Source organism: Hibiscus syriacus, unplaced genomic scaffold (assembly GCF_006381635.1).
Source record: "Hibiscus syriacus cultivar Baekdansim isolate YM2019G1 unplaced genomic scaffold, ASM638163v2 tig00110718_pilon, whole genome shotgun sequence".
Taxonomy (NCBI): domain Eukaryota; kingdom Viridiplantae; phylum Streptophyta; class Magnoliopsida; order Malvales; family Malvaceae; genus Hibiscus; species Hibiscus syriacus.
The window spans coordinates 642962-787140 of NW_024062837.1; the positions used below are offsets into that span (position 1 = coordinate 642962).

The window sequence follows — 144179 nt, forward strand, 5'->3', positions numbered from 1 at the left end:
AAAACCAAGAAATCAACATATTTCCAAGGAATTGACAAGTACCGGAGGTGCTTTTCCTATCTAATTTGCATCCTCCATAATCCGCATCAGAAAAGGCATGCAAGCTAAAGCTAGAGTCTCTAGGATACCAAAGTCCTAAACTAGGAGTGTCCTTAAGGTATCTAAAGATTCTCTTAACAGCTAGTAAATGTGATTCCTTAGGACATGATTGAAATCTAGCACATAAGCAAACACTAAACATAATGTCGGTCTACTTGCAGTTAGATAAAGCAAAGAGCCAATCATTGACCTATATAATTTAACATCTACACATTTACCTCCTTCATCTAAGTCAAGCTTTGTTGAAGAACTCATTGGAGTGTTATGAGGTTTCCCATTTTCCAGTCCAAACTTCTTGAGCATATCTTTGACGTACTTAGCTTGATTAATGAAGATGCCATCTTTTCTTTGCTTGATTTGGAGTCCCAAGAAAAATGAGAGCTCCCCATCATGCTCATCTCAAACTCACTTTGCATTAGCTTAGAAAATTCTTGGCAAAGAACATCATTAGTAGAACCAAATATTATATCATCAACATAAATTTGAACTACTAATAAATCTTTACCTTTTCTCTTTAAAAACAATGTAGTGTCAACCTTTCCTTTTAAAAAATCTTTTTCAATTAAAAAATTTGACAATCTTTCATACCAAGCTCTAGGAGCTTGTTTTAAACCATAAAGAGCTTTTGTCAATTTTAAAACATGATCCAGAAAATTTGAATCTTCAAAACCTGGAGGTTGTTCCACGTACACTTCTTCTTTTATAAAACCATTTAAAAATGCACTTTTAACATCCATTTGATATAATTTAAATTCATTGAAACATGCAAATGCCAATAACATTCTAATTGCTTCCATCCTAGCTACGGGAGCGTATGTTTCATCATAGTCTATGCCTTCTTCTTGAGTATAGCCTTGAGCAACAAGTCTAGCCTTGTTCCTTACTATATTACCACTTTCATCAAGTTTATTTCTAAAAACCCATCTAGTACCTACAGTAGATTTATTACTAGGCCTTTCAACTAATGTCCATACTTTACTTCTCTCAAATTGATTTAATTCTTCTTGAATAGCCATAATCCAATGTTCATCTTTTAATGCTTCTTTGATGTTCTTAGGCTCTATGCATGAAATAAATGCAACATAATTACAGATATTTCTAAGAGAAGATCGAGTAGTTACCCCTTTTGATGGATCACCTATAATTTCACCATCCTTGACATAGTTGTACTCTCTTGGAAAAGATACTTCCATTTCTTCAATGGTTGGATTCTCGAGGGGATCATGAGTTTCCTCATCTTTTGTTTCTTCCTTTGATGATGATTCTCCAACGTCATGTCTAACGTCATTTGCTTGTACAATACCTACATCATCATTAACAGAAGAATCCTTCCTCAGAAGGGGATTATCATCGAAAACAACATGAATAGACTCTTCTACAACTAAAGTTCTTTTATTAAATACACGATAAGCTTTAGAATTTAAGGAATAACCCAGAAAAATTCCTTCATCACTTTTAGCATCAAATTTTCCAAGATTTTCTTTATCGTTGTTTAAAACAAAACATTTACATCCAAAAGGATGAAAATAGCTAATGTTAGGCTTTTTATTTTTGAGAATTTCATATGGAGTTTTCTTTAAAATTGGCCTAATCATTACTCGATTTACAACATAACAAGCGGTATTTGTGGCTTCTGCCCAAAAATATTTTGGCAAATTATTTTCACAAAGCATGGTTCTAGCCATTTCTTCTAAAGTTCGATTTTTCCTCTCAACAACTCCATTTTGTTGAGGGGTTCTAGGTGCTGAAAAATTATGGCTAATACCATTAGAATTACAAAACTCAATAAATCCAAGATTTTCAAATTCAGTTCCATGATCACTTCTAACACTAGTGATAGAGTAACCTTTTTCATTTTGGATTATTTTTGAAAATGTGATGAAATTTTCTAATGCTTCATCTTTATTACTTAAGAATAGAACCCAAGTGTATCTAGAATAGTCATCTACCAAGACAAATGCATATTGTTTTCCTCCCAAGCTAGTAGTTCTAGTTGGCCCAAAAAGATCTAAATGGATCAATTGTAATACTCTACTAGTTGATACATCATTAATAGATTTAAAAGAAACTCGTTTTTGTTTTCCTTTAGCACAAGCATCACATATTTTATCATTATCAAATTTAAGCTTAGGCAACCCTCTTACTAAGTCTCCTTGAATTAACCATTGCAAAACACTCATACTAGCATGACCTAGTCTCCTATGCCATAACCAACTATCATGCTCATCCTTAGCAACTAGGCATAAATTAGTCATATCAATAGAATCTAAATGCACCATGTAAATGTTTCCTATTCTATGACCAACAAGCATAATCCGATTAGATGCAATGTCAATGACTTTACAACCATTAATTTCAAATAAGACATTGAATCCTTTATCGCATAATTGACTAATACTCAATAGATTATGCTTTAATCCATTCACATATAAAACATTCTTAATTTGTATGGAAGAGGTATTACCTATTGTACCAATACCTTCAATGTGACCTTTTGAATTGTCTCCAAAAGTCACTTCTCCTCCATTTTTGGCGTTAAGCTCAATGAACCGGCTTTTGTCTCCGGTCATATGTCTTGAGCATCCACTATCAAGGTACCATGAATTTGAATTTGTTTCCCGTGCCTTGTAGCAATGCTCCTTTCCCTACAAACATAGATTAATTTTTGATTTTTGGTACCCAAATTCTTTTGGGTCCATATTCATTAGTTTCCAAAATCCTAGTCCCCTTAGGTATCCATTTGTAGGATATTTTTATCTTTAGTAGTAATGAGTTTTTAGGAACCCACATACTTCTAATGATTTTTCCATTAGAGGTTCTTTGGGGACCTCTATGATTGTAGTTTCTAAAACTTTTCTAACAAAGTTGGATTTTGAATTTCCACCTTTTTCAAAATGTTTTGTTCCAACTTTATCAAAAGAAGTTTTAAGATCATCAATTTTCTTTTGATGATCATCATTGATCTTTGAAAGTAAATTTTGCAAATCTAAATTTTTCTTTTCAAACTCTTCTAGTTTGATTTGCAAATCTTTGATTTTACTTTCAAGATCGTTGTTGGTTTTGGATATGAGTTTGTTTTCATTTTTCAATTTTGAAACATCATTTTTATATTTAAAAACAATTTCTCATAATCCGAAGCCAACCCATTGTATTCCTCAAATAACTCATCATAAGATAAATCATCAAAATCGGATGAGTTAGAGGTTACCTTAGAATCTTCCCCGAATGTCATCAAGCACAAGTTTGCTACTTCTTGTTCCTCTTCATCGGAACCTTCTTCATCGCTCCATGTAGCCACATGAGCCTTGTGCTTATTCTTTGATTGACCCTTTTTCTTCAATTGTGGGCAATCATATTTGACATGCCCCGGCTTTTTGCATTCATAGCAAATGATTGGGTCCTTCTCTTTTGGTTCATTTTTGAGGCCTTCGTTTCGTTTGAATTTTCTTCCTTGGTATGGTCTCATCATTTTTCTGAACCGTTTGGCAAACAATGCCATTTCCTCGTCATCATCATCATATTAGAATCACTCTCATCTTTGTGGATTTGAGAGCAACTCCAATATTTTCTTCTTCTCCTTTTCCTTTGGTGTCTCTTCAACTTTATCAAGGTCCACCTCATCTTCGAGCATCATCTCATGAGTGAGGAGTGAACCGATAAGTTCTTCAAGAGTTAAGGACGATAGGTCCTTAGACTCGATGATTGTCGTCTTCTTTGATTGCCATGATTTTGGGAGGGAGTAGACTAACTTCCTCACAAGCTTTTCATTTGAGATGATCTCTCCATATGATTTGAGACCATTGACAATCGTTGAAAATCTATCCATCATAGCTTTGATGTCTTCATTTGATTTCATCCTGAAATTTTCATAGCTATGCGTTAGAATACTAATTTTTGATTTCTTTACCTCATCTGTACCTTCATGTGTGACTTGAAGTTTGTCCCATATTTCTTTGGCGGTTGTACACGATGAAACTCTTCCGTATTCATCTGGTCCAAGAGCACAAAAAATAATGGATGGCTTTGGAGTTGAGCTGGAACATTCTTGTCTCTCCTTCACTCCACAACCTTGGATGAGTGAGAGGTTTGATGTATCCTTCTTCTACAGCATTCCATGCTCCCATGTCACTTGCTTGAATGAAGTACATCATTCTATTCTTCCAATAGGCATAGTTAGCTCCATTGAAGAAAGGAGGCTTGTTGACGGGCATCGAATCGAGACCGGAGTCGAAGTTTGAAGCGGAGGCCATTGGTGACTTTAATAATCGATATAACTCTTCCCGAATCGACTCAAGAGGCGATAAAACCTTCAAATGAGTTAGGCTCTGATGCCAATTGTTGAGTTAATCGATTGACGAAATCGGCCAAGAGGGGGGTGAATTGGCAATTAAAATTTTTGTGGAAGCTTTTGCAGAAAATTGAAAGTAATTGCACAGCGATTTAAAGATGTTCGACTTTCTCAAATAAAGTCTACGTCCACTACCTTAGCTATCCACACTAAGGATTTTCCAACAAATTCACTAATTTATTCTTTCTTTTGAGGCCAAAGAGATAACCTTACAATTCCCTCAAGAGTATACCCCAACTCTTGAGAACACTCTTTTTCCCAAAGAGAAGATTACAAATTTGCAAACTTACAAGAAAACCTCACAAGGTAAGATGTTTGCACAATTCTAGAACAAAGAAAAGAACACTCAAAGCTGAATACAATTGAGCACAAAAAGTGTTCTTGAAAGCAAAATGAATATTGAATGAAAATAGGTTTGAAATGCTCAAACTTGAGGTTTGATGCTTTCTCTTTGATTCTCTCTTGATTCTAGTTGCTTGATGTTTCTTGTTGTTGATCAATGGCTTCTAAGCTTGCTTAAATACACCTTGGATCACTTCTGAACGTTGGGGATGATTAGAGAAGATATTATAGTCGTTTTAGTGTGAAAACATTTAATAAAACAGCTTGGAGCGTGGGGGGAATCGGTTCCCCCTTGAAGGGAATCGGTTCCTAAGTGTAAAATTCAAATATTTCGACCATTGTACAAGGGGGGAATCGGTACCCCCTTGGGGGGGATCGGTTCCCTCCGAGCATACTGGAATTCTCGGAGCAAAACTGTTTAGGGGGGAATCGGTTCCTCCTATGGGGGGAATCGGTTCCCTCCGAGCATTCTGGAAATTTCGGGGCCAAAACCATTTAGGGGGGATCGGTTCCTCCTATGGGGGGGGAATCGGTTCCCTCTGAGCAATCTGTAATTTTTGGCTTTGAATTGGTTCGAAATACTTTGTAAGATTATTTTGAAATTGTTTTATGATTAAAACTTAATTTTACACTTAAGTAAGGATTAAAAATGATTTTTGAAATATTTGGAGTAATGTTTTGATATTCGAATAGTTATATCGAATATACTTAGAAAATCATTTGGAAAATCTTAAAATCCATTTAACTTAATTTGTTATATCGAAATATCAAAATGTTTCAACACAATGGGTCGGGTCGGGTCGGGTTTTTGGGCGACTCGACCCGAGAAGAAAGGGTTTTTCACCCGTGACCCGACCCGACCCGACGAAATTAAGGTTTCACCCGACCCGACCCGACCCGACCCGAATATATGACTTAGAAACCCGACCCGACCCGAAATAATAATAAAAAAAATTTATTCAATGAAAACAGTGACTTAATTGAAAAAAATTATATATGGAGGGACATTATTGTAATTATCCCTAAATATATAGGATAAAATTATATATATTTTCGGGTCGGGTCGGGTCGGATTTTTTTCACCCTAAACCCGACCCGACCCGAACAGTACATTTAAAAAAAACCCGACCCGACCCGAACCCGAATTTTTTTTAAAAAAATTCGACCCGATCAGGTCGGGTCGGGTCGGAACCCGTCGGATTCGGGTTGAGTTGCCATCCCTACACGTAAAGTCGTAACGTTTGTAACGTTAGGCACCAAGATAATTCAAAAAATAGTTTAAACACGTATTCGTGAAAAAAGAATATAGTATATGCACCTATTTTATAATTAAGTCATATATCTACATGATTTATTTCATTTTGATCTATACTTTCTCTCTCAAAATCTCAAACAATATTTACTTTTTATATACCGATATCTAAGAATTGAAGATAATTCTATGAATTGATAATAGAAATAAGTCAAATAAACACCACACCCATAAACATTGAAATACACATATCTGATTATCATTAGAATATAATTAAAAAGTTAAATATATTTGATCACCGGTCTCTTAGAAAGAATGTGTGTGCAGCACTGCAAGAGAGAACCAGAAAGGCAAAAGATTGATGCATATAACGTGATGAAAACACTGTTTATGGATGAACGATTGATTCACCCAAATTTCATTAGCTGGCATATACATGCTGTCTGTATTATCAATATAATTCAAAAAAAAAAAAAACTGCTACACGGTTCACTATGGTATAGAACACTCAAGTGTTGCCGGAATCATCGCCATCCTTTTCACAGCAACCAAAAATTTTCGATTCGGGAGTACGTCTGATAAGCATTCTGTAAAAAAGGAAAAACTCAACGGAAGATTGCATCCATAACCTTCTTTTTGTTAGCAAGGGAGTCATTCTTAGTAGTCAGCTTCGAGGAAACTCTTGTATCGTGTGCCGTTTAATGTCTTTACCACATCATCCCAGTTCTTCACAAAATCAGACAACAGACCTTTGTGTATTTTAACCTGTCGACTAGTCAATCCCGTCGGCGGAAGACCTAGAAACTCTTGAACATCTTTTAGTTTCTGTGACAAGCATGGAAAAGAATGACATAAACAAAGGCACAACTTGGCACAACAGCACTGCATAAGGGGGTGGCAAATCGTTTATTCTACGACATTTTGCTAAAAGCTGAAGTTCAGAAATATCGTAAATGTTTCACGAAAACTTGTTATATCCTTACTGTACTGTTTGTGATGAGATCCTCATAGTACAAAACCATGTGGCGGGTGCTATTGAAGTATTCTATAGCCTTGACAGCATCCATCTCTAGTTCTTTCAGATCACTTATTAATGATGTAGAGTTGATTACCAGCTTGTATCTTGAAAGAGCAGCTGCCTACATCAAGTGACCGGCAATAAGTTCAAGGTTCTCCAATGACAAAAAGGTCAAACACAACTGAGTGAGTCTGTGGTGGGATAGGGATAGGGACAAATACCTCTTCCTGTGAATGAACATGAGACTTGTGGGTTCCATTTAATAGCTTGGCATAGCGATCATATGAATTTGCAAGCAGAGAAACAATTCTCCGAAGCAAATTTCTTCGGAAGAGAAATATGGTAGACACTCCTTGACAGTTGAAGTATTCTACTATTTCTTTATGGTGCAGAATCAATCCCTGCATGAAAATACATCTAGCAGTTAGCTGTAGACCATAAAGCAGCTCCTGGGATTCAAATAATTTGCATCCATCATAAAGGATAATGGCCATCTTCAGGGTCTTCCGTGACGCTGCTTTTATGGTTAATCACTGTTATGGATTTGGAGACGCGAAAATCAGACATCTAAAACTAAGTACAGTTTTCTCCAATGATCCAGACAGATAAACAAGTAAACAAGCAAATTTGAATGGGGCAACTTTACTGAAATATCTAACCTGAAATTTCATCATAACTTGATTCAAGGACAATGAGAGGTCCCTGAAAAAAGCCTCAACAATTCTTTTTCTTTCCGGAAGGGAACTCATCGAACATTTTTTTATAGAAAAAGGCATCAAACGACATAGGAAAACAAATGTATACAATTGTAATGGAAAAATGACTATCTTGAATATTCAACTACATTTGTATACCTGATTCAGCATCCACTTGAAGCCAACAGCGGCAGAGCACTCATTCTTGGAAGCACTATTGAGCCAATCCAAATTGTAAACTTTGTCCAAAGTCTGTATAATTGTTGAAATGTTTTTCCTCCTATCCATTGGACAGAATATCTCCCCATTCGAGCTTATATTAATATGACTATTTAGCAAACTCTCAAACCATCCACTTCCAGACCTTTGCATCGACAATATGGCAAAGAATCGTACCGGATTTCGTGCGCATTCACCCCTGACAAAGTATGAATGGCAAAACCTCAGATAATTTTGATCAGAAAGAAAAAAATATATGAAAAACTAGAAATGGAAGTATTCTTGTTTACCTGCTAAAAGTTTCAGGTTTAGGGTAGTGCAAAGTAGGAATTACAGCTTCTACTTGCTCAGTAATGTCATTATCTGAAGTTGGATTCTGTATGACTTGAATGTTTTGAAATTTGAGCTTGGTAACAACACTTATCTGCTTTAAACAGACTGTGCAGATATAAATACCACACAATACAGCAAACAATAAAACTACTGTCCTTAAGAACAATGGAGATTTCTTGGGAGACTTTATAATTAGAGTATCCTGCATAGAAAAACACAAATATATATAACTGAAATCATCATAAAATTTATGGAGATAAGAAAGCAAGAAAACATTTTTAGTAGAAAATATATTGACCAGGGACGGACCGAACGGTGCTGGAGTGCGGTCGCACTCCCTGAAATTTCAAATTCTCAGGTAACTTAGGTTTTTTCTTTATATTTTATATCTATATCTAATTTCATCCTTCCTAAATTTTTAATATAACATCCTAAGATTGCACCCTGACACGAAATCATGTGTCTTTCCAGGGACAAGGAGAGAGATTTCAAACTGATGTAACTAGTAAAGCTAAAAGGTAAAGGTGCCTGGAAAAGATAGAGGAAAATAGAAAAAAGTTGAAACTCAACTAGTAGTTTTAACAGGAAAATAATACAATGCAGGTTTTAATTTTGAAGTGGAAGCTAATATTTATGCATAGAACTCCAAATTCACGCATACAAGAAACCATGAAAGTGCAAGAACAAGTGAAGCCAAAACCCAGATTCAAACAAGCAAAGAGGTCAAATAAAAATTATCCTTCACGAGCATCGAATGTTTTGTTTCGAATTAAAAAAACAGAAATATTAACTTAAATAAAAGAAAAGGTTCGAACAGGAAGTCAAGAAAAATCAGATGATTTCTTCAAAACATTGAGCTTTGGCATCATCCATCGACACAATCCAGGACCATCCGACAAGAATTTGATTCTTGTTTTTTTTTCTAAGCATTACAAAGAAACCAAGTAAGAACTGACCAAAGAAAAAGAAACCAGAAAGTAAAATGAAGTGAAGAGAAAAGGGTACCTTGTGAAACAAACAGATGTACTCGGCCATTGCTGTTTTCGCAGAAGCTGAAGCATCCCAAGAAAGAAAGGAGATTAAAGTACATATAAATTCACAAAGCCGAAGAAGAAAGAGGATGGTTCGTTGGAACCCATCTTGCTTCCCTTTGTATTCTCAGCTACTGAAACAATCCGAGGAAAGGAAGAAGAAGCCAAGGAGGAGGCGGCAAAATCCTTGTGAAGTATGGAGCGGAACGAGGTCGAGGCCTTTTTTTTTTCCTTGTTGCCTCGTGAAAAACAATGACACGAAAGAGAAACATACGCCTTTTTTCTTCTTGGTTTTCCTTAGTTTTTATATAAAATGTAGTTGTCTTGTTTAATATTATATTTGGTGTAAAAATGGCTGAAATCTGGTCAAGCGTAAGGCCCCACCCCTTCGATGCAATCACAGAGCGTACGGCCTTAGGGCGTGTCAAGTGGAAGGCATTGGGATTAGTAGGTGATTTGTCTTCATTAATTAAGCTTTGAATGTTTCAATAATTAAGCTTTGTTCCTCTCTCATTAACTAATTACTCCAATCTCAAACCAATTATGACCCAGTAAGCCATGCGTTAGCAACAACCACTTCTGTGGATTAAAACAGGGAAATTGGATTGCGTTGTTGATATGTCTTCATCAATCATTTTTCTTTTAGTTTTCGATTCAAACTTTAATAAATAATTAAGTTAATTTAGATTTCAAATTGTTATACTTTTGTACGTGATTTTTTTTTAAATTGTCGGTTCCACGTTAAGTCAAAATTTATATAGAAAGTTTATTAGGAGAAATTATATTACAGATTCGACTCATTACGTCATCTATGTTGTCAATAAATGATAATTACAAATTTTAAAATAATTTTTAAATAATCATCTACTTTTTATTTACATATAAGAAAGAAAAGACGTTGAAATTAAGATCATTTGTATTTTTTTAAATAAAAGACATATGAGATTTGAATAGGTAAAATTAAGTAATTACCGTTGACGAAATAATTAATTAACAAAATAGGACATCATCAAATTTATTTTAGAGTATAGGTTGTTTCCTATCATGCATGTAAAACTCGTAACGTGAAAGTAATGAGTTCGGTATAAATATATTTGAAAAATAGAACTCATCATATAAAATGGATTAAAATTGTATGGAATCCGTCTCTTTACGGGACTAGTTCCTAGCTCGTCACCCTAAATGACGAGTTTTACGTGCACCGTAATAAATAACACAGATCTCAAAATAATTCTCAATCACCCCTATTTTTCAAGAAAAAATTCCCGTCTATATTATTTCCCTAATTTTACCATTTGAGGGCTGGTTTAATTCCTTTTATTTTTACTTCATTTGGGAATTTATTGTTCTTATTTTTCATTTGTTTTAATCTTGTAGGATTTCATTTGGGAATTAAGTCATGTTTTTTTCTTCTTCGGGCTGTCCATAATATTGATTTTAAAATAAATTAGAAGAATCGTATCTAAAAAAATATTTAGATAAATTAGAATTACATGTTTTTTGTCTTTAATTTGCACTTAATATGATTTAGTCCTTATGTTTCATTTTGTTTTTAATTAGCTTCATTTCTCAGTGTTTTAATTGTATTTCAATCTTTTTTTTTTGAGATAAACCATTCATTTTATTTATTTATACCAGTATTATTTTGCTATAATATTATATCATATATATTTCTTATATTGTGTATTGTATAATATATATATATATATATTATAATTCATGTTTTTATATAGTATATTTTACATTAATACTGATTTTACATTTACATTTATATAAATATATGTGTGTGTGTGAAATTTTTCTTGTCTTACATGTATATTCATTATTTTCAATCTTATATCATTTGTATATTTTAATGAACATATTTTTATTAATATTTTAAACTTATATCATATATTATATATAGTTTTTTAACTATATCATGTTCATATTTTCATCTATTATATAGATATATAATTTTATGTTAAAATTGAGGTAACATCCTTTTACTAGAATAATTGAGAAGTAGTCTCTAAACTTATTAGAATACAATTTTTTCGATAGTTCGAGTTTAGAAGACATTTCCCCCCCTTCAAAAGAGTGAGTAATATATATTACTTTTTTATTATTATTAAAATTGAATTATCTAAAAAATGCGAGTAATGTTGATGTTTTTCGTATTTTAAATTAATTAGGTAACAGTTTCGATAGTTTAAATTAAAGGGGATATATACATATGATTCCCGACTATAGGCATTGTTTTGTAGGGTCTTTTACTATTGAAAGTTATAAAATAGTTTCTTAATTATTGGATGCTGCTTTGTTGAGTCCTCTGACTCTTAAAATTAATAAAATGGTCATTCGACTATTCATATATTACAAACTCGTCAATTTTCGTTAAAAACTTGGTGATCCTTTGAACTATACGTTAACATGCTTACTGGGAAGAATTGTTTGAGCTGAATTATATGGATCGAGTCTTTATTTACATTATGCCGTCAATCAGTACTTGAAACATTATATCGTCGAGTCAATGCTTGAAATATTATGTTGTAGAACCAGTGCTTAAAAGCAACAATGATTCCGATTGACATCATTAGAGTATGATTTTATCTTATCTCAGTCACTAAGTTAACGTCTAGCTCATACGATTGTCAATTTTTTAATAGAAAATGACGAGTTTGAAAAATATGAATAATCAAATAATCACTTTATAACTTTTAATGGTTGGAGGCTCAACAAAGCAACATCCAACAATTAAGGCCTCAATAAAACACCCTTTAGTTGAAGCACCATTTTTGTACTTTACCCTAAAATAAAAGGTAACATTTTCCTTAAAATGTGAGTAATATTGATATATTCGATATTTTAGTTAATCCATGTATTTGTTGTATATATTTTTGGATCCATTATTATTTGAACGTTCGGATATGAACATACCTATTTCAGCATTTTAGAAAATTAAAGAATGAATAATAATAATAAGAATAAGAACAAGAATAATAATAAAACTAGCTAGCAATCTCCAGACAGTATCTTTGATACAAACTAGTGTTGTCATCTTGCTAGAGTTGCAGATTATGGATACATAAAAAGATACTGTACATTGCAAATCTCACCATGGAGCCTTAACTTCTTTCTCAAACCTCAGCTCATTGGTTTCTGCTGTACATTGCACACTCTCGATTTCGAATCCGAACGTCTTGCAGGCATGCTTCAGCTCAGCGAGTTTTGCTTCAAGGTTTCTTATCTCATTCTCGGTCTGAGCTCGTTCTGTTTTAGCTTCAAAGTATCTCCTTGCTCAGCAGCGCCTTCCGACTCAAATGCAAGGTTTACCAGATGCTGTAGCCGAGTTCGTAAGAATCCGACATTTACGCCCAACAACTCAAACGCTTTCAATGTCTTGTCCCATCTATCAAATTCATCCCGAGATGTTGTGAGCTTGCAACCTCTAATTGCATCAGCGATTCTGACGGTTTCGGAAATAATTCCAACTTTAAATTTAAAACTTATACCCTGGATGATATTTTCATGCAGGAAAGCATTTTGACTACAGCATAGCTGGTAGTATTTACTGCGAATATCTTCCGAGAGCTTGGGATCTACAACCAAGCCATCAACCAATATGTTGTTCTCAAAACTTGTTATGCCTTTGAATTGACTTGTCGGCACGTTTCGCTTGAAATCTTCCAAAACTTCTGAACCAACTTCTTCACTATCATTTTCAGATTGCACTGCTGGCTGCCCGATGTTACAAGACAATCCCTGTAGGCCAGAACTCTTGTTCTTCTTTCGAACAGAAGCAAGTGGGAGAGGTTTCGGACATTTCCTCTTCTTACTTTTAGAGGCTGTTGGACAGTTTCTGCATCATTTAAAGTTTTCCATAAATTCGGTCATAATGCAAACAGTCTGACATGCAAAAACATGACAATTAAGAGACCTAAGAAAGTACCAATCAACTTGCCTGCATCACTTTGTTTTGTATGAGCATCCAAATTGAGGAGGCCAAGAGCCCCATCCAGTTCATTCAAATCATTTGCCCTTATTATGTATATCTACAAAAATAAGATGATATCTGTTGAGAGATAAGAGTAATACTAATGTAATCGAACTGCATTTACACAAGAATACATGCATTCAAGAGAAACATAACCTCTCTTCAAACATTGGAAGAAACCTGATGCATCGCATCCCCTTAAATTAATGCAGTCCAGGGTAATACGGTTTACTGAAGAGCCAGGTTAGAAACACAGTCAAGCAGTTCTTTTGTTTCATTGGTATAATGATTCGGAATAAATCTAATATGAACTCCACACTAGTTCTCTATCACCTACGGTTCCTATAGGAACTTTTAAAGTGCTGGCGTAGTTAGCTGGAACTAAGTCTATTTCTCTCTCCATTCCTCCTATAAATCAAGCAAACTTCCAAAAACAACATTTAAGTTTTTAAAGAGTGAGATAATGGCTTGATTTAGTACCATTGATCAATCTTGAGAAAACAATACATTCTGAATTGTACGATACGAGGATGTCCAACCTTTATCGCAATGTTACAGGCCAACCCCCTGACCTCATAATGAGGCACATACAAAGAATCTTTAAGAATCAGATTTCATATTCATCCCAACTACATCTTCAAGAATCAGGTTTCATAATTAGTCTTTTTAAGGTTCTTAACATAATTGCTAACAAAACCCACCGTATGTTCGAAAAGACAACCATGTTAACTTGGATTTAAAATATACAAGCATTAACATCCTCAGTTACAGCAGGAATCAGTGAACTTTTTCGCATCTGATGGTCTATCGGTGCTCTTTCATAACTAGTTAAAGGCAAAAATCTAGCTGATCAAAACCAGTTTTCTCTAGAAAGTTAAAGCAAAAACCTATATGAGAATGTCATTTGGTAATAAAGTTGATGTTCATGGCAAATTTTCTTGCATGGTAAGTGGGATAACCAATCCTTTAAGCTTACTAAAGATCTTATATGAGTAATGTTATACTTGTAAATTTACTCTACTTATGGTTCTAATCATGAATACTCCAACAAATGACTTTTGGGTATAACATTGATCATATGAAGATGCTATAGTAATAAAATTCATCACGCTTAAGTTATCAAGAGAATACCTTGTTTGTCTTAATAGGAATTAACTAAAGAAAACTTTGGCAAAGTGGAATAGGATTCTAAAACTTTTTCAAGGAGTAATGTCTAAATCAAAGAGTCAACATGATTAAACAAAATTCAGTGGACATTAATCCACGCTGAAAAGGACAATATATATGACTTATGCTACCCCCATGCTGAACTTTCTACGGAAGCCAATGTCAGAAGTACAGCACAAGAGGTACAATCCCAAAATGGATGGCATCCCTCTAGAGACAAAATCACTAAGGTTGTTGGAGGCGGCCTAGCACCTCGCAGCCTCCCCTCATTTTTCTATCCATATTTTCCTTCCATTGCGTTTTCTCTATTTTCCCAATAAAAATACATTCAACCATGTGTTTTACCAGCATATTTTATCAATATTAATATTATAACACATAATTATAATAGAATATCACATTTTAGGCTGGAGGGTCGGTCTCTAATCCCAGAACTAGAGCCCTAAATCATAGTGGATGCCCATCCAATGTTGAGACATGGAGAAATAAATCATACCTAGAACTTTCTTCTTAGTATTAAACTCCAATGATAAGTCAGAACTATCAACAGAAATATAATTACATTGCACTTAAGCAACGTAAACCTCAAAAGCTCAATAAAAATTGAAGGCCAAGAAGAATAGCTAACGGAAATGTAATTTAAACCATCACCTTGAACTTGGTTGGCTCAACTAACTGGAAGACCAAAACATCTCCCTCAAGCAAATTATTGGCACTACAAAACTGTCTCCAACCTGCACTCAATCCTGTTTTATCAGCATAGTATTTTACACAATATTGATGCCCACCTTCGTCTTCCAAAGTGACTGCAGTATCTTTCCTAGGTAAATGCATTCTACAGAACACCCCAGGAAGCCCCTGTGAAAAGAAAAATGATATGATCACAAGAAAAGGAAAAAATTTCACAGTTAATACAATTATACGAAGTGAATTCAGGCATTTGACAACACTAACCATCCAAAAACAACTTCCAACATGTGATCTAACCAAAGATTTTGCAAAACTGGGAAATTCAGGTTCTAGGTTTGATTGAACTTCCTCTGCACAAATCATAGCCGGAGACTTAATTTCAGGGGTGCATCTTCCATCACCGGCGTTATTTTTCATAGAGCTTCCAGAGGAAAAAAAAAATCATCAGATAATGAATCAAAGAGCAGTATAACTGTAAAACAGCGTATGTAAATTCCATCTCTTTTAGATACTTGACTAACCTTATTTTCATGCCCCCAGAATCCGTCACTGCCTGTCCGAAAATCTATTTGTTAGTACTAATTCCCATTTAATCACGTAAAAGACAAACAATTCTTGCTGGAAGTTTGAAATTAGAAATTCTCTCTTCTCGTCCATTCTATACGCCAACTAGTTTGGCATATTAAAATAAGTTTACCTCTACATCCTTGAATTTGTGCTTATAAGTTGCCAAATTTGTTATCAAACAAAATGTTTTCATTTGACACTTCAAAACAATATTTGAAATTAAAAGTAACAAAAGAAGGGGGGGACTATAAACCAAAACAATCATTCAAATATCGATGCTCTTAACAATGCATTTTGGAAATTTGAGATTGCAATTGAGTAGTTACACAATAAATATTAGTAACAGCAGTAAAAACTATTCAACAATTCTAAGGGAAGCAAAGAGAGTAAGAATAAAGGTTTTACAGGTTTGATTATGGTCTCGGATTGGCTCTTCTTTAGCTTCAGTTTTTTCTCAGTTGACGCCTTTGCTTTCTTCCTATTATTTGTCTTCTTATCCTGCAAAAATAAGATATAATGCAATGCAAATAGTTACCAATCCAGCAAAGACAGTACGGAACCTTCTTTTTTTGTTGTTGTTGAAGAAACCTACAGCAGCAAGTACAAGATCTAACTTATTTTCCTATAGTTTCTGTCATTTTCCTTCGAATTCCAGCTAAACAAACAGAAAGCAAGAAGGAGAGGAAGAAGAAAAGAGAGACCGGAGAAGAAGGGTGGAGCGTAGGAGTGAGGGGTGAGTGAGCGAGGGTGAAGTCTTCTTCGCCAGCAGATTTGAGTTTCCGACCAGAAAACGACGTCGTTCTTTTAAGTATCTCTACAGCTTCCTTCTTCACCCTTTGATCCATAACAAGCAATTCAGTTACGAAGCAAGCAGGGATTCCAAAGAAGAAGTAGATGCTATATGTTTCTCGCCCCCTCGAATGCAAGGGCTTTGTTTTTTCTTTTCTTTTCTTTTCATTTTAAAAAAAAATATATATAGAGAATTTTTTTATAATAAATAATAATATTGTTTGGGTAAATTATATATTTAGTAACTAAACTTTAATCTCTCTCCTATGTTACTCACCGTTTTGTCACTCAACCGTTTTGTCTCTAACCCCATGATGATATGACATTTTTATTATTTTTTTCTCCGTTAACCCCAAAAACGCACTGCAAATCTCCATGAAGAATTTGTCAACGACATAGGCCGGACATGTGAGGCAAGAATAGTAATGAAGAACCTCTTCAACGTTGAGAACATGATTGGCATTGCTCACATTCATCGTCTCCATCTCCTTAGCTTTTGCGCCGCTGAAAACTCTCTTCTTCTCTTTTTGGCTCCTCGTTCTAAACTCATCGATGTCCTCTCTTATTTTCCTTGTCATTGTTGGAGTCCGACGTTTAAGTGAACTCGGTGTAGAACTTTTCAAGGTCTTGGTAAGTATGGAGATTTGTTGCAATGAGAAGAAGCTTTGGTTAAGGTTCAACTTCGCACTCAATGTTGAAGAAAGACTTGAAATTTCATAAAGTTGTTCGAAATAAGGTTTTGGTGTCGGAACTAGGATTTTTAAGCAGTATTGTTAAATGTTTCTGTTGGCGATGAATCAAGATGTACTGAAACTTTTCTTTATACAAATAAGAGAGACTAAAGGGTACTTTGCTTTCCTCTTCTATCTTTTTTTGTAAAAAGAATCTGTAAATTGCACGTTAATGAATCAATGGTTCCTCCTCAAATAGCAACTGAAGGAATTGCAAGTGTTTCTGTTTCTAGCTCATCCAGTCTGATTATAACTTTCCTACTGTTATAATTTAAACTACCCTTCTATCCTCAAGCAAGGCAGCCAGCTTCCACTGCACCATCTCCTTCAGGAAGCCAATAAGATCAGATTCTCCTCGTCTCACACCGTCGACAACACTGATTTTCCCTTGGCATTTCTGCAAGCCCAACTGAGCTCCTGCTTCCAGCTCAAAACCGGTCTCAACACCTTACAAGCCCGCAAAACCAACCCCCAAATACATTTATAATAAGCACAATCAAAGAAAAGGTACGAGTCTCAAGCTCGTTCAAACACATCCATCAATATTGGAACCAAAAGGAATAAGACGGTTCCTCGTGGGAAGCCTATCCAAGATCGCCATCCATGCGATCATCGAATTCTTTGGATATGACCCGAATGTCACACCAATTTTCCCCAATGCACACGGATCGCATTCACAGCGACGTTGAAGCATCCTTAAGAAAGCTAAAAACCGAGATCACCTTAAGCCGTTGCTGCAGCAAGCTTGCCCACGCCCAATTACCCCGAAATCTGCCAAAAAGAATGATCTTGCACAACATATAAGTGAATCCAAGCAACTTATGTCGAACCATCATTAAGAAGAATTTTTTAATTAAAATATAAAATAATTTAGAAAAACTATTTATAAATATAAAAATAATTTATGTAGCAGTATTCAAATTCAATAAAATGATTTTTAAACATTATTTTTCAAAAAAAATATTTCCATTTTTCAGAATTTATTTTGAAATCAATAGACTCTAAAATTCAATTTATTGGATTATTCCAGTTCCGCTCCACATCATCATAAGTGATGTTTCATATATAATTTGAGTGGAACTTGGTTAATTTTGAATTATGATCTCCTTAAATCTCCAAATCTCTTCCTAAATCTCTAACACATTGTACACTGCACGAATTTAAGATTATTATCAATGACTGATTATTAGCACTTGCCGATTACAACACTTTTCGACTGTCAGAAAATTTTTGGAACATTACAAATATAGTTTTTGTAAAAAAGTCACATATATTAACAGTGGCGGAACTTGGTAATAGAGTTTGGGGGACTAACTCAAAATTTAAAAACTTTAGAGGTTAAAATTAAATTTTCAAAAAAGATTGAAGGATTCAATTTACATTTTTTTCAATAAAAATATGTTATCTAACTAAAATTTTTGAAAATTTGAGAGGCTTAATGAGAATTTTTAAAAACTATTGGAGGGATTTAATTAAGAACATTCAAAAATTTAAAAGCTTAATCTGAATTCCTAAAAAAATTTGGGGCCAAATTAATTTTTTAAATATTAAGAGTCAAAATTACAATTTTTGAAGTTTTGAGGAGGCTATTTCCCCCCACTAGCCTTCACTGTGTTCCGCCCCTGTATGTTAAACCTAATGGAATCACCAAAATGCTTTCACATTAAAAGAAAATTAGTTGAAAATTTTAAACAGATAAAAAAGAAGACGAAGAGATTGAGAAACTTGGTGAAAGGAAAATGAAGGAAAAATTGATAAAACTTACAAATATGGAGGATTAAATTATTCGGAATTAAGATCAAATTGACGAAATATGTAAGTATTAAGGATTGAATATATTATTATATCAATTAAAATGGTGACATCAGTAATTTTATTAATAACTTAACATAATGTGACCAAAACAAAAACATATTAATAATTAGATGACTTGGGTGTGTAATTTACTAAAATAATCCCGGGTTCCATCCCCTTCTATTGAAACATTTTATGGAACATTAAGTTGGAGCACGACTAGTACCACTGCGCCCAGCAAAAGATTTTTTTTTATTAGCATGCGGTGACTAAAGATGATATTTGTTTTGACTCTCAATTATTTTCTTAAAAGAGAATGTTTATAATATAATACTCGAACCCAAAATCTCAGTTATTTTGTTCAGAAAATATAATACTCGAACTCAAAACTTCAAAAGATAACAATTATCAGAATCGTGCTCGGCAAAAGATTTAAAATTGAATTTGTTGGATTAGTCTAGTGTGGCTTCATAAGTGATGTTTCATATAAGATTTGATGGAACTCTCTGAAATATGATTAATAAATGAAGGCTCCTCCACACAAACAAGAGGTAAACGTCAACTAGGCACACCAAATAAATCCCCAGATCTCTTCCTAGCTAGAAATCAAAACTGCTACTTATTAACCAGTATAGCAAATATTCATCTGGGAAACCAACTTAGCAATTTGATAGCTTAGCTCCTACTGGTAAAATTCCAAAACCCAGCATTTACCAAATGCTCCACTCCTTCAACCTATTTCTGACTTTAGTCCGATAAGCTTCTTTTGCTTATTTTCCCATCATCATCATCACCATCATCATGTTGATGTCCCTTTACTGGTTTGTTTAGCCACATAAATCTGCTTTACCTTGCCGTACTTGTCTCCAACAACGGATTGGTTTCTTCCTTGGAACCCCATTCTTCGATGACTCCATTCACCCGAGCCGTTCTTTGGTGAAACTCCACTTCCTCTCTGATGACCGTACCCGGATGAATTACAGTAATTCTGGGAAGGTGAGATGTTCTTTCGTTGGGAAGATGGAGACTTGACCGCAGAGATTGTAGTCTGGCAATTACTTTTAATACCACCACCATTTTGGCCATCAGTATTGCCAGTATCTGCAACTTCAGTGAGGGACAAGCTTTTAGGAACGTGTTGTGCAGAAGTGGTAGCAATGGTGGAGCTAGATGCTTCCACCAACCCTAGTTCATCAGGCAACTGGGTGAAGGTTGCTTCTGTCGTCACAGGAAATTTCAGATTGGCGTCAGAGGCTGATGTTTGGGTCTCGAGGAATCTATCGCTAGCCAATGACTTGTCAACAGGAGGGACATGTCTGAACCCAGAAGGTAGTACAACAGCCTGTTGCTGCAACGGAAATGATGATGGAACAGCCTGCAGAAGTGAAGTAGGAATGTGAGACCAAATACTTTGGACCGGCATGTCTGTCGTGGACTGAATTTTTTTTTTAAAGGTGTGCATTATCCAGGTCAGAGAAGTTGGGAAAATGAGTTTTAAACCGTCAAACCAAACAAAACATGCCAAAAAACTACGACATTTCTTATCATCCAGTATTAAAAATGCACCAATTAAATAAAATTCAGTTCAAAAGCATTGATTACTACTTCCAGAACATCCATATCAGCAACTCACTTCTGAGCAGGAAACACAAATTAATTTGGAAAAAAAAGGGGAGGCTAGGCTCCCCAAAAAAAATGCATTCATGAAGCCAATACCTTGAGGTTTGGTGATTTTACCTGGAAAGGAGACACATCAAACATGGCAAGTGGAGAAGCCATGGGCAGAAGAGGCGAACCATGGCCAGGGGCAAGATGCTGGATTTGAGCAGGCATGTTAGAAGAATTATGCTGTGATGATGCCATGTTCAAATTGTTCACATCCCCTTCACCAATGGCTGAAGAAGCAGGCTTGTTCTTCCAATCTGGTTGCTCGCCAGATGGGATGTAGGTTGCACCCATGAAACTTAGTCCAAACTGTCCAACAGGAGCAAAATGGTTATACACAAACATATGGGGTGAGCCTTGAATCCCAGGGATACCTCCAGGTCGGGGGATAAAATGGCCAGTGAATCCTGTCGCAGGACCATAGAAGGAATCTACTCCAGACGGGCATTGATGCCAGGTCCCTAGGGGACCTGAAGCCGGCGAGCTACTCTTCTGAGGCTGCAATTGACTAGATGAAGATTCCTCGTGTGGCCCAAAGGCAAAAATTGGACCCCCAATCATGGGGTTCATCTCGTAGAAGGGGACTTGTGAAGGATGGCCTCCAGGAATATGAGAAATCATCTGGCTTGAATTCTGTGGACTAGGTAAAGGTGGCCACAAAGATATTGGAGGATTCTCAACAGAAAGATCTGCAGGAAGAGAAACACTGAGAGACTCTTCTGCCTTGGATTGACTTGCTAATTGCTGACTACAACCAACTGCAAAGAAAAAAAGCCAACAAAGTTATTAACATCAGCACAATGAAAAACATACATGGCTCCTGTGACTGCAGACTATTATAATTAAAAACATGCACCGATAACATCAATGGCTGCACCTCCAAAACCTCTATCATCTGAAGCAGAAACAGTACAGGTACTCATAACTTTCCCAACAATCTCGTCATTAGTAATAGCTGCAACAGCAACAGCAGAAGCAGCTGTTTCGGCTTCAGCTCCACAATCTTCCAAATGAAGACAAGATTCATTTGAGTTCTTTTTCTCAAAGAAAAAGCTACAATCATTCTCGGCTTCATAAACATGGTGAGACATTTGAATTTCTGATCGAGATGGACCTGGATGGCCAATACCATGTGAAGCGACACGAACACCAGAAGGGAGAACTGTCGGAGATGTAACTGCTCCTGTATAAACGACAATTTAGGCCGTATCAATAATTCTAAAAATCTATATAATATCAGAAAAAAATAATTCACCAACCAAATTGTATTTTCTCCCCAGCAAACAAAGTATTTAGTGCACTTGCAGCAGGAGATGACTTTCCCTTCAATAACATGCTAGGATCCATAATGGGGCTAGTATGATCTCCAAAAGGTGCACAAGTATCAACTTGAGAAGGCTTCAATGCATCATCAAGTTGGACCTGTGTCAGTACCTACATGTTGCAGCCAAATTCATCTTAGAATTTCTCAGATTTACCGTCCAAACAATTAAGAAAGAATAGCAGCATCTACAAGCAAAATAATCCAGGATAAACTCAAACTAAAGTCATCAATAAATAAATATCAGACCGACAAGCCAGAAAATAAATGACAGTTCAATCATGTTTCATAATGTTAAGTTTAATCATTCGCAATCTAGAATGGAGATGCACACAAGAGACATGCGTAACATTAAAAATTAGGGCCCCACACATGCAGAACTCCTCCAATCCTTAGTTAAAGATGTTGAGGAGAAGTTGAAAGCAACAAAAAAAAATAGGAAGGCATGCATGTGAAATCAATCTGATTCCAAAGTAATAATAAAAATAGCATAGACCATAGGAGCTATGCAGGTCAGATCAGTCAGAATATAAAACAAGAGGAGAATAGAGATCCCATGAAAACTGGTGAGAAGATGCACAAAAGGCAAAATTGAGAAATAATCAGAATCCAAAGAGTCTAGCAGATCTAGAAACAGAGGGCAACACTAAACTCCTACAGAATCTAATATGCCAATAACTGTAATCAAACCTGCTGACTGGTGCATGAATTACCCCACAAACCCAGAGATGTCTGAACATTATCAAGAACCTTATGGTCGCTCTCAAACATGAAGCCTGCTCCTAGGTTGGGTCCACAACCAGAGGCGGCTGGAAGGGAGCTTGTCTGGAGTGACCTGTAGAAAATCATCAGATTTAGCACTTTGCATGCATAGTTTTTATTTGTACATCACCGTTTCAAGATAGGTATATACTTCAGTGCATGCGTTCTTATATCGGCCTGTGCATCAATTTTAGTGGCAGGAGTGCCAATTGGAGCCAAGGGTTGGGATACTATGGTTGCAACGAATCCTGTTGCTGGTTCATTATTTGACAGATTACGTCCCTCAGTGGTGACAAAATCAGAGCCGACATTTTCCGTTTCTTCGCCACTTGCTGAAGCAGTTCTATGGGAGCATGCCGAGACAGTGGACCTTTGTGGAATTGATAGAGGTTTCCTTGGCATCTGTTCAATAAAATAAAAAGTATGATGGTGAGAAACATGGTCATATTGCACTGAACCAACAAAAAGAAAGGGAACATCTGACTGTAAAATCATGAATAAGTGCATAACAACCTTCGTGATCCGAGACTTTGCTTTGATTTCTTTTTCTCTCTGCTCACGCCTGTCATTCAGCATTTGCCTCTTTGATCTGACCTCAATGAAGTCATCTCCATCACTGGCTGCTTCTATTCCAGGTTGCTCAAATATGCGCACAATGCCACTTTCCAAAGGAGGATCTACATCCTTTTCAATGTCCCTCTTAAGATTACTTTCTTCAGAGTGTGGGACATTCAAACTCCTCATCAATGATTCTTTTCCCAACCCCTTTCCATTCCTGTTCCCAGAATTTATCTGCAGATAACTGCCCAGAACTGAAGTAGAATATTCTGATTCAACTCTCTGCTTCGACTTATTCAAAGTGACTTTCCTCACCCCTTCTCTTGTAGAAAATCCAGAACTCTCATTGGCACTTGACTTCTCAGCCAGCTCAACTTGATTAATTTGGTTTGAAGAAACCATTCTAGAAGACTGCTTCTTATCAGAATTTTCCTTAATTTTAAACTCAGTCCGAGGACGCCGAGCCCTCCTTTGATATCCAGTAGACTCTTGGCGAGAAGCCTCAGAAGATGGAAAAGCAGATCTTGGACCTTTAACTGCAAAGGCGTACTTTTTCCCCCTATTACTATAAGTTTGACCTCTTACTCCACTTAAAATTTTATCTTTCGGAGCTGACTGGGATGATGTCAGAACAGTTTGAATGTCACTGCCAGATTGTTTAGAAGACAAGGGTTTGGAGTCCCCGCAAACTGAATTCTGGTGCCCCTGATATTCTGAAAGGAAACTTGAGTCTGACCAAGTTGTATTCTCACCAATATTTAATATCCCTACATGACCATGTTTTGTCACAACATTCTCTCTGTTTTCTCTGGCTGGTATGGAACTTTCCTCTTTCAACACATTCCCATGTGATAAATCCCAAGACCTTGGAAGACCCGACTGATTTTCCAGAAGAGATGAAACTTCAGTTTTTATTAGATTAAGCACAGAAGTATCTTGACTGGACTGCTGAAAAGGGATTCCAGGTTTCTGGTTGAGGGATAAGTTAGCTGAAACATTTGGGTGGACAAAAGACAGAGATTGTGGAGCCAACGGCAGCATACCCTGGGAAATAGGAGATGTATATCTTAACTGACCAAATTGAAAGAGAGGACGCTGTGATGTGTGCATTTGGCCGGAAGATTGTCCAACTCGAACCTCAGGATGCAAATTGAGAGGCATTGAACCAATCTGTAGGGAAAGAACTGGGGAAGGTATTAATGTAGGGCCTGAAAACAGCCCAAATTGGAGTTTTACAGGTACTTCATCCTTAGTTGGAACAGAAGCATTAGGTGTGCCACTCAGACCAGATGTTGAATTGGAAGCAGTTACGACAGAATAGGGGAGAGTATGCTCAGCCAACCCATTGGAGCTACCAGTAGCATCCACATTATCCATTACCTCACATGATTTAGGATCAGCAGTAGGTTGAATAACAAGATCCTGCATTGGCTTCTTAGTTTCCTGGAAAATTCTAGAATTATCTAAACTCCCTTGGAAAGATGAATCCATGGACTGAAGGGGTTTTCTATCACTATTTATCCCATCAAAAGATGCCTTCTCTTCTACAGTGCCAACAGAAATCTGAGATATTGAATATGCAGAGTCCTCCTTCCTCGAACTTTCATCGAACTCGTCATTTGGGATGCTCACCTCAACCCCCTCATTGAAGCCTAACACCAAGTTGTCCATCATGTCAGGAGACTGCTTATCCTCTAGATGCATTTCATTGAACTCTTGCATCAGATCAACATTACCATCATCTTCTTCATGCACTTCATCTTCTTCCTGGTATCCATCTTCATCCTCATCATATTCTTCTTGCACCTGCAACTGTTTATTATCAATAGGCCATTCATCATCTTCACCAGCAGAAATAGAACTTGAGGCAATCTGAACATTCTCTTTCCCAGCTTCAACGGTAAAGGGTTCAATCCCCTGCACTGACAACCCAGCCTCTTTACCCTCCTCAACAGATGATACAGTAGAATCTCCAAACACATCTAACTCATCATGAGAAAGATGTATTGGGGAATCTGGGGGGCTTGAAACAGATAGGGATGACTGTGAGTCTTCCACTTTCTGGGCTTCATTATTGGTATTATCAGTTTGACGAACTAAAATTTTATGCTGTCCAAGATCATCTTGACGACCACTATCATAAACTCCCTCCAAGCCAAATCCACTTCTTCTTGCATGAGTAGATTGTCCCTCATTTTCTTGGAATGTCGAGGGACCAGGACACACATTCTCACCTCTATATGAGGTTTTCTGCATTGAAGACACAGATGGAGGAGGCAAAACACGAGGCTGCTTCACAGAATATCGTGACCTCCCAAAGGAAGAAAGCCCATCGACTTCAGGATTGTTATAGAATCTCTCAGGGTTAGGAGGATAAATAATACCACGACAATGCTGCCCCCGTGGCGCATCACCATAATTCTGAGCTAGATTGTCATGATATCCAGATTCAATCGCAGTATTCCTGCCGTGGCAGTCACCATCTGCAGAAACATTCAAACTCTGAAGAACCTTCGGCTGACCAAAATCATCCATGTGGGACTCCGGAACCCTTAGTTTATAGTAAGGCCTAGAAGAAATGTATGGGGTTGCTCCATAAAAATCTTTCCTTGGAAAAGGTCTACCACCAATATCTCGCCTGGGGCTACGGTTACCATTTTCTGTCTCATGACCAGTGAAAGCAGAGCTGTTTCCATTTTCAAATACATCTCTCCTCCATGAATTAAAGGGCTTAGCTCTATCTGAAAATTCCGAAGCACTAGAGAAGTGAGGATGAGAAGTCATTTCAAAGGATCTATTTAGACCAGAAGAATCTGAAGATGCTGAAGTTGTTATTCTTTCGACCATCCTTTCAGCATCTTCCCAATCACTCACATCTGTTGCTTTTGATGCGTCTCTTTCTTTTTCCATACCTGAATTTTTCTCATCTGCTCCAGCAGATATATTACCACCACTCTTACATGTGTCAGCCTGCCTCTTGGCAATCCTTTCCTCCAACTCTAAGAGTTTTTGTTTAGCAGCCTGTTTCCTCCTTTCCTCCTCCATAAGAATCCTGTGTTTTTCTTCTTCTCTGGCAATCCTCTGCTCTTCTTCCCTTTGTAAGGCTTCCAACTGCTCTTGTTCAGCTCTCCATGCAGCTTCCCTAGCTTCTTCTTCTATCCTCCTCTGCTGCTCTTCTTTTTCCCTTGCCAACTGCAGTCTATCCTCTTCTTCTCTACGAGCTTCCTCCAAAGCTCTTTCTTGTTCTGCAACAATTCGCTGCCGCTCCTGCTCCTGCATATTCTGCACTCTCTCGAGTTCAGCCTCAAATGATTCTCTGACAGGGTCAAGAAAATCAGTTTGCTTGTGCACATCTTTCCTCTTTATGACCCCAACAAGATTGCTAGCAAATGGGTTCCTTCCATCAAATCCAGTAGCCCCAAAGTCCTTCAAGAAAGGGTCTTCCAAATATGGTTTTTCATTCTTGGACAAAGGACGTTTTGCTATACCAAGATTTAGTCCAGGGTCATTAGCAGGAAATCTTTTACCACCATAAGAAGAAGATTTTGATAAGGAGCTATTATAGAAAGCATCACCTTTGTATCTATTGTACTGTTCATTGCCGTAATGGTCCCTTACATTCCTTTCAGTTGTGTTGATCCAAGCTTGTTTTTCTCCATTTCCATAACCGACATCCCTTTTTCCAATATCATCCCTAGCATTGTCCCTTGACGGCGACGAAATATATTTACTCTCCTTTTCTTTGCTCCCACTTGAAGACATTGATCCAAAAGCATTTTTGTCACTTGCAATTTCATGAGAACCAATTCTCTCTTTACGAAGAGGGGAAGAAACTCTCCATGAATTTCCTTCACGCCCTTCTCTGCTTGGTACTTTTCTATTTCTTCCATAAGGGTCCAATTTAGAGACTTCAGAGGAAGGAGTTCGTCTGGTTTCATTATCATGCTGTCCCCATTTGTCTAAAGGACTATGTGCTGGCCTGTGTGGCAGCACACCAGCCCTTGGCATATCGATAGCTCTATCCCAGTAGACTTCCTTTTTTGAATATCCATGATCCCTTCCCCGATCTGTAAAACCCTGACCTGTATCACGTTCATCATCAGCCCAGTCAGATCTTGGATTCAAGTGAACCAGTGGAAGTGGAACCGGAAAATAATCATCAGGCTTCTTGCCTTGCTCTAATAAACGAGAACCAATTACACCATGTCCTTCACTACCATTCTCACTCAAGCCATTGTCAGCAGCAATTCTTCCTGAATGCAATTGAGGGCGCATATCAATAACCGAACTCGAACGAGAACCATCCCTTTGCTCATTAGACAGCTCCCTTGCCAATGGCTTCTGTTTCTGACACAGACCATCCTTGTGTTTCTTTTCAGTCCCTGATACAATAGGCAAGGCTGCCTTCAATGAAGGAAAATCCTCTCCCCGCAACACTGTAGCTTTATCCAGAGGCGGAAAACCTTGAGTTGAAGCAGACACTGAGATATTTGGCCCTACCAAACACAGCCTAGCCGAAGGTGATACAGGAACACCACAATTTCCCCTACTTATGCCATCATCGATATTGGAACTCTGATCAACCCCAGAATTCACATGATTACCATGCCACCCTTCTTTCTCCTGCAAAACGACTGTAACAGGCTTTGTCCATCCCATCCCGGATGATGTAGGTCTTGGCCCATTCCCCGAAATCCCACCACCGGCAGGCATGCCACTAGTCCCCAGCGAATCAAATCTTTCATGTTCCTTCCTCATGGATGGTAAATTCAAGGGGGGTGGAACAGATAACTTGGGCCCAGCCTTTTGGGAGCTCCGAGGTCGCGAAAGAACCACCATTCCTCCCCCTCCTCTGCCACCAGCAACGGTCCGACCCCTGTTCGACCCATAAGAACCTGAATAATGTGAAGGGTAGTGATGTTTAGATGATTGTTGGCCATAGGACTTGTTCAGGTTGACTGAAACAAAGTTATTCCCAACTCCGCAATATGCCATCTGAGGGTTAGAGCCGTCATATTTACCCATTAGATGGAATCCGATAGATCCCTAACCCTAGATTTTACTTTCTTCAACAGATCTCTCGTAGCAAATCAAATGATCAGACAATAGATCAACCAATACCCTAACACTCCCTGATAAAAATAATAAGAAAAACACCAAAAATAGTTAATAAATTAACAAAATATATCAGTTTGAAAGCAGTAAACAAACGAAAAAGTTATTACAGTTTCTGATTAGGATTTCAGCATTGATGAGAAGCTGCGAAACGGGAAGAAACTGGAGTGAAAGCTAAAGGCGTACCTCATGGGGGCGCAGAGACGATGGAAGCTAACACCAGAGAGAGCCAAAGAAGAAAGAATACGAGGAAATTAGCTCTATGTTTCTTTTCTTTCTTTCTTTTTTTCACACAATTTACAATATTAAACGAAGAAAACAAAACGCTTAATATATGTTTCATATGCTATACTTTTAATTTTTTTTATTATTTATTACTACTTCAGTCTCTCATATTTTTCTGTTTGAAAACATGATATGCCTAATAAATTGTTGTCATTTATAATAAAATCTAAAATATATAAAACCCATAAAAAACATTTTTTCTAAGTAATTTTAAAAAATTTCATTTTTAAAAAAATCATAATTAGTTTTATCAAGTTATTAGTGTTTTTGAAAATATAATTTACTTAACTTTTTATAAAAAAAATTAAAAATAATTACTTAAAAATAGAAAAGTATAAAAAAACTTGAGCCTTTTTTTCAGATTTCCTAATTTTAAGATTTCATATCTTTTATTTTTAAAAGTATTTAAAACTATAATAATTTTTGACAAAAGAATATTACTTCCAAAAATATATCACGAGTGTTTTTTTTAATCTTATACATTTTTTTAATATTTCTAGAATTTGATTTTTCTTTTAATTTTTGAATCTTACGATCATTATCGTGTTACGAAATTGAAACTAAGGATGTCGTTTGCACCAAGCATGCACCAGAGATGGAACATTTTTACAACCAAGGTCCATGATGGCATTTGAGAATGGTTTATAAGTTGAAGCAATTACGTGGTAAGGTTAAGAATGTAGCAATGACTGTGAGGAATGATTATGAATTTGTATGATATGGTGATCATCCTAGTTCTTAGTGCTTTTCTCAATGTCATGGTATCTTGTGTCATAAGGACAGGACTAATAATTTTTAACGAGGGAGCTAGGGTTACAAAACTTGTAATGAAACTATAATCTGTATGATTTATGGGCAAAATAACAAACTTCATCTATTGTTTTTACTGAAGTAGGTTAGGCTGTAATGAAGTTCTAAATTTGTTTACATTACAATTACAGGTTTGGGGAGGTAACCCAGCCGAGCTTCTAAGAAAGCTAACAGAAGAAGAGATGGCCTTCATTTCCCAGTCGGCCTTAAATTATACCAATCTGGCACAAGTTCATGCCTTGTGAGACTTCCGTCTCTGGCGTTGTTGTTAGCATCTTCAGTGCTACATTGTCGGATCGAAAGCATTCTAATTGTTGCTCATCGTTGTCAGTACCTCTAAGGAGTCGTAGCAATTCCAATGCACTTGCCTTCCCTTTGTCACTCCCATTAACAGATACATCAAAAAGGGCAGCGAATATGTCACTCTCGTCCATTACTAACAGACAATACTCGACACATTGCGAGAACAATGAAAGAAAAATATCCGACGCGTGATCTTGATCTTTGTGACTGCCGCTCTCGAGTAACATGGTGGCAGAACCGATGCATCCAGAAGTTTAAGCAATAGAAGCCCTGGCCTATTCATTACGGCTCAAATTTCTCAACACAACTATACAGTGCCTTGCGAGGGTGCTGTCCTGTAAGAATGGAGCAAATTTCGGGATGCATTCCAAACGCACCAAATTGGAACAAACATCCGTGCTTGAGGACAGATTGCGTAAAATTTTAATGGCTTGTTCTCGGAAATATGTGATATTCAAGTGGAGGATATTTAAAAAGGAAATAATGGCACCAGATGCAGCAATCTTTGATCTACAACTGCTATGGCAAGATAATACTTCCATGATGTGAGAACTTCTTTAGTTTCTTCCGAGTCAAGGAACAATGACAACAGACTATATGCATCTTTATTTAGGTACCTTATGCCACTTCTGCAAGAAGCTCGGAAACCAATGAAGTAAGCCTCTCTACTCCAATAATGGATAACAGACACTAACAAAACATGATCAAGTTATTATGGCACACGATAGAACATATTACCTGTATTGGTTAAGAAATGTCGATAACAACTGAAATCCAGCTTTTGATGCTCTATATCATGTAAATCATGACCACTGCTCAAAAATTTGATTAGAGGCTCGATGAAATTCTCAGATGACATTGAAAAACAGGCTAGATTGTCAGATTCCAAATGATTTTTCATATCTTCAACCATCTTATATTGTGAATCCCAGTCAGGTCCGCAAGGCTGGATAGAGACTCCAAATCCATCTTACTTGCACATCCCAAAGAATGATCTCGGCAAAGATCATCACTCTTCTGCTCTGGTGCCAAACTTAAGCCATCCCCGTTCTTGTTACGCGATCCATCCGAAGTATAACTAGTATCTAAAGATCCAAGTGATATATTGCTGATGTCCAATGGATGGTGCGGATAGTTTATATAACTGCCAAAACTAGCTATGGAAGTGGAAGAAGTTTCCAGCAAGTGAAACACGTCAGGTTGCATGCTTGGGTCCTGAATGGTGATTCCATACTTCATGCACCATTTGATAACATATCCTTCCTGGTAGCATTTTGAGTTAGTGACAGATGGGCCAGTTTCACTCCCGTTTTCAAATGTTTGTCCAGAAGCGATGATAACAGGATCATACATATGTCTTGAAAAAATGGGGCATCTAAACTCCTCAGGAAGTGTATCAATACTTATCATGAGCATCATACTGCTTATACTCCGTACAAGACTCCACGTTAAAAGAGTGAGCGTGCATAAAATTAGTATGAGGGTCGTTACTTCCAAACGCTCCTTCATTCTGATCAGTTGTGTTGTCTGTTTGCACTTCGATAATCTGATTCGCATACTCCCTCAATAGATACAAAAGATATCTTAAGATCTTTTTCTTTTGTTGGTCGGAGTCGCGACTTTTTCCAGCAACTTCTTTATGGATCTTTTCTCTAGGAAGATGGCTACTAAAGATGTAATATGAAGTCGCAATGCTGCTGTTTGAAGAGCTTTAATTTCAGCATACTCCATTGAATCTGATGCAGCAGTTCCCTTCCGGAGCGATTCTCTCACAACCTTCCCGGCCTCTTCTTCAAGTTCATCAGGGATAAATTTCGCAGCTCTTAGATCATCAAGAATTTGAGAGATCTGCAAATAGCATTTCGTTATTGATGAGAGGAAAGAACACAACATCATGAAGAAAAGTTATCTAAAAGTAAAATATAATCGATTCGACTGTAGGGATTGGGATACAAGAAGAAAAACAGCTTCTCTACTAAAGCAGGGTGAAATATAATCGATTCGACATGTAATTTGACAAACCTCAACAGCAAGCATAGCGGGAACCATACTCCGAATTTGGCATAAACCTTCTACCAACAAGTTTTTTGATTTGTGACATCTTGAAACTATGCATCTGTCGTTATTACCTGAAAGTAATTGCAGAGAGCTATCAACACCAACAAAACAAATGTAGTAGTATAAAATAAAGAATAGGAATTTTCCATTTAAGCTCACGAACATCAACGACCGGCCTTGCAATGGCAATATTTAAGAACATTGCCCTCCATAAACAATCAGGCCATAACAAAATGTATATGAATAAAGCAAAAAAAAAACAGATAGAATTTACTGGATTCACTGCAGTATTGAAGAAGCAACTTTGCCTAGTCAATTGCACTGTTTAGCAAACGTAGTGCCTTTACTCCTGAGGAGCACAGGTCGAGCATCTTCGATTTTCGGAAATATCTTTATAATTCTATCAACCAAATTCATAAGTTCTGTGCAATTCACATTATGCACCTACAGTCATGAAACACCCCTAGTTTTAATTTATTGGATTTAATTTATTTAATTATATTTTAGGGTCCAATTTGTAAACTTCTAAAATTTATGGGTCAGTTTCCTAGTTTTAAGTAATTTAAGACTAATTTATGAATTTACCCATCTATTGTCTAAAAAAATAAGAAAAAGGAAAGGATGGCTGTGGGGAGTTCAACCGTGACTAAAGGGTAAGGGAGCCCATGCCCCTACCACTAGCACTGTTCCTTGATATAAAATATTAAAATAATGTTTAAAAAAACCAGAATTCTAAATCCTCAAAATTCTTTTTACAAATCAAATTAGAATAAAACCCCCAAAAAAAAATTCCCTAAGGTAACCCTCCCCATCGTCGTCCATCGCCTGTTGTCATTGTCTCCGATCGTCGTGATCGTCACCATCACCAAGAAAGTAATCGTCGCTCCTTTATGATCAAAACCCCTTTAACGGCTAGTCGAGATTTGTCATAGATTATTGTGAGAGCTTCGTGAAGCTTCGTCAGAAACCCTAGCGTCGTCGCTATTTTTAGTGATTTTCTGTCGATTTCATCGTCGTTTCACCTCATCGTGGTGTTCCACTGCTGACTCTGAATAAAATCCAACTGTGTCTGTCGCTCCACCGTCATGTCTCCGTCATCTGCCACTAGGGTAAGTTTCTGATTCATTTTCGGGTTATTTCATGGTGTTTTGGGCTTGATTTCTGAATTGATATTGATTAGATTGATGAGAAATTGAACAGGGAGTAATTGATCATTCGAACCGGCCTAGATGTAGTCGTCACGTTCCACCATCGTGCGTGGGGCTTCTCGGCTTGCAAGGAACTTTTTAGAGTCGATCTGGTTTAACCAGACCGGGCTGAACCAGTAGGATTATACCGAACCAATTTATCTCGAACCGACCTGTTGAGACAACACACTGAGTTGATTTGCAATAGGTCAACTTTGGCTGAGTCAACTCATATTGTTGACTTTGACCAAACTGTTGATCGTTGACTTTGACCAAGGTTGATTGTTAACTTTGACCAAAAAGTCAACTTTTTCGAAAAATACATATTTTATATTTTTCGACGTCTTGAGTTCGAATCCAAAGTCTGTTTCACCAAATTCAAACTAGATAAGTTATTTTTCAACGTTTTATCTTCCGATTCGAATATTTTCCAATTTAAGTTCTATTTCTGATGTTTATTATTTTTCCATCTCACCGAGATATTATGGGATGTTGAAATCAAGTGTGAGGTCATTCGAATGGAGTTTAATTGTCAATCGATGTACACGAAAATCGAGATAATATTCTACTACATTTTGTATCTTTTATGAAATCCATTGATAATTGGTAAATGCATGAATGGTAACGATTGATCAATTATGTGTAGTTAATTATTGCTAGACTCGAATTGAATTCAATATAAAGTTAGTTAACTGAATAAGACTAGGATGACTCGCATAAAGAATTGAAAGATCGATAAGAAATAAATCCAAACTTAGTGAATATTAGTAAATTAATTAAACGTAGGATCCGTAAATTCTGATTGTTTTTGTTAAAGGTTAAATGTCTGATATATATGGATGAGAAATTTCAAAAATATCCTTGTGATGTAAAAAGGACAAGAATTGCCCCTTAAATTGGAAATAACCCTGAAAGTTATACCTACTCGATAAAACCACTTTTTCACCTATTAAAGGCTTGTTTTGCCAATAAAACCCTGGTATTTGATTATGACTTCCAAGATGGTAAAGGGCTTAGGATTATGATTCTTGAATAAATGCTTGAAGGTCAAATTACCAGAGATAATGCATATGCTTGGATCGAACAGAATGATCGAAATGCTCTCGAGCTAGAAAATGACTAAAATAACATCGAGTATTGAAAAGTTATAATTACCTTTAAGACTTGGATTAAGTGAAGGTTTACATAGACTTTGGAAACACCAATGAACCTAAATGTTGTACTGCCTCTAAAGGTTATAGAGCACGACCCAAACTGTCAGACATTTGAATATTGTTGCAATACAAAAATAAATTAAACACTATTGGAATATACGTTTGTCTTCTGAAGATAGATTCAATGTTGATTCAAATGGAGATCCATATAAATAGTGCATTTAGTATTAAGTGAATAGTTGTGTAGTATGTTTGTTTGACTGATTGGCAAGTATCACGATGGTGGGATCTGTTTAGTTCGATTTGGTTCAGAGTCCTAATAATTCGATATAAATTCTGAATATTGCAAATTATTGTTTTACCTTCATTGGGATAAATTCTAAGAATTCTTCTGGGAGTGTAATGTCAAAATTTCCCCTATAAGTATGATCAATGGAATCACTCCTAATATATTTTAATCCTAATTAATTCTGATGTAAAAGTTCTTGAATCCTTACATGATGCCCTCAAATCTTAGATGTCCTGAAATATCAAATTTTGAATGTCTGATTGGATCTGTTAGTAATCGAACCTCTTTTTAGTAGGGATCCCATTTCTGAAATCCAATCAACTTACAGAAGTTTGCGTTCCCCTTCTTGATAATTATTGCGTGCCTCCGAAAAATAACTGAATCTTCTAGTGCTATGTTCTATATGACCATTTTATTTGTATTGAAATTATAAATTTATATATGGTTGATTTATGATTGTTTTTACTGATTTACTGGTTACTTGTTTTACTGGAAAATGAAATATATATGATGTGTGGATCATGGAACTACTAGTTACTAATTGAAATGTTTTATTAGGACACTATCTGGGAAGGCTGAAGTATGGAGGTTCAACTCTGATCAAGCTGGTAAATCTTTACGGACTTAAGGTAACCCTTGGAAAGGCTCTTAGGCTCGAAATGTTCCCTTCGGTAGGCTCTGAGGCCCCAAGGTATTATTTGGGTATGCTCTAAGGCCCAAGGTATTATTTGGGTAGGCTCTAAAACCCACCAAAGCATTCCCTTAGGTTGGCTCCTACACCCAATGGACCTAGGGTAAGTCCTTATAGATGCAGTTCTGGGGAACTGCATATAGTGTACGAGTGGAGGGCATTTATGTGATTTAAATAACTACATTGTCATTTTTACAACATTCTACTATATCATGATTTTGATATTATAGTTTATTGCTCAATCTGATTTCTACTGGATATTGTATGGGTAGGAGTCTGGAGTACGAAGGTTCAACACTGATAAAGCTGGTAAAACTTTACGAACCTAAGGTGACCCTTGGGTAGGCCTATAGGCCCCAAGGTACTCCCTTAGGGCGACTTCTTTGATGTGTGCTTAGGGTAAGCCCTTATGAATGGAGTTCTGGGGGACTGCATATGAAGTATTTGGGTGAGGGTATTACAATGATTTTAAAATTTTGTTTTACTGAAATAAAATACTACTGTTTTTAATCTATGATTTCATTTATTCTAGTTTTGTGGGAACTCACTAGACATCTGATTTCGATCTTCTAAACCTGATCCTCTGAACATTTCCTCTGAACTGTAAGTTTCCTGTTTTTACTTGAAAAAATATCAGTGGAACCTCAACTCCTCACGAAAACCTGTAGATGCCTGAATCAATAAGAAAATTTTGTATGCTTACCATTCATCTGCATGTACTTCAACATCACCTGGTAGTTTTGTATTACTGAGCTTCCCAAAGCTCACTCCGTTACTTACCATTTCAGTTAAAAGAATCGATCCAATGTAGCTAACGTCATCAGTTTTGGGAGTTCCTTCAGCGCTACTTGAGAGTACGGTACAAGTGTAATTAGGATACATAGGTCACATTTATTCTTTATATTGAGACACTATTAGATTCTATTTTAATATGTAATTGATTTTTTTGAAGTTGTGTTTTTATTTATAAATTGTTTTATGGTTTGAAAAAGGTTAATAAAAGTTTTATTTTTCTCGGATTTTTTTATGGTGGTTAGTTCCGATAGCCCTAATGCGATACATCGGATCAGATCAGATCACTCGTATCAATCTAGGGCGTTACAAGTCATCCATGACCGTTCATGAGAAAATCATCCGTCTTCAAAATATTCAAAAAGGAAAAACAAGTCTGCTCATATTAGAAATTTGTTGAATAACACTGAAAGCAAAGTGTGATGATATGATCCTCTATCTATAGGCAAAAACTGGAGAAAATTCGAATGCATCCGGATGATATATGCCGACTCGGTAACAATTAAACCGTACAGGCATAGATGAATTGAAAAAGTTTATTCTGTAGCTGCAAAGAATCTATGTTCTTGAAATAATTAGTAGGTGGATCAAGTAGAATTACTTAAACCCGGAAATTGTTTGTAGCTTAAAGGAACTAGGATAGCATGGAGCAGCAACCCCCATTCAAGAAACTGAGCACAAGCCAAGTGATTAAACAGATCAGAAACTGCAGAGTTATCAAGAAGCAGCTACAAGCTTACCACGATGGTATAATTCTCAAACTATAGCAGCTCTACCGTGGATGAACAAGGTTAAAGGGAAGAATGGTTTGAAAAAGAAAAAAGACAGTTTCTTATTCTAGCTGGTATCCTAATTCCCAAAGAACCATCTTCAGAGCAAATGGTAATACATTGAATAAAAAGAAAAGAATATGGACAATTCCAGAAATGAAAAATACAAGAAATCTCATCTGCTTACAAGAAAAATACAAGAAATCCTAGTACCAGGAATGTTAAAAGTTGGCTGACTGGACAATGGAAGTTCTTGCGAATAACAAAATACATAGTTTCTTTTCTTTTTAAATCAAAGGGATCTAATCTGCTTACCCCACCTATCTTATAATAATAACAATAATTATGATTATTTTGTAAAATTAAATATGATCTATCAATTTTAGAGATAAATCAAGTCATGAATTAGATTCTTCAGAAAAAAAAACAATTTTAGAGATAAATCAAGACTTATTTTAATATTTTTTTTAACCAAATAGCTTTTCAACTTCACGTGGAGACCATGTTTTTCACCATTGCTTGTCTCTGCTCCATCAGCTCAATATTTTGACCCGTGTATCCACTCCTCTACTTATTCTTGTCTTCCTCCATGTTTCTTGTGATTTATCTCTGTTTGGGGAGATTTAATCATTCTTGTTGCTATTTATTTCATGTATGTAAAGATCCGATGAGTCCCATCAGCTGTGGCATCATCAACCAAGACAACAACAATTCGATTGGAGATCTCATGCGCAACAGATATCGGTATCCTTTGACGTTATATTCTTTGTTTTTTTATTTACATTTTTTATTTCATTTATAGCTTTTCTTTCTTTTCCCTAAAAAGCGTTGATTGAACCCCTAGTTTTAGTGGTGATTGGTGTGCTGCAGATACGGATTGGGTTAATGGTGCCTCAGCAACTCAATGGTTTTTTATTCTATGCCAGTAATATCTTCGAAACTGCTGGTTAGAACAGAATTCTTTGATGTTTAACTATGATTTTACTATTAATTGAACGTTTAGATGGTGAATATAATTCAAATTTGGTGAGACAAACTTGCCATTCAAAATATATGTAGTGGACGTGCCAAATTTAGCAGGAAAAAATGCATTTTTGGTCAGTTGGAGATCTGCAAGTGTTCTCTTTATACGTCTTGTTCATATTGTGTACTCTTAAAGAATACGAGGGACATTTTTTTAATCGGTATTGCACAAATTCAACAAAATATGAATTCCCTGTTCCCATCTCAAGGTTATCAGTAAATAACAATATATTGCCATAAATTGGTCTACGGTCTTTAAGGTTGCAAAAGCTTTGGTTTTTAATTGTTTATTTATTTATTTACTTTCCCTTTGATTCACTAATTCGAATATGCAATCACCATGATAGCAAACTTGCTTCTGACCTGGAGTGCTGGAGGTCTCTGTTTCTCTATCAATATCTGTTTCCCCCCCCCCCTATAAAATTAACATGCTTTGCTTCTTATGAGCAGCTGCTTTCAGAATTTACGCGTGTGGCTGCATTCACCGTTGTTTTTGTGGCACTTTGGGTCCATGAAAGAAGTCTGGAAGAGTTTCAAACGTTCTTAGGTTTATGCATTTTATCTTTTTCAATTTTGTTTTCCAACTTCTTTTGAGTTGTATATGAGCTGTTCACATGGCTTTAGCAAACCTGTACCGTGAATATTGAATTGTTCACCAGTCAATAACAGTTGGTTCATAACATGTTTTCATTACCATATGATTATTTTCAAAAAATAAGAGAGGAATTTGTTCCAATTTCTTTTAGGGTAAACTACGTATTTAGTCACCTAACAATCGCTTTGGTTTCATTTTAGTTATCCAATTGTTTTTTTATTCAAAACCATATCCATAAACATGTAAATGAATCGAACGAACACAAACGAGAGTATGTTCATGTTCGTTTAACTTTAACCGAACAAACGAACACAAACAACTAAACGAATTAAATTTCTTTTAAATTTGTTCCAATTTCTTTTAGGGTAAACTACGTATTTAGTCACCTAACAATCACTTTGGTTTCATTTTAGTTATCCAATTGTTTTTTTATTCAAAACCATATCCATAAACATGTAAATGAATCGAATGAACACAAACGAGAGTATGTTCATGTTCGTTCGTTTAACTTTAACCGAACAAACGAACACAAACAACTAAACGAATTAAATTTCTTGTTTGTGTTCATTCATTAAAAAATATAGTTTGTTCGTGTACGTTCATGTTCGTTTGTTTAAATGACAATCGAACACAAACGAACGAATGTAAACGAATGAACATAAAATTAATTGGGTTTATATTTGAGAAGAGTTTTTGTCTTTTCGAATAATTTTAAGATTTATATTTTCTTAAGTCTTAAGGGTCACCTTTGCCCTTATAGTAGACTTAATTTATCATTTTCGCCGCTATCATATTTTCGCATCAATTTAGCCCTCAAAATTATTTAATTCCATCATTCTATACCCTCCCCTAACTTAAAACCCTAAATTATAAATCATAAGTTAGTGTTTAGGGTTTAAGATCTATGATTTAGGTTCTAGGGTTTATAATTTAGGGTTTTAAATTAGGGGTAGGGTATAGAATAATGCAATTGAGCAACTTCGAGAGCTAAATTGATGCGAAAATACGATAGGAGCTAAAGTGATAAATTGGGTCTACTACAGGGGCAAAAGTTACCCTTTTGCCTTTAATTAATTTGAGTACTTCTTATTTGGGTTTAAAATTAATTGAATTTAAAAATATTAATGGGTTTAAGGTTAAATTTTATTAAATATTTATATTTTAAACGAGCCTGGAGAACATAAATGAATGAACATAAACAAAAATAAACAAACAAACATAAACGAATGAACATAAATGAAAGAACATATACGAATGGATTATCAAACGTTCTTAAACATAAATGAATAAACGAGTCTTTTGTTCGTGTTCGTTCATTTAATTAAACGAACATAAAATCTTGTTCATGTTCTTTCGTTTAATAAATAAATGAACATAAACAAACTTCCAGCCGAACGGTTCGTTGAACGTTTGATTCATTTACAGGCCTATATATCTAATATTACGTTTTGGTTTCATTTTAGTCATTTGCTTTTACAAAATAAACAGAATTGATGACATGCCAATTTTTTATTTTTTTATTTTTCAATGATGAAGTAGTATTACTTTATGATGATATGCCATCTCTGTTAATTTTTTAACAATGATGATTAAAATGGAACCAAAACATAATTTTAAATATGATTTTGAAAAAAAATAGGTTGTGACCAAAATGGAGATAAAGTGATATTGAGTGACTAAATATGTAGTTTACCCTTTATTTTATAACCATTTCTTTGGCAGAAGATGGAAGAGTTGCATAAAAATAGTCCATTACAACAAGAGTCCACAGCCCATCCCAATCCCTTTTCCTGTCTTCATGACAGTAAGTTTGAAGGACTCATATGTTGACTTGTTCAGCAAGCAACAATGAATCCAGAAAACGCTTAAGGCACCTGTTATACACACAGGGTCGCTCCAGGTGAACCAAGTGGCCTGCTTTCTTTATGCCTTGGAAGCTTGTATTCTGACCTAATTGCCTGCAAGTGTATACATATATACACATTCATTACCCAAAGCTATGTAAGGAAACAAAGGAAAAGAAACACTCAAAATCAAAACCTACTGTTTCATGTTGTGAGCAAGCTCTTGCTTGAAGATTTGATCTTCCTCGCCCCATAGCAGATGTATTCTCTGCAAGATTATTTATATGAAAAATGGAGTAAGAATTCTGAATTCTAAAGAGCTAGCATGTGGTAAAAGGGATCATGGCTCAATAACCTGTGGGAAAGAGGGAATAGTGGCATCCTTATTACTAATGATCAAACCCTCCAGCAGTTCAGCTCTCTCTTTCCTGTTGCTAAACATCGCCTGCAATTTCCATCCAGGCTCATTGATGATCAGATTCCAGGAAGTTTCCAAACGTGGCAAAATTTGACTTGTATTCCTTTCTGTTGGTTGAACTTGATTTTTTCAATGCAAGGATCCATAATTTTTACTTTTTATAGAAATTAGGTAGAGTTAGTTGAGCTAATTATAAACCTAGTACATAAAACATGGTTGTTTATCATTCTTTTGTCTTCCTACTCTCTACCTACTCCAAATTAATTGTTTTCTGTGTTTTTTTAAGATGACAATCATCGGATTTAACAATATAAAAAATGCATACATGCATACATACATAGATAACATACTCCATTAAGCTGTCAGCCACCATGGTAAATCTAGCAAGCTTTAACAGCAGTAACTCTGATTATTTTAGTGATTGAGATGTTAATCCAAACCCATGAAAATCATGTGAATCACCAGTCATGCATGCAAAATGTTCATTCCCAGGTTAGGAAATATATTTCATAGCATAAATAGAGAGAGATCATCCAAGAGTAATAATATGTAAACCAACCTCAAGGAAGTCTTTGTGGAGCCGATCTGGGAACCAAAGCTTCTTATGAGCAGCAACTGAGAGAAGAGCTTTAAGACCCTTAACAGAATTAGGCAACAATAATTCTGCAGAAGATGAGAACCCCAGTCTGTTCAAAGACTCCACACTTATGGAGTCTGTCATGGCCAGGATCGAGCCAGAAACCACCATGGCCTCCACCATATGAGGGTAGAGTTCCGCCATCTTAAACGCCACCATCCCACCATAGCTAAACCCCACCACCACACACCTTTCCACACCAAGTTTCCTCAAACCCTTAACCAAGTACTCCGCTTGGAAAGTCGGTGACCGGTCAGGTTTGTCGGTAATGGAGCCACCAAAGAAGAGAAGATCAGGCACATAAACCGAGTACTTCTTCGTTAAAGCACCGACTTGGAACTGCCATGTGACGATGCCTTCTGCTGCAAAACCATGCACCAAGACCACCACTGGTTTTGTTGGTGGCTCCAAATGGGTGGCCTTTTTTTCACCCTTTTTAGGTTTCTTGATTGTTTCACAAGGAACCCAAAAGTTCATCTCCGTGCCTGGCTCGAGCTCCACCGTGTAAGGCTGAACCCCTGCAATCTTCATTAGCCCATGCAACAATGGCCTTTGTGCTGCTACAAGGTTCACCATTTTGTCTGTGCTTTTTCCGCCTGCTTTCGACCTTGATTTAAAGCACTAAAATGTAGAGCGGGGGATTAAAATTTACGAGGAAAGTCGGGTTTGGTCGTGGGTTGTTATCAGATTCATTAAAAAGAGAGTTGGAAGTTTCAACACCCACCATCTCCATTAGCTTAGCTTCAGCGATCTTGAATTATTAATGACCGAAACCAAATCGAAAGGCCCACTCTCGAAATCTTACTAACACAACGAATCCAAATCATAGATTCTGCAGTTTCTTACACGAAACCCCCTTTTTTACAAGGTTTTTTTAAGCGTTTAAATTGCATGGTTGTTTGGTTTTTGATCACCTGCACTACCTACTCTCGTCGGCATCTTTGGCGGGATCCTTGAATCATTCCTTCAATTTTTAGGGTAAACAACGTACTTAATCACCACACCTATTCTCATAGTTATATTTTGGTCATCAAATTATGTTTTCTTTAAACTCACACTCAATGTTACATGTTGATAATCCGTTGAAATAAATAAAATTATTGGTGTGATATTTTTATTTTTTCAATGATCATGTGTCATTTTCTTGTGGTGATACATCATCATCACCGTTAATATTTTTAACGACAAGTCGACAACTGATCAAAATAAAACCAATATATAATCTTAGATATGATTTTAAAAAATATATTGAATGATTAAAACATAATCACAAGAATAAACGGGTGACTAAATACTTAGTTTATCTTTTTTAATCTTAGATATGATTTTAAAAAATATATTGAATGATTAAAACATAATCGCAAGAATAAACGGGTGACTAAATACTTAGTTTATCCTTTCTTAACAAGAATTTTGAAAAATTAGACCATCGGGTTTTGACGCTTGCATGTTTTAGAATCCAAAACTTTTCCTCATATTCATATGGTCAAGTTTAACCAAATCATACATGTATTTGTTGAAAATATATACAAACTTGAATCATACTAAAATGAAAAATTTCTATTATTTTATCTTTTGAATGGTCATAAAAATTGAAAACCAGTTTCATATTGGGCCCTTACCCACTTCATGACAAAGCCATACTTTTATTTAAGAGGTTAAAACTAAATTATAACTTTTTAAAGGATAAAAAAATATAATTTTACTATTATATGAATTTATAATTTACAATGTCTGAAGTAGGCATGTAAATGAACTGAACGTTCAGCGAACCGTTCATGAACCGTGCGGCGGGAAGTTTGTTTATGTGCGTTTATTTATTAAATGAACGAACATGAACAAGATTTTGTGTTCGTTTAATTAAATGAACGAACATGAATATATGTCTTGTTCGTTCATTTACGTTCGTGAACATTCGGTTATGTTCGTTCGGTTATGTTCGTTCATGTTCATTCATTTATGTTTAGCTCAATCTTCTTAAACCAATTTTGGTGACCAATTTGTAAGTATCTTAAAAATATTAATTAATCTGATATTCTGATGACCAACTCCATAATTAAACCAATTTTATTTAGAGATTAAATCTAATATGTTAACCCTTGAGGCACCTTTCCCTTTTTTTTCCCAAACCCTAGTGTTCATTGGAGAGTTGAGACGATCGCTGAAAGCTTCAAAACAAGTTATATTATAGTGCAATCTGAAGTTTTACATGTTTGTTTTCATATAATTTCTCTGTTTTATTTGGCTTAATAGTTGATATGTAAAGTTATTGCGGGTATCTTCACATCTAAAACTCAAGAAAACATCATACTTCTTTCTAGAAATAGATGAGAAGATAAAGGTAACAACCGGAAGTATTTGAGCATCAGTAAAGAGAAAAATATATAGAATTTGCCAAAAAACAAAACAAAAATTTCTATGCAATTTCTGAAAAAGAGTATAATAGCGGAAGTAATGAGTTTTCCAGGAAGAACCCATTAATAAGTAGAAAATACACTTTGACAATGAACTTTTGTTTTCATAGTTCTTGTGTGACCTTTAGTTGTGGAGTAGACTTTAGGTACATTAAAATTTTGAATGGTTGTTTAGCAATAATATCAGTTATGATATGTAGCATCGAAGGGATTTCGGATCTATGTTATTGCCTTGTAATCCAATTTGTACCGTTCGAAATCTTCATGCTGTTAAATTTTCTACTCTTCCAACGGAAAGGGTCATTATTAACAAACCTCACTAAATTCTGACATTGATTTCACAAAACTTTTAGCCGGCGAATTTATTAGAATAACGTAGTGGAAAATGATTGTTCATATGTAATCATGGACCACTAAGATAAATGTTATAGCGTTAAATTAAAGTCGTGTGAATCATTTAATATCTTTAAAAGATCGATCGAAATATTTGATATCTTCAAACATTTCATCACTGCTAATAAGCTCTTACGCTTTTATCACTGTAGATTTGGTTGATTTGCATTGTCGACTATTTTTCATGAAAGAACAATGGAAGGTAGGGTCTCAAACGTTTATGTTCGTTAATTTATTAAATGAACGAACATGAACAAGTTATATTCCTTAATAAACGAACATGAACAAAAAAAAATTTATTCGTTTATGTTCGTGTTCGTTTATGTTCGTTTATTTATTAAATGAACGAACATAAACATACTTTCATTCATGTGCGTTCGGTTCGTTTACATACTAATCTGAAGGGACCTAAAATAAAAGTTCACTATTTGTCCATTTTCGGGTCGTCCGACTTCTGCGGGCGCCATCCCTTACTGCTCGAAAAGTTGAGAGGGTTGTTTTTTTTGGGTGTTACATTATATTTAAAAGATAATATAAAAAAGAAAAGACTTTTTTGTCATTCCCAAAAAAATAAAATAAATAAAATTTTTTAACATGTAATTTTAGTTTAAAATAAGATATAAGGTAAAAAATATATCTAACGTTCGATCAAATAGTCGCTCTAACTTTAAAAAGCATAACATTAAATAAAAAATCTGATTAGGGTTTTCAGTGCTCCGCTTTTCTTGGGTTTTGTTTTCTCGGTGGATAAACGTTATCTCACAGCTTCCCTTAGCGGTGGCGATTGGGACGCCGATTCCACTGTCTCAAGAGGATCATGTGCCAAAAGGGGGGAGGCAAGGCAAGATTAAGGAACATAATTGGAAGTTATTCAGGAAGTTAGAGATGTTAATGGTTTAGGTGATATTATAATGCAGGTGGCGGAGGATATCAATGATCTTAGGACTAATCCCACGCCTGGTAACAGCTCTGAACCTCGAAAATCTTATGCGGCCACTGTTGTGGGAATCAGTACGATAATGGGGGCTCCTTTTCCTGGGTTGGATGACGAAGATGTGGAAATCAAGGAGGAAGATGTGGTGGTTGATCACAACGGGGCGTATCCAGTTTTTGAATCGTGTGCACGATTCGATAGATCACATTATTAGGAAATCAGTTATTGTTCGTCTGCTAGGGAAATCAATTGGTTAAACCCTAAATCCTAAACCTTTTGGAATAAGATTAACACGTTGTGGATTCCGACCTGAAGTTTTCAATTGACCGATTTATATAATGATTACTTTCTAGTGCATTTTGAACTAGAATCCGACTGTACCAAATTTTTGTTTAAACTCCTGGCCGCTGAAATTGGAAGAGTGATCAAAATTGATTACAATACTAGGGCAGGCGAGAGGGGAAAGTTCGCGAGACTTGCAGTTGATGTGGATCTTTCGAAGCTGTTGCTACCTTGCATGGGGATTGATGGCTTTATTCAGCGGATTAAATACGAGTGATTGCAAAATATATGTTTTCAGTGTGGCATTTATGGGCATGTAAAGGATCAATGCACCATAACTCATGAAAGCAATTGAGCTTCGGGGGAGTCAGCAAATTTGAATGAAAATTCTAAGCTGAGGAGACTTGAGAATGAAGGTGAAATTTATGGACCTTGGATGGTGGCGATTGGGCAAAAGCACATGATCTCAAAGCCTAGAAAGGGAGTAGTGGAAAGCTTGAAAGGGGCATCTCAGTTGGGTAAGTCGCATTTTGATGTTTTAGCATCGACAGTGGATGAGGAGACTGGTGAACATCCACGTAATCATGTAATTCTAGAGGAAACTACTGCTGTCACCATGTCAGATAAAGCTCGAAGAAAGCTGTCGATAAGCACAGATAAGCGTAGTTTGACGATTTCTGATGGTAGGGCAGACCAATCTAATAAGCTTAGTACGGTGAAGGTATCACGCTCAGCAGGAGCTGGCTCTCAGCAAAATGGTGGCAAGGTTGGAGTGAATAATAGCCACGTGAATGCTCAGGGGAAAAGTATAGAGCAACATAAGATGAGGAGGAAACTTTTGGGTGATATTACGAATGAGATTAATGCTCCAACTGATTTTAGTAGGTGAACGTTATCCCTTCCATTCGAGGTAATGAAACAAATGTTCAGGTGAAGGTCCCGAGTATGCAAGGGGAACCATTTCACGATTAAAATTAATGATGATACAATGGAATTGAGATGTAGGATTCGAGATAAATTACCTTTGCACAAGAGTCGAACCCATAGTGGTACTAAAGCAGTGTCCTCTAAGGGACTTAAAGTGAAGAAAAATCGACCTTACACAACACCTGATCGGCTTTTATTATCTGATTGGATCCAGACGATGTCTAGTTCTTGCATCAAATCAATAAGGGTCCACAGGAAGTGGCCAATTCTGATAAGGTGAACATGGAAAATGTTGCATTGCGCAGTAATAAGCAAAACCTGATGCTTCAAGGAAATGAAAGGGTGTACTAGGGTGAACCCCGCTTAATCCTTTTCTCATTCATCATGTTTAGTTTTATGTTATGGAATTCTCATGGTGCGGCTAGCCCTGCTTTTTGTCGTCATCTTCGCCAATTTGTGGGATCTTATTCTCTTTATGTTGAACCATTTTTTATAATGTTTTGATATAACAAATTAAGACAAAATATTTTTGGACTTGAATTAAATTTATTCAAAGTTTTTAAAAATAATTCAAAGTCCTTTAAAAGTGAATTTGAGCACAAAACTGATTTTTACGTACGAAGTATTGATATTGTTCTTACAATATCAATACTATATGAACAATACCGATATTGTTCATGTGGTATTGATACCAAAGGTAAGAGAAGTATCGATACTCTCTAGGTAGTATCGATACTATTAGCATTGCTCAAATTCCAGAATGCAAAAATGATATCGATACCCAAAGGGCTACCAATACTACTTTACATAGTAGTATTGATACCATAGGCTTAATATCGATTCTGTCAGGCCCAACGGGTAGTAACAACTAGTTTTATTTAAAAATAACAAAGGTAGTACCGATACTCTCTATAGGAGTACATATACCCTTTGTATTTGGCAGTTTAATTTTGCAGAGAAAACATTCCCAAAAGGCTAGAAATCATCCCCAACGATTAGAAACGACCACAAACACATTCCAATATATAAATACAAGTTCAAGAAACTTGAAGAAGAGTTAGAACACCTATCCAAGCAATCAAACACAAAAGAAGAGATTTTCACTCTTTATTCATATTCTCTTGTAAATATTTTGTTCTTGTGAGCTTTAATTCTTTATAAATACCTTCTTTTTTATAGGTTTTCTTTGATTACATATTTTTCCTTTTATAGGGGTTTTGGTTCTAGCTAAGCCTTTGAAAAGCTAGGGAGTTGTGTAAAAGTTATCTCTTTGTCATTTAAAAAGAAAGAACAAATTAGTGGATTTGTTGGGAAATCCTAAGTGAGGAGCTTAGGTAGTGAATGTAGACTTAGTTGAGAAGTCGAACCACTATAAATCGTTGTGCAAAATTGTCTATCTTTTCTTTCTCCTTACTCCCTAAACACAATTTGTCAATTCACCCCTCTGTACTTTTTTCGGTTGTTCAAATTGAGCTTAAACAATTGGTATCAGAACTTGACTCATTGGAAGTTTTAACAATCTTGAGACGATCCTTGAAGAAGCTCTATTGATTCCTGATGCAACCGACAAGAAGATGACTTCCACCTCCGGCTCGTTCTACATTGAAGACTCCCAACCGATCAACAAGTCTCCATATTTCAATGGAGTAAACTATCATCATTAGAAGAAAGTAATAAAGATATTCATCAAATCCAATGATCTTGATGCATGGGAGATGATTGAAAACGACTACTCTTCTCTAAAGAAGAAGAAGAAGTGGAGTGACCAAGAACGAAATAAAGCTCAACAAAATGCCAAGGCCATGCACATGTTGCTTTGTGCATTTGGTTTCGATATCTATAAATGAATTTTTTCTTGTTCAAATGCCAATGAGCTTTGGAATAAGCACGAGGAAATCTATGGAGACAAGAAAGAAGAACCAACAAAGGTGGTATCTCTAATAGCTCATGAAGAGCCCAAGGTATCTTCAACTCAGGTGAATCAAATTCTTATTCTTTTAATGAGTTACAATATGCATACGATGAATTATTTTCAGAGTTTGAGATCATGAACTCCAAATACAGGAAATTGATTTCTAAATTTAAAGTTGAAAATGATTTTCTTTTGACAGCTAAAATGGATTTTTAAAACCAAAATGAAATTTTGAAAAAGGATTTAGAGCTTTTAAAAATGAAAATTGAAAGTTTTGAAAAAGAAAATTTTGATTTAAAAGTTAAGCTTGAAGGCTTAACAAAATAAAAAGAAACCATTTTAAATAATTCATCTAGTTTAATAATGACAAAATTCTCACATTCTCATTATCATGGTCACAAGGAACATACTTGTCCTTTGAAGAAAGGAAAACGTTTTAAAATTAGACAAGTATAGGTTCCTAAGGAACAAGGGGCATTGAAACTAACATTCAAGGATCCAAAGCAATTTGGATAACAAAATCTACTTAAATGTCTCTTGTAGGTGTGTGGGAGCAATGGTGATGAAAGTGACGATACTCAAATGCTCTAGCCACACTTGAAAAAGGAATGGGTAACTTCTAAGCTTAATGGTTTTGTTTTTTACTATTTGGTTGCTCATTCAGATTTAACCATGCATGAGCTTTGATTTAAATAATTTTATATATCATGTATGTTTGAAACATGTTATGATGAACATTTTAAAGCATTAATGATTTTTCATAATTTTTAGTGCATCATAATGAATTTAGGTTAAAATTGGTTTTAAATGCAAATGCTATCTCTCTAACAATTGATATCAATTTTTCAAATGCTTTAATTTTTCAAATTTTAATTTTTGACCTAAATTTAAATGTTTATGTATGTTGTTTAAAATCAAATGATATCTCTCTAACAATTTATATCAATTCTTTTTAAAATGCATAATTTTGGATAACTTTATGCATATGAACTTAATTTCAACAATTGATATTGCATAAAATATTTTAGACTTTGATATATTGACTTTCATGTTTTACTTACATGTTTGTTCATCTTTGTTGAAATTTAATTTCTTTTAGTGTCATGCTTTTTAAAGTTAATTTTTTGTTTGGAATGCTTTTATTAAGGAGAGAGCTTTTGAATTTTCAAATGATTTTATGATAAAATTTACCACTTACTCTCCATTGTTATTTTTTAACTTTAAAGTTGAATTATTTTTTATATAACAAAAAGGGGAGAAATATGATTTGAAAATTTCAATTTCTCAATGAAAAATGGGGAGTTTTTAACATTTTCCAAAATATCTCTTTTTCATTAAATGTTTTATTAAGGAGGGTTTTCCCAAAAACAATTTTTTCAAATGTTTTGTTATATCAAAATGGGGGAGATTGTTAAACCACTTTTTACAATGTTTTGATATAACAAATTAAGGCAAAATTTTTTTGGACTTGAATTGAATTTATTCAAAGTTTTCAAAAATAATTCAAAGTCCTTTAAAAGTGAATTTGAGCACGAAACTAATTTTTACGTACGAAGTACTGATATTGTTCTTACATTATCGATACTATATGAACAATACCGATATTGGTCATGTGGTATCGATACCAAAGGTAAGAGAAGTATTGATATTCTCTAGGTAGTATTGATACTACTAGCATTGCTCAAATTTTAGAATGCAAAAATGGTACTGATACCCAAAGGGGTACCGATACTACTTTACATAGTAGCATCGATACCATAGGCTTAGTATCGATATCATTAGTCCCAACGGCTAGTAACGCCTAGTTTTATTTAAAAATAACAAATGTAGTATCAATACTCCCTATAGGAGTACATATACCCTCTGTATTGGGCAGTTTTTTTGCATAGAAAACATCCCCAAACAGTTAGGAATCATCCCCAACGGCTAGAAACAACCACAAACACATTCCAACATATAAATACAAGTTTAAGACACTTGAAGAAGAGTTAGAACACCTATGCAATCAATCAAACACAAGATAAGAGCTTTTACTCTTTATTCTATTCTCTTGTAAATATTTTTTTATTGTGAGCTTTAATTCTTTGTAAACATCTTCCTTTTTAGAGGTTTTCTTTGTTTACATGTTTTTCCTTGTAAAGGGGTTTTGGTTATAGCGAGCCTTTGAAAAGCTAGGGTGTTGTGTAAAAGTTATCTCTTTGACCAAGAAATAGAAATAACAAATTGTCTATTTTCTTTCTCCTTACCCCCTAAACACAATTTTCTAATTCACCCATCTTGTACTTTTTTTGGTTGTTCAAATTGAGCTTCAATAATCCCAACACCTTCAATTGTTGCATTCTTTGAGCCGAAGATAAGCGGTAAGCGTGCGTATCATTATGCGCAATCATTTGGTTTTTTACATTCTTTCAGAGTTGAAGCGCACTGGTCTAGTGGAGGAATATGGATTCTTCGGAGAGATGGGTTGAAGGTGGAAGTCATTAGGGTTTAAATTAGCTTGTTCATGTCCATGTGGAAGCTAAGGATGTGGATCGGTCGATGTTTGTTACTGTGGTGTATGTGTGTCCTTTGATAGTAATTTGTCGACATCTCTAATCATCTCTGTCTGATTTAGATGGGGAGTAATCGTCCATGGCTTTTAGGGGGTGGTTTCAATGCTATATTGAATATTGATGAATGTCGGGAGGTACGATTGGTAAGCTCTCCCTAAGCGAAATTTTTCGCAAATATGTTTTTTACTTGACATTGACAGATATTGAATTCTAAAGACCACCGTTCACGTGGTCAAGGGCTCGTTTCACCAGCACCTAGATCGTTGTCTAGTGAATGAAGGTTGGTTGAATTGGTCGCCAGATACTCATGTTCTTCACCTTGATAAAGTGGGATGCGATTGAAAACTTTGATTGTTCATCTCCCCCCTCTTTTGTTTCCTCCTTGCTTAGCAGGATCATCCTAATTTCAAGGAGGTACTTTAGAATCATTGGAATCAAGAGTTGGGAATTCAACAGAATCTTTCTTCCTTATAGGTGTCACTTCATGTCTGGAATAAAAATACTTTTAATGACATTGTTAAACGGAAAAATAAGTTACTAGCCAAATTTAAGGCATTGATAAAGCCATACTTCAGCATGATTCATCGCTCTTACATGAGCTTGAAAACAGACTCAAGCAAGAGTTAGATCGGGTGTTAGAACATGAAGAAAGTCTTTAGAGACAAAATTCGCATAGTGATTGGATTGTTGATGGAGACAGAAACACGAAGTTTTATCATGCTTCAGTAAAGGTACTTTGGAGGAAGAACTCTATTTCGGTCCAAGTTACTGATGGGAGTTGGTGTATGTATCAAGCTTGGTTAAAAGTATGAAGCAATTGGTTTCTTTCAGGCTTTTCTTGGTTTACTCAGGTTTGGTAAAGTAAAGGTTTAAGGTTCGGGGTTGTCTTTTAATTTCTTACTATCGCGACTGTCTTTTGGGTGGGCCCGAAATTGGGCTTCGTCGTGAATGAATTGGGTTGGAGTCGCCACCGATCACTTTAAAAACATTTAGGTGGATCAGACACCATCTTACCTGATCTGCGTTTACCAGAAATGTGTCAGGTTCGGGAGTCGGTTACAGTCAAGGAATGATTAGCACCCCTGTACTGCTTTTTCGGTACCAATTAATTTATCGGTTCCCTTAATTTCAAAAAATTAAAATTAAAATGAAAATTTTAAAAAACTTTTGATTCAAATTACTTACCTTTGATTAGTTGAAAAGTATCCCCCCTTTTTCTTTGCTGAAAACAGAACTTATCAACGTGGTGACAACACGATCGTTCAGATGATTGGTCACCTCCTCCGGTTTTGGGTTATACTCTTTTTCCAGATTCTCTTTAGCCTGCAATTCACGTTCCCTCCAGTAACCATCGTATTCCGCGATGTGAGCCGGTTTCTTCCTCTGATTCTTTGTACCCACATCTTCCGATCATGCTTCTGGTTCTCTGTTGCCGGAACCAGAAGACGCCTGTAACTTTCTTTTCGAATATCACAACGATTCTGAAGTTATACACATTCGTCTCATAAATCTGGCTGTGATGTGCTAGTCCAGATGCTATCTCCTTGATTTTCTGCTTGCCCGGTATCTCGGTTCCTTTCTTTTATATTCTCCAGAATCTGGAATTGCAGTGATGTCGGAGTCCATCGCTGTATCGCGGTGATTTTGTGGCCAACACATGATATCGGGTCACAATATAGATTCCTCAATCTGATTCCAGTGAAATCGTGGTAGACAGAGATTTATTTGTGTAACTAGGTGAGATGCTCAGAAATGACGGCGTAAGCCACGATTTGTCTCCTCAATTTCTTGATATGTTCATCGGTAATCACTTTCCCGCAAACCAAATTCTAGGTTTGGCACTGCAGATACTCGTCTGCTTGTTGCATCTCTTGATTTTCCCACTCCATTTTCGCTGAAAATAAGCTTAAGCTCGGAAACCCAGTTTCAAATTTATGGAGAAAAAAATGGCCACCCCCTTCACTTTTTCCTCATTGCTCTTTTTATAGCCTCCACCATTTGTAGGCAGTTTATTAGAACTGCATTAAGCAGTTACTTGAGATCCCCTTAACGTGGTTCCACAATCTCACTATGCATGTTCGTGTAACAGTCCCATTTTGGGACGTGGGATATGGAGTTGAACGGGGCCTAAAAAATAAATTTAACAATATTAATAATATAATATTAATAATAAGTAATATAATAATAATAATATATTTTAAGCTCGATCAAAAACGGGTGTCTACAGCTGCCCCTCTTTGCACATTTTTGTGTTAACAAGAATAGGAAAAGATGAAAAAGATAACCAGTTTTTGTCCGATCTTCTTTTTTATTTTGGGAAACTTGATATGTTTGTTGTGACACTAAGTCGATTTGTTGGGCAAGATATTTTTTTTCGTGAAGTTGAAATCCAAGGATTATTTCACCAAATTGGTTTTGAGTTGGATATCCTTCGTCGTGAAGTTGAAATCCAATCTTGAGATGAATGTTTCTGGTGGGCACGATTCCCTTCATCGTGAAGTTGAAACTGTGGATGACCCCTTCATTGTGAAGTTGAGCCTTGAATTGGATATCCTTCGTCGTGAAGTTGAAATTCAATCTAAAGAGGAATGTTACAAGTGCACGTTTCCTTCGTCGTGAAGTTGAAACAGTGGGTTGCCCCTTCGTTGTGAAGTTGAGCCTTGAATTGGATATCATTCGTCGTGAAGTTGAAATATAATCTAAAGATGAATGTTGCTTCGAGTCCAATATCCTTCACCGTGAAGTTGAAATTGGCTCTGAATAAAACTGAGAAGCCCCTTTGCCGTGAAGTTGAGCTTTGAATTGGATATCATTAATCGTGAAGTTGAAATCCAATCTAGAGTTGGCACGATATCCTTCGTCGTGAAGTTGAAATCGTGGATGACCCCTTCGTTGTGAAGTTGAGCCTTGACTTGAATATCCTTCGTTGTGAAGTTGAGCCTTGAGTTGAATATCATTCATCGTGAAGTTGAAATCCAAGCTTGTATTGTTTCGAGTCCAATATCATTCATCGTGAAGTTGAAATTGGCTCTGAATGAAATTGGAAAGCCCCTTCACCGTGAAGTTGAGCTTTGAATTAGATATCCTTCATCATGAAGTTGAAATCCATTCTAGACTTGACACGATATCCTTCTTCGTGAAGTTAAAATCGTGGATGGCCCCTTCATTGTGAAGTTAAGCCTTGACTTGAATATCCTTCGTCGTGAAGTTGAAATCCAAGCTTGTATTATTTCGAGTCCAATATCCTTCACCGTCAAGTTGAAATTGGCTCCAAATGAAATTGGGAAGCCCCTTCGCCATGAAGTTGAGTTGTGAATTGGATATCCTTCATCATGAAGTTGAAATCCAATCTAGAGTTGGCACGATATCCTTCGTCGTGAAGTTAAAATCGTGGATGGCCCCTTCGTTTTGAATTTGAGCCTTGACTTGAATATTGTCCGCAAATTGTGAGTATTATATATGGGTGCAAAAATATGTTCAAGTATACACAATCGAACAAGTAATACAGTGATAAGTGAGTATTGTCTCCACAGGGATTGAAGGAAATTGATAAGTTCTGTCAAAGCACTTTACTATGTCACCTAAGTAAAGTTAGTGATGTTATTTGCAAATGAAAGTGTTGTGGAAAAATGAATGAATGTTGTGGAAATTATCTGATGGTAATATGGTAGTAGATTGAGATGTTATGGCAAATTGAATTGTGCTGAGTGCAAACAAATAAAAATGTAAAGGCAAAATAAACTGTAAATACTGGATTTGCTTATAAGGACTTTAGACTCCTCACACAACAAACTACTATGGGAATGAGTGATAGGAGTCACTTAGGAAATTTAAGTCTAATTCTCAGGATGGTCTTACTTCTATGCTTTATCTGCCCGACAGAGTTTACTAAGGGTGCCCTATGCTATCTCTAGTAAAGGGACTCAACAAGTTGAAGATGCCTTGGCAAAACCGATTGGCGTTAACTACTGCAGGGATCCTATTGGTCCAGATAACAGGATATGTCTCGGCAATACCTTTTTTCGGAAGCATTAACATCTAACCTATCGATCGTGCACTACTCATTTTAGTCGAATGAAATCCTAGCCTTATCTCTAAGGTGGATTAGGCCTAGTTACTATCTAGAACCCCTTACTTATATGGTTCATCCCCAGTTTCTCTCGAATACTAAGGATATGTTACTTAGACATTCTCTTGAACACTAAGTAATCTCCTAAGGAACGGCTACTCTCGTAGCTCCTACAACCTTAAGGCGCTAAGCTTCATAAACAAAACAGAATATAACATAGAAAAATAATCATTCATTAAAGCAAAACTTAAATATCCAAAATAAACTCCCACCAAATAGGATTAGTTCATGGTGGGGTTCAAAATAAGCAAGCACAAAGCAAGTTAATCTGTTCCTTACAACCCAAAAGATAAAATATGAAAGCAAAAAGCAAAGGGTAGGAGGAAAAGCCTTCGACGTGCACTGCCGGAGCTTCCCTCGGCCACCACGGACAGTCCCAGCGAACTAGCGCCTCTCGGACGCCTAGAACGCCACTCCCTAGCTTGTCAATGGAGGAATGCCACAATAAAAACGTTTGACGGAAAAGAGAGAGATCTTTTTCTCTGAATTTTTAGGCTCTTGGCGGTTGTGTAAAAGTCTCAAAGTCTCCTAAAAAGGTCAGGCTTCATCTCTTTTTTATAGGGGAGAATGGACCTAGGGTTTTGTGTTAAAATTATACTAGTACCCTAAAATTCATTCCTTTTATCTGAGAGTCGGTGCAAAGGTGGTAATTGGCCCCTCCTTTATGGCTGATTGCAGAAATCACGCATAGTCAATGACAGCTGGCTCTTACTAAAAATATATTCTTTGATTTTTTCTGCCTAGAAATACCGTCCGAGTTGTCGCGGCAATCACATTTTGCTCAATAGTCTCATCATGTCATGGCAATTCCCTTTTTCTTATCCTTGCTCCCAAATCCTGCACATCATCAAACAAAACACATTTCCTGTAAAGAAGCACTGATTACAAAATAAAATGCCTCGGTAAAAAGAATTCCACCACATGCAACTATATGTTACTAAATACATCTATATGATCCTATATGAGGTCTTAGACAGTCAATAACTTAAGTGAAAAGGTCCCAAATATGACCTTTTTACGGAGTTATCACACCCCCAAACTTAAGCTATTGCTTGTCCTCAAGCAATGGATAATATTAAGCAAAATAAAAATACTATGGCAAGTTCAGAAGCAGAATAGTTATATAGGATAGAATTTCATCCCTAAGAACATTTGACTTCAACATGGTAGACTGGTTTGAGAAATCAAGTACTATCCCCTAGGGAAATATTCTTTGTGTGGATGTGTGCGTGTTTGTATTTAGTCCATGCTTAACAAACCTAAAAATTTTCTACGCAAGTTTTATTATTTTGCCATGACATTTACAATTTTTACTTCCACATTATTTTCTTTTCCTTTTTGCTTTTTTTTCTTCTTTTTTTAACACTACTATGAGGGAAGTTAGCCCATCACACCTACCATCCCACACTCAAGGTGAAATGGAGCATACTTTCCACCCTCGAGCTAGTCAAGTAGAGTCATCCCGTGACTACTTTCATTCACTCATATACCATAGCTACCATTTATTTAAATGCAGTTTCCAGGCAATGTCATGGCATAGCGAAGTGTCCCTCTACATATATGCCGAAGCATTTATTCACAACTTCATTTTTTTTCTTTTACAAACTGGGGTTTTCATCGTTTATGCCAAGACATGCAAGAGTTCTCTTATAAAAAATTTCTAAGTTCCTTAAGCATGAAAAACATACAATCGTGTATTCAAAGGTTTCAAAGAAGCAAGTCCTAGAGTTGGTTCTATTATCCTCAACAGTCATGTACATTTAATCCTAGCCATCAAGAATTCATCATCATTGGGCATCCTTAATTTATTCCAGAAAACCAATTCAACCACTTACTAATGTCATGGCATATTTATTCTACTAATACTATCATGCAATGATTTAAGAACCCTACATCCCCCAAACTTGAGAGAAGTATTGCCCTCAATGCTAAATAAAACTAAGGAAAATCTAAACTACATGCTATGAAATTCAATGCAATACAAGGTACATTGACTTTACGCTTGTGGTGGTGCGGTGGTCATGCGATGTGTGCGCTTTTGAAATTGTGTGGGGCTGGAGTGTTCAGAATCTAATACTGGTACGGTTGAAACTTGGATAGACCCTAACCTTGCAAAGAAAAATAAAATAGTAAAATAAAAGGAAACTGTATAGAAACAGTAAGAAATAAACATTTATTTATGCACAAGAGTAAATCCAAATGTAACAGCATTCAAGATGCTTGGCCAGTTTTGACATCATGCAAGAGGAATGCAGATTTGTCACGCATGGGTGGAGCTCCTTGGTAAACCTTCAGGCGCTGGCCATTGACTTTAAAGATTGACTCATCGTCTATGTTCTTGATATTAACAACACCATACGGGTAAACATGGTGGACTTCGAATGGTCCCGACCATCGTGACTTCAGTTTGCCAATGAAGAGTTTGAGCCTAGAGTTAAACAAGAGCACTTTCTGGCCCATATGAAAATGCCGAGGTAAAAGCATTCGGTCATGCCACTTCTTGGTTTTTTCCTTATAAAGCTTGGTATTAACATATGCTTGTGCTCGAAACTCTTCTATTTCATTTAGATCGAGTAACCGTTTTTACCCAGCTAGTTGCGTGTCAAAGTTCAGCTTCTTGATTGCCCAATATGCCTTATGTTCTAGCTCAACTGGTAGGTGGCAGGCTTTTTCATATACCATCTTGAAGGGCGACATTCCCAGAGGTATTTTGAATGCCGTTCGGTAAGCCCAGAGCGCTTCGTCTAGTTTTGGGGACCAGTCTTTCCTTCAAGGGTTCACCACCTTCTCAAGGATTTGCTTGATTTCTCGGTTGGACACTTCTGCTTGCCCATTTGATTATGGGTGAAATGTCATGGCAATTTTATGTCACACTCCATATTTTAGTAATGCCTTGGCAATTAGCTTGTTATCAAAGTGAGTGCCCTCATCCCTGATGATGGCTCTTGGCACTCCAAATCGAGTAAAGATGTTCTTGTGAATGAACTTGAGCACTGTCTTAAAGTCATTCCTCGGTGTGGCAATCGCTTTAACCCACTTAGATACATAGACTACTGCAAGAAAAATATACAAGTCTCCAAAAGAATATGGGAATGGCCCCATAAAATTAATGCCCCAAACATCAAAGAGCTCTATCTCCAAAATATTTTAAAGCGGCATTTCGTGTCGTCTGAAAATGTTCCCAATGTGTTGGCATCTATCGCATGCTTTACAGAACTCGTGGGCATCCTTAAACAATGATGGCCAGTAAAAACCTGATTGGAGGACCTTTGCAGTAGTCCTCGTACCTCCAAAATACCCTCCATAGGGTGATGTGTGGCAATGTTGTAAGATGTCTCGTTGCTCCTCTTCGGGGATACACCGTCGAATCATTTGATCAACACATTGTTTAAACAAGTATGGCTCGTTCCAAAAATAGAACTTGACATTATGCAGAAACTTCTTATTGCCCTGGCTGTTCAATTTATAAGGAAAAATTCCACTAACAAGAAAATTAACAAGGTCAGCATACCAAGTAATTATCGTGGCATATAAAATTTTCTCATCGAGAATTCTTTTTTAATATCAAAATTTCATGGCATTCTGAAATGTTTTCTAGCCTAGATAAATTATTTACAACATGGTTCTCAGTACATTTCCTATCATTTACCTCTAAGTCAAATTCCTGCAACAGTAATATACACCTAATAAATCTAGGCTTGGCATATTTCTTGTTCACTAAGTATTTTATAGCTGAGTGATCGGTGTGAACTATGACTTTGGCGCCTATCAAGTATGGCCTAAACTTGTCAAATGCAAATATCACGGCAAGTAATTCTTTCTTAGTGGTAGTATAGTTCAATTGGGCCTCATTTAAGGCACAACTAGCATAATATATAACATGGAAAATTTTACCTCTACGTTGCCCAAGCACAACCCCCACAACAAAATCACTTGCATCACATATTAACTCGAACGGTGACATCCAATCTGGGGTAACCACGATCGGTACAGAGATAAGTCTTTGCTTCAGCTCTTTGAATGCGCCATGGCATTTTTGATCAAACACGAACGGCTGGTTCTGTTGAAGCATGGTACACAAGGGCTTGGATATCCTGGAGAAGTCCTTGATGAATCGTCTATAAAATCCAGCATGTCCAAGGAAACTCCTAATGCCCTTGATAGAAGTTGGCGAGGGTAGCTTCTCGATCACCTCGATCTTGGCTTTGTCCACCTCAATGCCCTTTGCATAAATTTTATGGCCTAGAACAATGCCTTCGGTCACCATGAAGTGGCATTTTTTCCAGTTCAGCACGAGATCGGTTTCTTCACATCGCTTCAGTATATTTGCCAAATTGCCAAGGCATTTTTGAAAGTCATCGTCGGAAACAGAAAAATCATCCATAATAATTTCCAGAAAATCCTCAACCATGTCTGAAAATATGGCTTGCATGCAACGCTGAAAAGTTGTCGGGGCATTACAGAGTCTAAAAGGCATTCTTCAAAAAAGCATAAGTTCCATAGGGACACGTGAATGTTGTCTTCTCTTGGTCCTCTGGAGCGATGACAATTTGATTATACCCCAAGTATACGTCCAATAAACAATAAAATTCATTGCCAGCAAGTCGATACAGCATCTGATCGATGAACGACAAAGGGAAATGATCATTCTTGGTGGCCTTGTTGAGCTTGCGGTAGTCCATACAGATTCGTCACCCGGTGACTGTGTGTGTATGTAGCAACTCGTTATCTCCACTTGTCACCATGGTCGTGCTTCCCTTCTTCGGCACACATTGGACGGGACTTACCCAAGAGCTATCCGAAATAGGGTAAATCACTCCAGCATCAAGCTATTTGAGAATCTCTTTTCATCACAACTTATTTTATGATTGGGTTTAATCTTCGTTGTGGCTATATGGATTTGCCATGGCATTCTTCCAGCAGGATTTTGTGCATGCAAATAGTTGGACTTATTCCCTTCAGATATACCATCGTCCATCCTAACGCTCTCTTATGTTATGACAAAACACTTAACAAACTAGATTCTTGGTTAGGAGTAAGAACAGAGGAAATAATCACAGAAAAAGTTTCATTACTACCCAGATAAACATATTTAAGATGATGTGGCAAATTCTTAAGTTCTAGGGTAGGAGCATGTTGTAATGAGGGCTTGGGAGGAACAAACTCTTCAAAATTCAAAGGTTTAAAATGCGTACCTGGGCTAGCTTTGAGGAATCTAGCCTATTGTTCCTTGATAGAAAAATCATTAGGCTCTCCAGCCTTTAAGTCTTCGAATAACCCCTCATCAGGTCCCAGCTGAATGAAATTGTCCAGGCAAAATTGATCTATTTCTTTTGTGATTATTGTATCCACTTCTAAAATGCTTTGGCATTCTTCAGAATCATCCATGTACTTGAGAGATCGGAAGACATTCACAGTGACATGTTGATTGGCTACTCTCATGGTCAGCTCGCCCCTCTTGCAGTCGATGAGAATACGACCGGTAGCTAGGAAGGGTCTTCCTAAGATGATGGGTGATGTGGCATCGACCTCATAGTCCAAAATCAAAAAATCAATAGAAAAAATGAACTTATCAACCCGCACGATGACATCTTCAATTCGCCCTTCAGGACACACATGTGAACGATCGGCTAATTGCATGATGACATAGGTGAGTCTCGCATTTCATATCCCAAGCTTCACGAAAATTGACTTAGGCATTAATTTCACACTTGAGCCGAGGTCACATAGTGTCTTCCCAACAAATTTGTCTCCTATCAAACATGGGATGATAAAACTGCCTGGATCATATCTCTTCGGTGGCAGCTTGCTTAAGGAATATCAAAATTCTTTTGCTGTGGCAATTGTCTCGTACTGCTCCACTTTTCTCTTCTTAGTAACAATTTCCTTAAGGAATTTAGCATACGTAGGCATTTGTTCCATAGCCTCCAGAAAAGGAACATTGATTTGAAGTTGACTAAGAATGTCAACAAACTTTATGAATTGAATATCCTCGTTATGCTTTTTCAGTCTTTGCGGAAAAAGAGGTGGGGGTCTAGCTTCCTGTACTGACGGGGTGGGAACAGAATTTGCCTTGGCATTTTTGTTTGCCCCCTCAGTCGATTTACTCGATGAATCCTCATCTTTATTCTCTTCCTCTGGTGCTCCTTCTAGCACTTCTTGATCAGCTTGTACAGTCTCATGGGGTAAATTATCCTTCGATCTTCCCCCAAACTTGTATTCGACATTAATTCGTGTACCACTTCAAAGAGTTAGCACACGATATTGCTCTTTGACATGAGGTTTTATGAATTCAGTGTCACTCGGTAAATGTTCTGGTCTTCGTTCTTGTAATGCCGCGACAATTTATCCAACCTGACTCTCCAATACCCTCAACGACGAACTATGCCTCTGGATCAGGGCTCCTTGATTTTTTTATGGAGGTCGCATGGTCTTGCAGCATTGTCTTCATTGTTGCTATGAACTCTTGCATTGTGGCCTCCAAAGAACTATTAGTAGATGAAGATGACCCTCTCTTGTTGGAATTATACCATGGCATATTCGATTGAAAACCTTGGGAGTCATTGAAATTCTGCTGTCGAACTGGTTGATGAGCATTGATGGTTCCTTGGTTTCCCCACGAAAAGTTTGGATGTTGGCGCCATCCAGGATTATATATGTTAGAATAGGGGTTGTTGTTGTCTCTATTGTAGTTGCCTATATAGTTGATAGATTCCTGATTGGTCAGGCAGTCACTCTCGTTGTGTTTGCCATGGCATAATAAACATGTTGAATGGTCTACCTTCACTTCTCTTACCTCGCTTAGTCTTTGCAAATTCTTTAGTATATTGGTGATAACAGCAAGTTGGGCGGACACTGAATCTTAGAATCTAGCTCAAAAACTCCATGTGATTTGCGCCTAAGTCCAAGCCTTATAGATGGAAACTGATAATCGTTGGTGGCAATCCTATCCAGAATGTCGAATGCTTCTGCTGGTGATTTGTCAAGTAATGTCCCATTTGTTGAGGCATCTAGCATCATCCATGTGGGCGCATTAACTCCATTATAGAACATCGCCACTTATGTCCAATCTTGAAAACCATGATTCGAGCATTTACGAAGCAATCCCTTATATCGATCTCATCACTCAAACATCGACTCGTCATCAGCTTGAAGAAAAGAAGCAATGTCATTCCTCAGTTGGGTGTTCATGTTCGGAGGATTATACCGCCATTTTTTTTTGCATAGATCAGACCATGACTCCATTGAACCCGCTAGAACGCCATTCAACCAAACCCTTGCTCGGTCACGCAGAGAATATGTAAATAGTTTTAATTTCAAGACATCTTTGTGCACTCCTTGTTGGCGAAAGGAATCGCACACTTCCAAGAAGTTACAAATATAATGTCTGGCATCTTCATTTGGCATGCCCCCAAATTACCCTATGGAGTTCAACATATTGAACATGACAGGTTTGAGATCGAAATATGCTGCCTGGATTTCTGGTTCCACAATTCTAGGATTTAAGTCATCCAGGATAAGGTTTAAGTGATCACGAATGGCACGAGGTCTGGCTGCATTCCCAGCATTTGGAATTACCTCGACATTCTGATCATCCTCATTACCAATGCCTTGATTTTCGATTTGATACAAATTTTCGCGTTGAGCACGTCTTGTTTGCCTAAAAAACCTCTCGATCTCAGGTTCAACCGGTTCTAATGACTCGTTCGAATGTCTTCTGGTCATACACAGCAAAAAAACTGAAATAGATAAAGAAAATAAAAAGTAAAGCTATCTAAGAAAAATAAAAATAAACAAGCAAAATAAAAATGTTTTGACAAAACAAATTAATTCTAGTTGCCAATCCCAAACAACGGCGCGAAAAACTTGTCCGCAAATTGTGAGTACTATATATGGGTGCGAAAATATGTGCAAGTATACACAATCGAACAAGTAATACAGTGATAAGTGAGTATCGTCTCCACATGGATTGGAGGAAATTGATAAGTTCAGTCAAAGTGCTTTACTATGTCACCTAAGTAAATTTAGTGATGTTATTTGCAAATGAAAGTGCTGTGGCAAAATGAATGAATATTGTGGAAATTGTCTGATGGTAATATAGTAGCATATTGAGATGTTATGGCAAATTGAATTGTGCTAAGTGCAAACAAATAAAAATGTAAAGGCAAAATAAACTATAAATACTGGATTTGCTTATAAGGACTTTAGACTCCTCATACAACAAGCTACTATGAGAATGAGTGATAGGAGTCACTTAGGAAATTTAAGTCTACTTCTCAGGATGGTCTTACTTCTATGTTTTATATGCCCGACAGAGTTTACTAAGGGTGCCCTATGCTATCTCTAGTAAAGGGACTCGACAAGTTGAAGATGCCTTGGCAAAACCGATTGGCGTTAGCTACTGTAGGGATCCTATTGGTCCAGATAACATGATATGTCTCGGCAATACCTTTTTGTGGCAGCATTAACATCTAACCTATCGATCGTGCACTACTCCTTTTAGTCGAATAAAATCCTAGCATTAACTCTAAGGTGGATTAGGCCTAGTTACTATCTAGAACCCCTTACTTATGTGGTTCCTCCCCAATTTCTCTCGAATACTAAGGATATGTTACTTAGACATTCTCTCAAACACTAAGTAATCTCCTAAGAAACGGCTACTCTCGTAGCTCCTACAACCTTAAGGCACTAAGCTTTATAAACAAAATAAAATTAACATAGAAAATAATCATTCATTAAAGTAAAACTTAAATATCCAAAATAAACTCACACCAAATAGGATTAGTTCATGGTGGGATTCGAAATAAGCAAGCATAAAGCAAGTTAATCCGTTCCTTACAACCCAAAAGATAAAATATGAAAGCAAAGAGCAAAGGGTAGGAGGAAAAGCCTTCGAAGTGCACTTCCAAACCTTCCCTCGGCCACCACGGACAGTCCCAACGAAATATCCTTCGTCGTGAAGTTAAAATCCAAGTATTGTTGTTTGCTTTGAGTTGGATATCCTTCGTCGTGAAGTTGAAATCCAATCTCGAGTAAATTGTGTCACTTCGAGTTCAATATCCTTCATTGTGAAGTTGAAATTGACTCTGAACGAGACTCAGAAAGTTATTTTGTTGTCAGACAGTCGTCCATTCGCTATGAGGTCGAGCGACCACCATCAACTTTTGAATGTGCTTTTGAATCGAGTATATTTCGTCTTGAAGTTGTAACTTGACTCAAAAAGCTGCAAAAAATTATGTATGCTAAAAATGATAAATGTGATGCTCTTAAGTATGTCTAAGATGCATACAACATGAATTAATTCTGTTTTATCTCTTGGATGATGCCTCATTTTTGTCTGGTGGTCTTGTCCTTGTAATTGACCATACCATATTTTCTTCTCAGGTTATTGGTAATATAACAAGTTCTATATGATCTCTCGGACTGATTGTCTTGTGAAATGCTCGAAATTTGACATTGTTCGTTCTTTCTTTAATAGAGGCAAAATGAGCCTTAGTACCTTCCAGGACCTTTCACATTTGCGACTGTCCTGATTGAAAATGTTTTTCTCCTCTCTTATCTCAGGAGGGAAGAAAAAAGATATAAAAATGCAAGAATTTTGTAAAACATTGTCTCTTAATTCAGGCTCGCAATCAAATCGAATCAAATTGTAAACATGAGTTCAAAGAATATCAAAGGTCATTTGAAAAATATTCAAGTGGATGAGTTGACTTTAGGTTGACCTACGGTTTCAGCCAAAAAATGTCATTTTTTGGTTATTGCAACTTGCTTTTTCTTTGACTTGGTATTTTAATTGGATGCGGACAAAATGACGCAACTAACATTATCAATTACTAGACCTTCTATATTGGTTCTCTGAAATCTTCCATTTGTTCAAGTTTTGTAAGCTCATATAACAAAGGTAGTGCATAAATATCGGTCTAAAAATGAAATTATTTAGTGCTCGTGTGAATTTGACTATAACAGGTATTTCTTAACTCCCTTAGTCCATTTTTATCGAAACTCCTTATTTAAATGAACTTAATTCGCCATTGTCTGGCTAATTGAATCCATAAAGTCGGGGAGTTTAACCAATTGCACTAGAGGGACAGCTCAATATGTAAACACCTTTATCATTAGGTTAGCTGAATCTTATCCATAAATCTGGGACGTTTAACCAATTGCCTTAGAGGGACAACTCAAACTCAACCAATTGCCCAAGCAGCATTTATTTGATTCAAACCAGACAACCGTGAAATAACCTGGTCAACCAATAAGTCCTGATTCGCAGTGATGGAATCCAAGGTACTTTGTTGATTTTGATTTATTTTCTTCCAGTTCATTCTGTAATTTTAGCATGTTCTCTTCAAGTTGAGCAATCTTGGCTTCCATTTTCCTTTACGCGAGTGTTGTGAGGATAACACGTGTCCGAAGCTTGTGGATTTATGTCTAGTGTTTGTACCCCTTTGTTTATGAAAATCTTTTGTTAGCTCGTGTGGATGCAATGAAAAAAGAAAAAATATGCGAAATATGCAAGAATGCATAATGCGTGAAATGTTCGAGGCCTTGATCCAAAAAATGTGTCTGTTATTGTAAATAATCGTTATTGGGGACAAAAGTGTTACGTCTTAAGAGACAAAAAATATTTTAAAAGTATATATCCTGAACAGCCCCTAACAAGTTGATTCGTTTTCCATCTTTTTTCTGTCACCGGTTGAATATCCTGTCAAACTGTTCCGGCTCCCTTGACTAAACTGTGCAAGTGACGAGCTGCTTGCCCAAAAAAAAAGGTTTTGAATGACTGCATCTCTGACTTTCACTCTCTGCCGAGCTTGTTTCTAACGAAAGTGCCATTGGAGCCCTCCATCCGAAGTTTATCGGCTTGTTTCTTGAATTCGTCAATAATGGTCTCCAGTTTAGCTAGGGTTTCGCCATCTTGTTCTCGTAGTTTTTGAAAGAACCGTCCGGGTCAGTAACTTTTTCCTCGTCTTGTCCCTGCAACCTTTGTAAGCTCAAAAAGTTGACGTTTGATGTGCATAATATAAATCCCGGCCCATCTTGAGCGTTCTCTAACCATAACTGGACTTCTGAGCTTTCCATCTCTTGTATTATAACCCCCTTGTCCATTAATCTAGATTATTCATATGGAACAAACATGTTTTTAGTGGATCAACACCTCTTATAAATGATTCAAATGATGAAAAATAAATAAAAGAGAACAAAAATAAAAAGAGTTAATGAGGTAAATCAAAACAATGATAAAAATGAAAAATCCTACTCCACATGCTTATTATTCCTACCCGGACATGATCTCTATCTCGCATGCTAATTTCAAACAAATCCTAATTTCATATTTGTCTAGTTCGCATGTTTTGAACAGAAAGTAAAGCATGAAATAATTCAGGCATCCTATGGTTTGAAATGAGTTTTGGGGTGGACTTTAATTCTCTGTACTCTCCTGGTTTAGGTTCTAAAGAGGGTACTCAAGTTCTCCTTGCTGGTGCCCCTTGGGCTTGTCATACCCTTAGTCCTAAGCACATTACAAGCTTATGTGAACTAAGTTAAACTCGAGAGGAAACATTCTCTTATGCCCACACGGTGACTAAATTCACACGAAGACATAAGGTATATGAATCCCGAAGGTTACTTGCTAGGCCCGCACGGAGAATAAATTCTCACGAAGGCGTCGCTTTTACCCCCACTTAAAAGGATTCGGATCTCGAGTATAGAGCCAGAGATGAAAACTTTTAAAATCTGAAATTATTAAAAAAAATGTCAGTACAACTATTTATTTGAAAAATAATCAAAGGTAAATAATTGGAATCGAACAAATAAATTTAAATTTAAATTTACTATTTTCACATAAAAAGACAACCGAAAATTAATTCTGGCCTGACTCACTTACTTGTCCCCAGCAGAGTTACCAAGCTGTCGCGACCATCTTTCGGGTGGGCTCGGAATTGGGCTTCGACGTGAATGAATTGGGTTGGAGTCGCCACCGATCACTTTGAAAACATTTAGGTGGATCGGACACCATCTTACATGATCTGTGTTTTACCAGAAATGTGTCAGGTTCGGGAGTCAGTTACAGTCAATGAAGTATTAGCACCCTTGTACTATCCTTTCGGTACCAATTAATTTATCGGTTGTCTTAATTATAAAAATTTAAAATTAAAATTAAAATTTAAAAAAACGTTTGATTCAAATTACTTAACTTTAATTAGTCGAAAAGTATCCCTCCTTTTTCTTTGCTGAAAACAGAACTCATCAACGTGGTGGTAACACGATCGTTCAGATGATTGGTCAACTCCTCCGGTTTTGGGTTATACTCTTTTTCCAGATTCTCTTTAGTCTGTAATTCACGTTCCCTCCAGTAACCATCGTATTCCGCGATGTGAACCGGTTTCTTCCTTTGATCCTTTGTACCCACATCTTCCGATCGTGCTTCTGGCTCTCCGTTGCCAGAATCGGAGGACGCATGTAACTTTTTTCGAACGAGCACGATGATTCTGAAGTTGTACACATTCGTCTCGGAAATCTTGTCATGTTGTGCTAGTTCAGATGCTATCTCCTTGATTTTCTGCTTGCCCGGTTCCTTTCTCGTATATACTCTCCAAAATCTGGAGTTTCAGTGTTGTCGGAGTCCATCGCTGTCTTGCGGTGATTTTGTGGCCAACACATGATATCAGGTCACAATATAGATTCCCCAATCTGATTCTAGTGAAATCGTGGTGGACAAAGATTGATTTGTGTAACTCGGCGAGATGCTTAGAAATGGCGGCGTAAGCCACGATCTGTCTGCTTAATTCCACGACCTGTTCATCGGTAATCACTTTCCCGCAAACCAAATTCTGGGTTTGGCACTGCAGATACTCGTCTGCTTGTTGCATCTCTTGATTTTCCTACTCCATTTTCACGGAAAATAAGCTTAATCTCGGAAACCCAATTTCAAATTTATGGAGAAAGAAACGGTCACCCCCTTTACTTTTTCCTCGTTGCTCTTTTTATAGCCTTCACCATGGTGTGTAGATTGTAGGCAGTTTATTAGAAATGCATTAAGCAGTTACTTGAGATCCCTTAACATGGTTCCACAATCTCACTATGCATGTTCGTGTAACAATCCCATTTTGGGACGTGGGATATGGAGTTGGACGCGGCCTACAAAAATAAATTTAACAGTATTAATAATATAATAATAATAGTAAGTAATTATTAAAATAATATATATATAGATTTAAGTTCGGTCAAAAACAGGTGTCTACCCCTGCAGAGAAGCTCTTGTCCGTTTCAGATCTAGTCTCAGATGCAGAAGTTCATCGAGCGATGTTTGAGATTAATCCGTCGAAGGCTCCAGGTTGGATGGGTATCATTCTCTTATGGTGATAATTCCAAAGTACCGAACCCAGTGAATTTTGGTCAGTTCAGACCGTAAGTCTCTGTATAGTATGTACAAGGTTGTTAGGAAGATTATTGTGAATCAACTGAAACATTTTCTCCCTAATTGAATTGACGAGACTCAGACTAGTTTTGTTCCTGTGAGGATTATCATAAATAATCGTTATAGCACTGAAAATAATTCACTCGATGGAAAGAAAGCAAGGTTGTAAACGATGGATGATGATTAAGATTGATCTTGAAAAGGCATACGATCGACTAGAGTGACACTTCATTGAGGGTAAGTGAGGGATATGGGAATTCTGACAATGATGATTCGTATGATCATGTCATGTGTCTCATCAGTTAGTACTCAGATTTTATGGAATGGACGACTAACTGAAAGTTTTCGGTCAACTAGAGTTTACGATAAGCGGATCCTCTTTCACCCCATCTTTTTGTGTTATGCATGGAACGCTTAAACCAAGCGATTTAGGAAGCAGTAGAGAAGGGACGTGGAAATCGATAAAAATTGCTCGAAACATACCTTATCTATTACATCTGTTCTTTGTTGATGACCTTGTGTTATTTGTCGAATCATCCTTATCTCATCTTGAAGCGTAATGCTTTGGGACATAAAGTTAGTCTTTCAAAGACTAATATTTGTTTTTCGAAGAATGTTGATGAGGATACTTGAAGAAATATCAGTAATGGGTTTTAGTTCACCAGAGTATATGATTTGGGGAGGTATTTTGGATTATTTTACTCCACAATTGGGTTACGGCGGCAACTTATGGGTACCATGTTCAGAAAGTTCAAGAAGCTTAGCAGGATGGAAAGTGCGATAGCTTTCTTTCGCAGGAGAATTATAATGGCCAAAGTTGTTATAGCATCGATTCCAGTTTATGCTATACAGACTAGTTATCTCCCAAAGAAATTTGTGCTGAGCTTGAACGGATCATTAGAAACTTCATCTGGGGTGATACCAATGGGCGGAAACATATTCATTTGGTGAACTAGGAGGAAGTATGTACACTGAGCAACTATGGCGGTCTCGGTTTAAGAAGAACACACATACTAAATGAAGTTTTTATGATGAAAATGGTCTTTAGGCTTGTGAATGATGCATCACAACTTTGGGCTTGAGTTTTGTGTTCCAAATACAGGGTGTCGGAGCTTGTTCCGAATGTGATTTCTCCTAGAGGGTATTTTGAATTTGGGTAGGAATATCACTTGTTTAGAGCGACATTGTGTATAATCTTCGGTGGACGCTTCGAAATGGTAATTTAATTGATTTCTGGTTTGATGATTGGGTAGGCGATTGTAGTCCTTACACTTTCTTGTTCTTAATCCGAGCTATTTTCCGACTAGAGGGATAAAGGTTTCAGCTATGGTGTATTCCAATATTGGAAGTGAGATGAGTTCCAAGCCTTGCTTCCCATGAAAGCCCGACTTAATTTGGCTGCGATTCGGCCACCACTTGCAATGGGTGGCACATATATAGCTGGATGGAGGTTATCCACGAAGCATGTGTTTACAATTTCAAGTGCGTACGAGTGTCGGGGAGATGAGCAAAGCAATGAGCGTTCTAATCCTTGGACTGTTATTCAGCAGTATAGAGGTTCCCCACGAATTTAGATGTTACTATAGACCATTTGTAAGAATCGCCTACTCTCCAACGATGAACGAGTTCGCTGTCATTTGGCTGATGATACGAGTTGCTCTATATGTGGTGCAGCGAGGGAGACGACCTACATTTTTCGTGAGTGTCACAAAGCTAAGTCCGTTTGGCAAGAATTAGTACAACCGAATAGATGGGAACAAACATTAATCTTTAGATTGTTCAGAACTTACAACAGGTAGATCACTACCCAAATATATGTGCTAATTGGGATTTGATGTTTTGGTTAGTGTTATGGAATCTCTGGAATCGTCGAAATAAAATCGTGTTTGATGAGAAGTATTATGACGGTGAATCAGTTCAGTAGAAAAGCTAATAGGGTCTGCAGGAAATTGAAATGACCCTTGCTAACTATAGAAGGAACCGGACAGCGCAAGGGCAAAGGGTGGATAAATTTTTTTTGGGAGTCTCTGTTGGATCATTGTATGAAGCTTAATTCGGATGGAGCAAGGCAGGCCTCGACGGGACTAGCAACGTGCGGGGGGTGTTCAGGGATCATCGTGGAGAATAGATTCAGGGGGTTTTTTTTTAATAGAATTGGATTTGCTCGGCTTTTGATGTTGAATATTGGGGAATTTGTGTTGGTTTTGAGCTGGCTTGGGAGAGGAACATGAGATAGATTGTGGTGGAAACGGATTGCAAAGACGCTTTGAGCGTTTTGGAAGGTAAGGTGGGGTGCGAAGGTATATCCCCCTTTGTGCCACATCTTCGTGCTTTGACTCAACGCAACTGGAGTCTTCAATTTCATTTTCTGCCTAGAGAATGCAACATGGTAGCAGATGGGTTGGCGAGCATGGCCTGGGGAGATCCGAGTTGGAACCGTTTATATGTACAGGCGTCGGAGGAAGTTCGCGAGAAGCTTGAAACAGAAGCACTAGGTGTCCTGGCTTTGTAAGCCAATTTTGCCTCCTTTTCCTCAAAAAAAAAAGTCACTCTAATTCTTCTTTTTCTTTGAATGTTTTAACCTTCAATATTTTATTTTAAGAAAAAATACTTTTAACGTTTGGCTAAATAATCATTTTGACCACAATTATTTTTAGAGTATTTTGGACCAATGTTTCATTTTGACGAATATTTTCCATCCACAAATGAACATTTTTATCTTAAAATAAAATGTTAGAACTATGATACTCTAAAAAAGTCAAAGTGATTATTTAATCAAATATTATGGAATCAAAATAATATCATCTACAAAAAAGATAAATAATACAAATGTGTAAATAATGTAAACATAATCAATTTGCTAACAAACTCGATTGAAATTAGATAAATGTTTTAGAGCTCAAGTTATGAGCAATCCATCCCCTCCTGAGAAGAAAAAAAGAACATGAGATATTAAAGGTTTCCATCTTGAAGAAGAAGCTACCAAATAAAGTTTAGCCATCAGTTAACCTGCAGTTATCATCAAAATGGAACCGATCAAGTATTATATTTACAAAGTTAATTACGATTTGCGAGTGCGTTAATAAATAAATAAAAAACAGACATGCAAGCAATCATACATGGAGCTTTTCAATAAGTGATAATTTTATATATTGACCTAAACTTTAATCAATAGTATTTAATTGAAATTTTAAGTAATTGTATTAGTTTTAAGATTATATTAAATATCTTTAATATAATATATATTTATTAATAGGGAGAATATTACTTGATTTGATTTAAAAAAAGTATATTCTAGAGTTGATCTTGTTACTTTTTTTGTGGTTGATTTGATTTCCCATATTTAGGCCCGATCAATTTTTATAAATTCGATTTAACTAAAATAATTTAAAATCAAATTTGAGTTATAAAATAAAATTTGTCAACTTAAAAAATTTAATTTTTTAACTCAACTTAATTCGATCGAATGTTCACTCCTACCTCGAGTATCTCATACTACACGCCCACAACACACTGCTGATCAGTGACACCGTCATCACTCAAGGGACCAGCGCCAAAACAGCCCACAACCACATAGCACAAGGCAAGACGCCCCACGCTACACCACCTAGATTCAAGATGCACAATCCATTCCCCTTTTAGCAAGGGCATCCGCTTTCGCCTCCTAATATACATAACAACGTACATGACAGCAAACAAACATGATTTTATATTAAGAGATAAATTTTAAAATTTTAAAAAATAGATGAACTTATAACATTTCTGAAAAAATTCAGGAGAATAAAAATTAAAATATATAATAATTTAAAATGACTACTCCCTCGATCCCATCCCGATCTATCTCCAAATACAATCCGCATCGATCTTCATAAACCAGTTCCAATACCTCCCAAGAAAATTCGGTAATGTTTGTATGTTGCATATTAAATTTAATTTAGAAAAAATAAGGCCAATGTAAAGTAAATAATGGTTGAAGAAACATTGCCGAATGATCACCCAAGGTGTGTGTGTTAGAGGCCAATTTGACGGTCAAGATTCAGGAATATGAGGGTGTGTTTCAGACATGTACACGAAAGGGCTTAATACGACAAATTATTGCATTGTCATATGCCTGAAACGCACAGTGTCCTCCAGCTCGGAGCAATCACAAATTGTTAAATGTAAAGTATTTGAAGGATCAGATTTATCAACAATCCCATTTTCGTCTGCAGTGGTGAAAATGAGGGAAATAGAAAGGAGAGTGAAGCAGATACAGAATCCAGAGGTAAAGCAAACTTCAGCTCATAAACATTAAAAGGCAAAAAAGAAAAGGTACCATTGTTGAATAAGCAAGCAAACACGTACTACCTTCCTATGTTATTACATTACATCAGGGAAAGAAATATCAGATATCGAATCTAACGGTGCTGAACTGAGCATGATCTTGATATCTGATGAAGAAGTGACGGGTTAACTAGGGGGTTTCATTGCATGATATCGACAGTTAATGGGAACAGAAGTTTCTTTCTTTCTGCTTCTTCTTCTTCTTCATTCATTCATTGATTTTTTCTTTTATCTTATAAAGTCATGGACAAAGCTTGTTGCCCTATCTGTGACGTTGAGTCTCCAAGAAAGGTAAGGAATTAATGGCGTTTGCTGCACTAGCCCTTCTTTCTTCTTTCTTGAATCGAATTCCACAGGCATTGCAAAGTGACTGCAATTAAACAACGAAAAGGTTGACAGACGTATATAGAATAATTGGGATTTGTGTCTTTTTGTATTACCTTTGGACCTCTTGGTCTGTTCTTCCAAAGTCGTGTAGAACTGGTGCCGAAGTTGGCACAACGGCGAGCTAAGAGAGGATCAATGTCGGAGCTGTTACTGCCATTTCCATTGCTTCCGCGGCTAGCTTTGGTGGTTAGGAGCAGTTCCCAGCAATATTTAGACATGCAGGGATCACCAGAGGTACGTTCATGGCGGGTATGCTTGTCATCTTCTTCCGAGAGACGAGTCGATGGAGTTCCTGTTGGGGAAAACGGGTTATTTCCCACACGAACGTAGTTTTAAAATTGACCTAAAATGTCAAGATTAAAACCACCAAAGGTTGCACAGCGGATAAACATGTCAAACTATTGAATATTGAAACACAATAGAAAAGAACCGAATAAAAAATAATAAAGGAAAGAACACAACAAATTTACGAGGTTCGACGAGAATATCGTCTACTCCTCGAGCACCACACCGGATGATAACTTCACTATATCGCCAATATTACAACAAATGGAATTTTTTGGAATTCCCAAAGTGGGAGAATGAATAATACAAGAGGAAGAGAGAACAGTTTTTGGAATGATTTCTAATGGAAATACTTAGGCCTATTTATAGTTGAGTTTCAAGAACAATATGTTCAAAGTTTGGCCACCTACCAAAGAATTTTCCAATGTGTACAAGTTAGCCACCAAATATAAAATTCACATGTTCAAAGTTTGGCCACCAACCAAGATGAAATTTCCAATAAGTTGGCCACCAACCAAGATAAAATTTCCAACTTGTCAACTTAATTTCTAGACAAATCTAACAAATCTCCACCTTGGCTTGAAATTACCAAGCCTACTCAACTTCTTCAACTCCCCAAATTTGTAGTGCCTCTAATTGCGCTCACAAGCGCCACACACCCGAAGGTGTTCAAACTTTCATGATGTTAATCAAGTTCAAACAATGATTGAACTTGATTACTGTTACCACCTTGGTCATCATATCTGCAGGATTTTCTAATGTCGCAATTTTCTGAAGTAGAATCTTTTCTTCTTCAAAGATCTCCCGCACAAAGTGATACCTCACGTCGATATGCTTAGTCCTTGAATGGTAGACTTGATTTTTTGCTAAGTGAATAGCGCTCTGACTGTCACAATAGAGACTAATGTGACTTTGAACAACTCCCAAGTCTTCCATCAACCCGTTAAGCCAAATTGCTTCCTTTACAGCCTCTGAAATTGCCATGTATTCTGCCTCTGTAGTAGACAAGGCCACCGTAGATTGCAATGTAGACTTCCAACTTACTGGGGCTTTAGCAAGAGTAAACAAATACCCAATAGTTGATCGACGCTTATCCAAATCACCAGCATAATCGGAATCAACATATCCAACCATACACTGACCAAGTGCTTCATCCTGTTCAAAAACTAAACCAACATCCACGGTTTGTTGGAGATACCGTAGAATCCATTTCACAACTTGCCAATGTCCTTCTCCAGGATCATGCATGTACCTGCTCACAACTCCAACTGCTTGTGAAATGTCAGGACGCGTACACACCATTGCATACATCAAGCTCCCAACTGCATTAGCATATGGAACTTTTGCCATATACACTCGTTCTTCGTTAGTTTTAGGAGATAATTGAGAACTAAGTTTCAAATGAGAAGCCAATGGGATACTTACATGTTTGGTATTTTCATTCATGCCAAAACATTGTAATACCTTTCTCAGATACTGCTTCTGTGTTAAACAAAGCTTCCATCTCTGTCTATCTCTGCTTATCTCCATACCAAGAATCTTCTTGGCCTCACCTAGATCTTTCATCTCAAACTCTTGATTCAACTGAGCCTTTAATTTGTCTATCTCCTTTTGACTCTTCGAAGCGATCAACATATCGTCAACGTACAAGAGAAGATAAATGAAAGATCCATCTTTGAGCTTTTGCAAATACACACAATGATCATATTTGCTTCTAGTATACTTTTGCCTCCTTATAAAGCTATCAAATCGCTTGTACCACTGCCTCGGAGATTGCTTCAATCCATATAGCGATTTGTTCAGCTTACAAACTCATTTCTCACGACCACCATCTTTGTATCCTTCTGGCTGTGTCATATAGATCTCCTCTTCTAAATCACCGTGCAAGAAAGCCGTCTTTACATCAAGTTGAGCTATCTCCAAATTCAAATGTGCTACCAAGGCCAACAATATTCTAATGGAGGAATGCTTCACAATAGGGGAAATTACTTCATTGTAGTCAATTCCCTCCTTTTGAGCGTAGCCTTTAGCTACCAACCGTGCCTTGTAGCGAACATCTTTCTTGTTATGAGATCCATCTTTCTTTACAAATACCTACTTGCATCCAATGGCTCTTTTACCTTTTGGTAATTGTGCCAGTTTCCAAGTGTCGTTCTTTTGGAGAGATTGCATTTCTTCATCCATGGCACTTTTCCACTTATCACTTTCCAAGCTTTGTATTGCTTCTTGGTAAGTGATAGGGATATCATCATCAATAACTGGAAGAGCATAGGCCACCATATCAACAAATCGAGCAGGTCTACAAATTTCTCTCCTTGGCCTTGTAACTGCAAGTGTTTCTGGTGTCTCCAATGGTTCTTGGGTTTGAACCTCTTCATCTTCTGATTCTTCTATTGGAGTTGAAGAATCAGCTACATCAACTTCTGGGATCATCATCTGCTGAAACTCCACCTGTTTTGGAGTATGCTCCACCTGCTGCGGAGTACTACTTGTCTGGACAGCTTCACTTGTTACCTTCTTTACTAGGGCAGATTCATCAAAGGTAACATCTCTGCTACAAATTATCTTCTTGGTGTCTAAACACCAAAGGCGGAATCCCTTCACTCCATGGGTGATTCCCATAAAGAGAGCCTTCTTTGCTCTCGGATCAAGCTTGGATTCCTTCACATGATAATAAGCAGTGGATCCAAATACATGTAAGGAATCATAATCAGTAGCAGGTTTTCCAGACCATACCTCTAATGGTGTTTTTCCTCCTATCGCTGATGACGGTAGACGATTAATGAGATGGCCAGCATATGTCACAGCCTCAGCCCAAAATGCCTTGCCTAACCCAGCATTAGACAACATACATCGAACTTTCTCCAATAGTGTTCGATTCATATGCTCTGCCACCCCATTCTGTTGTGGTGTATGTCTAACAGTGAAGTGTCGAACAATACCATACTCATGGCAAACGTCAAAGAATGGGTCACTTTTATATTCCCATCCATTGTCCGTCCTAAGACGTTTGATCTTTCTACCAGTCTGGTTCTCGATCATATTTTTCCATTTCAGGAAAATTTGAAGCACTTAATCTTTATACTTCATCGGATACACCCAAACTCTTCTGGAAAAGTCATCTACAAAAGTTACAAAATAATGGTTTCCTCCCAAAGACGATGTCTTTGAATGACCACATACATCTTAGTGAATATAATCTACAATACCTTTTGTATTATGTATAGTGGTGCCAAACTTCACTCTCTTCTGCTTTCCCAGAACACAATGCTCGCAAAAGTTCAATTTGCAAGCCTTTGCACCTTTCAACAATCCTTTCTTTGCCAGAATTTGCAAGGATTTCTCTCCAGCATGTCCCAACCGCATATGCCACAACTGGGTTGCGTCCAAATCATTACCTCCGAAAGCTGCTGCAACTGCTCCAATAATTGTACTACCTTGGTAGTAATACAAATTATTTTTCCTGATGCCCTTCATCGTCACAAGTGCGCCATATGTGACTTTAAAAACTCCATCTCTCATAGTGACTACTGAGCCTTTGGATTCTAAGGCTCCCAACGAGATGAGATTTTTCTTCAAACTGGGCACGTATCGGACATCCGTCAGAACTCTGGTTGATCCATCTTGATTCTTCAATCGAATTGAACCTATCCCAACAGTTTTACAGGCATTGTCATTGCCCATATAAACAACTCCTGCATTTAGTTCCACTAAATCGGAGAACCACTCCCGATTAGGGGACATATGATAGGTGCAACCCGAATCTAATATCCACTCATCGAAATGGAATGTTGTTGATGAAGCAACCAATGATATGTCAGAGTCATGTGCATCATGCTCTGCAACACATGCATCTGGAGCAGCTTTTCCTTTCTTCTTCAGCTTCGGACAATTTTTCTTCCAATGGCCTTTCTCATGACAAAAGGCACATTCATCTTTTCCCAGTCTGGACTTCGACTTTGATCTCCCTCTCCACTTTGGCTTTTGACTTTTCGAGCGACCTCTTGCCACCATGACCTCCACTGCTTCGTACTTGCTCTCTTTCTTGGTTTTCTTCCTGAGTTCATAACTATACAAAGCAACAGTTACATCTTTAAGGGTAACATTATCCTTACCATGAAGTAATGTTGTCTCAAGGTGCTCAAATTCATCTGGAAGAGATGACAACAACATCAAAGCCAAATCTTTATCTTTGAAGGTTTCATCCATGCCCAATAAGTCTTCCACTAGCTCATTGAACGCAGTGATGTGTTCATTCATACTGGTGCCTGGTTGATAATCAAATCTGAACAATCTTTTCTTCATGTGGAGACGATTCTGAGAGCTTTTCTTCAGGAATTTTTCCTCCAAAGCTTTCCATATCTTACTTGCAGAAGTCTCGTTCTTGTAGCCATACTTCTGCTCCCTGGAAAGACAAGATCGAATCGTGCTGCACGCCAAACGATTGATTGTTCCCCATTCTTTCTCCTCCATATATTCGGGCTTTTCTTCCTCAATGGCGATGTCTAGACCTTGTTGGAATAAAGCGTCTAACACCTCGCCTTGCCACATGCCAAAATGACTGGATCCATCGAACAACTCCACCGAGAAATTTGCATTTGACATCACCATTCTCACCGGTCTAGATGAAGAGCTTGATGTCTCAACTAATCCGTATTTTGGCATTTTAATTCTAACGAACAATATTCAATATCACGAACTGTATCTTTTCAGCAACGGAACCACCAGGATAACCTCAACCGAAGCTTTGATGCCAATTGTTGGGGAAAACGGATTATTTCCCACACGAACGTAGTTTTAAAATTGACCTAAAATGTCAAGATTAAAACCATTAAAGGTTGCACATCGGATAAACCTGTCAAACTATTGAATATTGAAACACAATGGAAAAGAACCGAATAAAAAACAATAAAGGAGAGAACACACCAAATTTACGAGGTTCGACGAGAATATCGTCTACTCCTCGGGCACCACACCGGATGATAACTTCACTATATCGCCAATATTACAACAAATGGAATTCTTTGGAATTCCCAAAGTGGGAGAATGAAGAACACAAGAGGAAGAGAGAACTTGTTTTTGGGATGATTTCTAATGGAAATACTTAGGCCTATTTATAGTTGAGTTTCAAGAACAATATGTTCAAAGTTTGGCCACCTACCAAAGAATTTTCCAATGTGTACAAGTTAGCCACCAAATATGAAATTCACATGTTCAAAGTTTGGCCACCAACCAAGATGAAATTTCCAATAAGTTGGCCACCAACTAAGATGAAATTTCCAACTTGTCAACTTAATTTCTAGACAAATCTAACAGTTCCCAAGGAGAGTGAAATCAACGAAAGACATGAAAGGATTCATCGCAAGATCTGTGGTTGGGCATGGAAAATAGCCACGGGGAGTTGCTTTGGCATTGAAACAGGCCATATGAACATTGACTCGTCATGTTTCCCAAAGAGCTACTGCACCTATGCATTGTTTTCTCTATCTGTTTCTCTATGACTCAAAGGATCAAAGCCCAAACTACACCCCTTTCACCTCAATTTCAACACTATGGTGTATCAGAAAATATCAAATGAAAACGAAGAGGCAAGGGGATTGCAGTTGGAAAAACCCCGATAAAAATATAAACCAAGTATAATAAAAATGTATAGCAAAATACTACGGCACTAGTACTGATATATATATTAAGGAAGCGAAAATGTTTGTGAGTTGAAGGGTTATTGTTGAGAGCAAATGGCAATGGAATTTGTCGTAGCAAAAGGAGGGGGTTGGGTAGTTAAAAAAAGGGCCACGTGAGTAGGGTAACAGTCTTCCATGTTCCTATCTGCCTTCTCCGATCACGAGACCCCAAACCAAAAAAAAAAACACTGCCTCTATCCGTATCTCTGCCCCTCTCCTCTGTCACTGTCAGCCTCCCAAGGAAAATGGAACACTTCTCTTTCATGCTCCTCTATTCGCAACTCCCATGAACATTGATCAATCGGTAACATTGGTTAAGTTATATGATAATGAATAAATGTAACTTGATATAGATGCAGAGCTATCTCGAATATTTTTGGAAACCTTAACGAAAATAAAAATAGATCATGATTGAAGGAAAATATACTTTATTACTTTAAACAATTAATTTAATATCGTAGAAAAATTATTAAACTTTTTCGAATATTAATTTCATTGTTTTGTTAAGAAAACATCTTAAATACAACTAAGAGAATAAAAAATGAATGTAGATATAAATTATGATATGGAGTTTTATTCTGATTAATAAATTGAAAAAATAAAGAATAACACATTATGTTATCGTGAGATTGAGATTGGAGAAGACTAATAATTAAAAAATGTTTGGTAAATTGAAAAATAAGATTTGTAAAAAAAAAAGACAAATATAATTAGATTTAATTCAAAATTAAATGAATTAACGAGAGAGATGGAGAAAGGGATGATAAATTGATAATTTTATGAAATTGTAAAAAATTAGAGGCCTTAATTATAAAGGTAGAAACTGAAATTGAAAAAAATATGGGCCTCAATTATAAAGGTATAATTGAGATCGAAAATTCTTAGGGACCTCAATTAGAAAGTTAGAAAATGAGATTAAAAAAGCTTAAGGGCCTCAATTATAAAGTTAAAAAAAGTGAGATTAAAAAATTAGGGGCTTCAATTATAAAGGTAGAAATTGAGATTGAAAAAAAAAATAGAGGCCTTAATTGAAAAGGTAGAAAGTGAGATTGAAAAAAACTTAAAAGCCTCAATTATAAAGTTAAAAGTGAGATTACAAAATTAGGGGCCTCAATTATAAAGGTAAAAAAGGGATTGAAAAAAAATTAGAGATTTCAATTATAAAGATAAAAAGTTAGATTGAATAATATTAGGACCACAATTATAAAGGTGAAAAATAAGATTTAAAAATTTAAGGACCTAATTATAAAGATGAAAGAATGAGGGTCCCAATTACAAGAATGAAAAAATGGGGGGCCTTAGCACTCACTCAAGGCTCTCTCCCTAATAGTCGGGTCTGTAGATGTTCATCTTATGCAATTCTCATGGTTGACAGTGATAAGTTCATCTCAACGACAGTTGATTCCTTTATATTTGATTTGACCAAAAAGTCACGGTTAGTAATTAAATGATTATTAATCAACATTTTTCACGAAATAAATGAAAGTATTAAGGGAATTTAGGAACAAAGGAGAAAAATAAAATAGAAAGAGACTCTTTCTATCTTTTTTTCATAGTATTATACAATGGTTGATGTCAAGTCTAGATTTATTATGTTTGTTAATAGATTGATAAAATTTGCTAATATGGATGTCAACTATCAAGTTTAATTATGTCAAACGTCGCGTCAAAGATTGTGGATGTATAAATATTAAAGATCGATAACATGTGTCTCAATTAGATGATTAAATTTATTGAATTAAATTAAAATTATGACCAAATTTTATTAACTGCATTAAATGTTAACGACAAATGATATGATTGATATTATTTAAAAATTAAATAATTAAATTGATAAAATTAAAAATCAATGGTGAAACTAGAAAAAACAATAATAAAGTCGTCAAAGCCTATAGGTATACTTAAAAAAATACATTCACAAATCTTCTCAAACTATCCTTGCAGCCAAATCGTTAAATCCTCCCACTACCTCTGCACTTTCAGTTCCCGGCCCAAGCCTTCTTTTGACATCAAGTTTCCTATGGATCGTGAAATTGAATATGAAGGACTAAATAAGGTATTGGGCTAACAGGCAGCTTCCCTACTAGACCCGATCTTTATCATTTTAGTATATTTTGAAATTTCCTCTCGTTTAAACCCTGCACCTTCTGCTTAAACCCTAGCTCTCTAAACCCAAACTCCCATCTCTTTACACCAGTAACCATGGAGACTGAAATCTGCATATCCTCCATGGAGTTTAAAGTTCAAGAGTTGTTGAAAGAGGTTCGTCTCCATTATTCTCCTGAACTTACCAAGCTAGTCGATGATACCGTTGCCGCCATCAAATTTTCCCTAGATAAAATTCCTGAAGATCTTCAGGTATTTTAATTCTTTGTTTAATTAGTTGTTTTTACCCCATAAACGGGAGGGGAATGGTAATGAATCTATTTTCCAAGGTTACTGCGGATTGGGCTCCGAGTTTTGTGAGAGATATTGGCGCAGACAAAGCAGAATTTAAATTTAAGAAGCCGGAGTCTATTGAAATTGGTGGAAGTTATTCAATAGGTTGTGTAGCAAACCCGATACTAATATTGATCTTCTCCTCCGGTTACCGAAGGTGCATTTATTTTCAAATTGTAATGTTTTATTTGCTTTAGTATTCAATTAGCTTGTAGCGTATATATTTCATGCGTAGCATGTGAGAAGTTTATTTTATGCAATTGTGCGAAGCATTAAATAAAATGCTTGAATTTCGTTGTTATCATTTGATGAGTTAGAAATTACTCTGATGGTTTTAATTTGGGTTTGATAATCTGTTCATTAATATGAAGTTTCAAAGGTTGGTTCTTTTTTCTAACAATTTTAAATATGTCAGGAATGTTTTCATGAGAAAGACTATCTAAATTATCGATATCACGCTAAAAGATGCCTTTACCTTTGCGTTATTAAGAAGTACTTGCAATCCTCTTCATCAATTCAGAAGGTTGAATGGTCCACTCTGCAAAATGAGGCTAGAAAACCTGTATTGGTTGTCTATCCAGGTTTATTTCTGAATTCTCACTAAAATCAACCTTGTTGCAATATGATGAGTTGTTAGTTCCATAAACTTTTCAGACAACCCCTGATTTAGTGAAATTTAAATAATGACATTGTAGCTGCAAACCTTGATGAAGTGCCTGGGCTTTTTATAAGAATAATTCCCACTGCAACATCCCTATTCAATCCTTCAAAGTTGAATGTGAAGCGGAACAATGTTCGAGCTCTAAATACAGGTACTATTAGTTGTTGGTTACTCGATTCAATTTTTTTCTTGTGCTCTAGGGTGAATGTCCATTTCTTTTTCCTGATGATGTATGTCTATAATTGTAATGAAGGTGATGTTCCTCAGCCTACACCAATATATAATTGTAGCATATTGGAAGACATGTATTTGGAGGATAATTCAGAATTTGTTAAGAAACTTTTTTCTGGATGGAAGGAATTGGGAGAGGCCTTAATATTGCTGAAGGTATGATGTCATATATTATGCATTTCAAATATTGTGTTTTTCATGCCAATACATTGCATCTGTAATTTTAGTATACTATTGGTGCAGGTCTGGGCTAGGTTGAGAAGTTCGATATATGTTCATGATTGCTTAAATGGGTTTCTAATATCCATTCTAGTGTCATACCTTGTGGCTACAAATAAGATTAACCGTGATATGATGCCAATGGGATATTTCGTGCCACATTGAAATTTATTGGTATGCATTTCAAACATTGTGTCTTTCTAATAAGTAATTGTCAAATTTAATTAGAATTTCAAATTGTCATTGTTCCACAGAAACTTATCCATTGTGGAAACATGGACTTTACCTTCCAACAATAGACCAGAATGATTCCTCAAAGGTCTGTTATAATATTTGTTGGCTATTGTACCTTTTGGTGTATGATCCTTGAATGTGATCCTTTTAAATGTTCTATTATTTAAGTTAACTTAATTGGACACAACATGTTGTGGATGCTTGTGAACTTTCATTTTCTAGATCAGTGATTGAAATAGCCAAAATGAAATTTGATACCCTTTTCTGAACTGTCCAATCCATGGTTGAGCATCAAGTGGATTTTTAGTCTAGATATTGTGTTTTAACTTTTAAGGTATAGCAGTAATTGATTTTTGAACTTCCTACTAAACATTTTCAAGACTCCATTCTTTAATTGATTGTTGTTTAAAATTTAACCTTGGTACCTTGTATTGTACCTTGTATTTTACATTGATATTCATTCATGTATATATCATTGGGCTTTTGAATTGCAGGGAAATGAGCAACTTAATTCTTCAACTCGTGTCAATTTGGCTTTCAGAATATCAAATGTTGCTTATTCCGAGGTACTATTATTTAGCAATAATTGGTGGCCGAGTCCCCATATAATCACGGTTCAAAGACCTATATGATGATTTTATAAAATTCCAACAGCATTATTCTTCAAAAGATTCAATACCTATATATTAACTTTTACTACTATAATTTGAAATGGCATCTTTAAATTTCTCATTAATTCTAACTGCATCAAATTTTCTAAGAAATGTGTATTTCCTCCCACAATCAGCTACAAGATGAAGTTGCATTGACGCTTAGGTGTTTAGAGAAATCCAGAGATGGTGGATTTGAGGAAATTTTTGCTACCAAGGTTGATAATGCTTCTAGATACGATTATTGCTTTAGGTATGCATCAATAACATCATTGTTTTTGTGGATTTGAGGAAATGTTTGCTACCAAGATTGATAATGCTTCTAGATACGATTATTGCTTTAGGTGTGCATCAATAACATCATCGTTTTTCTTTGTTACTTGTCTCATAGAAAACAATAGGTGGTAGTTGTGATCATGAATTCAGTTTGTTCCATCCTCTGGTTATTAAACAATTGCATTTGAGAATTTAGAAGCATTTGTGTCCAATTTTAATTATTGTCTTTACTTTCTGTTTTGATCTTATGGCATCAACCAAGGAAGAGTTATATGGTCTGTGAGTAACTTGACATTATCATTTGATTTTGCTTCGAATTTGAAGTAAACAATTTGTGATCTTACTAAATGCATCTCTCTCTTGGTGCCTAGCTGTTTAAAGCTACTTTCAAATGATGCACTCCTGTTGCTACCTGTATTTATGATGCTTTCTGGAGGCTTGTGAAGTTTATCACTTTGTAATGATTATTCACATCTATTCCCTTGTCAGGTTGAACTTGAAAGGAAATAGAGATGTTTATTCTCTGGGATTTTGCTTGGACGATGAGTGTTGGAGAGTGTATGAGCAGGATGTACATAATCTGCTTAATCAAGGATTAAATGATAGAGCAAAGTTCATCCGTGTTTTTTGGAGGAACACTTATTCAGACTTTAATGTTGAAAATGTAGAGCCTACCATTGACTTCAGTTTCTATTTTTTTAAATTATAATTCTACTAATCCTATGCATGAATCCAGGGCTTATCAGCACTTGATTGTGAGCCATTATTTGTTGGAATTTTGGTAAGCTCCATAGAGAAGGCTTTTAGGGTTGTAGATATTGGTCCAGATGCTGAAAAGAAAGATGAGGTATTTGTTTTCATTTTCTTATTAAAATGTGTATAAGTTGATAGCCCTAGCTATTGCGTTTGGATTAATCTTCATTTTCCTGCAACAGGCTCTCATGTTCCAAAATTTTGGGGTGAAAAGGCTGAGCTCCGAAGATTTCAAGATGGTAAAATTGCGGAAAGCACAGGTTAGGAAGTCTTGATCCCGCATTTTTTATTCGAGAACTAAGTTGTCTAATTAACACTGCAAACTCTATTCTTCAAGCAAGTATGAAGAGAGGTTAATCTTGATGCTCACCGTTTTTATAGTGTGGGAAAGTGAGCAGAGTTCAAGACATCTCATTTTAAAAAGAATTGTTGAGTTTTTACTAGAGCGCCATCTTTCTTTATTGGAAAAGGATATCGTCTCAGTTGTGGATCAGCTTGATTTTTCTCTTCTACATGATGGTAAAGGTAATCACGTTAACTGTTAAATCCTTGCAGTGACTTTTTTTTTCCTCTATGGTTAATCATGCATGCTTTGATGATACCATTTTCTTAGACCTGGTATCACAGTCTGGAAGACTGCTTGGAGCATTTGAAGAATTGTCTAAACGTTTGCACTCTATTGAAGATGTTCCCTTGAGGATATCTAGTGTTCAGCCTCTCGATTCTGGTATTTTCGTCTTAGAAAAGCTTTCCTCATATGATATTTTTTTAATCTTTTGAGGAATTTTGTGGGCTTTGGGGTCCAAGGGTTATTCTGATGTTCCTTGAAGCAATGGATAAGCTGGTACCTGCTGTTTGAATAAGCAGTCATGATTTTTTGGTTTAATTTAATCGCATTCACAGCTTTCAGGTATACATCTGTTTTTCCTCCTGAAGCTCATCCTGTGGCAAATAAAAAGCTTGATGTGGAAAGGCTACATAATTTGACCCCACTCTCTGTCCAGTCACTTGAAGTTTTGATTCAGGCATGTTATTATTTTGCCAAGTGATTCTTTTCTTTTTCTTATTCAGAAAATTGATTTAATTTATTTTTTCCCCTGATTATTTAGTTGGAGGGTTCTGGAAATTGGCCAATGGATGATGTCTTAATTGAGAAAACTAAAGCAGTGTTCCTTCTCAAAATTGCTGAGAGGTAAGTTAAGAAGGCCGCATTTAACCCTAGGCTATGTTAAATCTAACATTTCTTTTTTCTAATTAATGAAGTGTTATGGCAGTCTCCAGGATAACTGGGGGATGACATGCACTGCTTCTGAGGAAGATGTGGATGTTTTCATGGGTGGATATGCATTTCGCCTTAGAATTTTGCATGAGAGGGGGCTAAGTCTGGTGAACAAAGAAAGTATGAACTCTCATCTTGATATGTGAAGTATTTATTATTGACCTATTGTCAGTAGAGTTAAGGATTTTGTTTATCTGTAGTTGGACGTGATCAAACGAAGCGGGTTTCAGCTCCTGATAAAGTACTTTTGTTCGTAGTCAACATGCAAGCATGATTAATGGATTACAGTTCCGTTACCCAATATTGGGCCTGTTGTTAGGTGCCAATTTGACTTGTTTTAGTTTGTAGAGTCCTTTCATTTGGATTTTAATTTTTGAAATTATTTCATCTGGTTTAAAGAAAAGATTTGTAATCTTTCACTAATTTTGTGGATTCTGTTTGTGAAGGCTTGCAAAACGGTGGCTTGCTTCACATCTTTTTTCAGCTTGCTTGGCAGAAGAGGCTGTGGAACTATTAGTCGCCTACCTCTTTTTGAAGCCTCTACCATATCATGTGCCCTGTTCTCGGATCGCTGGATTCTTAAGGTTGATTTCTCTCTTTCATTTTGACGTTTCATTTAGTAAGAATCTTTCTTGCTCCTCAAAACATTTAATGCTGAATTTCTTTTTCTTATTTTACCCAAATATGCTGATGAATCTGTGTTTTACTTAAACAAATTGTGTTGTGTGATTCACCTTCGATTGAATATGAATTTCTAGTTTGATTTTATATGTGATTTGCTACTGCAAGGTCTTAGAAGTTGCACTTACTAAAAATATAAAATGATGACAGTGAATCCTACTTTATAAATGTGTTGTCAATTGACTTACATGGCTCTCTGCTGTTGATCGATCCAGCAACAATACTAAAACTGCAGTGAAGGACTACATAAAATGACGACTGATGTTCCCTTTAACTTTTCCTTTTTTAATTTTATGTTGAATATCAGGTTCCTGCGACTTCTAGCAGAACATGATTGGGATTTTCTCCATTGATTGTTGATATAAATGGTGATCTGAGCCAAAATGATGAGAAAGAGATTGATGTAAGTTCAGCAGTTCAGAGAATGATTAATAATTAAGAGTCAACGATAATGTTCTTTCATGTTTGTTCTGCTTGTCTAGGATAACTTTACGCAAAGTAGAAAAGCCTACAAAGAAAACACCCAAATCGAATGCAAGGCCATGTTCCTGGTTACTGATTATGACAAGTCATCTGAAGCTTGGACCAGATGCTCACCAAATCTATTGGTTGGTGATCCCTCTGATTTGAATTTTGCTACATTTAGTACTAGTAGTTGTGAAACTGCTTATATCTTTTAACTGATGCCTTTCGTTGATGCAAAAGGAGCTTAAAAGGTTGGTGGCTTATGCTCGAAGCAGTGCAAGCTTGTTGACAAAATCATACTGAAAAATCAGACTGATACCCATGGATGGGAGGTGCTTTATTCACACTTGTCGACGTTTAGTATTCCATTACTGTTTTCCTGCTATCACGTTGTTTATAAACCTATTACTTATATCAGCCACTTTCTGTGCAGTGCCTTTTCCGAACTCCGCTGAGCCTGTATGATGCTGTTATCCTTCTCCATGGGGATAGATTACCTTACCCAAACCGTCTCCTCTTCACAACTGAACTGGACCAAGGTATATTCATAGGAGGAAAAGGTTTCCATTTTTCACCATCTTTAGTTTCTTTTTATCTATTATTTCTCGCGACATTATTATTATTAATATAATAACGACTTGGTCAGGGACGCATGTGGCTCATGGCAATGCTAGCAATTCTTTCCACCCTTTCCTATTGTCTGCTGATATGAAGGGTAGCTTAGAGCAGCTTAAAACGAAGCTAATGGTAAATTTTGATCCACTAAGGTGCTTTGTTGGAGATGTAGAGGTAATTATTTAAGAAAAAAGCTACGATATCAATCCCTAGCAGCATCGATCTTTTGAGCTTACATCTTAATTTTTCATCTGCAGAAAGAGTTCTCCAACGTATTGAAGTTATGGTTTGATTCGTTGGGAGGCGATGCTATTGGTCTAACATGGGAACGTTCAAAGGTATGATTAACAATGCACTGACAGTTTCTACTGATGGTATTTCATGATGCAAAATAGTCTTCAAATCGTATTGAATTCTGATGTGTACATTTACTTTTGGAAGAAACGGGAACGAGATGAGGAAGACACCGACGGAAAATATCCAGTTGATTTGTTGAGAAATATAGGTGAATTAGGGAAAGGATTTGTGAGAGATGTTTATTTGTTTAAGGCTCCCAGGGTACCGAGTTAAGCGGAAAAAGGGTTAAAATAGCGACGAGTCTTATCCGACGAAATGGAGGTGCCGGCGCAGGCACGAGTATTGGAACCATTGTCAAACTTTTGTAGCAAAGGTTACCAATCTCCGGAGCCGCTGCCATGGCTAATTGATAGAGCAAAATCCTTCAGTGTTGTGGTATACTTGATATTTTTCATTACTATCATTTAACTTTTTTGTCTTTGTAAAATACTAATGTAATTTCAGGACAGAGGTTAAAAAGGAGAGACTGCTATTGGAGGGCTATATTTTAATGGAGAAAATGGGTGTTTTGTTTTATACAAGGGGGGGTTTCCTTGGGTTAGTGTTTTCATTTTTTGAATTTTATCTTTTTTTAAAAGAAAAAATTCTTGTATTTTATTAGGGAACAAAAGTTGAATATTTACAACACAAATGAAACGGGTTTTCAATGAATATGAACATTGAAGAAGAAGCTATCAACACTAATTTTTTGTTGGCGTTTATGAATCGATAAAAATCGATCACGTAATATCGACGAGGATTCGAATCCGATGAGGCGGTATCTCCAAATGTAAACACCGGGGGACCACCTCGGCAACTTCATTTTAGTATTTGACGAGCATCTCTCTAGCTAGTTTGATCATATTGTCACGGGATATGATACTTGGGTTCAAGATGTTGGTGCAAGTGTCTGCAAAAGAGATTTTATGTCGACGGTTTAGACTTGAAGATTCTGAGGGCGTGACAATATGATTTCGCAAAAATCTTGATCGAAATTGATAGCGATATGTCTTTATTCAAAATTGATCGAATACTTGTAGGTAATTTTGTTTATAAACCATAAGTGCGTTATAAAGTAGAAATCACTAATTAATCGCCTATACAAATTTTTGGACAATAATCAGATTTTCTGGGCATTAAAGATATTAAAAAAGATTTTGTTTTTCAAAAATGAAAAGCTGTAAAAGGGGAAAATACTTTTTCTTTTAGGATAAATTATGTTGGAGGTCACTTCTGTTTTTCTTTTGTCTTATTTCGATCATGGAAATTTAAAAGTTATTTTTCTGTCACTTATATAATAATTTATTACAATTTAACCATCGAGTCGTTAATCTCGTTACTTTGGTGGCATGGCATGTTAGTTAAAAGGGTTAATTTTAGACATTATATGCAAATTCATAGTCTCTTTAATGTGTGTATATAGTTAAATGATTTACATGGTTGATTGATAGATGTTCTCCATTGTTGTATGTATATTCTTATAATTCTAAGAGAAGAACAAAGAATTGGAACATCAATGGCAAAGGAAGTATAAAGTTGAGTGCAATTTTGATATTTGCTGTATGATATCAAGATTTTTATATTATTGAGATATTGTAAGAATCATGTAATGTCGTCAAAATGGATCATAATTGTGTATAACTACCACCAACTCCAAGATAAAAATATGACCTTTCAAAATTTTTGGGTCCCCTCGATAAGGATAAACATTTTTTACTGTGCTAAACGTACAATTTCGGGCAAATGTTAAATTGATCTATGTAATTTTAATTTACTTTGAAAGTTTTATTAGAAAATAAAATCGTGCAAGCTAATTCCGGGCAAAGTAAACTGGGGCTTGTGGTTGAGGATTTGTATTTTTTTGTTGTTGCAGAGGTTATCAGAAGCATCCTTTTGATCGCAGGTAACAAACATAGCATTAAAGGTGCTGTTACACCACCTGAAATTGCTAAAGGCTTCTAGTTGATTGTTCAAGCAGGGATGGACCACATGGGGCAGATGAGGGCAATTGCCCCCTAAAAATATATTGAATTTTTTATGTATTTTTTTATTGCAAATATTTTTTGTACCTTTGAAATTTTTTAAGTTCAAGTTTGCCACTTGAAAATTTAAAAGTTCAAGTTCACTCCTATAACATAAAATCATGTGTTTGTCCCCGTGTTCAACTTGTTGGTTTTCGTTTTAGATTGCGAAAACTGAGCATGCTATGAGTTTAGTTGTTTATTTATGAAAGGCCCAAATTTGTTTTGCAAGTTTTGTGCTCAACTTGATCCCAAAACTTTTTTTTTGGCTCTGTATTTCACATACTTTGCAGCCATTAAGTCTTCCATTTGAGATGCTGGTTTATTGTGACTATTGTATTCAACACAAGGACTTATATTAAGAGGGATGAATTTTTAAAATTATAAGAGATGATGAATTTATAAAATTATAGGGAGGTGAAAACATATTATCAATAGAAACTATATAAAAAAAATGGATGTCCCTTGTTCCCATATATAATGGGATAAGGGGAGGTAAGATAGTAGGCTGTCCCTAATACTAAGTTGAGAGCAACTTCCGTAGGAGACCTCCAAATTATGAAATGCCCTCCATGAGACTCGATCTCACGACCTCAAGGTTAAGAACCTTGTGTTCTACCAACTGAACTGGATGGTCATTTCTTCAATAGAAACTATATAAAAAAGTCTAAAATATATGATAATTTGAAATTTTCAAAGGAACGACTGCCCACGGCCGCCCCCCTTGGATCCATCCTTTGGTTGAACCTGAAGCTATGGATAAAACCAGGCATTGGAAAATTACAGGGTGTACTTCATACGCTGGTAAAGGGCTTTCTGAAGGATTGGATTGGTTGGTTCAAGATGTCATAGTAGCCTCAATCTGATTGAATCTAAAATGCTATAACGCTTCATTTGGATTTTGTTTAAATCCAGATACTATGTATGGGTGTCTTCTGAAGCAAAGATCAACATTTGAACATCATTGGAGTATTTCAAATATCAAAATTTAAGATTTGAAATACTGATACCTATCAAATATCTAATGATGATTTCTCTGCATAACTGTTGGAAAAAGGAAATTATGCTACCTTTTTATATGTTCGGGTTTGTTTCATGGTTCCATGGTCTAGTGGTTAGGACATTGGACTCTGAATCTAGTAACCCGAGTTCAAATCTCGGTGCAATCTTTATTGTAGTTGCTTTATCCTTCCTTTTGCTATTTTTTTTCCGGCACTCTATTTCTTACAAGTCAACCATTTGAAAAAGGGTCCAAATTCTTCTTTTTTTCACAATTATTCAATATGTTTAACTCAAGCATTCTTAGCCGGAGGCGAGAAGGCTTAAAGAAGTATTTATCGTGTATGAGAAGGCATCAAGTCAGAAGATGAACTTTGAGAAGTCTTGTGTCTTCTTCAGCAAGGGCACGAGTAAGCATATTAAAGTGTCTACTTCTGGAACTTTGGGAGCTCTTTTGTGCCAGCCTTGGGACATTATCTTGGGATGCCCTTACCATTGGGAAAAAAAGACTTTAATACCTTTGATTACCATTGGGAAGTACAATACTAATACCTTTGGTTTCCTTAGAGATCGGGTCTCGGAAAGAGTTAGAAATATTCTTGAAAGCAGTGACACAAACTCTTTCAACATATGCGATGACATGTTACCTGTAGCCTAAGGAGATACTTAGTGACATAGTCTCTACTATGAAGGCGTATTGATAGTCAGGGAAGATTGATGAGAGGGGGTGGACTTATGTTGCCTTGTTCGAGCTGTGCAGATTGAAGTAGGATGGAGGCCTTGGCTTCCGAGACATGAAATAGTTCAACTTCACCTTAGCTGGTAAGCAAGTGTGGAGGTTCTTGCATAATAAAGATAACTTGTGCTATAAGGCATTGCTGCTAGGTATTTCCCTAGATGTGATATTTCGGAAGCTAAGCAGGGTGACAAGGCTTCCTATGCTTGGAACTGTATCTTTAAGGTTAAGTAGGTTCTAAAACAGGGTTTTTTTTAATCCAAAAAGGGTTATTTCCGAAGAATTGATATTAATAGTAAAGTGACAATCAATGTAAATTCTTGGATCTTTAAAGGTTAAACTGGAAGACAACTACGTAAATAGTGCTAAGAACGAATTATGTGTGGAGAATTTGTTATGCATGGTACAGCTGAATGGGATGAACATAAAGTTCGGTTTTCAGCCTTATGACGCCAGAAAGATATTGGACTACCCTATAACTCCGCTGCTTCGGTAAGCAAAGAATGTGAGGTTACCACTCGGGTGTATATTCTACAAGATCAGCTTACCATTGGTTGTTGAAAGAAAGCAACGTGGAAAGAGACACTTAGAGGATCTGGAATGCTATTGGTAAAGCCCAGGAGCTCCCTAAGATAAGGATCATCGACTGGCGGATATGTCATCATGAGGCCATTCCAGTTGGTTCAAGTCTTCGAGCAATAAGCTGGGGAGACGGTTTATGTAAGTTGTGCAACGCTGCTGATGAAACAGTAACTCACGCTTTCAGGGATTCTCAGATGGCCAGGGAAGTTATTTCCTATTCCTTGTGGGACATTAGAGTTTTTAATACCTCGATGATTTCTTGCAAGGATTGGCTGAACAATTTGCTCGACTTTATGGATAAAGTTAAGTTTGCTAGATTTTTCGCATTGTTATGGAACTTATGGACCATGAGAAACCCTGGATCTTTCTATCGTCGGCATCCACTTAGCCGAGGCTCGCCGATCGCTCGATACTCACTCGGTATTTACAATTTCTTTTGCTAACAGAATCGCTAATGTTGTGACACATAGTTTAGCCCAATGAGCTTATGAATTTTGTTTAAATCCAGATACTTTGTTTGGGTGACTTCTATAGCAAAGATAAATATTTGAACATCCTTGGAGTTGCGAAAAGCAAATTGTGTTGCCTTTTTAAGGTTATAGTTTAGGTAAAACAAATATGCGACTTAAGGGTTGATTGTGGTCCCATGATCCAGTGGTCAGGACATTGGACTCTGAATCCAGTAACCCGAGTTCAAATCTCGGTGGGACCTATCATCCCTTCCTTTTCACCTCCATCCCGATCCTTTGTTGCTACTTTTTTGCACTGCTGTTTCTCAGAATTCAACAATTTGAAAATTCAGTTCTCATACAACCAATAAACTTAGGGTCCAAATCCCATTTCTCACAATTACTCAAATTCAGATAATATGTTTAATAACTGATGCGTGCCCCTGCTGCTTTGATGAAGGAGAGGCCAACAACATCCCCTGCTGCTTTGATAGAGGAGAGGGCAACAACATACTTCTTGTTTACTCCAATAATTTCAACAAAGACGGATTTATGGTATTATATTAAGGATAAATTTATAAAATTTTTTAAAAATTTAATTAATTAAAATTAAAAAATAGACTATCAATAAAAAATGTATAAATTATATAAGAATTTAATTTTTTTTTTAGGATACGGATGTCATACCAGCCCCTCATCCATCCATCCTATGTAAAGCAGAAACAAATTGAACAATTTTAGGACATTTAGTTTGACTCAAAGCAACATCCACTTAACAAATTTAATTGTAAATATTCAACTCTCATTGTCAACTGAGCCAGATCTATTCGGTCCTTTCTTAAAATATTATTATCCTGCGCCTAAATAAACAAGAAAACTTGTCCAACATTTTATTATGCTCAGTAAGTGTCACCAATGAATTCTATTATAAATTTTAGGTCAATTGTTTTATTAAACTCTCGTCTTAATTGGAAAATAAGTGTCTATAATAACTTATTTTAAATAAATATCTTATTTTTTTTAGTTCAGATGTCTAACGTAACAAACAAATATTACTGCTTTAAGTGTCCCAATCATAACGTTTGATAAAATACTCTGTTAAGTGACACGTGTAACATTCTAATAATTTTGAGGATTTTATTTTTTAAAATTAAAATATTACTAAATTTAAAAAAATAACCCTAATTTTTCTTAAATTACAAAAAGACCTCAAATCCCTAAAATTCTTAATTCCCTAAATCTAACCCACCAACAACCACGGCCACTGTTGTCGATGTCATCTTCCTAGTAAGACATAATCATCCTTTGTCACCAATTAGCCGTTGAAATCGTGTGGGAACACGATTTGCAACATCAAGATTTGTCGAGGTACACATCAATTGGTTGTCGATTGACTCATATTTTGATGACTTTTCATGTGATTATTGGTTGTCAAATGGAGGAGAAGTCAAGTGGAGTTCATAGACAACAAAAGGTGATCATCAATGTGGATTTAGGGGTTGAAATTAAAATTTTTAAAATTTTAGAGTTTCTAAGTTTTTCAAAAAAAAATTGGTTTTTTTAATATAATAATATTTTTAATTTTTAATTTTTAATTTTTAAATCGTGACATTTATCCTTTAACAACAGAATTTAATGACCGTTACAGTCAAGGCACCTAAAGTATAATGTTTGTAACAATATACACCTAGATGAATAAAAAGAATTGGACATCTATTTTAGAGAAAAATTTATAATTTGAATACTTATTTTTTAATCAAGCATAAAGTCACACACACTTATGCCTGTGTAAAGTCTACAAATGACTATAATGGATCCAAAATAAATAAATTTATATACATATAATATTCAAAATCCTTTAAAAATACAGATATTTAGAAACGCCACAGTTTTCTGATTCAAAAACAGCAGGCAATTCCTAACCAAAAATATCTTTTGGGATAAATCTAGAAATCCCTTTTTGTCAACAGGAGGCCCATACTATTAGCTCAATGATAAGCCTTCAACCAGCACAAATAGCTTAAAAGGACTGCTTAAGTCCTGAACTAAATAGACTATCATCAGGTAATTCTTGCATTGAACATGGAAGTAAAAGGCCAACTAAAATAAGAAGAGTTAGCATACTATTGTTTAAAATGACATAAAAAAAAGTGTAATTAAAATGGAAAATCTTTTATCATACCTGCATAGGCATGGCATAGATACCAATCTGCCTAACCAAGTATTTTAGCGTAATTGTTGAAGTGCCAATGACCAACATAGTTATGCAATATAAAGATAAAAACTGGAAACCAAAACTTTACGTGGAAAACCCCTTTAATTTTAAAGGGGAAAAACCACGGGACCATAGTCCGCTGAAGCTTTAAATATGTAAAGGAACTGATTACACAAGAAACATGTACCTCGCATGGTCAACTTCGAAAACACCTAACGGCAGTTCTTAATAAGCCTTGAATGCTTCAAGAATTTACCTCCAAAGATTTAAAGAATATACCTGCTACTACACATGTATTTGTGACAATAATCACGACGGAACTCCAAAGCTTGATTCCCAGACCCATATATCTACGCATACCTTCTGGCATAAATATTGAAAGTTGAACAAGCAATGAACACCCTTGATTTTCATTGCTAATATAGAACAGCAACTGCAATGGGCAACATGCTTGGCATGGTTCACCTTTCATCAATATCTTCTAGAGCTGGTGAAACCCCAACCTTCAACCCAAGCCCATTGAAGGGCCTAAAGAACTACAAAAAGCAATTACACACAAAATACATATGCCACCTCAACCTGCATTGGACATTCGGATTCCACTACAAGTACACGGTTTGGTAATACAGTAGCAGATATATACTAATCACGTAAGAGAAAATAGCATAGAAATTAAAGGGTATTCAAGTTTTTGTAGGCAAAATGATATGAGATGGAAATAAACCTTGAAACTGAACAAGCATGATTGAGACACTGGAAATATGACCCATAAATGTTGGAAATCTTTAACGTGGATGGCCATCAGCATATGTGACTAATAGCAGTAGTATGGCCATCACTTTGAATCCAATGATGAATAATAGATGAAGCGGAAATCAAGCATTTATCAAAGCATTTTTTAAATGTTTTGGAAGTGCTTTATTTCTCTACGCGAGTCACGGCAATTGGAGATGTTCTCCTCATCTTTTTCTTTGCAAAATTCATTTCATTTACTCTATCTGAGAACCAACTTTTAAATTCGACAGGTAAGTGACGTTAAAAATATAAATTTATCTACCAATATATTTAATTATCTCACTGAAATGTTAAATTAATTTGATTTCAATTGTCACTATAAAGTATATAATCTTTAAAAATAGAGCTTCAAGGAAAATTTGTAAAAAGAATCCAAGAATAAAAATTGCATTAATCACATTATAATAGGCGGATGCACTAAACCCCTTAAAGTCTAAGTATATCCCATTATTTTAAAAATTGGTTAAATTTAATTTAACGTGAAAAAAATAAATTACAATTTTTACATACCATTATTTTTATAAAAAAAATTAAAATTTTAGACACATTCATAAATTTATGAACAGCTGATTATAACCAAGCTCAACTTCTGAAAACGATTTAAAAAAATATATTAGGGGTTTTATAAAAAAATCTGAATAATTAAATATCATGTTAAATGGACTTGAATATAATTTTAAAAGAAAAATTCGATAAGGTGATTTTTTTATTTTAAATATAAAAAAATACCTTGGCCTTGAGATCATGAGCTTAATCCGATGTTGAAGATGGTGGTGATGATGAGAATCATGAATCCGTCCCTAATGGTGCAGAGTGTCGATGAAAATAGATGAAAGCGGGGGGGGGGGGGGGGGAAGTAAAAGAGAGGGGAACACCACGCGACAGCAGAAGGGAGAACCCGGGCAACCCCGTGCGAACTCCCTTCAAAACACCAAAAAAAATGAAATTTTATTAAGTTTAGGTGACCTGCCATGCAAGCGCACCTGCCATGGCAAAGGTCTTGGATGACAAAGATAGATCAGGGACTCAGCCTCTTCCAATCAATGGCTCTTCTGCACTGATATATTTTACACATCCATTTTATAAACAAACAACCGTCAATCTCACATCGGCTATTGATCAGAAGCGTCTGATCTGGAACATATGATGAATAATAGCATCGTGAAAATCGTCAGCCATGCTGAGATCTAATCTTTCACCAATCCTCCCTGCAAAAAAGAAATACATTATTAAAACATAAACAAATTGATAAACATTGACGAAGCATACATAAAATGCAGATCTCTTTTGAAATCGATAAACATCAAACAAACCGTGGCCTGGTTCCCAAATCTAGGGCACTTTTAAGCATCTGCAAAATGATAGCAATTCACAACATTAATCCTCGAATCGTACAAAATCCTACATCTAAATGAAGACCGTGAACCGACGCCACCGATTCTGATCATGGAGGATAAATCGGATCTGCAATAGATAGATAAGAAGGAAAATAGTGTTGCAGTTATTTAGATTGAACCATTTCTTCCAATAAAAGATTTTATATAGGGAGGCCTTTTAAGAACGGACGGTCAGGAAAATAGGAACTTTGGGAAGATGAAAGGGAGAGATGCTGCCACGTGGAATAAGTGAGCATTTTTGTTTGTGTAGAAAATTGGGTGGTTGTTAGGCTGAGTTCGATTTGGATTGTTGTTATCAGAAGAGGGACGAGTAAGACTTAATTTTGAAAATTAAAATTTTTAATTTGATTTGATGTTAAAAAATTTAAATTTATTTAATTTGATTTGTAATTTTATAAATTTGATTTAATTAAAAAATTTAAATAAATTTAAGTTATAAAATAAGATTAAAACAACTTAAATATTTTAGTAATTAGTAGATTGATTTTAAGTTCAAATCAAGTACCTCGACTGTGCACGATATATGTATCATATATAAAAAAATATGAATAAATATATATGTGTAAATCATGTATGGTTATATAAAATAATTTAAATTGTAATCAATTAGTATCATAATATTATAAATATTTACAATTATTTTTATATAAAGTCGCTAGTTTTATTAAAAATATAAAATATTCAAATTTATAATAAAGATTTACAATCATAACCGTAAACCTAAAATATAATTATGACATTTTTCTATTATCATTGAGACAAAAAAATAGTCACCTAGTTCACATAAGGACCAAAGAAGGAAAATGTTAAAAATCTGACCAAAAAACTCGAATAAAATAAAGATAAAAATAAATTTGACTGCATCGGTAAACGAACTACAAAAGGGGATGAAGCTATTGAAAGACTACTGATAAATCACAAATCAGAGTCAAATGATGTTAAAAAACTATCTACGAACGCAAAATACGTATCTAAATCAATCTGAGTGTCCAAAGTAGGGAAGATCATCGTGATAATAAATAAATGCAATCTTGATCAGTCGGATGTCAAATACGACCTTGAGAAAATTATAAACAAAAAACAATGGCAAAAAAACTATAAACAACGGCAAAAAATCTAAACTACTAAAAGACAGAGATAAATATACCATAAAGACAGAGAACATATCACAAAAACATAATTTTTCCTATTAAAAATATATATATAACCGACATGCGATAACCAACATTAAAACTAGTGGCATAATAAAGAATAAAAAGTGGGATTGATTAATAAAATTGACACAAGTTATTAAAAAAATAGAAGAGGAAAAAGAAAGCGGCTAAGGTTTTGTGTAAGATATAACCATAAAAAAATTAAATATATATATATATATATATATGTATATTATAATCACAAATATTTACAATTATTAGTTGAATTCCTTTTCTTTCTTTTTTTTGGATAAAAAGAAGGGCAATGATTTCACGTCAAGTATGAGTTTCTTCTTGCAGTGCATCTACTATATCTAGAGGAGGTGTATGATAGTAGCAAGTTTCTTACAAATTAAGGTGTTACAATACTATATATTTTGTTCACTTGCAACCAGTCCAACTTTTATTTCTCAATCGTCGTGGATGAGTATGTCAATCATCTTCACATCAGCATGATTTTGCAGTGAGTTGGAACTTTTATTAACAATTTTCATTATATCGGCATTGTCCATCTCAATTTTAAGTTCTCGGATACTGAATCTTCGAGTTTATAAGTAACTTTGAATTTGCTCTTATCCATCCCACTACTGGTTTTTGTCCACTTCGGCTTATTACTCGTTTGGTCTCCTTGAATTATCGACGGTTAATTTTGAGTGGCCTTTTTTTGAATTGAAGAGTGGGAAAACATGCAGAAAATTACATCAAGGATAAGTTTATCCTTATCTAAAATGGGGATCCTCAAAAACGACGAGTCTATCGGAGAGAGGGTCGGTTAACTTGGCAAGAGCATCAGCAGCGGCGTTGTTCCTTCGAGGGGTCCAGATGATAGAAGTCGCCTAAGCCTTGTTCCGAAGCCTATCAATAGCACGAACCAGAGGAATTGGAATGGAGCTGGCGTCTGGTTTATCAAGAAGATTTGCTGCTTCAAGAGAGTCGGTTTGAATAGTTAGGATTTCAAATCCTTGTTCCCAAGCTAGTTGAAGACCGATGAAGATGGCCCATAATTCCGGTTGTAGCGTTTGCACAATTTTGAGTGGCTTTACCCCTTCGGATATCCTCCCACATGATATGCAGGTACTATCATCAATGATACTTGATTTATTAGATAAGTTTTCAGATTTTTTTTTAAAAAAATTATTATATATAGATTTTGATTTTTTTTGCAAAAAAAGATAAAAATATTTTTTTCTTTCTTAAAAAATGATTTTCAAAATCATTTCAACATGCTCAGGAGAAGCATTGTTATTCGAATCAATAGAGCCCAGGAGAGCATCACTAGTTGAGTTATTAGAGCCAAGAGAAGCTCCACCATTCAAGTCAGCATGTTCAAGAGGAATTTGTTGAAATTCATGCACGTGTGGAGCATTGACCATGTCATTCACAACCTTTGGCAGGCAAAAGTCTTGAAAACGTCAATAGAATTGTCAGACAAGCTTGCATTTTGAAAAGGAAATAACCCTTCATGTAATACCACGTTTCTAGAAATAACAATCTTCTGAGTTTGCAAGACATAAATGCGATATCCCTTTACACCTGGAGGATATCCAAGAAATACCACAGGTAAAGCTGGAGCTGAAAATTTGTCCCGTTGAGACTTCAAAGTAGCAACAAAGCAAAGGCAACCAAAAGCTCGTAGCCTGTTCTAATCTGGTAGATGACCATGTAAGATTTCATAAGGGGATTTGTTGTTCAAGGCAAGTGATGGAAGTCTATTTATTAGATATGTTGTAGTAAGTAAGCAATCGCCCCAAAACTTGATTGACACCTTTGACTGGAAATATAAAGCACGAGCAACAGCCAACAGATGTTGATGTTTTCTTTCAACGATTGAGTTTTGTTGGGGTGTTTCCACACATGAAAACTGATGCATTATACCCAAGTTAGTAAACAATTCAGTGAATTTTAACTCAGGAGCATTATCAGACCTGAAAGATTGTATATCAATTTCAAATTGCTTCTTAACCATTGATATAAAAGCGAGTATAATGGTGTTGACATCATATTTATGCTGCAGCAAATAAACCCAGGTAGATCTCGAGAAATCATCAACCAAGGTTAGAAATGAAGCCTGCCCAGAATATGTTTTGTGCTTGTAGGGTCCCCATATATCACAATGAACTAACTCAAACAATTGTGTAGTATAAGAAGAAGAGACTGGAAATGACAGCCTTTGTTGCTTAGCCAAAGGACAAACTTGACAAGATTCTTTCATCTTTACATTCTTTAAAAGCAAAACATCCTTAAGAAGATGCATGACATGGAGACTGGGATGACCCAATCTGTTATGCCAGTCACTAGATAAACTGCTAGACACAGTATTACAAGAAATATTAGAATTGAATGAAGACATCTGCAGCAAGTAAAATCCTTGAACCAGCTCACCCTTCCCAATCACTCGATGAAGGTCCTGAATTAAGCAATTCGTTTTGCAAAACAACACACTAAGGTCAGAGAATTTCAGCAATGCACTGACTGAAAGCAAATTGAATTGAAAGTCTGGAACAAACAACACATCATGCAATACAAAATCAGATGAAAATCGAATTGTGCCTGCAAAACTGATTGGGATGATGAATCCATTAGGTAAGGTGACTGAGCAGCTCGTTATAGGAAATAGTGATTCAAAACTATTTCATGAATGACATATATGTCTTGAAGCTCCCGAGTCCAAAATCCAGTAGTTAAATATTCCAAGACCAGAAGCAGTTATGTGTGATATGATCTTACCTTACATGGCAGTATGATCGAAGTGGTAGGAATATCCAAGGATGAAGCAGATTGTAACTGGGAAGTGAGCATGGCAATCAATTGTTGACATTGCTCAGGGGTAAAGGCTTTAGTGACAGCAGGAGAGCTTTGCTGAGATACAACAGAGTTGGTATGAATGGCTTGAGAACTTTTATCCCGAGAAGAGGTCGAAGAGGACCAATTCTTGGAATTGTAACCAGGTGGATAACTGATCAGTTTGTAATACATGTCTTTTGTATGACCAAGAAGGTTACAATGACTGCACAGGGGTCTGTTTTTGCGAGTATTAGTGCTAGGATGAGACTTAACAGCAAAAGTTGGCTCGGAAATTGGATGGGAAGATTGTATATTTCGTTGATGCTCTTCTTGAATAATCAAAGAAAAGACTTTTGAAATAGGAGGGAGAGGATCCATTAAAAGAATTTGTCCCCTTATATCAGCATAAGACTCATTTAACCCCATTAAGAATTGAATTACTTGTTCTTGCTGTTGTTCAGCAAGCATGCGCTGCACTCCTCCACAATTGCATTGGAGACAACTGCATAACTGTTGGATTGAAAACAATTCATCCCAAACAATTTTCAATTGAGTATAATAGTTGCTTACTGACAATTTATCTTGCACAAGCTCAAATAAACGTTTCTTTAAGTGAAATAAGCGTGGTCCATTCGCCTGCTGGAATCGATCAACCAAATCTTTCCATATTTCAGCAGCAGTTGTGTGATACAGTAAGCTTGCAGCAATGTCTTTGGAGACTGAATTGAGAAGCCAAGAATTGACCAAATTATTGGCTCTTGTCCAGGCATTGAACTGGTTGACCATAGAAGGATCAGGGGCTTGAATTGAACCGTCAACAAATCCAAGCTTGTTCTTGGCAGATAAGGCAAGCATCATTGACCTTTTCCAGCTATGAAAATTATCATTGGAGAGCAACTGACTCACCAGTATCATGCCAGGATTGTCAGACTGATGCAAGAAATAGGGATTTGCCCCATTGTCGAAACTATCATTCGATGGCTCAACCATGATGAAGCGTGAGAGAAGAAAAAAAAAACTTCTGATAACATATAAAGATTGAAGAAGCTGTAAAATGAATAATGCTTTCTTGTATTAAGAGAGATTACAAGACTGGTTTATATAAGCTGAAAGATAACTAACTAACTAAAATACAACTGCTAACAGATCAACTAACTGACTGATAACAAGATAACTAATCAGCTATAAGTTATAAAGATTACAAGCTGAAGTGGATATACTCTAATAGTTTGTTTTATCGCCATAACTTTTCTTCTTTGTGTTTATGTTTCACGTTCGTTCCCAAGGGTGTAGTGTGTTACACGTGGATTCCATGAGCTCATTCGTTGTTTTTTGATTTTCCAATAAATTCACACTGTCATTTCACATTCAAATTTTTTTATCATTTGTTAATAAACATTTAAATATACTATAATTATTGATACTTAAATATGATACTTTTAAAGATAATAATTATCCTTTTAATTATTAAAGTAATTTGATTCATGCATTAAGATATAGTTTAAAAGTAATTAATCTATTTAACTTTATGAGGAGCCAACAATAATATTTTAGTCTACCACCATGAGTTGCAAGATGAAACTTCGGGGCCTCCTATGATTTCAAAATTTTAAATAATTAATAATAATTGAAAATTTATATTTTTAAAAAAAATCTTTTCTGAAATGCTTTAAACTTCGAAATTCTTTTTAAACAAATTAATAATAATGTCTTAATCAACCACCATGAGTTACAAGATGAATAAGAGAGAAATTTCAAAGCCTTTTAGGGTGTCAAAAATCTAAACCATTGATTAAACTTTTTTATCTTAATAATTTAGATGATTAAAGGTAGTATATGTTCAAAATATTTTTAAATTATTAATAGAGTACACACACATTGTAGATAGAACTGTTCGAATCCAAGATCTCTAAAGAGAATAATGTTCCCTTCAACCATTGAAGTCACTTGATGGGTTACACCATCAACTAAACTTAAATCCAAAAAACATATTGCATTGGTGATGCAGGCACAACAAAACAGATTGCATGGTGATGCAGGAATTGCTTATGGAATGAACCTCTATAAATATGAGTCAAAACAGAAATCCAAGAGTTTACACAAAAAAAAGATCAAAATAAAGAAGCCAAGCATACAATCACCAATGCTCCTCACAAGAAGTAGAATAAGAACAGAAAGTATCAAGAAAGTGTTGCAAATTATTGAAAAATAGTGTTGTAGTATTATAATCTAAAAATTTTGTTTCAATAATAAAGTTAAAAAAATGTTAAATTAAAATAGAACATATAATCGGATGGAACTGAATAAATAGAAGAAGAGTTTTGTTGAGTCCTGAATGAACAGTTTACTTAAGACAGATTTGTCCCCTCCTCGGTGCTTTGAGTAACATTGGTCGTCGGTCTCCCAGGATACAACAACAAATGTTCACTACGGTTGTTCACAACAGTAAGCACAACCGTAGTGAACAATTGAACACAATCTTTGTCTTTATCTATCACTGAAAAATGACTTTGGAGGAATCGAATAATTAAAAGGAAGGTTTTTGAAAGAAAATAGTAAAAAGTTGTGTGTTGAGATGTTTCACAACTAAGCCTTTATATAGGGAGAGGAATTTGTATTGAAAGGTTAAGATCTTTAAATGAAATGACTTAACCATTTGATTAAAAATTATAACCTTTTGATCAAAAGGTTAACATGAAAATACATGACTTTTGGGGTGAAATGAAATAACTATTTTTCATGAAAAGACTTAATTATTTTTCATGAATAGTCATGATTGAATAAATCAATTCATTCATATTTTTTCAACAGAAAGTAGCCCCAGAAAATGATTTAAATGTTTTTGGGGAGAAAGAACACAAGAAACCTGGAACAAAGAGTCCTAAAGGTAATTAAAGTATTAAAATTAAGAAATTGAGGATTTAATTTCACTAATTTTAAAATTTGAAAGTCTTAAAATGTAATTAAACCAAACAAATTCGAGGTCATGGCTTAATTTCATTAATTTTAGGGTAAATTATATAGATAGTACCCTATGTTTAGGGTTTGATCTTTGGTCACCAATTTAAAAATTAAAGGGGAATGGTCCCTAACGTTATCGATCTATTCGATTTTAGTCCCTAATATTATCAATCCATTCGATTTTAGTCTTTCAGCCATTAAATTGGGACTTAAACAAAAGGGGGTTAACAAAAATTAATGGCTGAGGGACTAAAATCGAACGGAACGATAACATTAGGGACCATTCCCCTTAATTTTTAAATTGGTGACCAAAGTCAATCAAATCGAAAACATAGGGGACTATCTGCATAGTTTACCCTTAAATTTAAAATTGACTGTACCCTAAAAACAATTATACCAAAGAATTTTGAGAGGGACAAGAGCATAATTGCAATGGTTTTAGAACTATCAATGGCTTCAAAGGTGATTAGACCATCAAAGCTTGGAATCCCCAACAGTTGCAAGCAACCATAGAATTACCATCACCAGTGCACATGTGAGCTGAGGTTGCAGAAAAGTAGGCTCTACCATATCCCTTAAAGAAACAAACAACAAACGTAAAGCTCATTTCCTTCATTTGGAATGAAAATAACATACGAGTTATGAACAAGTATTGTACTCCAGCTCGTATAGCCCTTATAAAACCTGAAATAATGCGGCTATTCATATTTGGATCTCCAAAGGCCTCTCCATTTGAGCTCAAACAGTCCAAGGTCCTATGCTCAAAGCCCAAAGGCGAGAAACATAAAAATGCTGCTCTGCGGGTTTTGGCATTTAAAAGATGCAACCAACACCGGTTATGGTGGGACAAGACAAGATGCTCACATTTCATATTTCTAATCACACCAGTCCATCTCCGACCATTAACTCATTGCGACATAACGCCGACAAACCCATCGAATTCTCTTTAAATGTTTTGCTTCTCCAATTTTCTCCTTCCTGCTGTAGGGAACAACATCCATATCTTAAAATCCCTTCTCATTATGTTTAATATCTTTCTATTTAATGCATAATATTGTTCCTGCTGCCCTGCATTTTTCTTTTCTTTTCTCGTCTCTTTTCCCCCTTATTCTTTTTCAAGTATTACGTAGGTTTAAATCACTACCACAAATAAATAAATAAGAAAAGGATAATAAAATTGAATGTGAGTTCGTCATTTTCTTCGATCTATCAATCGATTAATTCATATTATATATTAAAAAGATCAATAATAAAGATGGTCATTATCTGATTTTCTTCCTTCTATAACATTATTTAAACTCCAAATTTCATTTAAAAAACTTAACACCTCATCTTCTTAAATCGATTACTAGTTAACATATTCAGATTTATTGTTTACACTTCTAAGATTATGTTTAGGTTTTGTCATTTTGATATCTTCACCTTCTCATATTAATAAAAGTAAAAGAAGAAAAAAATCAGAAAAAAAAAGTAAAAGTAAACAGAATGTTATTTTCCCATTAATGAGTTTGGGATGGTCCATTAATTGAAGAGGAATTAAAAAGAATGTGTTAGGGCCTAATTTCAATAGGACTAGTGCCATTGAAAGGTGCAAGTTTTGAGGGATATTATGAGAGAATTGCCAATTTGTCCCCGTGTCGGCAGTTCAGTTCCTCTCGGTCCCCAACAGGGATTTTTTTTCAAGATCCCCATCCTTTTCTTTCGGTCAAATTCTGGTTTTGGTTCCTCTATTATACTTCAGTTTAAGATTTACTCATTCTATTTCATTTTAGTACAATTTAACTTTCTATCTTTATTTTCTTTTTGAAAGTAGGATTTTGATATATTTATTACTCAAATAAAATATCATCAACAATGTCTTGTCATATACATACTGAAGAAATATATTCATGACTATTATAATTAAAGTATAACGGTGAGCGACCAGTGATAGGTTGATAAGCAAGAGCGTGAATAATTGAGGCAACGATGTATAGAGACGAAGCACTCCGATTTTCCCAAGCACCAAACATAGAGAAGGAGAATCTTAAGAATATCCAAAGCAGGATGAATGAAAAATCAATTCCCCTTAACTGTAGTCTTATCTAGAACAAATATCTGACAACCAATAAAAAGTCATGTATAAACAAACGAAGAAACCATGCACCGGGGAAAGTAAACAACCAATAAATCTTGTAGAACCACAAACCAAGGAGAATACTAATGGAAGAAACTTGTACCAAGAGCCAAAATGCATTATAATGAAATAGTTAACTAAAGGGAATAAATGACATTATAGAATTAGAGGACCAAATCAGGTCACTTTAAAAATAAGGATTAAATATCATATTCGATCATAATATAAGGACTAAAACAATATTTTGATATTTTCTTTGAAAAAAACCTCGCAGTCAAGAACAACGTGCACGTTCAAGCACCACTGCCTTACTGCAGCGAAACCCAATGTTTGAGTTTGACAGACGACATAAACAGTGACGCTTGAAATTCGAAATCATTGAGGCATAACATCAAACACGTATAACGCATTGGAAGGCTAAATTACATAACTGTTTATTTTTAATTTTATTTTTCTAACACCGTTCGACTAATATTTCCAAAACTAGCACCCTTTCGGCTGAGTTGGCAAAGGCGCGTCCCCGGGGACGCGCTTTACCCGTGTTTTCGCTGAGTTGGATGCCACGTGTGAAAGGCGCGTCCCCGGGACGCGCCTTTGCCATATCAGCAGACACGGGGGAAGGCGCATCCCCGGGACGCGCATTCCATTAAATGTCATAAATGCCCCCATCCGTTTTCCTAACTACCCTTCTCCTCCCCTATATAAACCCTCTCAACCCTCACTCATTCTTCACACCAAAATCATCTTCTCCTCTCTATATAACTCAAATTCTCCAACTATTGAGTTTTAAATTTGTTATTAGTGGTAAGAAATTTATTTTTATGTTAGTATTTTTTTAAATAGTTATTATTTTTTATATTAATATATTTATGTAAATATATTTTTTATTAAAATAATATTTATATAATTATTATTTATTTAGAATTATTAATTTTTTGCTAATTATATTGTTTTGTCTACAGTTATAATGGAAAACGAAATGCTGTTGCGATTGGATATTGATCATATCTCCAGACATTTTAGCGATATGGTAATATTTTTATAATTAATGTTAATATTTAAATTTATTTTTATTTTAAAGTTATTATGAATTTATATGAATTTTACTTTTTATAATATATATTTAGGATGCTGATCGTATTTTAGAAACTTTTATTAAAAATCCACGTATACCGACACCGGAACGTATTTTGCCATATTTGGCTTCTGCTGGGTTCGGGTATATTGCAACAATTATAGGCGGTTGCAAACTCGAACCTGTCCTAATTTCTGCACTGATTGAGAGGTGGAGGCCCGAGACACACACTTTTCACCTTCCATGTGGAGAGGCAACAATTACATTGGATCTCTATGCATCTGGGGCTTCCCGTCGACGGAAATATGATGTGGTATGGCGGATGGTGATTGGCAATCAATGTGCATTGATTATCTTGGAGCTGCTCCGCCAGAGTTTAATGGAGGTAGAATAGCTTTATCTTGGTTGAAAGCTAATTTGAGGTTTTAAATGAAAATGCTTCAGAGGATCAAGCAAAGGCATGTGCTCGGGCATATTCTACGAATAATTGGAGGAATATTGATGCCCGACAAATCTCGCAACCAGGTGCATTGTATGTGGTTGCGGCATCTGATCGATTTTGATGAAGCTGGAAGATATAGTTGGGGTGCTGCAGTTTTGGCATTTCTCTTTAGAGAAATGTGTCGGGCGACGAATTATAAGAAAACTGCTATCGGTGGATGTCTTCTGCTTCTACAATCATGGGCGTGGTTCCGCATGCCTTTCTTATGCCGATCGTGAATGAACCATACGTATTCCCTTATTGTTGAGGTAATTTCGAACTAAATTTTGATTTAAATATTTTCAATTAAATAGGGTGATATTTAGTTTATATATATTTCATAGGTGGTCGATGAAAAGAAAGGACCATAAAAGTATACCTACTGTTTTAGAGGAAATTCGTTTACTTATTGATACGAAAGCTGGGTCTGAGGTATGTTTTTAAATTTGTTTAATTATTAATATTTTAATTTAAAATGTTAGATATAATTAGAATATTTTATTTATTTGAATTGTATATTTATATTTCAGTTTCAGTGGATACCTTATGCGAGCGATGAAGTGAAAGCTTGCATCCCACCCCACCTTAGAGGGTCATTAGAGGTATGGATATCGGTTATACCTCTTATATGTTATGCTATTATTGAGTGGCATCCAGTTGATCGCGTGCTCCGTCAGTATGGTTGTACGCAATATATTCCTGGAGCTCCTAGAAATTTAGACGACGCATAACATAGATAGACGGGAAAGAAAGATGTTAACTGGGTGGTGAGACACAGAGATTGGATTGCGCTTTGGGAGAACCGATATACACTGTTGGCCCTTCGACAATATTACGCTGAAACTGGTCATATGGTTACGGATAACTATATGGACTGGTTTAATGAAAATGGGAAGCCGTTTCTACTTTCGGCGGAAGCACGAGGGGTTAACATTCCTAGGCGTCGAGAAAGACGTCAACCGTCTCAATATCATCGTCCCCCGACGCGTGGACGGAGAGAAGGCGCTACCGGTTCTGCATCAGTCCCACCACAACATCCTTATTCGTCGATGCCGCAGGGGTACATGCCCAGCCCTCCACTTCATATGCCAAGCCCACCAGTTTATATGCCATCTCCGCAGGGTTACATTCCGAGCCCGCAGGGTTACATTCCTAGCCCGCCAGGTTACATGCCTAGCCCGCAGGGTTTTATACCATATGGAGGTGCATATACGACTATGTTTAATGATCCAGCATATGCTTTATATGCATCTTTTTTGGCTGGTGGTGCTTCTCCGTAGACACCTCAATCTTCATCTGGATCACATACATCGATGCCAATGTTTCCATAGTTCCCGGGGAGCGGTGGGATTGTTACTAGCACTCCTCCAGGGTCGTTATTTTATACAGGCCCTTCAGCCCCTTCAGCGTCATCTGCACCAAATGAAGAAAATGCTGCTGATGATGATAGTGAAGATGAGGAGACTGAAGAACAAGTTCCACGAAGAAATCCTCCACGAAATAGGCAACCACCGCCATGTGGAACTCATTCGAGACGACGACATCGGTGATCCAGTTATATTTAATGTTATTTAAATAATTAAATTTCAGAATTTTATGTAATTTGGTTATGTTATTTAAATGTTTCATGGTTTTACATACATATTTTTTAATGTTATTTTTTATTCACATTTAACATTAAATGTTTGATAAATGTTTTTAAAATACAAATTATATTATTCGAAATTTAAAATAAAAATAAAAATAATATTATTCAAATTTAAATTTAAAATATAAATTATAGTATTCGAAATTTAACATTAAATTTCAACTTAATATTCCAATTGTATTCGAAATTAAAAGTTATATTCCAATTATAGTTCACAATACTTAAATTGAAATTAAAGGACTCCATACATATGATTTATCATTAACATATATATTAAAAACGTATACATTAAAATCAACTTATGTTGAGTTCATCGATCGACGGAATCAACCAAGAGAGGGGTGAATTGGCAATTTATTCAATGTCACATTTCAATGCTCATTCCATACAATTTCAATGTCACAATCAACTTATCACTTCACATTTATTCAATTTATCAATAACATTTTATCTAATTTATTCAAACTTCACATAACGTTTTAATTTAAGTTATTCTTAACTTGTTGAACATTCAAAAGAAGTTAAATTTAAGTTATTCCCCGATGGACATGAGTGACATAATAGGGCAATGATAATATCTCTGACGAAATAATGGAAGGCGCGCCCCCGGGAACGCGCCTTCACGTGAATAGTGAAATAATAGGTACTGATATATCTAGTGTCCCCGAGGGACATGAATGACATAATAGGGCAATGATATATTCTCTGACGAAATAATGGAAGGCGCGCCCCGGGAACGCGCCTTCACGTGAATAGTGAAATAATAGGTACTGATATATCTAGTGTCCCCGAGGGACATGAATGACATAATAGGGCAATGATAATATTCTCTGACGAAATAATGGAAGGCGCGCCCCCGGGAACGCGCCTTCACGTGAATAGTGAAATAATAGGTACTGATATATCTAGTGTCCCCGAGGGACATGAATGACATAATAGGGCAATGATAATATTCTCTGACGAAATAATGGAAGGCGCCCCCGGGAACGCGCCTTCACGTGAATAGTGAACCGATTATAGAAACTATTATATGCAACGTATTATAAACTTTCAAAACAAACTTCAGTTCACAATCTTTCAAATTCTCAAATTCCCAAACTCTAAATTCTCAAATTTTCTGAAAATGAGTCGTCTTTCTGCTGTTGTTTTGTATGATGGAGAAATTAAGGAAGCTGAAGAGGGGGTTGTTTTTGAGTCAGATCATTATATCCCCTTAACCTTGAAGAGAAACATCACAATTGAGGAGTTAATCACAAAAATTTCGTTAAAGCTTCGTGTAGCAGGCCAGAGAAGACTATCTTCACTTCAATACAGATTTCCTACTGAACTTTTTTCCGCTCATGTATACATCATTTCAGCTTTCAAACGATGATGATGTTTCTATGATGGTTGATGCTCATATGGGGAGTTCACAATCTCTTATTGAAATGTATGCCACTTTTATCGAGGTTCGTGTAACTCGTGGTCTCTCATATTCCTCTCACTTTGGCATTGCATATCAAACTGATCAAGTTGATAGCCCGACACAACTTATCTGTAATGATTTCACATCATTAATGGCGGATCCAACGCCATATACCATGCCATCAAGTTCAATAGGAAGGCATTCATCTGCAACTGCTTATGATCTCAACCCACGTGGCTTCACCAATAATCCATATGGCAACATCTCTTCTACTTCAAGGGGCAGACATTCATCTGCCAATGTTTTCGACTTACATATGGAAATGCCATCGAGACGACAGTCTATTCACATCCCACATGATACAATGGCCTCAAGTTCAAGGGGAGGACACGCAAGCGGGAACTTATTTGACCTCAACATTGGATTATCGGAGGAACCCTCATCTCCACCAGAAGAACCTCTTCGGGAGCCAGGTGCAGATGGTGCTGAAACGGGATTATTCGTTGAACCTGACTCACCACAGTTTAACGTACATTCTGATGATGACGAGGATGACGTTCCGATAAATACAACACCAGCCGAACTTCCTGCACATATGTATGAGGCTGATTATGATGCAATGTATGAGCCTGAATTTCCAGATCTTCCTGATGTTGGCAACTATGGACTTCAATCATCAGTCAATGACGGTAATTTACATATTGGAATGGAGTTCGCATCGAAGGAGGAAGCAATGATGGCAATAAAGAGTTACAATATTCGTAACTCAGTTCAGTCCCGAGTTGATCGATCTAACACGGAGAAATATGTCTGCTACTGCGTCCAACGTCACAACGGATGTCAATGGATGGTCCGTGTATCAAAGAGGAAGAGGAAGAATAACTTATGGGAACTAACCAGATACAACGGTCCTCATACATGTTGCAACAGGTATAAACCAGGATCATCCCAACTTGGACTCCAACATTATTTGTCAAGCAATCATGCCCATTGTGAAGCAAAGCTCTCATATAGCTGTTGCAGTGTTGATTTCTGCTATACAGTCACAATATGGATACACTGTCTCATATAAAAAAGCGTGGTTGGCAAAACAGAATGCCATTTGCAAACTTCATGGCGAATGGGATTCCTCTTACAACGAGCTGCCCAGTTGGTTTCATGTTGTGCAAAGACTTAATCCCGGGACAATTGTTGAGTTCGAAACTCACATCATTACGTGAATGATCGAATGGTTCGCGATCGCTGCCATTTTACCGAGTCTTTTGGACTTACCCTCAGTGTATTAATGCAGTCAAGTACTGTAAACCAATTGTCCAAATTGATGGTACTTTCTTGTATGGGAAATACAAGCAAGTTTTATTATTGGCTGTGGTCCAAGATGGAAACCGCAATATTCTTCCTGTTGCGTTTGCCCTCGTTCAAGGAGAAGACACTGAGTCTTGGGCTTTTTTCCTAAAAAATTTACGTTTACATGTTGTCACCAGGGAATGACTATGCATTATTTCAGACCGAGGAGCCGGGATAAAAGCAGCAATGGACTCTTTGGGTACAATGTATAGACCTCCACATGTTCAACATCGTTATTGTGTCCGTCATATTGCTGCAAACTATTACGGAAAATACAAGAAGAACGATGAACGTCAGTTAGTCGTGCGGATGGGTATGTTACTTTTTCCCAATTTTTCTATCAATTTCTTATTACTTATTTATACTTCATATTAACTATTACATATTCCTAATGGCTTAGGTTACGAACTCTTACCTCAAAGGTTTGAGTCGATGCTACAAGAGCTGTTTGGCAAAAATAAGAAGGGGTGCGAGTACATTATGGACATCAACAAAGAAATGTGGACAAATGCATATGACGGGGGGTATCGCTATGGTCATATGACAACAAACTTGGCTGAAGCAATAAATTCAACCTTAAAGGGGGCGCGTCATTTACCAGTCACGGCGTTGGTCAAAACGACTTATTTTCGTTTGGGTCAACTCTTTGCAAAACTCGGTGGACAAGCTCTTACTTGGATGCAAAACGGACATATTTACCACCCAAGACTAGTAGCCGATTTACAGAAAAAAGTGGCTACATCAAATGGGATGTTAGTTACAAATTTTTCTCGCACCCGTGAATTGTTTCGTGTAACCGAAATGCCACGTCCGCTGCAAGGGATTGAAGCTAACTCTTTCAGAGTTAATCTGCAAGAGAGGTGGTGCGATTGTGGTTTCTTTCAAGCACTCAAATATCCATGCTCTCATGTCATTGCTGCTTGCTCACATTCGTATTTGGACTACAAAAATTATGTTGATCCCGTAAACCAACTTTCACAAGTTTTCAAGGTATATGAATTTGACTTTCCGCCCATAGGAAACGAAAGAGACCCAAATGAGATTCAAACTTGGCTTACAATTGTACCAGATCCATTGCTATTGAGGGACTCAGGTCGTCCAAAATCTACTAGAATACATTGTGATATGGATATTCGGGAGAAGTCAACAGAACAAAAACGATGTGGGCATTGTAGAAACATCGGGCACAATAGAAAAAAATGTCCAGCTCTGTTATCATATAACCGTTAACTCTTATGTAATTAAAGTTTTTAAATGAATGTTTTTATTTCTAATAATTTAATGTTATTGCATTTATATAATTTTTCAATGTATGTACACCTAAATAATTTTTTTAACTTTTAAATACATAAATATATTTAATATAATTATTTAATATAATATTTAATATTATTAGTTATAATTTTTTCGTTATAACTTTTAAATTTATTAAATTAAATTTTCAATAAGACTAATTTTATAAAATATGTAAGTCTTGAAGATTAAATATGTAATTATACTAATTTATTAACTTATGCATCAATATTTTCGTTAAATATTGATATGAGATGACTAGATTGATAACATTTAAATAATTAACTGATAAAATTAATAGATCGATAATCAAAATCAAAAATACTCGAAACTTGATAATTCTTACATTATAATCGAAACATTTTACATAATATATTATTAATTTATAATAATAAAAAAACTATTTATTATAAAACAAAATACGTGTCTGCTGAGTTGGCAAAGGCGCGTCCCCGGGGACGCGCCTTTCACACGTGGCATCCAACTCAGCGAAAAACACGGGTAAAGCGCGCCCCCGGGGACGCACCTTTGTCAACTCAGCAGAAAGGGTGCTAGTTTTGGAAATATTGATCGAACGGTGTTAGAAAAATAAAAATAAAAACAAACGGTGTCAGTGGGGTAAAAAAGCCGCATTGGAAAGTGAAAGCAATCCTACCCAGGATGAGATCGAGCTTCGAGGCGCACAGAGTAGAGTTGAGGTGATGCTTTGCTCAGCCACTCCATCAGGGACAAATTCTGTCATTTTTGTCAGGAGTACAAACTTATATTAAAAATTTAGAGGGGTAAAATTATAAATTCTTATTGAATGAAAGAAAGATAATCAATAAAAAACATAAATAAAATATTTAAAATATAAGAAAATTTAAAATTTTAAGGAATGCAACTATACCCCTTAGTCCATCCATGCACTACATCCCATTTTACAATAAATTATGGTATTTATATAATGATAACGATCTCATTTGAAAATTTTATTGTATGATCGTGACATCCGAAGATGGACTGGGTGGGGAGACGAGTGGAGACCGTCATCCTCTAAAAATTTAAAATTATCATATTAAAAATAATATTTCATCATCCTATAATTTTATAAGGTTCATTTCTAAAATTTTAAAAGTCCACTTACCTATCACAAAATTTTGTGTCTGCGATACTTATATTCTATCTAAAATTATGATAAATACAATACAACTAAAAACGCGACCGTAATATAATTAAATCCTCAGCTTCGCTCACCCACTAGATCCCAATTTACAAGGAAAATATATCGTAGACCATATCAAGATATGGTACCATTTAAGTTGTCCACGAGCTCGTATGATGACGCATGGTCTGGTCCATGATTCGTTTTCATTTGGGTCAATAAGGATTAAATATCAAATTTGAGCATAATATAAGGACTAAAACAATATTTTTGACATTTTCTTTGATAAAAACCTCGCAGTCAAGAACAACGTGCACGATCAAGCACCACTGCCTTACTGCTAGTAAAACCCAATGTTTGAGTTTGACGGACGACAAAAACAGTGACGCATGAAATTGAAATCATTGAGGCATAACAGCAAGCACATATAAGGAAGGAAATTTTTATCGTAAGACAACCTTAATATATGGTTAAAAGAAATACGTTATTAATTTTATTATTATTTTTTAAATAAAATCGGTAAAAATTATTTAAAATATTAATATTTTTTAATATTTTTAATAAAGTGTTCAATGATAACAAAACTAATAACGTTTTACCATATATGTTAATAAAATCAATAAAATATCAAATAATAGAAAAATCAATAAAAATAATAATATTTTTGATAAATTTTTATTAATTTTATTAAAAAATAATAATAACACATTCGATAACGATTTTCATTAGTCGTTTATTAAGTACACGCACGTAAGACTCATTGAAAGTAAAAGGAAACCTAATCATGATGAGATCGAGCTTCGAGGCGCACAGAGTAGAGCTGAGGTAATGCTTTGCTCAGCCACTCCATCAGGGACAAATTCAGTCATTTTTGTCAGGAGTATAAAATTATATTAAGAATTTAAGAGTGAAAAATTATAAACTTTTATTGAGTGTGAGATAAAATAATCAATAAATAAAATATTTAAAACATAAGAAAATTTAAAATTTCAAGTCCATCCATGCACTACATCCCATTTTACAAGAAATAATGGTATTTATATAATAATAATGATGTCGTTTGAAAATTTTATTGTATGATGGTGACATTTGAAGATGGACTGGGTGGGGAGATTGATGAAGACCGTTATCCTTTGAAAATTTAAAATTATTATATTAAAAATAAGTTTTCATCCTCATAGAATTTTATAAGGTCATTTTTTAAAATTTTAAAAATTCGCTCATCTATCGCAAAGTTGTGTCTGCAATACTTACAACAACTACAATAACATTTATTCTATCTAAAATTATGATAAACACAATACAATTAAAAACGCGGCCGTAATATAATTAAATCCTCAGCTTCGCTCACCCACTAGATCCCAATTTACAAGGAAAATATATCGTAGACCATATCAAGATATGGTACCATTTAAGTTGTCCACGAGCTCGTATGATGACGCATGGTCTGGTCCATGATTCGTTTTCATTTGGGTCGTTGGCTTTTCTTTTAATTGAAAATTGTGGGATATATTTGGATTTTAGAATTAGGTGATTGGTTGAGTTGGTTCATTTTGGAAGGTTCCAATCAGTTTGCATGGTAATGCATGTGCTTTGTTCATGTCCCTCATGCTCACACTTACGTTTCTTATTATGTAAATCAGTGTGAAACTTCATTATTCTACATAATTTGAAATCTTATTAGAATAAATTATATTTTTTTTAAGTTTCTTTCTTTAATATCTGGATTTGGAAACAAAACGATTTTGTCATTACTTTTTTTTAGTATATTTTATATCTTTTTATTTTTATTTGGTTCAGGTTTAGACTCAGAAGGCATGGTTTCAATCTCCATGGTGGCAGGTGCTTCGGTAGACATCTTAACTGAAGCTAGTTGGAGTCTGGACTGATTTGAAAGGCTAATTCGGCAGAATTGGTTCTTCAAAAGAGAGAAGATCGCTAGTGTACGCCGAGGTCTCAATCGACGGAAGGTGGCGCCTGGAAGCAGAGATGGGCGATAAGCAGCGGCCGGCAACCAGGAACAATTTTAATTTTTATATTTTTTATGTTTTTATAGATTTTTTAGTTTTTAAAAAAAGTTATTCGAGTATAATTATAATTTTTGATTTTTTTAAAAAAAAAATCAGAAAGTCGTTGGGGTAAATTAGATATAAAATTATTGTTCAATGACCTATTGATATTTTAACAATAGTTGGGGGTAAAAGTAAATATTTACCCTTTCTAATGTTGTCACATCATCAGTTTAATAGAGGTCATTTGTTACAAATCAATACGTTAGTGACCAATTTGTTACAAATCGATAATATTAGTGATCAATGTGCTACTTTCGAAACTTCAATGGAAAAACGAAAACTTACTCAAATATTGGTGACCATTTGTGTAGTTTACACTAAACATTTTTAAAAAAGTTGAATATTTTTTTTAAAAGGTGTCAAAATATTTCTAAAAGATGTGTCATTTTTCATTTTGATATCAAATATATATATTACTTATATGGAAATTATTTCCTTTATAAACTTTTGGGTGTCAATTGACACCCTTAAATGACAAAATTATTGATACAAAAAGAATTTATCATTTAAAAACAAGATATTAAATGACCAAAATTATTGATACAAAAAGAATTTATCATTTAAAAACAAGATATTAAATGACCTAACTCGTGATTTTATCTTTAAAAAAAAAAGATTCGGTATGATAAATATATGTGACCACTGCTTTGCCAACAATTAGACTATACAGAAAATTTTAAATGAATTATTGTGTATGCTAAACTAATTATATGGAACAGGGGACCAAAATATTATTTTCAACTCTTCAACCGGACTAATTAACTATTTATGTGGTGGTTATGTCTGACCTTTCTCATTTGATTGATTACTATAAAAATGTTAATTAATTAATTAATAGAAAATTCTATTACATACGTCATATACCGTAACGTATCATAAAACGACGTGTCAAAACATAACACAACAAAATTTGTCTTTATTATATAAATATTAAAAATATTTTCTGAAAAATGAAACAAACAAACCTAATAAGCGGCAATCCATGCAAAACACGTTAATACACTAATCAATTATGAATAATATAGTTATCTAACCTTCAATCAATCTGTAATTAATTAATTAAATAAATAAATAAGGAAGAGTCTACGTCGCACATCGCATACTACAACGTACCACTAAAATGACGTATCAAAACACATTACAACAAAATTTGTCCTTATTTTGTAAATATTAAAATTTATTAGATTTTTTTAAATTAATCATTAATTAAAATTTAGTTTTAATTTAGTTTTACTTTTAATAGAATTATAATTAAATAATTTTTTAATTAAAAAATAATTAATTTAAATAAATTAATTTAATTAGAATTAAAATTTATGAATTATTTAAGTTAAGAATAACCGTAAACAATAATCACCGCTAGAAACCTTAACTCGTCAGAAAATTTGTTGAAAAATTCTTTGAAAAATATTATATCATAAATTCAACACGGTCATTTGTCGTCGTCCGATTTGCCATCGCCCAACAGTCATCCAACAGTTGTAAAATAGTCGGCCACCAAGGAAAAGCTATGCAGAAAGTAGACCGGCGCCCTCCATGTTCCCATTGATTTGCACGATGCAGTTGGGTTTTAATTTTGAATGGTAAAATTACATTCTAACCCTCCTATTTTCTGTTTCATTTAGAATGGTTAAATTGCATAAAACCCCCATAGTTTGTCCTATTTATATTTTAGACAAAGATACGTTTATGTTTTAATCTACATTGTTAAATTACACTACCCACCCCCATACTTTTGTTTTAATTTAAATAGTCAAATTGCATGCAAACCCTCTCCCTTTCCCTTGTTTAGATTTTACACTTTAGGTTTTAAATCTTCTATAATTTGTAATTTATTTTTATTTTGATACTTAATTTTGAATTTACTCTTTGATTTTAATTAACAATATTATTAATAATTTATTTTGTTCATTATTTTTATTAGCATTAATTTCATATCATTTTATATTATTTGTCACCATCAATCTTAATAATTTGATACTTAATTTTACTTGATATTAATTGTGATTATTTGAATCATGATAAAATTAATTTTGATACGTAAATTTTAGTATTGATCATTAATTTTAATTTTGATGCTTAATTTTAACTAGCTATTCGTTTTTATCATTGTATTTGATTTAATATTGTTATTAATTACAATGAATGTACCTCGATATTGATATTTTCTGAATTCATATCGAGATGTCGCTTACACTCCATTTTTGCTTGTTAAAATCAAATGCAATGATAAAAATGAATAGCAAGTTAAAATTAAGCATGAAAATTACTTATTAAAATTAATACTATCATAATTCAAATAACCACAACTAATATTAAGTAAAATTAAGTATCAAATTATTAAAATTAATGATGAAAAATAATATAAAATAATATGAAATTAATGATAATAAAAATAATGAATAAAATAAATTATTAATAATATTGTTAATTAAAATCAAAGAGTAAATTTGAAATTAAGAATCAAAATAAAAATTAATAAATTATGGAAGAATTAAAACCTAGTAGTGTAATTTAACCATGTATATTAAAACATAAACGTACCTTTGTCTAAAATATAAATAGGACAAACTATGTGTTTTTTATGCAATTTAACCATTCGAAATAAAACAGAAAATAGGAGGGTTAGAATGTATTTTTACCATTCAAAATTAAAACTAACTCCACCGTGTATATCAATGAAAACTTTCTGCATGGGTCGACTTTCTGCATAGCTTTTCCTTGGTGGTAAGGTCGGATATAGAAATTAAAAAATGGAGTTTAAAATTTTAATATTCTATTTTGCTAAAATAATTGGGTATGCAAATTTCATTATTATTTTTTCATTCTCCTTAATATATTAACTAGATTTAATAGTATTTTTCAAAATAATGGGTGTGCAATTGAACTCCATGAAGACCGCATACATCCGCCCCTGCTTGGTGGCCGACTATTTTACATCTGCTGGATGACCGTTGGGCAATGGCAAATCGGAGGACGACAAATGATCGTGTTGAATTTGTAATATAATATTTTCCAACTAATTTTTCAACAAGTTTTTCGGCGAGTTAAGGTTTATGGCGGCGACTATTGTTGACGGTCATTCTTAACTTAAATAATTCACAAATCCTAATTCTAAACAAATTAATTTACTTAAATTAATTATTTTTTATATTAAAAATTATTTAATTATAATTCTATTAAAAGTAAAACTAAATTTTAATTAATGATTAATTTTAAAAAATCTAATACTTTTTAATATTTACATAATAAGAACAAATTTTGTTGTAATGTATTTCGATACATGCTTTAGTGGTACGTTGCGGTATATGACGTGTGATGTAGACTCTTTCTTATTTAATTAATTAATTACAGATTGATTGAAGATTAGATAACTATATTATGCATAATTGATTAATGTATTAACGTGTTTTGCGTAGATTACTGCTTATTAGGTCTGTTTGTTTCATTTTTCAAAAAAAAATCTAATTTTTTAGTGTTTGGTTGATTGAAAATAAATAATTAATATAATTTATTTTTCTAGTAAACATAATTTCTTTTGCATTCTCTAAAAATATCTTATTGTTTGATTTTTCGTAATTTGTTTTTTGAACATTTCTGTTGAAAGCATAAATACTCAAAATAATATTAATTTATATATTTAATATTAATATACTATTTAAATATTTTTAATAAAAATAGTAATAATATAATAATATATATAATACTATGTTTTTAGTGTTATAATAATATATTTAATTATATTATAATAATATATGGTATTATATTTATATTTTAAAAGTATATAATAAATTATTAATAAAATTAATTATATTTATTAAATTCATAAAATAATATCATTAAATTAATTAATATTTAATAATATATTTATTAATAATTTCAAAATCTAATCTAATATAATATTCTTATGTTAATATTATAATTTTTAATATTATAATATAATTCTTATTTTAATAAATAATTCATAATTGTTAGCAATATAATATTATTATTTTCATAAATAATTAATATATTTATAATATTTAGTTTCAATAAAATATAACAATCTTAATAAATTTATTTATAAAATTGTAGAAATAATATTAAAATAACTAATATTAAATAAAGTATGTAATACTTTAAAAATAATAATAACATTTTTCTAATAAATAATATTATTTATTTTATTTGATATATATAATAAATAATTTCTAAAAAAATATCAACTAGTGGAAAATAATTTACATAGCATCATCCAAACACCGTAGAATGATTTTCAAAAATTATTTTTCAGAAAATATAATTCATTTTACGAAAATCATTTTTCAAATTCTATTTTTTGTGAACAAAGGAACCCTTAGGCCTTACTGCATATAGTTTTGGAGACCTCGTAACTTTTGTTCTGTTTTAGTCATCTAACTTTTTTTTCAAAATATACCTAATGTTTAGTCTTGATTTTATTTTCGTCACCCGCCGTTAAATATTAATAGAATTATTGGTGTGACGTCTTTTATTTTTCAATGATGACATGGTAATATCTGACGGTGACACATCAACATTACCATTAATTTTTTAATGGTGGGTAACCAAAATGAAATCAAAACTAAATGTTAGATATGATTTTGAAAAAAATAATAATTAAGTAACCAAAACAGAATAAAAATGATAGTTGAGGTACTAAATGTGAAATTTAGCCATTATTTTTATCAATGCAGACCGAACGTCAGACATTCTATATATTCATTTATTTGAATCTTAGGGCTTTTTTTCCTTTTCTAAATCCGACATCAGGCTTTAATTATTGCACCAATTTTATTAGTTTCTTCAATTCATTATAAATTTCTTTATCCCATCCCACCTTTTACTTTGTTTTGATTTCACACAGGAAAATGGCTTCGCCCTTTGATAAAAAAATGTACAAATAATGTTAAAAAATAAGTAAAAACAACCTGAAAAAAGGAGGGAAAAAAGAAATATAAAAAATAAAAAATAATAGTGGCAATAATAATTGCTAGCCAAAATAAAATAAAAATTTACATTAATACGGTGGATATGAATATAAATATATATACTTAGAATATGTTTGTCTTGCCCTTTTTCTTCACGTAATATACTATATCCAACACGAGCGGCTGAGCCTTCTACTTTAAGATTTGAACTCTGATGGGAAGGCCTTTAGGGAAGTCGACAAATGGGAAGGCAAAGGCTTCATCCGTGTCGGCCAACTCCCACTGGCACTTGAGGACCAAATGGTGGATGAATACCGCCATTTCCAGTTTAGCCAATTCCGTTCCTGCACATAGGCGCGGTCCTCCCCCGAACGGCATGAAGTAATTGCTCGGAGACGACGATGACGATGTTGCCGACCCATGACCGCCGTTATTTTGCTATACCAAAGGTGAATATTATGTCAATAATCCACCAACATAAAAACCCACGTTCAACAATAAAATTAAGATATCAGATCTAGAGCTTAAGATTTATTCTCATATATCTATATAACATAAAGAGTATATATATATTTTTTTAAAGGTTTTAAACTTAAATAGTTACATCCGAAGAGTATATATTTAATTTTTTAATGATTAGAAATTTTTTGAATAAATCTTCTTTTATAGTCAACTTAAACTATTAAAAGATGTTGAGGGGGGAAAATCTAAAAGAGGGGATTAGTCATCAATTACAAATGTGTGTAGCTATGAACTGTGATTGACCTACCAGAAAGGGGGCCCACCACCCTGCACGTGCACGCGGGAACCCCACAACCCACATGGGGGGATTTAATCATCATCTTAACCCCCCCCCACTCGCACGAGACTGGAGGCCAGACCCCGACCCCATACCCCAAAAGCACTGCCCTGCTCTGCTCTTTTTTTGTATCTGACTGTCTGCGTTTTGCCCCAAATATTATTCCATTTTCTTTGATTTTGGAAGAAAGAAATTGATCCAGGGATAGATTTAAGGGACGGATGGGAGCGGTCATCTTCTTCTAAAAATTTTTAATTTTTTTATTTTATATTCAAAATCTATTTTCATCCTCAAATTTTTTAGATTTATCTTTCCTTAAAATTTTATAAATTTATTATTATTAACACAAAATTATATATCCGTCCCTGAATAGATCAAGGCTCTAGAGATACCATCGTTATTAATTATATAATTTTATATCTTTTAAAATTTTATAATTTTATATCCTTTTAATTTTTAATATAATTTCTAAATTTTCTTTAATATAAAATTGTGTATCTACGTCGGTTGAGTATTGCAACAAGGGGGCGTTCATTGATGATGACGGGTCATGGGTTTACAGAACCGTTGGATTGGATCACAGCTAGTCTTTCAGATATCTTCGTGTATGCCTATTTGCCTTACCCTGATAAGACACTTAAAACGGCTCTGATGAAACTTCAAGTACCCCACATGATTTAAATGTTTATGTACAATTTCCCATCAAATTTCCACACTTGTGTTTTACGAAAAAGGAAAAATAAATTAAAGCTTATGGGTAATGTTGTCATTCCCCGAGAATAATATGCTTTAATAAATAAGGAACAGAAAAACAAAAGAAAAGGTATTATTGTCAAATATTTATTAATACATATAGATCGTCCAAATCTATGTACCCTTTGAATTATTAATTGTGGCCACTTACCTATGTACCCTTTGAAAAAAATCTCAACTATTCTCATGTATTAGTGCTTTCTATTTCTACCAAAAGAAAAAAAACATTTATTTCATCTCTACAAAGATTTAGTATTCTTGACCGTTTGTTTTAATACGTGTGATTAATTAAAAGTAAACTACTAGGTTTTAAATAAATCAATATAACAAAACATATGAAGGGGTTACAATGATTCAAAAAGAACTTAAACTCAAGCAGTTGTATGCATGTTATTAATGATCAAATAAAATTTTAAACAGATAATATTTTATATTCCCTTTAAATTATTAAAAAATTAACAAAATCAACTAAATAAATTAAATAATTGAGCCAATAAAATAAAAATCGCGTACATAAAAGACATTTTATCTATATAAAGTCAAGGAGGAGGAGTTTAGACGCATCTTTCACATTTTGTAACATAGACTTGTTTCTCTGTCTTCTTCGAAGACAACATAATCCAAGTTCGTTACAAAAAGGTGATAAAAATTGACCATTCATGAGTTATATATACGATCAGATTTAATCCATTTCACATCCTATTTCTTTTTTAAAAAATGGGTTAAAATCATTTTCTAAATACTTTAAAAAAAATAAACTATGGACTGACCTGCCATCGCCATGGATTGAAGTGTTGAGGATGGTCAAAAAGACAGGGATCCAAGTGCACTGCTGCAATCACTGGCAGCACTTTCCACCCACATGGAATATCATAACCTTTTCCACCACCCCAAAAATAAAATTATTGATTTTAAGCTCCAAATATTTTTAACCAAAAGCTGCTTGGTTTAAGCCAGATAGTTGAAGTAGTAGCATGTTTTTGACTTACCTTTGTACCGAACGTCTTTAAGAGCTTTTCTATGCAGAAATCTTACCACATTACCAAGCCTAAGCGTCTCATTAATAACCTATACAAAATAGCCCAGCATTAACAAAATGACCCAAAATAACATTAGATTCAATGGTAAACTACATATTATAAGATAATGTTTTGTTAAGTCCATCGGTTATTAAAAGTTACAAAATAATCCCCAACTATATGAGACTATTTTGTTGAATGTACTCACTATTCATATATTCCAAAATTTTCATCTTTCGCTAAAATAATTGACAATCCTCTCAGTTAGATGTTAACCTGCTAACTCAGATATGATAAATTCATATTTTAATGATGTCCATTAGCATCGCATTGTTTTCAAACACTAGCTCAAAGACATAATATTTCAAATATTGACTCGACGACATAATATAAACGGTCATGGGATTAAATTTTATCATATCTCAGTCAATAGGTTAACGTCTAGCTCGGATGACGCCAAATTTTTTAACAAATGATGAATTTGAAACATATAAATAGTTGAGTGATCGTTTTGTAACTTTTTAATAGTCAGAGACTCAACAAAACAACACCCTATAATTAGAAGACTATTTTATAACTTTTAATAATTAAGAGACATAACAAAGTAATACCGACCATTTGGGTTTTTTTATTACCCAAAAATATGGTTAACTAAAAGCGAGAGAGCTTAGCTTAGCTTACACATTGTGTGAACTCCATTTTCTTGTAATCATCCCAGTTGAGTTCAATCTCCCCTGATTGCTTCTTGGCTCTGGCAATTTCAAGGTGTTCTTCCTGTGATTACAGTTTTAGAAAACAGAATCATAAGGGAAAAAATGAAAGATTTTGCAGTAAAACAAGCAGTGGATTGCTTACTCTCAACTGTTGAATGGCCATGGGACAACCTGGCAAGAAGTAGATGGCTAAGGTTATGGCCACCGATGAAGTTTCATGTCCAGCAAAAAGCAAGCTCAAAATCAAGTCAAGTATTTGCTCTGACGAAAGATTCGAATGCTTTAAAACCCATTCAAGAAGATCATCTTCCTCCGCGTTTTCTTTTCCCTCCTTCATCTTCCTTTTCCTCTCCACCATTTTTCTCTCGATAAATTTCAGGATCGTTGATCGAGACTGCCAAATAAACATAAATGAACCATCAGATTCCACATTTTATAACCAGAAGAGAATAACATATCTGGGTTTCATAGTTTTACTTGCAAGGCTTTTCTGTATGCGGTTCCAGGCAAATTGAGAGGAGCAGAAACCACTCCTTTCATGAAAGTAACATACTCTTGCTTTAGCTGCTCGGTCTCAGCATGTCCAGGGTCCATGCTCATGATGTTTTTTGCCATCAAATTGAAAGTGAGCTGCAAAAAAAATAAAGCACAAATTCGTTTCGAAACACAAGCTACCAACTTCATTTTTTCTTCTCGAGTAAAGAAAGTCGCACCTTTTTTGCTTCGTCCTGAGCCGAGAATACACACTTTTCTTTCCAACTACTTAGAACAAGCAAAGTATGCTTCTCCACTTCTCTCAAAAGAGTCTTTAACCTTGCGTTGCTCAAGAAATTGAGTGATATAATTCTCATGTCTCTATGCATATCTCCAACTAAAACCAACATCGACCATTTCCCAAGAATGCCGCCGATACTCCTCGGGTAACTGCACTCGAATAGTCTCCCTTCGTTTTGTAATATGAACTTGTTCAGCCCAGCATCAGCAGAAACTATCGTCTTCTCACCGAATAAGTTTGATTTGTAGATATTCCCATACCTGGAAAAACGTTGAATTGATTCAAAAACACGAGAAAGATTATGTTTCTGTTTTAAAAAAAAGGGTTGAAGCACAAAGACTACCTGGATATATGGTGGTGCATGAATTCACCAACCGATGTAGCAGAGTAAGGCCTCAAGTAGCCCATGGTTTCACCAACAAAAGGCCACCCCATGTTCCCAGGTGGAAGATTATACCTTCTTTGTTTTCTCTTGATGAGGAGGAAGAAGAGAATCAGAGATAAGATAGATGGAAGGAAGAAGAAGAGATGGTGTGAGTCAGGCATGGAGACACCGACCCTTTTGCTTCTTCAATCCTCCTCTTTTGTGTTGGCTTTCCAAGAAAGAAATCAGAAATCTATTTTTTTTTGTGTGTGTTCAAAGGGAATCCTAATTCACTTCATGTAGCTACTTGATGAAAATGTTTTGAATTTAGAGTTATCCAATAAGCTTACATATATCTAGATATACTACTCGTTTAGTATTTCAATTATTATTTTTATTTCATTTCGATTATTTAACTATTTTTTTAAAATCGTATAATATCAAAATTGATCCCTAACATTTACTAAAATAATATCTTGGCCCTAAAAATTTTATTTTGGAGTAAAAAGGACCAACAATTAGTTAACAAATGTTTAACATTCTAAAATAGGATATTTTTAACTCAAAATAGATTTTTGGGTCATTTTTCCCTAAATTGAGATGTTGGGACTAAAATACTTCATAAAAAGAATAAGGCTCAAAATGACAATGTTGGTAAATGTTAGGGGGTTAATTTTAGTATTATATCTTTCAAAATCATATCTAACATTATGTTTTGGTTTCATTTTGGTCAATGACCGTTAAAAATTTAATAGTGATATTGATGTGTCACCATAAGTTAATATCACATCATTGTTGATTTTTTATAAAAAATTATACGTTAATAATTCTGTTAATTTTTTAAAGTTAGGTGATCAAATTGAAATTAAATTGTAATATTAAATATAATTTAAAAAATAATAACTAAATGACTATAAAGAAAAAAATGTTAAAATAATAAACATGTAGTTTACCTATAATAAATTGGGTTCAAAGCTTGTGATACCTTTTTAAGCCATAAGGAACGGAAAGTGGCAAAGACTGAACTGAATTTAAACTTAAAAGAAAAATTAAATAAATTCGTAAATCTAAACTTTTAGCTGCATATGCTCTCTTTACTCTGATAGGCAATATATAGATATACAAATAAATGGAACAAGTGCCCTCTTTAATTTTGTTTATATCTCATTAAATGGTCTCAATGGCTAGGAATAATATTATTTTTTATAATTTTTTTTAATTTGAGTAAGTACGTATATAGATTATAAACGGAATAATAAAGATTTAAAAAAATATTATCTTATAATTACTTAAACTATATATGTATGTATGTAATAAAAATGGTTGTTCATTTTTCCTATATGTATGGGGTAAGGGGAAATAAGATAGTAGGCTGCCCTCAACACCAGGTTGAGAGCAATTTCCGTAACAGACCTCCGAATTATGAAATGCCCTCCGTAAGACTCGATCCCACAACCTCAAAATTAAAAACCTTGTGCTCTATCAACTGAGCTGGATGATCATTTCATATGTATATGTATGCATGTAATAGAAATATTTTATTTGGGGGTGAGGTTTCATGCAAATAGAAAGAGTCAAAGGTCAAACTGTGATGATTGCTGTATAGCCCAAATGCACTGTGAATGGACAGAAGACCAACCAGAAGCGGGCCAATATGGATTGGACAGTCAAACAGACTGCTAGCCCTTTTCTTTTCTTTTAATTTTTTTAAAAAGGGGATTCTTTAAATATATTTGATTTTATTTAAAAATAAATAAAATCAGTTTAAAAGTTTATTCTGTAATATGAACCGATTATATTATAAGAAAAAATATATATATTTTTTTATTATTGACAATACATGCATGTCTTATAGATGTAATTATTTAAATTTAAGATTTAAAGAAAAATAATACTCTATTTTACAATCAATGCCGCTCAATAAGTTGAATTCAAAAGTTTATATTTTAAGCTATGTTTTTGGTAAATGATCTACTCATGGCTGTGTAGGGTTGGGTAGTAAAAAGATTGAAAATATCTAAAAACAAATTAATTAAATTTAGTTGATAAAATTAATAGTTTTATAGTTTCTACTACTGTAAAAATAATCATTCTATTTGTTTTAGGTAAGTTACAGTCATTGAATTTTGGTGGCGTTTTTGTTTCGATCATTGAATTATAATTTTTTTAAAATTATAGTATTAATTTTTTGAAATTTATTTTTTATCACTTAACTGTTAAATCTAAAATAATTGGATGGAATGATATTTTATTGAAGTTAAATTCAAAAAAAAAAAAAATCATTCATTTTATCCAACATTACTTTTTCCCCTCTCCTTCTCTAATGTTTGTGGTTTTTTTTAACTGTTTTTGAAATCTTTTTAGTTATTCTAGACAACGACGAATTCTTCTAATTATCTTCTATCATTTTATATTTTTTTAAAATTTCTTTAAAACTCACAATTTAATATAAAAAATCAATTAATTTGAGGGATTTGATGGTTTGTCTGAATTTAAACAATGAGAAGCATTCTTCTTAAAAGATGAATATATTCTCAAAACTAACCTTATCAAATGACTATTGATGAAGATCAAAGCATTAGAAAGTCAAAATCTTTTTGATATTAATATATTTTATAAAAAGATTTAACCAAAGCATGCTATCTTACTATCACTACATGGCTTATCATAAAAACTTGTCTATATGGAAACTAATAGTTTGGTTGATATTTGATCAAGCATTTTGGGCGCAAGTACGCTGGCGAACACACATATACATATATTTGGTGGTGAAATCGTTGTGGTTTATGATACGAATGCTGTCGGGCTTTAGTTTTTAAGAATATGACATTGTTGTGCATTGGAGCTTGCAATTTTTTTGTGTAGCTTCTTTTGAACTGGTATAATAAAGTCTTGTACTTCCTGACATATTCCTTATCATTTGTTATTTTTCATTTCTGCGGCGCAGGAGATGAAATGAGCAGAGTTATTTGGAAATCAATCAAGGATAAGGTGATTCATTTACCTATATGATGACCTGTACGTAGTTTTTTGTTGAAAACATTTAAGATATTATTGCGGCGTTATATCTTTTTTATTTTTCTGTAGCTCATCTTGCCCTTTGTGGAGTTGGACATAATGTACTTTGAACTTGGTCTTCCATATCGTGATACTACCGATGACAAAGTTACAATCGAAAGTGCTAAAGCTACTCTCAAGTATGTTTTAGTTATTCCTTTCCAAAATTTTCAAGGGATAAATCTCTTCGTTACAATATTTAGTCAATGCTTGTGTTTTTCTCCTGGTCACATGTGGTTGTTTAATTTGGTGTATGTGCTCGCTTTGTGTTATCTGTTTTTTCTTCTGCTGGTCTTGAGTGTTTCTGGTCTTATTTTAGGTACAATGTAGCCATCAAGTGCATTACTATCACTCCAGGTATATATGGCTGAACTTCTTACAGGAATGATAACCTTCATCAATGCTTAAAATTCAGAAAGTTCTTACAATATGATTTTGGTGATTGGCAGATGAGGCTCGTGTTAAGGAGTTTAACTCGAAGCAGATGTGGAAGAGTCCTAATGGGACTATTAGGAACATTTTGAATGGTTAGCATTAATGCATTCATATCTTTCTAGAATTTTTTCCCTATTATTTTATGCATTTCTCATAGTTAGTAGGAACATTTTGAATGGTTAGCATTAATGCATTCATATATTTCTAGAATTTTTTCCTATTATTTTGTGCATTTTTCATAGTTAGTAATTATTACTTGCATAATCTTTCAGGCACTGTCTTTAGAGAGCCAATTATTTGCAAAAATGTCCCTCGACTGGTCCCAGGTATTCAGTTTTTCTCGATGTTGTGGTTGTATATATTATCTATTTATATATTTACTTACATTATTATGAAGATATGTTGACTTCTTGTGTCATCAGGTTGGAAAAAGCCTATATGCATCGGAAGACATGCTTTTGGTGATCAATATCGAGCAACTGAAGCTGTCATTAAAGGAGCCGGGAAACTTAAACTGGTTTTTGGTAAAATTTTTGTGTTACTTGATGATTTCTGATATTCCGTTGCCTATCTTGATTGGCTTTTGGTAATACTCTTCTTGATTTGTGAATAACTAGCATTGATTGCCATTGTTTGCAGTTCCAGAGGAACAGGGTGAAAAGACAGATTACAAAGTTTTCAACTTCACCGGTGAGGGAGGAGTTTCAATGGCTATGTATAACACAGATGAGGTATGAAACTATGAATCTTTTGATGGTCTTGTTGTAGCTTAATTTTTTTTTTGTTCTAGTGGTGTCTGAATTCTTTTGCTTTATGTTTGACATGGAAATGAAGTCCATTCATGCTTTTGCTGAGGCTTCCATGAACACTGCTTATCGGAAGAAGTGGCCTCTTTATCTTAGTACAAAAAATACTATTCTTAAGAAGTATGATGGAAGGTATCTGACAAGCATAATACGTACAACTTTTCCTAGTGAAAGCACTTTATTTTCCAGTTTTTGACTCCTATAGCCCATGCTTGTTTTTTTGATGAAGATTCAAAAATATCTTCCAAGAAGTTTATGAGGCTAACTGGAAATCAAAATATGAGGCTGCTGGGATATGGTTAGTATCTTTCTGACTTCAAAGACAATAGTTAATATTCTTTATATTCATGTCAAATATTGATTCAGATGATCTAATTGAAGGTATGAACACCGTCTTATTGATGATATGGTGGCATATGCCCTAAGAGTGAAGGTGGTTATGTGTGGGCATGCAAGAACTATGATGGAGATGTGCAGAGTGATTTCTTAGCCCAAGGTTAGTACCAGTAGCCAGTCAAGAATGTTCCCCTTTCAGCCCAGTTTGTTGTAATTTTGCATTATTCTGTGCCTTGTAAGCTATTTTCTCTGATAACTAAACCTGAATTGCTTTTGTAGGATTTGGGTCTCTTGGATTGATGACATCTGTCCTGGTATATATCTCATGTCAACAGTTTCTTTAATTTTTATCTTCTTATATGTTAGTTATTAATAAATTTAGAAAGGGATTATGCCTATGTCTAATGCATAGGATAATGTAAGGCAAGATAAAATAGGAATAGGAAGTGGATTAGGTTAACTAATATCTATCCTATCTTATGTTTGGTGGTGCAAAAAAAACGGGTAGTGTTTGATACTTTTATAAGAGTAGAATGTGATTTGTTTTATCTATCATTCTAATCCCATGGGACAAAAATTCTATCCTAATCATCCAATCTTCCTATCAAGATGAATACCAAACATGGGATGATGCATGTTTGATCCTATTCTGACCACCATCCTACACATCAAATGTACCCTGACTTGGGAATGAATTGGTTTGTGTTCAGGTTTGCCTAGATGGGAAGACAATAGAAGCAGAGGCTGCTCATGGTACTGTTACGCGACATTACAGAGTCCACCAGAAAGGTGGTGAAACCAGCACAAACAGCATAGCATCTATCTTTGCTTGGACTCGTGGACTTGCACACAGGTAATAATTATAACCTTAATATTTTATGTTTTTCGTGTTGAAATTTTTTAATGTTAACTGGAATCACTTTCTTCACAGGGCAAAATTGGACGACAACCCTAAGCTCAGCGATTTCACAGAGAAACTAGAGGCAGCTTGTATTGGAACTGTGGAGTCTGGAAAGATGACAAAAGATCTTGCACTTATCATTCATGGTTCTAAGTAAGTATTTATCAAGCATGTTTTATGCAGTTTAAATGCCAATAACATACAGTTTATGGTCTATCTACATAACAATATGTTTCAGTGGGTGCTTATGTCCATTTTATTCTCACGTTGCATACTTGTGTATATACGTGTTATACAGAAAATGGTTGTAACATTGACATGAATGCTGCAGGCTTTCTAGGGACCAGTACCTTAATACTGAGGAGTTCATTGATGCTGTCGCAGCAGATCTAAAAGCAAGACTTTCTATTTAAGCATAGTTCTGAACATGGTAATTACACCCAACTGACAAAGTCTTTTGCTCATGTTTTGTCCCCGACACTTAGGAAGATAAACATATTAAAGGAAGTTTTTGTCATAGTTGATAAGTCTAAAACGTTTTATTTGATATCAAATTTGGTTGCACTTAAACACCCTGGCAAGTTGCACATTTTGCAATAGAAACTATAGCTTGGGTAACTATGTGAACGTATTATCTTTATAGTATGCCTCTTGATATATCAGTGGAGATAAGAGTAATTCTTGTTAAGCAAGGGGAAGTACGAGTTGATAAGTACATGCATGAAGCTAAGGCATTATATGTTTTAAAGTATCTTGTCTAAAACTAAAAGGCACATTTCTATGTTTTAACGTTTGCATAATCTATTTGTTGCGGGTCGAAAATGGGAAGGGGTTGGAGGGCTGTCGTCGATGGATTTGAGGTTTTGTTGGGAAATAACATAATAAAAGTGTCACCGTGGGGCTGCGAATGAGATGAGGGAGGTGGTGGGGGCGGGGTGTTGTGGATAGATGAATTTAATCAACCAGTCGATCAGATACACTCTCTCTATCTCACTTGATTTATCTCATCATTTGTTTTTGATTACTACTCTCTATCATTATTCAATGGATATGGATTTTTGATTCAATTTCCGTCTTACACTACAGCTTTTACCCGTATGGCATGGTATGATTCCATATATTTCGACGTAGCAAATAAATGAATTGGTATTTGGAAAAGGAAATGGATGATATCCTGACCTAATTGAAACTTTTATTTATATTCGTTAAGAATCATTCCACTTTAATGAATGGGAAGAGCAATTAGTACAAGAAGGGCTTGTGTGCTGTTAGAAAGTGTAAATGACAGAGAGTATACACAGTAAAGAATTACAATGCCTTCATATTAATTGGTACACTGCTTTTATAACCATGTTTTAGCTAACCACTAACCACCTAACAAACTAATTGACTTAGCTAACCAACCTAACAAACTAACCACTTTTACATGCACGTGTTGTATTAACAGCAGTCTAACAAATAGTCATCTAACATTCCTCCTACTCTTCATTTTCTCCTTATTGACAACAATCTAACATTCCCTCTACTTTTCCTTCTTGATGAAAAGATGAACACTTGAATCGGAAGTGCTGATGCTTCCTCCCGTTCGACTTGAATCGGAAGTGCCCATGCTTCCTCCCGTTCGACTTGAATCGGAAGTGCCGATGCTTCCTTCCGTTCACTTGAATCGGAAGTGCAGATGCTTTCTTCCGTTCGATTTGAATCGGAAGTGCCGATACTTACTTCCGTTCGATTTGAATCGGAAGTGCCGATGCTTACTTCCGTTCGATTTGAATCGGAAGTGCCGATGCTTCCCTCCGTTCGACTTGAATCGGAAGTGCCGATGCTTCCCTTCGTTCGACTTGAATTGATGCAAACTTTTGATGTGAATCAACATTCAACAAAAAAATTCTAAAAAATGAAAAACCTATTTTATAACAACAATATGAAACAAACCAAACACCAGCAACATAATTGAAACATTTGGTCCGCATCACCGCAAAGTTGAACACAGCTTCAACAATTCTCCTTTCTGCATATGTTGTAAATCCTTCATTCAACCAGAAGTGTTCGTTGTTCCAATTAGTGATCAAGCTCCCGGTCCAACTATGAGCGAGCTCATGAGCCACCACCTGCACCCCACTGGCGTCTCCTTTAATCACAGTTGGGGTTAAAAACACCATCATCGGATTCTCCATTCCGCCATAAGGGAAACTCGGCGGCAGAATAAGCAAATTGAATCTCTCCCAAGGATATTTTCCAAACAACTTCTCCCCTTGCATGATCATCTCCTCCGTCCCAGAAAACTCTTTCGCCGCAACATCCAAAAGGCTATCCACCACCTCAGCATAAATCGTAGTCCACGGCCCAACTTCTCTTGATCCTAGCTCCCCAATCGCAAAAGCGAACAAATAAGGCGGGATCGGATGGTTCATGTGAAACTGCTCGACTACCCTCGTTTCGGAACTCCAAAACGAATTAAATCCATACGGCAAAATATGCGATGTCCTTCGTCGGAAACCGGTGGCCGCCTTTCCACATGGCTGGCGAACATAACGGCGGATAACTCCTGAGGAATGTTGAGCAGAGCGGTGTAACGGATTCGGGCGGCGGGGGTGTCTTGGTATGGGAAAATGGAGCGGGCGTGGATGAACTGGCATTGAATGTAAACGAAAGGGGGCGGTAGATGAAGGGGAAGTTGTAGTATCCATGGCAACTGAGTCACTAGTTTGCTGACTAGACCCATTGTGCAACATGAGTGAAGAACTAGAGAGAGAAAATTTAGAAGCGTGAAACCAAAAATTCCCAGGATTTTGGCGAATGATACCATGTTAGAAAGTGTAAATGACAGAGAATATACACAGTAAAGAATTACAATGCCTTCATATTAATTGGTACACTGCTTTTATAACCATGGTTTAGCTAACCACTAACCACCTAACAAACTAATTGACTTAGCTAACCAACCTAACAGACTAACCACTTTTACATGCACGTGTTGTATTAACAACAGTCTAACAAATAGTCATCTAACATTCCTCCTACTCTTCATTTTCTCCTTATTGACAACAATCTAACATGTGCAAAGGCAAATTGACGTGTAATAATAATCTTATTATAAATGTAGTCTATTCCTGTTCAAGTTGATGGATATTTACCTATCCTTGTGTTGATTTATCTATACCCTTGTAGGAGTTTCCTTTATGTCCCTTGCTTCTCCTTTGAATGCAGGACTTTATGATCTCAACCTCCAAGCTTCCATTACGAGTAAGAATTTGCTAAACTGACCCAACTATTCGCAAACTCTACAACTATTAGTTGTGGCCATATGTCGTCGTACTCGCTCCGTATTCGTAAGTAGCCGGTCGTTCGCTAGCAACCATAAGAATGTTTTAATTCGCTGCAATCCTCGATACTTTGATATTACCTCCCACTCTTTATGCGTATCATCATTCAAAATTCCCCGCCTCAACTCATAAGCTGATTTAAACGAGAATTGTCGATCAACGCTCCATTTCCAACCAGTGTATTCATTTGACAGCTTTGTCGTGGTGGCATTGTTGCTGCCAGACGTTGAATAATGTTGGTCGACAGCTTGTCAATGATGAATTCCAACGCCATTGACCATTATGGTCTACCGTAGAAGACACCGGCTACATTGGAAGATTAGTTGTATCTGTTATATTAACAACAAAGTTCTCCAAAGTTCCCACGTTACTAAGCCAATCCTCCCTCCAAAAGTCAACATTACAACCATTACCAATATTCCAAACAAGGCTTTACCGCACCTCGTTCCATACTTGAGAAATATCCTTCCAAACATATGAACTTCTCGTGCAATTAATGGACTCGGGGACCAATTTCACCCACTTATATTTCGAGCGTAACACTCTAGCCCACAACTGATCAGAATTAACCACCAATTTATAAGCTAGTTTCATGAGAAAAGCTTCATTCTGAACGTTTAATTTTCTTATGCCCATGCCACCCTTAACTATTGGTTTGCAAATGTTCTCCCAATAAACAAGAGGTACTCCACCTCCCGACTCGGTACGACCCTAAATAAAACCCCAAATTAACTTTTCTATCTCATCACATATCCCTTTCGGAAGCATCGTTGATTGCATTGAATAAGAATGAATAGTCGATAGTACTGCTTTCGCCAAAGTAATTCTCCCAGCCAAGGACAGAGATTTTTCCTTCCACCCTGTGAGCTTATCATGGACTCTCGAAACAATATAACTATACTAAGATTTCATAATCTGATAATGTAAAAGAGGGACTCCAAGATACTTACCCAAATTTTGAACTTCCTGGAAGTCGAAATATGCACTAATGAAAATTTTCAAACCCAAATCCATATTCTTTGAGTAATAAATAGTAGTTTTCTGGATATTGATTTTTTGGCCCGATGAATTGTAGAATAACTCCAATATTCCCCGTATTACATTACATTACTCGATAGAGACCTCAACAAAGAGTACTAAGTCATCTGCGAAGAAAAGATGGGAGAGAACGAGCCCATTACGACACAGACGAATAGGTTTCCACATACCATTGTTTACCGCTCCAGCTATTGCATACGCCAATCTCTCCATGCACATCACAAACAAGTAAGGTGATAAAGGATCACCTTGACGAAGCCCTCGTGATGGGTTAAAAGATGCAGACATATCACCGTTTCAAAGTACCTGGGTCGAGACGGAAGATACACAACGCATGATAAGCATCCTAAGATTGTCAGGATTTGAAGCTCTTTTAATGTGTCATCAATGAAAGGCCATTCAAGACGATCATATATTTTATCAAGATCAATTTTGATAGCCATATATCCAATTTTACCTTTCTTCAATCTCATGGACTGGACTACCTCTTGCACAACAATAATATTATCAATCGATCTGTCAGGAACAAAATTTGTTTGAGTTTCCGAGATCTAGTGATTCATCAAAGGTTTCAGCCGATTCACAATAATCTTTGTGACTAGCTTATATAATACTGAGCACAGACTAATAGGTCGAAAGTGATTAAACGACTCCGGTGATTTAATTTATGGGATAAGTACCAAAAGAGTTCGATTGAGTTCATTATCAATAGCACCTTCTGCAAATATATTCTGAATCATTCGATACACACTAAATTGTATTGTATTCTAATTCTTATGGAAGAAAAAAACATGAAGGCCATCCACTCCAGGTGCCTTTAGCAAACTCATGCTAAATAACACATCACATATTTCTTCCATAAATAATGGTCTCGTAAGACCCGCAAATCCGACTCAGGGGTTTTGGAAAATATCCCTTAATCTGATAAACATTTCCATCTACCTTGCTACTGGTGAATAAATCTTTGTAATAATTTACTGCCATCAAACAAAGAACTTCTTGATCCGATATCCAACTACCATCCGTAGCCTTGAGAGCTCCAACGTAATTATGTCGACGCCTAAGCATCGTACAGGAATGAAAGTATTTTGTATTTTTATCCCCATTGAGTATCCATTGATTTCTTGATTTTTGGAGCCACAAACTCTCCTCTTGTTGTAGGACCTCTTCAAGCTCCTTTTTCAACATGTCCTGTAAATCAACCAACCTATGAGAATAGCAAGAAATAATCGTTTTTTCAATACCTCATAAACGGGCCAACAACTTTATCTTTTTCCTCCCTATTTGACCAAACACCTTCAAATTCCAATCAATAGCTTTGATTTGAAATGAATTAATGTTGGTTAAAACATCCATTTCATTATTCCAAGTTTCCAATAAGAAATTCTTAAATTGAGGATGGTCTTGCCATGCAGCAATAAAACGGAAAGGTCGATTCCCCTGAACTCTCGTGGTGCTCTGGGCTTTAAGGAGAAGGGGGCAATGATCCGAACTCACCCTGTCTAAATGCAACACCATAGTAACAGGGAAAACATCCGCCCAAAAACTATTCATAAGGCAACGGTCTAAGAGTTTAAAAAGATTACATCTTCGCCATGTAAACTTCGGTCCCCGAAAGTCCACTTCGAATAACCCCAACTCAAACACAAACTCTACAATCAAGTTACTGACTCCTGATCCACGACATGATCCTCCCTCTTTTTCATCGAGCTGAAGGATGGAATTAAAATCACCACCTAAAGTCCAAGCTTCATACTCACCTGGATCAAGATTTATAAGATGCTTCCATACTAACTTTCGTTTCTTCACTTGAGGGCTTGCATAAACTACAGTAAAATATAACCATCTATTTGCAACATCAGACCAACATCTACTGTGAATAAATTGAGGCGAAATAGTTAAAATTTCAACAATTAAACTATATTTACAAAGGAGCCAAATTCCACCACTAAACCCAAAAGCTTCAACTCTAAAATAATTCTGAAAACCGAATATCCGAATAACTTTCTCGACAGCATTTCTACTAATCCGAGTTTCTAGCAGTGCAACAATTTCAGGTCGATTTTCTCGACAATGTTCCCAAAAATAACATATGAAAGTTGGGCTACCAACGCCCTGACAATTCTAAAAGAGAATATTATCCATTAAATAAAGAATATTCGGGAGCACACCCTTACTGGGGTAGATTCAGGTTAGTGTTCTCGCCATCTGGTAATATAACCTCTTCTGTTACTGTTTCCAACAATCCCACTGCAGGCGCGTTTTCTTCCTCCCCTCCATTCTCACATAAGAAAAATGAGCTCTCTCCATACAGCATGCTGCGATCAAGATGTGTGCTGAATTTTACATTCCGCAACCAATCTGTAAAAACAGTCGGGGAGAATTTGAAATCTTTGTTTTTCTTCTTTACTTTCAATCCCTTAGAATTATCTCTCACCTCTCGTTTATTTCCTTTATTCTGAATGCTCTTGCTTGCGATATGAAGTCGTCTGTCCTCCAAAATGGTGATCGCCAAATGGTTACCCGCAGCTCTAATATTGCGATGTTCTGTCACTTGAGGAGTAACACCATCCTTCATAGCAATCACATTTATCTGCTGTAAAGTCCGAATTCCCCCACATTTTTTTGATCGACCTGAGTATTCCATTCTGTTCTCACCAGCCTCCATTAACCTACAACATGACTTTCCTTTTCCACCTGCTGTAATGTTCGAATCTCCTTAGTTTGTTCCATCGAACGGTGACTTTTACCTTTTACTCGTGTATCAATTCGAGAGTTATTAGCCGTACTACTCTTATTGATGGTTTCAACCACTGCAACCTCCGGAATTATCGTACAATCTTTCTCGATGTCATTAATTTTTCCACCTAAGATAGCAAACCGAGATCCTCTTGCATCCTCGCCACTTGTTTTCATATTTGGATCAGGATTTTTCTTCGTACGTCTTCTACGCGTTTTAGTTATCATCCATGGTCCAAAACCCGATTCCTCGCCATCTACTTCTTTATTTAATTCGAAGCTTGAACCACTTGCTACTCCTCATTTACTAGTATTCGCTTCAACAGAGCCACAAATATCATTCGAATGCCCATATACTCCACATTGGAAACATATTTGCTGTAGTTCTTCATACTCAATCTTTTTCCAGAACCCGTCAATTTTAGGCATGAAATTAATGGTTTATTAATTCACTAACACCGCCAAATGAGCAAAATAGCCTCTCCCCCCGAATTAGTGCTATAATCAATCTTCACCACCTGACCAATAACCATGGCAATACGATGAAAGATTGTTTTGGAATAGTATCTATAAGGAATACCCGATAATCTAACCCAGACAATTACCTGCGATGGATGCTTTTCTGACATGGAAAATGTACGACTCCATGGTTAAATTGTAAGATAGCTTCCGAAAATCATCCACGGTCCTTCCATCAAGACATGAATATAATCCTGCTCACTCTCAAACTTCACCATGAAATAATCATTCTCTAAATCGATGACTTGGTACTGTCCTTGAAGCTGCCATAATAAACCAATTCGATTCACCAACGTTTTATAACCAATGGCACGTCCCAGGAGCCTGACTATCACCGAACGTCGCATGCTATATTCAATTCTATTGTGTACTTGATCTGCAAATTGAATCACAGGATACGGACCATTATTGTCCACGATACATTCACTATCCAGAATCACCACCTCGTCCATAGCCTAAAGCGAAACAACGTCCACCGTCTGCTTTAATTGGCCCATGACTGCACTGCATAAGATTGTTTTTCCTGTTGCCGAACTCCCTCTCTAGCACTATCCGCATTCGACTGCATCTCCATACCATTCTGATCTTCATCCATTCGATCACCATTCATCTTTTTATTACGAACTTTCTTTTAAACATGCTGATCCTCGTCGGGGAAAGGGGAACCCGATCTCTCCAAAGATGACGATGACAACACTTCGATCCCATGAAGATTTCCAGCGAGGATGCCGCCGATCGGAGGAGGTACCAGGGAAACAAAAACAGGCAGCGGAGGGTTGCAACAATCCCGTAAGGGAGGGGTAGGATTTTCGCTAGGCATTCTGCTTTCTTCTTTCTATTATTTTATATTTTTTGTTTAGACAAAAATTAATAGTTTAGAGTGATTATAAGATATTATTTATTCATAATTTCTTTTAATAATAATAATACTTATTTTATTATCAGAGCCACTTAATTCGTCTTAATAAAATATAATCTAAATCATTATTAATAAAAATACCAATTTATTTAAATTTAATTATGAAAATGCGAATAATTAATATAAAATTATTTTTTAAACGTAACATAGAACTACTACAATTTACTCGAAACAAAAATCAAGGTTTCGTGATTAGTGAGTTTACTATAATTTATCGCTGCCAAAAACAGAGCGCATCTCCTCCCAACCCTTATTTATCGCTGCCGCAGGCGTCGCTGCTGCAATCCTCCATTCCGGTTTTGGCAGCAGCAATGGAAGCACAAAAGTATGTATGGGAAGGGGCAATTCCTATACAGATCCATCTCCACGAATCCCAAGTTACCGCTCTGCCTCTTCCTCCTGCTGCTCTGGTCAACTCTCTTTCTTTTGTGTTTCTCTTTTTTTCTTCTTCTTTCCTTTTTCTACCTTGTTTGCTAATTCTAAATCATTTCAGGTTTTAGCTCCACGGATCGGATATCTGCCACTGTTAGCACCTTTGATTAAGCCTTATTTTAGCAGCACACTTCCTCCCGGGGTTGATACTATTTGGTTCGGTTACAATGGCATCCCTCTCAAATGGTTCTTCGTCTAAACTTGTTTTGAAATTTGTTTTGTATAGTTTAATTACTCATATATATTTGAAACTTGAAATGAGCAAGCTGTTCTTCGTTGCAGGTACATACCTACTGGAGTTCTTTTCGATCTTTTGTGTCCCGAGCCTGAAAGGCCATGGAACATCACTGTAGGTTCCCTTTAACTACTGTTATTATATGATATAAATCAGTGACTGCTTTTCTGTTCTAGGTTGCCTGTGAATATTGTGCCCTTCTAGATCAATGCTGAATCATAGTTTCTTTTCCTACTAAATACAACGATTATTGAACTAATTGTGTTTTTCGAACTTTGATGCATGATTTAAACCTACCGCAAAATTGTCAACATTAAGAAAAAAAATGGGATTGAAGAGATAGAATCATTTTTATGTTTGCGTAATTCAAACGGAATGTATTGTTGGACATGGATTCTTATGTGTGGTTTGTTCCTTAATTTTATCCCATTTATTAATTATTAGGTTTAAGGTTTTAATCTTCTTGATTACAGGTCCATTTTAGAGGATATCCTGGAAATGTATTGATACCGTGTGAAGGTGAAGATTCTGTGAAGTGGAGTTTTATAAACTCATTAAAAGAGGATCGCATTGTCTTATTCCCTTAACACCCTTGAAATAACCGATCAAAGTTCCATTGAATGCAATAGAGTACCTAGCATTCGAATAGCAAGCAATAATCCAGTCAATCACTTTAGATGGAAATTCCATAGAATTTAGAGCGGCCGAAATGAAATCCCAATTTATGGAGTCAAAGGCTTTTTGAAGATCAATTTTTAAAGCACACCGTGGAGATAAAGATTTCCTCCCATACCCTTTGACAATCTCTTGTGCAAGAAGAGTATTATCAACTATACTTATTCCCTTGACAAATGCAGATTGATTTGGAGCTATTATCCCTAGAAGCAGAGGAGTTATCCTATTAACAAGGATCTTAGTAATTGCTTTGTAAATCACTGAACATCATGATATAGGACGAAAATCAGAAACTTTGCTTGGATTTGGCATTTTAGGAATTAATGCAATAATGGTCGAGTTAAAGGCTGGATAAATAAAAGGTTTAAAAGAAGGGTAAAGATCAATTACCCGAAAGTGAAATCTTTTTACCTTTGAGCACAGTACACGAGTGATAATGGATGTGTTGGGTGTGTAAAAATATCTGATTCGAATAATTCGATTTGTTTATTCGACAATCTGATCTGATTTTTTTCGAATAATTGGAATCAAATATCCAATAAATAATCAGATGCTCGGATCTGACACGGATCATGGATATCTCAATTTCAGATTATCTGAATATCCGAAAAATAAGTGGGCCTTTAGCCCAACGCCTATCTTTCACGGGAAGCTTTCCAAATCCCAGCCGATATTAACCTTCATTCTCCACAGTTATCTAAATTCTTTTTTACAAGTAAATCAGCTTCTAACCTAGTTATCTTGGAGGAACAATGGCGGACAACATGAATGTCGGTTTCTCTACCGGGACATGTGGAGGTTCAACCTCTCATGTTAGAACCTACAAACAACCTTTTATAGATGATATTTGATATGGATTTGGGTGGCAGCAAGCGAGACTTGCATAAATACATTCTTTGTCTGCTTCATATCTGCAACAACATTTTCTTTTGTTCGAGAATCGATAACGAAATTCAGCCTATTGGTCCTGCAATTCTCTCCCACCTCCATCCCTAATGTTGATGTTTTAGATGTTTGCTTCACATTGATATCCATGTTTTCTTCCGCCTGCAACTTCAAAAGGTTGTGAAATTATAGGTTTGCCAATACTGTATCCCCATCAATAACTGCAGAAACATAGCAGTTGGCTGAGCATCATGTCATTGTAATAATCTTCAAGAGCATTTTAAATATGATTTAATCGATGATAGCTTGAATTTGGATTGTGAATAAGTACTATGATGGCGTGAATTTGGGTTTTAAATTATGGATAGTCTGGGGTCAATGGCCACTTTAGTTGTAATTGTTTAGAAGCACCCTACAGTATTGATTCCATATCAATATGGGCTACATCAGAGTTTGTATCTGAGAATAAGTGGGATGGCGAGGGAAGAAAATGTAAGCGTGGCCAAGGAGTTGTCGGTAGTGGATGGGAAAAATATTAAAATAAGCCACATCATCAAACTGTAACTAGGACAAAAAAATTCAATATATAAAGCTTAGTTATTAAATTAAAAAATTTTAAAGTACAGTGACCAAAATAAGAGTAAAAAAAGTTTAGTTGTTAACTACGTAATTTACCCAAAGAAATACACCTTTTAGATGGGTTAAATAGGGGATTGATTTTTCTTTTTCGTTATTTACTTATTTTATGTGCCCACCTTGACATTTTTCGTATATACTCTGAAATATGATTTTTCTTCAATTAGTTACTTATTTTACGGACGTTACCCATTCTGAAATTTTATTTGTACACATAATATTTAAAAATTTTATATTGTTAATATATGTGTGCCTAAAAAATATTTCTGGACCCACCACTGTCTCAGCGGTTAAGGAAATCATTGTTATTCTTAGAAGTCACGGATTGAATCATTGAATGGTTGAGAGTATTTAGAATATATATTATTTCGTAATCGCCTTATCTTTTTATTTATTTATTTTTAATGTATGGAGTGTCTATTCGGAGCAACATTATTTCCAAGACTTGAAAGCTATGAAGCCTTATCGTAAGGGCCTCCCCATTTTTGTATTTATATTTTGTAAATGATCTACTTCTTTTCAGTTACCACGTGGGGATGATCAAGTTGAGACTATGAAAAGACGCCTTTAACAATCTAGACTTTGGTCACTCCAAACAAGTTAGCTTTAGCAAGTCTAAAATTCATGTTTCATTAGCACCAGTTGAGCCCGTGTCTTGCAAGTGATATGGGAAACATATTAGGGTTCCCATGTTCGTGTTACTAAAAACATACACCGGCAGGCACCTCGTGTTGATAATACTTGGTTTTAAAGCATCTTTAATGTCGGATTCTAATCATTTTAATATTGTTGAATTGAATTATATTTTTTTTGGTTATGCTATTTAACTTATAAATAATGGACAATTTTCCTAATGTGATATTATCCCAAATAAACCTTATTTCTTTAATGTCGGATTCTAATCATTTTTGGTTATGCTATTTAACTTATAAATAATGGACAATTTTCCTAATGTGATATTATCCCAAATAAACCTTATTTCTTTAAAACACTCTCCTTTCTTTTGGTGTTTTCATAATTTTCTGAATAAAAATTTGAATTTTCGAGAGAAAAGCAGTATCTCCTAAGTTCACGCTATTTTTCGAGTGCATAAAATTTAGAGAGATGTGTTAATTTCAGGGATCATTTATACATTGTAGCAATTACATACATTGAGGCAGATTTCGTCCCGTTTACATATCTTATTCCATATCTTTCAATTAATGACATAGTAATAACACCCTATCTTGTAAGAATCCATTTTTTTTTTCAAACTTCATAACAATAGCAGTGTCACATTTACGTAAAGACAGACACGTATATGCTCTAGAATCTAAATTTTCTCTTACTAGTTATCTAAATTTTTTTATTGTATCCATCCTAAAATTTTATTT

The 144179-nt window shown here is 35.4% G+C and overlaps 5 protein-coding genes, 2 non-coding genes and 6 pseudogenes across 7 annotated transcripts; 4 read left to right on the forward strand and 9 right to left on the reverse strand.

Moving 5' to 3' along the window:
- Positions 1-6457: 6457 nt before the first annotated feature.
- Positions 6458-9533, reverse strand: LOC120138978. The gene is made up of 6 exons (XM_039154348.1): positions 9312-9533; positions 8264-8508; positions 7914-8172; positions 7281-7460; positions 7025-7180; positions 6458-6866 (listed from the first exon to the last, which is right to left on the reverse strand). The coding sequence occupies exons 1-6, from the start codon at positions 9339-9341 to the stop codon at positions 6699-6701; spliced, it is 1038 nt and encodes a 345-aa protein (XP_039010279.1). The 5' UTR covers positions 9342-9533; the 3' UTR covers positions 6458-6698.
- A 2814-nt stretch (positions 9534-12347) lies between these two features.
- On the reverse strand, positions 12348-16684 carry LOC120138975 (annotated as a pseudogene).
- Positions 16685-19575: 2891 nt separating this feature from the next.
- Positions 19576-28755, reverse strand: LOC120139004. The gene is made up of 8 exons (XM_039154360.1): positions 28659-28755; positions 23313-28489; positions 22951-23201; positions 22728-22872; positions 21976-22150; positions 21567-21899; positions 20789-21474; positions 19576-20426 (listed from the first exon to the last, which is right to left on the reverse strand). Exons 2-8 carry the CDS (start codon positions 28380-28382, stop codon positions 19851-19853), a joined length of 7236 nt encoding a protein of 2411 aa, XP_039010291.1. The 5' UTR covers positions 28383-28489; positions 28659-28755; the 3' UTR covers positions 19576-19850.
- A 1018-nt stretch (positions 28756-29773) lies between these two features.
- LOC120138995 lies at positions 29774-33015 on the reverse strand (annotated as a pseudogene).
- Positions 33016-40097: 7082 nt separating this feature from the next.
- LOC120139005 (epoxide hydrolase 4-like) lies at positions 40098-41930 on the reverse strand. Its single transcript, XM_039154361.1, has 4 exons — positions 41251-41930; positions 40629-40718; positions 40474-40541; positions 40098-40387 (listed from the first exon to the last, which is right to left on the reverse strand). Exons 1-4 carry the CDS (start codon positions 41902-41904, stop codon positions 40249-40251), a joined length of 951 nt encoding a protein of 316 aa, XP_039010292.1. The 5' UTR covers positions 41905-41930; the 3' UTR covers positions 40098-40248.
- Positions 41931-51933: 10003 nt separating this feature from the next.
- Positions 51934-52631, reverse strand: LOC120138997 (annotated as a pseudogene).
- A 14439-nt stretch (positions 52632-67070) lies between these two features.
- On the reverse strand, positions 67071-67761 carry LOC120138998 (annotated as a pseudogene).
- Positions 67762-72753: 4992 nt separating this feature from the next.
- On the reverse strand, positions 72754-81168 carry LOC120138999 (GATA transcription factor 18-like). The gene is made up of 3 exons (XM_039154357.1): positions 81102-81168; positions 73052-73290; positions 72754-72981 (listed from the first exon to the last, which is right to left on the reverse strand). The coding sequence occupies exons 1-3, from the start codon at positions 81166-81168 to the stop codon at positions 72874-72876; spliced, it is 414 nt and encodes a 137-aa protein (XP_039010288.1). The 3' UTR covers positions 72754-72873.
- Positions 81167-88317, forward strand: LOC120138970 (annotated as a pseudogene).
- A 2604-nt stretch (positions 88318-90921) lies between these two features.
- TRNAQ-CUG lies at positions 90922-90993 on the forward strand. Its single transcript has one exon. It is a non-coding gene; the product is annotated as a tRNA-Gln (tRNA).
- A 1788-nt stretch (positions 90994-92781) lies between these two features.
- Positions 92782-92853, forward strand: TRNAQ-CUG. The gene has a single exon. It is a non-coding gene; the product is annotated as a tRNA-Gln (tRNA).
- Positions 92854-121503: 28650 nt separating this feature from the next.
- LOC120139008 (cytochrome P450 90B1-like) lies at positions 121504-126159 on the reverse strand. Its single transcript, XM_039154364.1, has 8 exons — positions 125847-126159; positions 125442-125763; positions 125206-125358; positions 124871-125122; positions 124697-124789; positions 123986-124064; positions 123767-123873; positions 121504-121882 (listed from the first exon to the last, which is right to left on the reverse strand). The coding sequence occupies exons 1-8, from the start codon at positions 126047-126049 to the stop codon at positions 121637-121639; spliced, it is 1455 nt and encodes a 484-aa protein (XP_039010295.1). The 5' UTR covers positions 126050-126159; the 3' UTR covers positions 121504-121636.
- Positions 126160-128524: 2365 nt separating this feature from the next.
- LOC120139000 lies at positions 128525-132384 on the forward strand (annotated as a pseudogene).
- Positions 132385-144179: the final 11795 nt, after the last annotated feature.

Excerpts from the sequence above, each read along its gene's own strand:
- LOC120138999 (XM_039154357.1), bottom strand. The coding sequence starts at position 81,168 with ATGGTTACTGGTGTAAAGAGATGGGAGTTTGGGTTTAGAGAGCTAGGG. Across the intron at positions 73,291-81,101 it reads GTTTAAGCAGAAGGTGCAGG|GAACTCCATCGACTCGTCTC; the intron begins GTTTAAACGAGA and ends TTTCCCCAACAG. Across the intron at positions 72,982-73,051 it reads ACAGACCAAGAGGTCCAAAG|TCACTTTGCAATGCCTGTGG; the intron begins GTAATACAAAAA and ends GTTTAATTGCAG.
- LOC120139005 (XM_039154361.1), bottom strand. The coding sequence starts at position 41,904 with ATGGTGAACCTTGTAGCAGCACAAAGGCCATTGTTGCATGGGCTAATG. Across the intron at positions 40,719-41,250 it reads TCCACAAAGACTTCCTTGAG|GCGATGTTTAGCAACAGGAA; the intron begins GTTGGTTTACAT and ends TGGAAATTGCAG. Across the intron at positions 40,542-40,628 it reads CTATTCCCTCTTTCCCACAG|AGAATACATCTGCTATGGGG; the intron begins GTTATTGAGCCA and ends ATAATCTTGCAG.
- LOC120139004 (XM_039154360.1), bottom strand. The coding sequence starts at position 28,382 with ATGGGTAAATATGACGGCTCTAACCCTCAGATGGCATATTGCGGAGTT. Across the intron at positions 23,202-23,312 it reads CAAAGTCTCGGATCACGAAG|ATGCCAAGGAAACCTCTATC; the intron begins GTTGTTATGCAC and ends TTTATTGAACAG. Across the intron at positions 22,873-22,950 it reads ATAAGAACGCATGCACTGAA|GTCACTCCAGACAAGCTCCC; the intron begins GTATATACCTAT and ends GATTTTCTACAG.
- LOC120138978 (XM_039154348.1), bottom strand. The coding sequence starts at position 9,341 with ATGGCCGAGTACATCTGTTTGTTTCACAAG. Across the intron at positions 8,173-8,263 it reads AAACCTGAAACTTTTAGCAG|GGGTGAATGCGCACGAAATC; the intron begins GTAAACAAGAAT and ends ATACTTTGTCAG. Across the intron at positions 7,461-7,913 it reads TCAAGTGGATGCTGAATCAG|GGATTGATTCTGCACCATAA; the intron begins GTATACAAATGT and ends ATTTTCATGCAG.
- LOC120139008 (XM_039154364.1), bottom strand. The coding sequence starts at position 126,049 with ATGCCTGACTCACACCATCTCTTCTTCTTCCTTCCATCTATCTTATCT. Across the intron at positions 125,764-125,846 it reads ATGCACCACCATATATCCAG|GTATGGGAATATCTACAAAT; the intron begins GTAGTCTTTGTG and ends ACGTTTTTCCAG. Across the intron at positions 125,123-125,205 it reads CATACAGAAAAGCCTTGCAA|TCTCGATCAACGATCCTGAA; the intron begins GTAAAACTATGA and ends TTTATTTGGCAG.